Raw genomic sequence first — 142,473 nt, forward strand, 5'->3', positions numbered from 1 at the left:
AACACACAACTTGGAAAACGTTCTTTAAATTCAGAGCTTTTTAATAGTTTGGGTTTTTTTTCTATCTACAGCTTTATTTTAAGTGAGCATCTTATTAATCCCCCGTGAAGCTCAAGGGGACAAACTGATCTCCAGAGCATTCTCATACAGCTCCTTCTGCACTGGGCAGCTATGCATTGAAAGTAAGGTTTCACACACTGCGTAGCAGGCATTTGCACAGCACTTGTGATCTCCTTCTGTCTCCGTCATCTCCACGGAACGTGGTTAAACATTTAAGAGAGGAAGGAGGAGGACTGTGGAAGAAGCAGGGATGGAAAGGCGGGCGCTGGACCTCCCCAGTGTTGAAGACAGACTCCTGAGGTGAGAAGCCTTTCAGATGCCACGTGTGGTTTTGTCGCCTGGAGGGATTTGTTTGGAAGACCTGTGAGGAAGGCCACGTGGGTATCCTCTGTGGGGCCATAAAAAAGGGCAAAACACAGGCTTTGCTGTTGCAGCCAGGAGACCTGTTGTTAAAGTGACCACAAGGTGAAGAACGTCATGAAATGCTGGTGACCTGGACTGATCCTCTTTAACCAGTAATTCATGTTTCTGGTTCCCAAAAGATGATCATTTCAGAGCTTTCAGAATAAGGGTAAACGAAGGGAAACAGATGCTTGCTGGTTGGTTTTGCATCCACTATTTTACTGTCACCTGCCTGTTGCAGAAGGGTCTAACTGCTTTTGCTTGTTTCTTCCTTTACCTGAGAGGAAAAAAAACTTGTGTCATCCAAAATCCTAGCATATAAGTGCCACCAAACCAGAAAGTTAGTAGAAGTATGGCTCAGCACAGAGATATTGTAGCTGCTAGAGAGTGTATGAAATGGGATTTAGTGAAAGGCACAGATAGGAAGTCGGGGGGGCGTAGAGGACCCCTCTTGGCTGGGGTGTTCAGGGACCACTGAAGAAGATGGTCTATCACACAGAATATGACCAGGGAGCAAACTAGTCAATTATTTCCTGTCTATACCTGGAGGCTGTAGTTGCAGGAAGAGAATATTTCTGGTGACCACATAAAACAAGCTATGTAACAGTGATAGCAAGTAACAGTGATAGGAAGAAATCAGAGTCAAAAGGATTTATCAGTGGAAGCAATTCTGTGGCAGTTTCTTTGGTGATAGAAAGGATGGCATCATCCAAAGAAACCAAACATAACTAATAAGCAAAATGATATCTCAGGGAATATGATTCCATTGAACCAACTCTGATTAGTTCTGACACTCAGGAACATCAGGCTGGGCAATTTACAGTGTATAAATGGTGGTAGGAAGCCCATCGCCATTGGTGGCCTTTTTAAATGTGAGTGAATCAGGCCCAGGAGGGAGGAACTCTGCACTGACAGATCTGGTAGAGGGAAGGCAGTTCAAGTATGATTTCAGTGAATGTGAGAGAATTTTGCCAAATCACTTTCAGGCTCTGTGTGGTATTTTCCTCTTAGCCCAATTGCTGTTCCTAACACTAAGACTTGCAGTACACAAACCTGAAGTTACTGCTGTGACCTGTTGTTGCTGAGCTATGGTTTAGGACCATATTGGCTGTGCTACAGAAGTCCATCTCTTCCAGATAATAACAATATTACTCACATTGACTGTAATTTTAAGAATATTTGAGCATGTCCTAATTATCTAAGGAGCTGGTGGATAATAGCACTGTGCTGTGATGACAGAGTATATGCATGTCATTGGGTCTTGTTGAAAAGAAAGCTTGTTACGCTCCTTTCATGCTTTAAAGCACTGCTGCATTATAGGCAGGAGAACAGTGGGTTTGGAGATAAAGCATGAGTATGGGTGGATATTTTGGCTGGTGGTTCATAGGTGTGTGTCAGAAGCTGAGTACTGGGATGAGTCAGCACAGAAGTGTCATCAGATAAAAATAGCTCTAGGACATAGCAGGGTGTGGTAGTTACCAAACGGATCATTGCATGACACTCACATGGAGGGAAGTTCTTCTGACATTCCTACTCTCCCCTTCCCCTCCCTGGTTTCCAGCCATTTCATTTTCCCTCTGACTCCTACCTGCCTGGGTCACTGGGAGCTGATCTGCTTCAGCTCAGGTACAAGCATCTGGGTCATGGCTGCAGCAAAGGGTCAGACAGCCCAGAGCAGTTAGTGGGGTTCCATACCTGAAGTGTGGAGCAAAAATGCCCAGGCTCACAGCTCAGCCCTCAGTCTTCTAGGTGGCCATCTGAACTTGACTGTCCCATGGTGGCCAGAGAGACAGCAACAATGGGCAGGTGTCTGGCTGCAATGTACTGCCTGGTTGAAGCCAGGCAGAGGCTAGAAGCAGTGATAGGGCCCAGCACAAAGCCCCTCGGGGACTAAATTGCTATCAAATTGTTCATTTCTGAAAGAAGCAAACTGATTCCTGAAGACCTTCTCCTGACAGAATGGAAAAGCCATTCAGCACAGAGATTTTACTGGTGGGATGCCTAAACGTGAACATCTAGAGCCAACGTATATGACCTAGGTCTTCCTCGTTGCCTCCCCAGAAGGGAGAAGGTCTCCTTTAGATCCTGTGTAATGTCTGCCAATCCCTTGGAGTTGTCTCAGAAATAGTAGGTCATCCCAGATCAAAGTACATGCCTCTGTTCAAGCAACTGAACCCATCCACGCTGCTTTTTCAGAGATCAACAATACGGTTCTTCATGGGATCCCTGTGTCTTCTTTTCAAAGAGAACATTTAGAAACCACTTTTTCTAGATAACACTTTTTCTAAGTGAAAGCCTAAATCTTGATGAAAATATCGTGATGTAATAAATTCATATAGAGAATTGCACACCCAGGAGAGCAACAACCTTCCCAGAGGTCCTTGGGATTTGTGCTCTCGGAAGGAGAGCCAAGGAGCATCTGGCTAAACCTGATCATTGAAGGCTCCCAACATCCTATTTCACCAGCTCCCACACTGCTTCCTGGAGCTCACTGGAGGAACAGCCTTGCTACCCATGAATCTTGCACTTGGAAGGCTGGATGCTGGGGACATGGTCCTGCACCCCTGTGTACATTCCCTCACCCATAGGAATGCAATGCCTTGCTGCTCACGAGCCATTCTCAAATCATCCTTTACAGCAGACAAGCACTGGGCTGCAGTGACCATGAAACGGTGGAGTTCAAAATCCTTAGGGCACCGAGGAGGGCACACAGCAAGCTCACTACCCTGGACTTCAGGGGAGCAGACTTTGGCCTCTTCAGGGATCTGCTTGGTAGGATGCCATGGGACAAAGCCCTGGAGGGAAGAGCGGCCCAAGAAAGCTGGGTAATATTCAAGGATCACCTCCTTCAAGCTCAGGAGCGATGCATCCCAACAAAGAGGAAGTCAGGCAAAAATGCCAGGAGGCCTGCATGGATGAACAAGGAGCTCCTGGACAAACTCAAACACAAAAAGGAAGCCTACAGAGGGTGGAAGCAAGGACATGTAGCCTGGGAGGAATACAGAGAAATTGTCTGAGCAGCCAGGGATCAGGTTAGGAAAGCTAAAGCCCTGATACAATCAAATCTGGCCAGGGACGTCAAGGGCAACAAGAAAAGATTCTATAGGTACATTGGGGATAAAAGGAAGATGAGGGAAATTGTGGTCCCTCTCCAGAACGAAACGGGAGACCTGGTTACCCGGGATATGGAGAAGGCGGAGGTACCCAATGACTTTTTTGCCTTGGTCTTCACCAGCAAGTGCTTGAGCCGCACTGCCCAAGCCGCAGAAGGCAAAGGCAGGGACTGGGAGAATGAAGAGCCGCCCACTGTGGGAGGACATCAGGTTTGAGACCATCTAAGGCACCTGAAGATGCGCAAGTCCATGGGACCCGATGAGATCCATCCGCGGGTCCTGAAGGAACTGGCGGATGAAGTTGCTAAGCCACTATCCATCGTATTTGAAAAGTCGTGGCAGTCCAGTGAAGGTCCCACTGACTGGAAAAGGGGAAACATAACCCCCGTTTTTAAAAAGGGAAAAAAGGAAGACCCGGGGAACTACAGGCCAGTCAGTCTCACCTCTGTGCCTGGGAAGATCATGGAACAGATCTTCCTGGAAGCTATGCTAAGGCACACGGAGGACAGGGAGGTGAGTTGAGGCAGCCAGCATGGCTTCACCAAGGGCAAGTCCTGCCTGACTAACCTATGGCCTTCTATGATGGAGTGACTACATCAGTGGACACGGGAAGGGCTACAGGTGTTGTCTATCTGGACCTCTGTAAGGCCTTTGGCACAGTCCCCCACAACATCCGCCTCTCTAAACTGGAGAGGTATGGATTTGATGGGTGGACTGGCCGGTGGGTGAGGAATTGGTTAGATGGTCACATCCAGAGGGTAGTGGTCAATGGCTCAACGTCCAGATGGAGACTGGTGATGAGTGGCGTCCCGCAGGGGTCCGTATTGGGGCCGGTACGGTTTAATATCTTCATCAGTGACATTGACAGTGGGATCGAGTGCACCCTCAGCAAGTTTGCAGGTGACACCAAGCTGAGTGGTGCAGTTGACACGCCAGAAGGACGGGATGCCATCCAGAGGGACCTGGACAATTTTGAGAAGTGGGCCCGTGTGAACCTCACAAGGTTCAACAAGGCCAAGTGCAGGGGTCCTGCATGTGGGTCGGGGCAACCCCCGGTATCAATACAGGCTGGGGGATGAAGGGATTGAGAGCAGCCCTGCCAAGAAGGACTTGGGGGTACTGGTGGATGGAAAGCTGGACATGAGCCAGCAATGTGCGCTCACAGCCCAGAAGGCCAATCATATCCTGGGCCGCATCAAAAGAAGCATGGCCAGCAGGTCGAGGGAGGTGATTCTGCCCCTCTACTCCGCTCTGGTGAGACCCCACCCGGAGTACTGCATCCAGCTCTGGAGCCCTCAGCATAAGAAAGACACGGACCTGTTGGAGCAGGTCCAGAAGAGGGCCACGAAAATGGTCAGGGGGATGGAACACCTCTCCTATGAAGAAAGGCTGAGAGAGTTGGGGTTGTTCAGCCTAGAGAAGAGAAGGCTTCGGGGAGACCTTCTTGCAGTCTATCAGTACTTAAAGGGGGCTTATAAAAAAGATGGCGGCAAACTTTTTAGCTCCTGTTGCAACAGGACAAGGAGTAATGGCTTTAAACTAAAGGGGGGTAGATTTAGACTAGATATAAGGAAGAAATTTTTTATGCTGAGGGTGGTGAAACACTGGGACAGGTTGCCCAGAGAGGTGGTGGATGCCCCATCCCTGGAAACATTCAAGGTCAGGTTGGACGGGGCTCTGAGCAACCTGATCTAGTTGAAGATGTCCTTGCCCACGGCAGGGAGGTTGGACTAGATGACCTTTAAAGGTCCCTTCCAACCCAAACTATGCTATGATTCTATGATTATATAAAAATAAGGAAAGGAAGCATTTACCACATTTACTGTGTGCACAGGAGCTGCAATGTCCAAGGCCCTTGCCCCTGCTGCAGCATGAGAAGACCAGGCTTGCTGCTGCTGTATTTGAGGGTGGGCTTGGGAGCTGCTTCCCGGAGGATTGTGCCAGTGGGAAGCAGATGCCATCCTCCCCAGGGGACAGCAGGATGAGGAAGTACAGCCCTGCCGGGGTCTCTCCCCCACCTTTCCATTCCAGCTCTGCTCCTTCCCCTCCCCATTCCACTTCCCAAGTCAGGAACAGTCTGGCTCTTGCACCTCACTGTGGGAAGACAAACCCGACTTAGGCTGCAGAGCTCAGAAGACTTGAATGGCTCTGTGTGTACAGAAATTGAAGAAGTACGTTTACTCAGTTTACGTATAAGTATAGATCGAAACCAGGAGGTTTCGATATCTGTTTCCTGCAGCTGTCCAGCCACTTACACAACCTTAAGGCTAGGATTTACCATTCAGTCAAAATCCTTGTCCTAGATATTGCTTCACAGCACTGTCAAGTTATCCCCAGGCAGATCCTATTCAAGTACAAACCTTGTAGCCCAGTCCCACAAGGGTTCCCCATGATTCATACCTTAATCTGGTATTCACTTTTAAAACTCCTCCAGAGGACTGCTGATCCCCAAAGTTAACTTCAGAAAGCACCTGGCAAGGTAAAGCCATCTCCCCACCAGACAGTGAACAGAACCTGGTAACAGCCGGCATGGCATTAAACAGGAGACAAGCCACTACTGGCAGTAAATACCTGTCTGGGTATCTCAGTGCATTACTGGTTTATACACTGCAACTTATATTTTATATAAGCACGATGCGAAGTGTTAGTCATACTTTATACAAAACAGGAAGGGGAATCACATGTGCAGTTGATACTAGTTCTTTACAGAGTCTGTAACAGGGGCCACTTAATTCTGTGTTAATAATGGTGTGTCAGTCTTCGGCTTTGGCTTAGGAGATGCCATGACAAAGAGTTTCCTTGCCATTCAGTGAGCTTCTCGGTTGTCCTAGTTACAGGATTTTATTAGATTTCTCAGGTCTACAAGAAAATCTGAGCGACTTCATCAAACTTTGAAATTAGCCCTGCTCTAAGCAGGGAGCGTGACTAGATGACCTTCTTCCCCCATAAATTCTTCTGTGATTCTAAAATGGTGACGGTTGTGAAAAGGAGAGGAAAAGGAACAATAGTACATTTCAAGGATAAATTCAAACAAATTGGGACTTACCAAAAGGTCTTGTTGAAGTCTCTTCAGAGAACACATCTCCCTCTAGGGTATCAGGCAGAAACCATTAAACTAAGTTCAGCCTCACACAATGTGTGTGAGGTTGGTTTAATTTAAACCCTCCTAGGGCCGTGACATGAGGGATCTCTCACTCTCAGCAGGGACAGGCCCAGAATATAAAATCCAGGAGTCTTTGTGCTTGCTGGTGACTCAGCTAAGGATGCTATTTCCTCTAGGTGTTACATATAGCTTGTGATTAAGCGGCTTTCCCCTGAGAAAACTTTTCAATGGAATTACTGCTTCTATTTTCATTGAAAAAGTTTCTTTGAAAAGTTTTACGTGTTGAAAAAGTTTTAGGTTTTGAAGAACATTGAATTAACTTTTCACTTGCCAGAAGCCATTTTCTGTGAAAAATGTCAACCTGCTTCCAATGCGAACTGGGCATTTTATTATTTTTATTTAGACTTTTAAATGTATTTTAATGGCACTAATTATATTAATTCTATACTTTATATATTATATAATAATAATTGTGTTTATGTTCATTGCGGTTTATAGAATTATGGTATATGTCATAGCTGGAGCAGAGTGCAGCCTGTGGGATACTGCAGGTGATAATCAGAGGGCATTTATGGAGGGGAAGAGGAGGAGAACCAACTAGTTTTGGGATGGAGCTTAATACATTTCCTAAAGATATAATGTGATGACAATGCATGCAAAGTCAAGGTCCCAGGACTCCCTCCAGATTTAGGCTCCCATGTTTCATCCCTCTCAGCATCACAGGTGAGTCATGTCCCTTACTGCCCAGGTGGGAAGCGCTCAGTTGTTGCAGAGTAGTCTCACAACTAATGCAGACCACAACGCCAAGCGTTTCATTCAGCTCACACTAAGGCAGCAGGACTACGCAGTATTCTGCTGCACAAGGTTTTGCTTTGTATTAAAGTGCACAGCCCGAGCTTTGACCACTACACTCGCTCAAGGTCCCAGGATGGTTTTTCTTTGCCACATTCAATTTGCTAATCCAAACACTGACTGGACATTACTGTGGACAAACGGGCTCTGGGTTGCTTCGGCATCTGTATGTCAGCTGGCTGTAGTCTTCCCTTTCTCCATGGGCTGTTATTCAGTTGCTGGATCATACCCACCAGTTACTGGGCCTTCGGTGAGGGGGAGCTGACTTTCAGCAGCTTGTGCATGATCCTACTTATGAATCAGGCATTGTGCTTGCAAGACTTCTTTAGGAAACTTATTTGTGGGGTTAAATCCTGTAAACAGGAATTTATTGTACAGATATGTTGGGCTTTCCTGCGCGTCCAAAGAACCTAAGGAGAAAGGCCTGAAGCATAAGAAAAAAATGGCTCTCCAAGAAACCATGCCTTCCTAATCTAACTGCAAACAGACTATGGCCCCAGGTTAGTGAAGTCCCTGCATCAAAATGCGAACTCGCCTGCTGTTTCCCAATTACAGGTTTAATCTTTGTTATTCCCCATCTTTTACTGCCATCTACTGGCTATGGCTGAATAGACTCATCGTTGGACCTGGAATAAACCCGTTTCTGTTTTACTCCATTTATTTAGGAGCCACAAGTTTTGATAAAACCATTGTTTCTGCTGGCCTTGGAAGGCTTCTCTTTCTTTCCGTTTTAAACCTCTTTGATTCCCTGTTAGCTTTTCAGCACAGATATATCATATTGAGTTACTGGTGGAAAAAAAAAGAAAGGCTTTTTTGGCTTAAAAGGGAAGAGGAGGTGCAGGCAGCATAGCAGCCTTTCTGCATGTGACGACTCTCCTCGCAGGATTCCTGCGTGAGTTCAGAAATTCCTGGGAAGGAGTAAGGAAAAGGGCTAGCTGTGTAGAGCAGGGGAATGGGATTTGCTTTAATAGGAACTGGCTCGTTTTTTGTTACCTCAGACAATGCTGAATATGTGATGTTTTCAGAGGAAGGTAAATTCCGTCACCACCTCGCATCTTCTTGTAGCAGTGGAGTGGAGTGAAGGGGAATGTCCCTCATGTTCATGGGGATGGCTGGGATCCACCCCCAAAATTTTATAATCACAAACCATCAGAGGCTGGGGCAGGAGGGCTGAATTGCTTCTGTCAGCAGGGTCCCTCGTGCAACACACAGCACTTCATATCGCATGGAACAGCAGCGCACCAACAAGGGACCCGCAGAGAGGGCTTTTGGAATGGATTAACTGAGAAACGCAGCACTTGTGAAATGGCAAGCTCGGGCTGTATTTGGGGAGAAGTCATGGCTAAAGAAAGGATATGGCAATCCAGAAAAGCCAAGTATTGCATTTCAGCATTTTGAAAACAAAGAATTTTGTTTTTTTGTTCTGAGGCAAGGCTTTTGTTTGAAAAACCCCACAATGCTCCCGAAGTTTAATTTAAAACAGGGCTTTATAAAAGGGGCCAAAATGCATCCTGAGAGTCAGTCCCAGAGCATTACAGTTTTGTGGCTTAACCTGCAGCCAGGGATAGCAAAATGGCTCCAAGAAGCACCTCGAAGCTCTCAGGTGAAGGAAAGCAACCATCTCCTTGGACAACAGCATCCTGTGGTGTGCCTCTCTTTATATGTGCTGTCAGGCAACAAGATCATTCAGGTATTGGCTGGTCATCACTTCAGGAAACTGGCTGCAGGTAATGTAACTCTCTAATTAGTGTCTTGTAAATGATCAGATAGGCATTAAGTCAGGCAGAAATCATTCAGAAAAGGTCAATGCTTTGATTTTTGCTGTTGACAAAGGGAAGCAAGATTGGATGGATTTTTATTATGGTTGGCCCTTGATGGATTTCTTCTTCTCTCCTCTAACATGCAACCATCAGGTAAGCCCACCTGAATGCACCAGCATTCCTGGTGTCAGAACAGAACAGGAGAGCAGGCTCCAAATCCAGCCTCTTCCACATTGGTGCAACACAACCTCCCAGAAAAGCAGCCTTGCTATCTTGGGCTGTCAGTCAGCTGGGAGCTGTTGGGAGTCCAATAGCATTTAGCTCATGCTGCAACTTAGGCAGGAGGCATTCCTGGAGCATACGCATTTCACAGGGTACCATAAATGCCTAGTGAAAAGGCACTGTATTAGATCACACCTTAGACACTTCTCTTCTCACTTGGCAGAGCAGGATTCCTCTCTACAATCTATTCTTTGGAGCTCTGGTTTGCTTTAATGCAACTTAGGTTTAAATTAAATGGGATTTTTGCCACTTGCTTTTATGAATAAAGTATTGAACCACTTAGCTATCAGCATGTCTTCTTCTGCCACCTGCCTGCAGATACCTGCTCCGCAGTCCCGGATAATTTTTCTTTATTCCAGTACTTTCTTTCCTAATTATAAACCTTTTGCACTGGCTCAGACAATTCCCCTCTTCGCTTGCCACTTTTAACCTTTAAAAAATCTTTAATGACTTGCCATAAACCCTTGAGTTGACTATGTTCAACGTATCTCCCAACCCATTTTCCCTGTAGGCATGTGCAGTCATATGCTACATTAGTTATTGGGACCAGGCTCAGAGAAAAAGGAGAAAGCTTGTTTCAGAAGAGCAGGCCCCAGACTTAAGCATTGAATCACAGTGTCCAAGACTGCTTTGACATATACTTCCTCCACGGAACTCCCTGAGGATGAGAAAGAAAAAAAGCTGATGGCATACTCGGGAGTGGAGAAGGAATTTATTAACTCTGCGGTCTTCGGTCACCATGAGAGGCAAAAGGAGAATCCAGTGCCGTACGCAGATGTCACAGCATTCTTCATCTTGGTATAGCACTTACATATAATGCACTTTCTACAAAGTGCATGGGTAGAGGATACTCCTGGGTGGAGAAGTGTGTTATTTACTTGTGGTTTAACCTGGCAGGCAGCTAAACACCACGCAGCTGTTCACTCACTCCCGCCTACCCACCCCCACAGTGGGATGGGGGAGAGAATCGGAAAAAAAAAGTAAAATTCGTGGGTTGAGATAAAGACAGTTTAATAGGACAGAAAAGGAAGGGGGGAAAAATATACAAATAATATACAAAATAAGTGATGCACAATGCAATTGCTCACCACCGACCGATGCCCAGCCAGTCCCCGAGCAGCGGTCACCACCCCCCGGCCAACTCCCCCCAGTTTATATACTGAGCATGACGTCCTGTGGTATGGAATATCCCTTTGGCCAGTTTGGGTCAGCTGTCCTGGCTGTGCCCCCTCCCAGCTTCTCACTGGCAGGGCATGGGAAGCTGAAAAGTCCTTGACTAGTGTAAGCACTACACAGCAACAACTAAAACATCGGTGTGTTATCAACATTATTCCAAATCCAAAATTCCAATTCCTAAATCCAAAACACGGCACTATACCAGCTACCAGGAAGAAAATTAACTCTATCCCAGCCGAAACTGGGACATTACTTGATGTCAGAGGTCAGTTTAAATTCCTGTTACACTTTTCCACTCATACCCCCCGATCCTTGCTGCCACTGTATTTTCCATAGTGATATGAAGACTATCATTTTAGAAAAGATTACAAAGGCAGTCGATGCTCATGACTTCAGAAATAACCATGAAATGCAAGGGAAAGACCATTTCCAAGAGATATGCTGGAGGACACAAGAAGATTGTTCTCATGTCCCCTAGGGAGCGCAGCGTGTTCTGCAGCTCTCCGTTACTTTCTCACCTTGACGCTTCTCCCTGCTGTACTGAGCTGAGCTGCTCACGCCGAGCCTCTGCCTGGGGTTTGATCTGCAGCTCCCCACCTTAGCACGATCAAGGCTCCCCATAGATCTCTGGTGGCTACTCTCAGTTCACCCTTGTCTTCCCTGACCGAGCAGGGGGTAATGAGGGGTTCTGCCAATCTGAGTTTTTGTTTTGTAGTGCAGGCAAATGCACGTTCGCCTGTGACCTAAGAAAGGATGTGCTGGGTATAGTTCTCCCTGTGTGTGGTCTCTGTGTTATATGTGCAGTCGAATTTGTGAATGTGTGGTTTGTGGTGTGTGTATGTGGCTGAGGAATGGTTTTCTGAGTTGAAATTTAGGTACTGTGTTCTATACTTGTTTGTCACTATAACACAAATTACAACTTGCAAAGTCCTTTGCCAATGTAGACATCTTGTTCCTTTGCCTTCTCACAGAGCCGACAGCTGGCTGTCATCCAGTCTTTTCAAAATGGTAAATAAACAAAGATCCGGAAGCAAGCCGGTGTGACCGTCACTACAAAATTCAGTGCTCTCGTGAGCTAATTCCTTATCTTGATAACGTCCTTGCAGATATACTTTATACTCCATTAGAATAACACAGCCTATTGTGCATTTGCCTTATGTCACCTTAACCCACAAGACACCGCAAGAAGCCTTGGCTGGATCAGCTATACAAGCGAGCATCCAGAGAACAGGAATGGAGAGGTCTGACCCCACTTCTGCAGGACAACGTGCAGCAGGACACTGAGCCAGGGCAGTGAGTCGGCAGAGGCTCCCCAGACACCGAGCGAGACCAAGAACAGCTCTAGCAAGCACATGCTAAACTGTGTTCTCAGTTTCTTCATTAAAAGTTGTATTTGCATGGTAGAACAGTAATATATTTAAGCCTAGTCAGCTACTCAGTTTTTGACACAGTCGGGATCTTATCAAAACTTTGTAGATGTCAATCCAGCAACAGAAAGTTTTCCTTCACTGACCGCTGGTCAGGTCCTTCATCTCTTAGCAAAGAAATTCTCATTCTTCAGCAGCAGCCACTTTTTCTCAAGTTCATGTCTCAACTCTGGCCTGGAATCAGGTTCTTTATATCTCACAGATAGCCAGATAATAAAAATTATTTTGCTCGTAAGTTTTTCAGCATTTTACAACACACAAATCCTGATGGAAATCATTGACAGTCCTTTTAAGTCCTTCCATCTGGAATGATCCAAAATTGCTTATAAACAATGATTCTCGGGTACTTCAACCAGATTGGAAACACATCCTCTGTGTGGTAGAACACAGCAGTCCTAAGTGAATTCGATCCAACACTTCCCAGGATAGTGCCAAGCTACAGGTTATTTGGGGATGGATTGTTCTTCATTTGCCATGCTGAAGCAGTGTATATACTGTGCTGAAGCAGGTGTACCGACTACCTACATACTCATTTAACATAATCAAATGGATTCTTTGACAATTTTGAAGTATTTTGTTAATTTCATTTTGCCTAAAATTATTAATGAATGTGATCTCAATTCACAGCATTCTCTCATAAATTGTCCACTGGAAAATTTTTTTCCCAGGTTCAACATCATGTTTCTCAGAGTGGGCTGGGAGGTGCTTGCAGGACAACATGAAGATCAAGGAACAATGACTTCCAGAACCTTTGTTACTTTCCTACCACAGTAACTTTTTTATATTTTCCAAGATAACCTTCCACAGCTTTAATGGGAAAGATATTCTTTACTTCCCTCTTACGTCAGTACTCTAAAGTTTCTGGACACAGGTTGGTGGAGCAGCATTTTGCATTTGACTGCTGTACCCTGCAGATATTTAGTCTATAAACCGGTTTGATTCCTTCTAGATTAAAGGATTTACAAGACTATCAATACTTCCCATTAAAGTCAGTGTAAGTTGTTTTTTCTTAATAAAAGCCTTCCAAAAAAAACCCCAAACAACTTGCTGGATTTTGTAAAACTGCCTTCAATCCAATATTAAAAATGTTACTTGAGAAGTAGCTGTTGACAATATAAACTACAATGTAAAAGTAATTGAGATCAATCAATCCTCTACATTTTAGATCCAACCCTACACTTAGGGTTTAATTCCAAGCCAATTTTTCCACTGACTCGGTGGATCAAGTGCTACCTTTTTTAGCTTATGATTTTCTGACTTTTTAAACTTGCTTTTGTAAATAAATGTTATAACTTTAATTTTTCAGTAAGGAAGGTAAGTAGAGAGTTTCAGTGACCTGCCTGTTCTAGGTAGATCATTTATCATCAATTTTGTGACAATGTCAACACAGGCACAGGGTGCAGTGAAGATAAGGTCCCAATTACACCAGGGTGTGTATAAGAGCACATTGAAGGACCATTTATGATTTGAAGAATTTATGGTTTAAATTCAGGGTTAAGGCCCAATAAGTCTCTTACTTGCCCAGCTAGACCTGGGAAGACCAGAGTTTTCCATTTTAAAGGAAATTCTGCAGCTTTAAATGTCCTTCTAAAATCAGGAGCGAAAGGAATATTTATAGATTTCTGTATTTTATAAAATATATCCCCAGAAAAATAGTTTACTGTAAAAACCCCCACATTTCAACATTACTTTTGTATTACATAAAATAATTTCAGTACACGAAATCATTTGGAAATGCTATATTGAAATGTTAGTTTCTGCAATTGCTGAAACAGAACCTTTCCACTTTATTGAAAGGTGTTATCTCAATTTTTTCCAGAAAATACAATTACAGAAATTGACTAGTATCTGCGAAATGCTTCCGCTTTGGTGAACACATTTTCTAATTACAAAACCTGTTAGCTCAATTTGCTCTTTGAACTAGCCTATTGGATCAGTGTGTCCTGTTACAGACAGGTGAATGCAGCCACCTTGCACATCATCCACTCTATAAAATCTTCAGAACTCCTGTTTTCCCCTCAGATTTCTCAGTAAAGCCCGAGGCCCCTAAAGAGCTACTTTGTAAGTAGAAAATGTTATTTGTATCCATAAATCATCAAATACACTGTACCTATCTAATCTAGAACTCTTATGGCATACTCTTGCCAATTCCAAGCACTCAAAATTTGCTGGGGTTGGTTTAAAATCATGAAATTTTTAGAACAATGACGAATTTTAGCTCTTCTGATCTGTCTTTCGGTATTTAAGCCTTAAACAGTACATTTCAAGACCTCGTCCGCAGCCAGCATGGAGTAAGCAGGTTCTGCACAAAGAAATGAAAGCACAGATTTTCAGGTTATCACAGGACTCCAGAGGCTAGGATTGTAAAAGACAGCCCCGCAAATAAAGGTGATACTTGTTATAAAAATCATTAAGTATTTGATCTTTAGGAGCTGCACAACGTCATGCAGGTTCCTGGTGGATTCAGAAGATGGAGCTGGGTGCCTAGGATGCCCACACAGAGCATGGGAGGGATTAGTCACCAAAGGAGAGAAATTCACAGGACACGATGAGCAACGACCTACGCTCACAGGTGGGAAACAGTGAGGTAAGAGGTGGGGTTCAAACCCAACCCCTCCAAGGAGGCCAGGCTGCCGCCCTGGCACCGCAGCGAGACATCTCCTCTCACTCGGGATCTGCAGGAGCAACCTCCCCTGAAGCCAGGGGCATAAATTAGCTCCATAAAATAGCTCCCATGCTCCTATGCCACATGTCCCAGCCTCACACAAGTGTCTCAAGTCCCACCCAACTTGTAAAAACAGTAAGTTCCCTGGAAAAGAAATGCATGTATGTTCAAGGCAGCTACCCAGAATCAGCAGATACTTGAAAACAGTAATATTAATCTCGTTTTGCCTCTGTTCCCCATCCCCGGAATGGAGATGATAATCCCAGCTGTTTGCATATGGTGCTGGATAAAATACATTCATCAATGCTTGTGATCCATGGGTACGTAACACTAAAAGCCCTACAGGATCCCAAAGAAAGAAGGCAATGAATAATTCTGCATCTACTCTAAGGGTTATATAATACACATTAAATAATAGCTTGAGCTGCACATCAAGTGAGGAGGATGAAAGGGACTATTGAAAAACAGCTCCTTTGCTGAAAAAAGGCAGGATCCTGTGGGAAGAGGAATATGTGATCATATAATTAAGAAATGTATAATTATCCCTACACTTAAGGGGGCTGAACTTCAAGTTTAGAGGTAACCTCATTCCTCGTATTTCTTAACTTTTGCTTGCTTAACTTTGCAGCTTTACTGTCTTTTGTCGAATGGGTTTCAGTTCCCTTCCAAAAGTAAAACAGCAATAAACCCCAGGCTGGGGAACAGCGCTTTTGTCCCACAGAGCCACTCGGACTAACCCGAGCGAGAAGCGGGTCTGGCTCTCCAGGGCTTCAGCTTGGATGCCTTCCACTTGGGGAGCCAGAGCAGCAGCAGGCAAAGCACATGGAGTACGAATCAGAGGGATATGAAACACCCATCGCCAGGCCTTTCTGCTCTCTCTCGGCCACTGTTTTATCTTGGCTTCTGTCCCCAGTATTTCATCCCTGGATGTTTCAGTCCCTGGTCTTGCATTCGGCGAAGCCCATGCTCTCCAGCCATCCTCTGCTTCCTGCCTTCGTTACAACTTTGGCAGCAGGAGGCACACAGAAGAGCACCGATGGGATAGTCTTGTCTCTCCAAACACCGGTGACTGGTGCCACAGTGACCCAGAAGAACCGCAATTGCAAGGGTGACCTGCTCGGCCATCCCCGGCTGGACTGTCCCGTGGTGCTTGTGCAGGAATGACAGACAGACACAGGGTTCAAACAGCAGGCAAGGGCTGGAGCATGCTCGGCACACCTCCAGATGGCACCTCCAGATCATTTCTCTACTGAGCATGTGCTAATGGTATTTTTTCAGAAGTTCATTACTTGGTGAAATTTGATTGCTAGTAGTTTTGAGGGGTGCTTTTTGTTCTCCCCCCAAATAGGAACTGTAAAACACATACCTCTATCACAGCTAAATTTTAACGTTCCATTCAAAAGCACAGAGCCACTGTAACTTATAAAGGCAAGTCTTAAAACAAATTCAAATGATGGAAAACAAAGCACATTTTCTCTCATCTCATTGTCAGGACTGAGTATCTTTTGCTGAACTTTTCGAACAAGAACTACAAATTTCAGTCCAAGCTATCACAGTTTGGGCAAGTTATGAGCAACTTAAACAGTGTGTTAGATTGATATTTCCACCGCCTGCAATGTCAGAAGGATGTTGTTGATGTGCTATGGACCTATTCATTAAGAAAGAGAGGTGTGAAAATAATTTTTAGAAACGACTAAGGCACTTGAAAAAAAAATGCATCTTCTGCAAACTGTTCATTCTGGGGGTGATAGCTGGGGTATGGGGGTCCAGGTGGTGTTCTCCTCAACCCTGCTGGTGAGGGAAAAGGGTGTGAGGAGGAGGAGGAGAAGACTATGTGTCAACAACTGGTTGAGGAGCTGATGTCAGCGACAGGGTTTTGGTTTCTATGACCACAGGACCTTGTTTGAGGATCAACATCTGCTTGGGAGAGATGGGATACACCTCACTAAGCAGGACGAAGGCATCCTTGCCAGCAAGATGGCTGACCTGTTAAGAAGGGCTTTAAACTAGGCATGATGTAGGAGGGAGAGTCACCAGTAGCCCTGTGAGGGAGTGATGCACAGGGCTGACGAGCAAAGGGGCTGGGGAGATGTGAACAGAAGGGGACACAAAATCAACAAATCAAGGCTTCATTTGCATGTAAGCAAAGAAGTGCTGACAAGGCAACATTATGGAATAAAAACCCAGACCCTTTTTGGGGAGATGAGCATGCCAGGATGCCTCTCTGAAGTGCCTGTACGCCAATGCACACAGCATGGGGAATAAACATGATGAGCTAGAGATGTGCGTGCAGTTGCAGGGCTACAGTCTCACAGGGATCATGGAGGTGTGTTGGGATGGTTCCCATGACTGGTGTGTTGCAACGGACGGATACAGGCTCTTTAGGAAGGACAGGCCGGGAAGACCAGGAGTTGCCCTTTATGCGAGAGCAGCTGGAGTGCCTGGAGCTCTGCCTGGGGATGGATGATAAGCCCACACAAGAATGCGAGCAACACAAGGATTAAAGAGCAGACCAGTATGGGTGACATTGTAATGGGTGTCTGCTATAGGCTACCCGACCAGGAAGAACAAGCGGATTAGGCCCTGTACAGACAGATAGGAGCAGCCTCACGTTGCCAGGCCCTGTCCTCATGGAGGACTTTAGTCCTGGAGAGCAGCGATGACAACTTCCTGACACAAGTGATAGAGGAGCCAATGAGGACAGATGCTCTGCTGGACTGCATACTCACGGACAAGGAAAGGCTCACTGGGGATGTGAAGGTTGAAGGCAGCCTTTGCTGCAGTGACCATGAGATGGTGGAGATCCTGAGAGGAGGGAGTGGGGCAAAATGCAAGCTCACAACCCTGGAGAGAGACCAGACTTTGGCCTCTTCAAAGATTTGCCCAGAAGAGTCCCGTGACATAAGGCTCTTGAGGGAAGATGGGCCCAAGAAAGCTGGTTGATAATTCAGCAATCACCTCCTCCAAGCTCAAGAGCTGTCCATCCTGACGAGCAGGAAGTCAGGCAAAAATGTGTGGATGAACTAGGGGCTCCTGGCCCACAAAAAGGAAAGCCCACTCAAACTTAAAAAGGAAGCATACACAGTGTGGAAGCAAGGATGCGTAACTTGAGAGAAATACAAAGACACCGTCCAAGCATGCAGGGATGAGGTTAGGAAAACCAAAGCTCGAAAGGAATTGAATCTGGTGAGGGGTGTCAAAGGCAACAAGGAGGGCTTCTACAAGTACATGGGTGACAAAAAGAAGATTAGGTAAAATGTGGGCCCACTGCTGAATGAGATAGGGGACCTGGTGACACGGGACATGGAAAAGGCTGAGGTACTGAATCCACCTTTGCCTTGGTCTTTACTCGCAAGACCTGCCTTCAGAAATCCCGGGTCCCAGAGACCAGGGAAAAGTCTGGAGCAAGAAGATGTATCCATGGTGGAAGAGGATCAGGTCAGGGAATAATTAGGCAAACTGCACATGCATAAGTCCATGGGCCCTGATGGGATGCACCCACGAGTGCTGAGGGAGCTGGCAGATGTCACTGCATGGCAACTCTCAATACTCTTTGGTCAATCATGGCGACTGGGAGAAGTGCCTGAGGACTTGGAGGAAAGCAAATGTCACTCCTATCTTCAATAAGGGCAGGAAGAAGGACCTAGGGAATTACAGGCCCGTCAGCCTCACGTTGATCCGTGGGAAAGTGATGGAGCAACTTATCCCGGAAACCACTTCCAGATACATGAAGGACAAGAAGGTGATTGGGAGTAGCCTGCATGGATTCACCAAGGGGAAATCACGTTTGACCAACCTGATAAACTTCTATAGCTTGGTAGACAAGGGCAAAACAGTGGATATTGTCTACCTGACCTTCAGTAAGGCTTTCAACACTGTTTCCCATAAGATCCTCACAGAGAAGCTGTTGAAGTGTGGGCTGGATGAGCAGACAGTGAGGTGGATTGAAAACTGGCTGAGCGGCTGGACCCAGAGGGTGGTGATCAGTGACACAAAGTCTAGTTGGAGGGCAGTAATTAGTGCTCTACCTCAGAGGTCAATACTGGGTCCAATCCTGCCCAACATCTTCATTAATGATCTGTATGATAGGGCAGTGTACCCTCAGCAAGTTTGCTGATGATACAAAATTAGGAGTGGCTGATACACCAGAGGGTTGTGCTGCCATCCAGAGGGACCTCGATAAGCTGGAGAAATGGGATGACTGGAACCTCATGAAGTTCAGTAAGAAGAAGTGCGAAGTCCTACACCTGGGGAAGAACAACCTCAGACACTAGTATGTGCTGGGGGCCACCCATCTGGAAAGCAGCTTTGCAGAAAAGGACTTGAGGGTCCTGATGGACACCAAGTTGAACATGAGCTAACAGTGTGCCCTTGCTGCAAAGAAGACTAACGGTATCTTGGGCTGCATTAGGAGGAGTGTTGCCAGCAGGTAACTCCTCCACACTGATGAGGCCACACCTGGAGTACTGTGTCCAGTGCTGGGCTCTCCAGTACAAGAGAGACGTGGACATGCTGGAGAGGGTGCAACGAATGGTCACAAAGTTCATGAAGGGACTGGAGCATCTCTCCTAGGAGGAAAGGCTGAGAGAGCTGGGACTGTTGAGAAGAGAAGGCTCAGGGGGATCTTATAAATGTGTATAAATACCTGATGGGAGGGTGCAAAGATGACAGAGCCAGGCTCTTTTCAGTGGTGCCTAGTGACAGGACCAGAGGCAGTGGGCACAAACTGAAACACAGAAAGTTCTCTCTGAACATCAGGAAACACTTTTTTACGGTGAGGCTGACTCACAGTAAAGAGAGGTTGTGGCGTCTCCATGAAAAGCCGTCTGGACATGGTCCTGGGCAACCGGCTCTAGGTGGCCCTGCTTGAGCAGGGGATTTGGACCAGATGACTTCAGAGGTCCCTTCCAACCTCAACCATTCTGTGATTCTGTCCTGTTCTAAACTTTATAAAATAGTTACTTACAACTAGTTGATAGGAAGTATTCAGGAAATGTAGAGATGCAGAAATTAGTCTCCACATGCAACAGTTACATTTTTTTATTACCCAAGCTGGTGGATTAATTTCTTCCAACATAATTTTTGAAAACAGATTGGATACTGAAGCAAAGGAAATGTATTACCAGTTGTCAGCAAGAAAAGGAAAAATGAGACTATAATTCTTACATTTTCTCATTATTAAAATAATTGAAAAAAATAGAGGAAAACATTGAAAATTTTCTACAAAGGAACGGAATGAAGCACAGTACATTTCCACAGCTTGTATACTGTAGTTTTTTGTTGAATAGGCTTTTCAATAAAACTCTAAAATTAACTTCAGGAAGAAAAATTAATTGACTTCATTGAAAATAAATTTGATGTCTCAAGTGCATGTCTGTGTCTGAATTTTGATAACGCATTTGACTTAGCATAATAAGCCTTCCTCTCAAAATTCATTCAAATGAGCATTCTCACAGAAATTTTTGCATACCCTGAAAATGTAAAAGGACACAAAGTGACATACTCTTAAAATAATAAAATTAACATAGAGCGGAGGTCTAAAAACTGTGGGACAAAAATTATTTTTTTGTTTCTTATGTGTACAGTGGGGTGCAATGATGAGAACTGTAATAATAATTTCCATCCAGGATTTAGAAAATGGTATAAGTAATTGAATTGGGAGCAGTGATGCCTGTGTGGGTGGAAATACCTCTGAATCCTCCAAAAGCATTTTGAATTTCAAAACAGCTCACTATTTCGTCATCAGTCTCTTGCGTAGCTAAGCCTTAGCTAGTTTGCAGTTGTGGGAAGGTCCGCATCACAGTGTTGTAGCATCTTTTTCTTTTGGCTCTGACATCCGTCAAACCCAGGTTCAAGGTTCCTGAGGAGTTTCGGTAGGCGAGACCTCGTGCAGTTTAAACCATACCCCAAGGCATGCCTTCCCGGTGAACACTTCGTCCGAGACTGCTTTGGAGCTGATGTTGGCATTGCTACCCGAGGGACGTACCCTTCAAAGACCTTCATTTTTGTTGTGAGAACTATCCAGGAATTGTCGAGAAGTGGAGATCAGGAGGGGGTAGAAAGCAAAAAAGAATCAGGATCTGACGCTCTTTGACTGTTCAGGTATACAGAGAAGCAAAACAAAACTTTAAGATCGAGAAGGCCAGGTGCATGAAGCTTCAGTTCAGGCATCCATCTCGTAGGGAAGGACGGACACAAGGCAGAGGCAATTAAGAAAAATGATGTGGTGAGAGTATGGAATAAGGATGGGGTGCTAGTGCACAAACTGCAAAAGAGAGTAGAAACATCACCCAACCGACACTTAGGGAGGCTGTACAAATTCCCCCCCTCCTGGGGGAAGGACACGGAAAAAAGAAGAGGTGGGAAGGAAGGCGAGGGAGATGCAAGCGCAGTGGCAAGGAAACGAGGCAGCGGCGGGAGTGAAAACTGGATGTCATGGTGCAAACTGGAGGACACCACAGGAGAAAAAGCGCCGACGTGGAAAAGGTGACAAGGAACCAAAAAGGAGTGGCAACGCCAACACATCCACATCCATGCCCACCGACACGGCTGTGCCCCAACACACCCCCCCACCCACCGGCACGCTGATGTCTCCCACAAAACGCACGTGCACCCACACCCCAAAAATGCACGCTCCCCTCCAAAGCACACGCACACGCTCACCCGGCTGCACACCCCTGTGCACGAACCAGCCGCAGTCACCCACGCAGGTGTAGGCGTGCAAAGCAGTGGGTGTGCAGCACGCAGCCACACTCACCCACGCGGGTACCGACTAACAGTTCGGCCTCGCCGGGCTCCCACGCGCCGCTGCGTCCGCTCGTTACGTATGTAACTATACATACGCGCCCGTGCGTAGGGGTACGCCGGTGTGTACCCACAGACACGGATGTGCGTGCACACGCGGGGCGCTCAGCTCCACGCCGCCCCCGCGGGCAGGCGCACGGGCACGCCCCACGCGCGTACACACACTCCTGTATACACACGCGGCCACGTATATACCCGCACAGACGCGCACGCACAAACGGCCGGAGCGCATCCACCCACTCACCCACCCACTCACTCGCCTCCCATGCCATGCCATGCCATGCCATGCCATGCCGGGCCGGGCCGGGCCGGGCCGGGCCGGGCCGGGCCCAGGCAGCCCCACGCAGCCCGACACGGCGGAGCCGCTCCCCACTCCGCGCCGCCCGCTCAGTGTCGGCGCGGCCCCTTTAAATGCTAATGAGGCGGCGCGAGTCCCGGCGCCGGCCCCCGCTGACTGTGTTAAAACTTCGGCGGGGCCATTTTGGGGGCAGTAAGACCCAGCGCGGGCGCGAGGGACACCCGCCGCCGAGCGCCGCGCACCCGGCCCGCCACCCACCGCCCTCCCTCCCGCCAGGCACCATGAGCGAGGCGGCGGAGACCAGCACCGCCAGCCCGGCGACCGCCACCACGACCGCCGCCGCCGCCGCCCCCCCGGCCGGAGCTCCCGCGCCGCCGTCGCCCGCCGCCCCGGACGCCAAGCCCAAGAGCCCCGTCAGCGCCGCCACACCGGGCGCGGCTGTTGGTGAGGCGGCCCCCGGCGCTGCTGCTGCTGCTGCCGCCGCCGCCACCACCACCACAGCCGCCGCGGCCGAGATGGAGAAGAAAGTGCTGGGTGAGTACCGCGCCCCCCTCCCAACTTCCCGGGGCACCTGCGGCGGGAGCGGAGGGGGGGCGGGGGGGGCAGCACATGGCCGCCGCCCGGGGCCCAGCCCGGTTCCCCCCCCCCCGCGGCTGTGAGTCAGGCTGCGCTCGGGGGAGGCGGCCGTCCATCCTCCTCCTCCTCCTCCCCGGGCCGGGGGGTGGGGGGAGCCGAGCGGCGCCTGGCCGGGACGCCAACTCGGGAGTTGGGCGGGAGCACCTGTGCGCAGCGGCGGCGGCGTCCGCTGCCCCGCCCGGCCCCGGAGAAGCGCCCGGAGCCGCGGTCCGCGGCTCCGGGCGCTTCTCCGGGGCCGGGCGGGGATGGCGAGTGAGGCGCAGCCATGTTGATGGGCTTCCCGGCACCTGCCGCCGACCCCGCGCCCTGCAGGGCAATCTCCCCTTGGAAAGGGTTGCTGGTAAACCATGTGTGCCCCCCTTTTAATCTTAAGGTCTTTGCACAACTTTCCTATCTCTAAAGAATACTGCTGTAGGATTAGTGTGTTGGTTTTTTTCAGTTATTAATAAAGAGGCAAGGGAAATGCCAAGTTGCCATCTCTGTGCTCAAGCTCAGTGCATAGCCAGTGTGGGGTTTTTATGGTGATTAAACAGGATCAACCTGTTGAAAAGGACAAGACTTCAGTCTGCAGTGGAAACGGGGATCTGCTGTTTATAACTGAGTAACTCTAAGAGGTTAGTAAGGCAAAGCTGAGGCTGACTAATAGTGCAGAGTCCCGAACTTCACTAAGGAAAGACAGCATCTTCCCTTCTGAAGGGAAGGACTGTGGCAGCAGATAAAGGAGCCAGGTGAAGGATCTCTCTGGAGCTGAGGTAGGAAGGATTCTAGCAAAACAGAAATGGGAGGTGTGGTTTGTGTGACTTTTCCCCTGTTCTGTTGTCTGATTTGTCAGTAATCAGTCAAGGCACATCCATATCTGTTGGTACGTCTGGCTGCTTCTTGCCTTAACATGGCTTGTTTCATTCTTGGTAATGTTTTTATCTTGTTTGCCTATTGCTATTGCTTGGAGAGGGGAAAAAACAAAAAGTGAAGGCACAGGTGCCTTTCCTGGTCTAGCAGGAAAAAGAAAACCACCATGGTGATGGTTTTGCACGCTGGCCTTATTGCTAGGCAAGCTTTTTAGCAGGAGTTGTAAGGAAAATGATCGTTGATAATGCTAATTGAAAATGGACTTATGTTCAAGTCCACCTCAAATGTCCCTGTTAATGGTCTTGTAATTACGTTCACTTAAGTCTCCTCTTACAAAGATCTCATTAGAAGCAAGGTCTGATGCTTGCCCAGGGCATCCAAATGTCTGACTTCGAGGAATAAGGATAAAGATTAGTCAACTTTCTTGTCTCTCTTGGTCACAGGAAGCTTTGGCTTTCCTTGTTAAAACTGATGAAAAGGCTATTTTGGCATGAGTGGGAGTGGCTGATGATTGTTTCCTCTGATAGCATCAGAGTACAAGCTTCTTGTAGAAATATAGGGGCTTTCACTTGCTGGTGGGATAGGCGTCATCACATCAACTGCCTTCTCTGATTCGTCAGTAAAACTGGTTATGGTTTTCTCTGGGCTTGTCCTCCTCCTTGCCTCGTTTCCCTGCTATGATAGCTCAGGCTTAACAATGGCTTCACCATGGCCACGTGGATGTTCAGTGTCATGCTATTGCATCTGATGATCTCCCTGCCCCACCCCCCAGTAATGCTTAGGGGAGACTGTAAGGCTACTGCGGGTAGGGAATGGTATTTCCCCAGTACGCTGTTTTAGGGAATATATCGGAGACTCACCTCTGTTCTCTGGCAGCTTGTGCAAAAGGAGCAGTGTTGCTCTGAAGCTGTGTGTGTGGACTTCCATTTATTGGCAGCCAGCTGGCCATGTAGAGTTGAGGTTTGACTACCTCTCCTTCCACCAGCTTTCTGACACCTCTGAGAGTTTTCATCAGGCTTCCTAGTTTCTCACCCTCTTCCTAATCTGATTGAAATAGGCCAATGGATTCAATAGCTATTTTGTGGGGGAGGGAAAGGATGATGGTGGGGGAATCAGTGGTATTAGCCTTGTTTCTTAAAGCAGGCTAAAACCTGCATGTGCCATTGGCATCTGTTTCTGTGTCCCCATCCCCCCCCTTCCCCTGTTGACTTGTCCTAGGGCAGTGAGCTCTTGTATGTAGCCAGTGCCTTTGTGGTAGCAATAAGTGTCTGTACCTAGTGATGTCCTCATGAAACTAAACCTAAAAGCACAACTATAAATGCTGATGCTGAAGACTGTTATTGTTACTGAATCAGTGCTAGGCAGTGAAACTTAGGGGTTTTATCTCTGTAAACAAGAAGTCTTGGGAATGGATGCTGTACTAGGTAGAGCCGTTTTCTCTAATAACTGTCTCAGTCTTAACATGGTTTTGTTTCTTCTGTGACCATTTTCTGCTAAAACATTGTATTAAAGATGACCAAAACATTCACTTCTAAAAGTGCAATGAGAAATGGCCTGTTATTACTTTCAATAACAGCAACAGTACTACAATGGACTGCTGTCAGCAAACATTCCTACTTTAGCGCTGTATTCAGGGGAGGAGGAAAAAGTTGCTCTTTTTGTCTGTCAGAGGGGTATATAAGAATGGCAAGACTGCGTGAGACCAAAGGTCTGTCTAGCTCTGTCATCTCCTAGTGGATGTTTAGGGAAGAATGCAGGTGTAGAGCAGATGAAGGTAACAATTTGCAGTGTATTCTTGCCTCTAGCAGGCTGGCTTGGACTTCTGAACTGGAGACTGTCTCTAGACTGTTTTCCTTTTAATTGCCGTTTGGGTTCTTTCCCCCCACCCTCCCCACCCCCCAAATGTGTAAGGTTTTTAACAAGCAGTCATCTGTAGGTGACTAGACCCTTTTCAAATAAGTACTATGTTGATTGCTTAGATAGTTGTGGTCATGCTATGTAATAAGTAACATCTAAGTGAGTCTAGAGCCTAAAATTCTCCCTTTCCTACAGGTTTGAAAAGTACAAGTTTGTGGTCTCCACCCAGTTGCTGAGAGGGAAGGAGAGGTTGAACTACCTCCGTTGCCATTGACTTCCTCCCACACGTACCTATATGTTGGAGGAACAGGTTTTGCCAGATCCTATAAGACACGGCAGTATGGCTTCTAAGTAAGATGCTGTTTTGGTGTTGAGACAGGAGCTTGTCTTGATCCTAGAAGCCTGGGAACATAAAGTTGGTCAGTTTGTAACTGGTAAATCACAGAAGATCTCTAGGAAGTAGGAATATTAAAAAAAAAAAAAAAACCAAACCAACATCTTGTGGGGTCTCGTTTGGTTAGAGTGATGTTGACAATGCAAGAGCGAGCTTGTCCAAAATAAGGATGTGCTGCCTCTCCACTTGAAAGTGTTGCGTGGTGCTTGATACTGCTTCTTTGGCCAGTTCTGGTTTCCAGGGAAGAAAGGAAGGAAAACTCTGAGTGAAAGAGAGGACTTCTAAACAGCTTTCTTCAGCTATGTTTCATGTCTAGCTACTAAGCTAAAGAGAACTGATGAATGGCAGTGGGATTTTCAGCTTCACTGCCCGTTTCTGGGATAAGAAATAAAAAAGAGAAGGCATGGATGGCCAGTTCTAGAATGAAGTCTAGCTCTATTTTCAGATGCTGTGTGATAAACTTTTGGCTGAAGAATAGCAAGTGAAAGCACTGCTTCCTGCTACTGTGTTTAGTATAAACTGAAGTGGGAGATGAAGGTACGCTTTGAGTGTTAAGGGAGCAGAATAGGTCTGGTTGTGAATTCATACGCAGGTATAAAAGTATTTTTGTAACATTCTTGTACTTCATTATGTTTTAGAGTAACAACTTTAACTTTTTCTTTCCAGCCACCAAAGTTCTTGGCACAGTCAAGTGGTTCAATGTCAGAAATGGATATGGCTTTATCAACAGGTATGTTTAAATTATGACAGTCATATTTATACTGTACTAAGACTCATGGTACAGATAATATGCTATGCGTTAGTAATTGCAGCAGAGACCTGAGGACCTGACTACAAGTTCATGCAGTTGATAGCCAGATTTGGCCAGGCATTCAACAAACTCGGATGTCATCTCATGGGACTCTTCCCCCCCCGTGTGTGTGTCCCCCTCCCTTCCATTGAAGGTTGTGTATATGGGGAGAAAACAGAAAGGGTCGACTCATTACAGATTTGGTCTGTTACTAGTTTCTCATGTTTACTTGTACTACACCTTTAATGAGCTGTATGTTCTTTCATGACTGCCTGGCTTTTTTTAAAGGTGCAAGTAAGGTTGGAGGATGAGGGGAAATACTTTTGGCTAAAAATTCAAGTGTTAACTGATTGCTCAAAATACATACTCTAAATACACATTGAGATTCTCTGATATCATCTAACTGAACCCAAGCCTGGAATATCTTCACAGAAATTCTCTTTGTATCTTTTTTTTTTTTCCCCCCCTTTCCTCTGAACACAAACAAACCTCTGAATGGCATCGATAATCCAAATAGCTGTAAGTGATACTGATCACACTCCAACCCTAGGTGCACAAGACCCACACTTCCAAGTTACTGGAGAAAACTCTGGCTTTTAAGGCTGAAGTATCTGTGGGGTTAAGGGGCTTAAATGTTTTGTGTGCTTTATGAAAAATGAACCTCCTGGGTGGTGAACACTTGTCTTGCAAAAGACATACCTGGCAAGTTATTTCGTCCTGCAAGTCCTTGAACTGTTACACAGCAGGTAGATCTGGGTAAGTTAGATGCTGTAGAAAGGGGTAGAAGAGCCCTGTTTCACAGATCTGAAGCCAGTTCTGGTGCAGTATTAATCCCAGTCTCTGGAGACTACTATCCAGTGTTATGTAAGCTTAGAAGAAAAGCTTGAATTGGGAAGTACTCTTAAAGTCTTTCATAGCAGTTGATGTGAGAGCCTTCAGCTGGATATAGTGTAATAACTTGTTAGCTTTCTTCCTAAACTGAAGTGTACTATTATGTCAGTCCAGTGCAACAAGTTTTGGATTATGCATTATACTTCACAAACTCTTTGACCCACCTGTTCCCTCTGCAGAGAAGGAATGGAGTGAACAGACAGCAGGGTCTAGGCTCTTTCTGTTGTATGGGAACACAGAATCAAGGTCTCAGTCCTGTCTTCATGTTTTGCATGCGGAAGCCTGAACTAGCTGGCCTAATCCAGACAACCTCATGTTCATGTCTGGGTCCCCCTCCAATGGACTCTCCTAACACCTCTTGTGCATGGTTGCTTTGAGTTTCACTGAAAGGAGAGCTTTTAACAGCTGTGGCCAGTCCTGTTGATAGTCTTGCTTGACCTCTGGGGTAACAGCTCAGGTTGCAGCCCCTGTGGAAGTTTTTTTTGGGGGGTGGAATAGTGAAAGGCAAGCAGTCCAGTCATTAACTCTGCCCTGTGTCAAAATACTGAACATTTGCCAGAAGATTACAGAGAACCTCCCCCTGTCCCCTCACCCTTTTGAAGGCTGGGGAGTCCTTTCTGCTGTCAAGCATATGACCCTGGAAATTCAGAGCAGGGTCTTGGTAGCATAGACTTACACAGAATGTATGGAATCCAGGGGATGTACTACAGGCTGGGGGAAGGAGGGCTTCACTTGTGAAGTCAAGGATTTCTATTTAAGTCTCTTAGTCTAAACTCTTATGACTTCTCACTTTCTTTTCACAGAAATGATACCAAAGAAGACGTGTTTGTTCATCAGGTAAGACAGCAGTAGTTGTACTTAGAGATGTGCACTATGATAGGTTTCTGATGCAACTTCCTGAAATAGCCACCCAACCTTGTCCTGGCTTCTTAGAATACTTACCACAAATACCTTGAATGGACATGTATGTTGAAATTTTCAGGGAGGAATATTAGGGTATGTTTTCCTTCTCTCTGGAGTTATAACTGAAGGAGTAGGTATTATAACCCTTCTTGCTTTCTTTTGTCTGCTCTGATGTGAACACTAAAGCTTTTTTGGGTTTTTTGGTGTGTTTTTGTTTTATTTGGTTGTCCCTTCCCTGGGGAGAGGACTCCTCTGTTTTGTAAATACCTTGCTACTTGTTGTCTGTCCTTACCCCCCCATTTCCTCATGCTCCTTGTGTCTTCTGTTTCTTCCTACCCTCTTCGTTTGCAGGTCTGTTCTGTCTGCCCTCCCTGGTATTGGAGAGAAAGTGATCTGGTCTGGCTCTTGACCAGCCTGGGTTACCATCAGCTGTTGCTGCATGAGGCAGCTGCTCTTAGGAAGAAGAGGAGGAAGGCTGTGTGCCAAGTGTGCCCAAGCAGAGACAGGTTGCCCAGCAGCTTGTCATTGGTTAACTTTCCTTGAACTGTCAGTAGCCTGTTCTAAGTTTATACTGCGACTCTCGGGTCACAGGCAACTAATGGGAAGACAGGGGATGCTGTCTCCATGCTGATATAAACTGAGTAGTTGGCTTAGATCTGGTTTTGCATCATCTGAGACTTTTACTTCACCAGAAAATGAAATACTGCCCCTGGAGCTTGTCCCATATGAAATGTCTGCAGGCCCATGTGATTCTTAAAAGCATGAGCTTTCTCTGTGGCATAAGTAGCAGTATTTCTGTCAAATGTAACCAGGAAACTTGCATTCAGAGTTCGTCACAGAGGACGAGGATATATGCGTGTGTAGTTACGTTAAATATGCTGGTCAACATCGAGAGTTAGTTTAGTTTTTGTGGCTTTGTGACTAAATAGCCTGTGATAACTGTTTCTCTGGGTCAAGGGGTATAGACCCATTATCCCTGAAACGGATGGAGCTGGGAGTGAGCAAGTCTAGTGCCTGTAATGAGTGAAGCTGTCAGGAAGTGCGCGCAGTACACATTCCCGGTTCAGTTAGTGGACTGGGAGCAAGAGCTCTCAATGCATGTACCAATTTCTAATGGTCACCTTCCTTCCTTAATGACTGTGTGCTGTGTGCACACTGATACAGATGCTGTACCTGCAGCCTGATGGGAACGCATCCAGAGGAAGGTGGGAAGAGTTCTAGTAGCAGAAATGTATTCTGGATAGGCAGCACTGTAAAGCTACCTTGAAGACAAATGAGGTCTTCCTGAGACCTGTGAGAAGATATCCTGGAAAATGGTTGTTGTGCTGATGACAGATAACTGGATCAGTTGTTATTCTGCTTGGGAAGGCTGCCTGCAGAGACCCAAACAGTGAAGGCCCACAGCAAGCTAGTACTATCTGTGCTGTTTTGTCTCCTTCGCCTGTGGAGATTATTCACCTAAATGTAAACTGGTGTGTGTGTGTGGAACTTATTTCTCGTCTCCTGTGGGTGAAATCCTCTTGTAGTGAGCACTAAGCAAAACTGGCTTGATGTTTCAGAAATACCACATCACGTGCAAGCTTGCATCTGATTAACCCTGTTGGTGGGCTGTGTATGGCAGAGTAGATGCTTCTAGCTCTGGCCTGGTTGGCTGCAATCAGGTGTTCCTCAGCTCTTCCATCCTGAGCTGTTCTGTACATGAACGTGCTCGCTACCACAGCCTGGGGCTTTCTGGCTGGAGCTCCTGCCTGAGTGTTTGGCTCGGCAGGGCCAGCGGATGGGGCCCGCCCGGCGAGGGAGGCAAATCCACTGCGTAAGCAAACATCCTGCTGTCAGCTCCCTCTCCATGGTTAGTGCTGGTTCTGCCCCTCCTCCCCGCGCCCGTCCCGGGAGGGGCTGGATTACATGCCTAATCCCTTCAGAATAAGGCTGACCTAATTGAATAGATACAGCCTCCTCCCTGCCTCCCCGGCATGCATCCGCAGCAGGGAGGGAACAGGCCGATCTCATGATTGGAATGGGGGGTTAACGCTCCACGTCTGGCTATTGGATGCTATTTATAAACCTAGTACAGATTAAAATGCTTTTCTCTTTAGGGCATGCATGGCTTGCTTTGAATTAACCCTTTGTCTTGCGGGGGACCCAAGCAGTGTTTTGGGGAAGGGCAGTTCTTCACCTGCTTCATCTTGCTTGCATCCTTGTCCAGTTGGTTCATGCGAGGTGCATGAACTGCATGCACAGTGCCTAGGGCACTGTGTCAGTTAGAGGTGGTGTGAGCAATAGGGATTGAACCGCCTTGTGGGGTGGAGTGTGTCTGAGGGGAGGAAGGTCTTGCAATTTAACACCATTAAAAGTGTCAGTAGCCAGAGAAGTCTGACTTGATTAGGCATAGTTTGAATCAGCAAGCAGTGAGGAGGAGTTAATCTCTTCTGGTCTTTCTTTTTCTTGACTTCACTGGATTGTATTAATTGTGCACAGCCTGGTGTATGTGCACTGGTAACTGGTGTAACAAGTTTTGGCTATTGCTGTGATGATGCTGGATGTGCACATGATGTGGTGATAGTATGAGGATATGGAAAGAACTCTTCCAGACAAAATACTGAACTAGCTCTGAAGGCTCTTACACCTGTCTGTTCGTTGGTGTCCCCTTGGGAAAGGAAAGGCTCTGTCTTAATTGTTGAGTGCTGTCTGTGTTAACACAAAACATCTGTGTTTTGAATTAAAGAAGCTGGAGCCTGTGGGATGCTGGTGAATGGTAATGGAGAATAGTGCTCTCTTTTACTCTGTATATACAGAGTAAAAGTCTTCATTAAGCTTAGAGCTTAGGCTTGTTAGGGGCTTATTTCAGCAATGTTTACCTGCAGCTGAAGTAGTAAGTAGTAAAGGTGTATAGTTTCTGCTCTGAATTCTAGGACTTACTCAAAATTGTTCCTGGTTGCCTTTATAAAATGAACCCCAGCCTACTGTGTGGCAGCCTCTATCTCCTGTTGGCAGGTTATTCATTGCAAATCTGAACTTTGAAGTTTCTGTCCCTAAAGCTGGAACAGAGCATGTGGAATCCTATCAAATTTATCTTCTGTTAGCCTTCTTGGAGGATGCTTGAGGAGCTTGATTAATCTTAAGCACACCCTCTGCTGAAAAGAAATCTGGTAGTCCTTTCTTCCTCTGCACTTACAAGGAAGGGGAAGGAGTTTGAAATACAGCTTGTTGACATCTCTGTCATATGCAGAGCACAGGTCTTATGAGTTTGAGTCAGTTGTCTCAGTATAAGTGGTGGTGAAAGAACTAAACCCTTAATCTGCAGTGAAGGTAATGATTTTAGTATTGGTATATAACGTTTATGGAAGAGCTAGCACTTCCAGCTGGTTTTAGAAATGGGGCAGTTACACTAATAGGTCAGCAGAAAGCGAACAAAGCTGTCTCAGCTGACGGTGGGAGTTGCTGCTTTGTAAAGTAATTCCCAAAAGAATTCACTTGAGCAGCTCATTCTTGTCCCGTATCAAAAAACACACTCTTGGGTTGTTTTTGTTTTGGTAGCAATAATATGTACACTGTTGCATTCTTCCGTAAGTGGTTCAGGGATGCTGCAGGGTACAGGGAAAGGTGTGGCTAGATGTAGGGCTAAAAGGACATACTGGCCTATTGCCTAAAACACAAAGGGGACTGTATTCAGCAACAATGAGAATACTTTTCCTAAACTGGTCAAGCTCAACTTTAAACTGATTAGAACTTTTCCTTCAGTGGGAAATATTTTTGAGCTATTGTTGACTGAATGACTACAGTTGCCATGCATGGGCAACAACTCAACTATCTTCATTCTGCTTGTTTTTCTTGAGCTGCAGACAGATATGACAACTGTCTCTTCTGTTTCTGCCCTGCATCCCATTTCTTAAGCCAGATTTGTGCCCTGTGTGCTTCTGTCTACTGGATCTGCACCTGCCTGCTTCCTGCTAACAAAAGATGCCCATATCAGAAAACTTTAAGTGCATTGGTCTTTAATAATCTAAGAACTTCAGTAAAAAGCTGTTTACTAGATTGGCTTGTACAATGTGTGTGTTTTGGTTTTGTTTTTTTTCTCCCCTGGCCTCTTCCAGTTTGTGAACCCTTACCTAATGAACAGCTAGTAGGCTTGTCTTGCTAACTGCCTCTTGTGGAATTCTAGAAATACTCCATGGAGAGAAAGGCATCTGTAGTTGACAGGCTGAAAAATGGCTCCAGGAGGTTTGAGTGTTCCTGTGAGTCTGAGGAGGTTTTCAACAGGTTTTGATCTGAAGCCACGTTGTTAATATTATTTTGGGGTTTCTGTCTGGAAAATATGACTGAGATTGTCTGTTCTGGTACTATTCCTGTGTTCCTTAGGGACTCACCTAATTTTTGGGGGTCTCCCTTACAGTGCTTAGGTAAAATGCTTATTTATGTTACACGAGTTCTAGTAATTGTTCTCTAAATACTATGAGTTGCCATGATACCTTACAGGTAATGCCATCTTCTACAAAATTGCTCCTGGTCTTAAGTTATCTGTAGATGGTCTACAGGTCTCCTAATGGCTGTGAAGGCATGGGTCACACTTGCTGCTGGAGCTGCCTTGGTACAGCTTGCAGGAGATCAAACGCTCAGTGTGAACTCTGTTCATAGAGAAATATTTAACGATCTGGATATTTAGTAGGCTTGACAGAGAGGATCCTGGAGCAACAGCTGCTTCATAAACTCAGAGTATTGAGAAAGGAGTGAACCTTGACTGAGTATTGGAGGGCCAGTGGAATGAGAGACATCTATGTATTTGAAATAGCTTGGTGTGGTGACTGATCTGGTATGTAGAGTTGGGATTGTAGCAGAAGAATACTGTCCTTCCCTCATCCTACAGGGTTGTGAATGTGTAAGATAATGAGTAAGATAAACTAATATATTTTTCTGTATCTTCTTTCTTAAAAGACGGCGATAAAGAAAAACAACCCACGGAAATATCTGCGCAGTGTTGGTGATGGAGAGACTGTAGAATTTGATGTGGTCGAGGGAGAGAAGGTAAGAGATTATGGAGACTTAGGGGTGTGTGGTCCAACAGAGTTAACATCACTCTAGTGGGGAGTAACACAGAGCTTTAGTTGTGTATCTGGTGGTTTTGTCTAATGTGTTAATCGGGATTCCTGGGGTGGGTGGCATTCATACAGCTGTTCTGTGGAAGATCTGTTTTTTAAAGGCTTCATTAAGAAGTGTTTCTAGATATGTATCAAAACTCTACTTTAACTACATCCTAGTGCTTCTAGAATCTGTAATTCTTACTTGATAGAGCATTTGAAGCTTACAGTCTGCCCAATAAGCATTAACTGATGCATATATTTCCCTGAAGAATTTGTCTTGGAGTCTGGTAGCTTAATAACTGTAAGAACTTAGGTTGGGTTGGACTTGGGTTGGAAGTTGGATTGACAGTTGGACTCGATGATCTTAGAGGTCTTTTCCAACCTTAATGATTCTATGATTCTAACTTTCAAGTTCTTTTCAGTTCTATGTTCTCAAACATTTTTGAGTTTCCTGAGCTTTTTTGATTTGGGGTGGTGGTGTTTGTCTTTAATCAGTTACTTCTTCCTTTTTCCTCTGAACTCAGCCTGGCTGATAGGGTCTTAACTCATGATCATAACTCTTGTGGTACGGGGTTGAGAATAACAGACCTGCTTTTGAACTACTTGGAAGGAAGGAATCTCTGTAGCTTGCAAACTGATGCAAACTAATGCAAACTTTTCTTGCACTACACTGACCTACTTTCTTTTGGCCTTTTAGGGTGCAGAAGCAGCTAATGTCACTGGTCCAGATGGAGTCCCTGTAGAAGGCAGCCGCTACGCTGCAGACCGGCGCCGCTATAGACGTGGCTATTTTAGCCGACGCCGTGGGCCTCCTCGAAGTGTAAGTTTAATTTCTTAAGTCGTGGTCATCCTACCTCCTCAGCAGTCTTCCAGTCTTTTCATGAGAGGGGACTACAGGTTCAGCACTGGCATGTAGTAAACTGTCAATGCTTAAGTTGTGAGTGTTCTTCAGTAATATTCTGGGCTCCTCCAGCCCATTGTTGATGTTGATACTGATATTTTCTATTACTGGGTGTCCTGTAGGCCCTTCCTCGGCATGTCTTTCTAGAATTGTGTTAAAAGCATCTCTTTGGGTATTAAGGTATCTGTTTGTTTGAAGAGTAAACACAAAGGAGTGAGATACCTAAGTGGTTCACCATGCCCTTTACCTGAAGCAAGGGGAAGTATTTATATTACCTAAAGTAGTATAACCATAATTTGGAAGGGTTACTTGGAAAACCAGATTTGTTTAGAAGTTCATTTTTGCATGGCATGGTAGTAATTTGACTAACTGGTTGAAACTTCCATGTATCATCCCTTCATAGGCCTCTGCCTACAGCAGTACAGTGTAAAGTTAATGCATTTTTTCTTTAAACTAGCTATGCACCGCTTTTCATAACACCTGCAAGCCTTCCTAAGCAGCTTCCCTGCAAGTTTTTGCAGAGGGAGAAGTAAATATGAGGTAAAAGGCTGTAGTTTTAGCAGTTACTACTCCTATCCACATTGTGCTTGAGCTAAATTGATGCCTGGAACAATCCAACAAACTGGAACGTACTCCAGGCTTGATTATCTTTTTCTTTCATAGTTGAGTCTGATCATCACTTGCAGGAATGTGTTGATCCTTATGAGATCCAATATGAGAGCCCTGGTGGAAATCTCTACCCAAGCAACATAACTCTCTCCTCATCTTGTTCTACAGAGTTGACAGCATGGGAGCAAACTGAGTGTTGTCAAATCCTTCCTTAAAGCCTAGCTGTTTATACTAGCTATCACAAGGTCTTCTATTTAATCCTGCTGGACACCACTGAGCCTTAAATACATAAAGTGTTCTTTCTGAGTCCCTTGGAGACTCCTAGAAGTTGGTGCTGGTAACTGATGAATACTTACTGCTGAGTATGTCTTTGTTTTTGTGGTGATACAGTTTGTAGCCTCAGTTTCCATGTCAAGTGGCAAAGAACTAGGATACTTGGTTTTGCTCAGCTTTTTGATGTTTCCAGTCTTATCTGTTAGCTCATGAACCAGCTATGTTCCAGTATTGATTCTGTTTCCTTTTGCTCTCCTGAGATTAAAATCTCCCTCAGCTGTCTTTATTGGGAGTGAATGCTTTAGTTGGTGGTATTGGTGTTGTCTTGGAGCTGCTTCAGATTTTAAATAAGCAGACATATCAAGGCTTAGACAACCCTGTGTACTGCTGAGCATGGAAAGCAGCTGTTTCTTTCTACCTGAAGAGTGATAGTGTGAGACCCGTCTTGGACATGGGGAACACTCAGTCTCGGAGAACATGTGCCAGCACAAGTACCCTTGGATGTCTAATGCAAACTCAACCAACTAAAAATCTGGTTTGCATGTGACACTATAACACACTTGGATTCTGGTACTTGAAGATGTACACAAGGGGAACAAATAGTGATATAGAATCATTAAGGTTGGAAGAGACCTCTAAGATCACCGAGTCCAACCATCAACCCAACACCACCATGCCCACTAAACCATGTCCCTAAGCGCCTCATCTACACGTCTTTTAAATGCTTCCAGGGATGGTGACTCCACCACTTCCCTGGGCAGCCTGTTCCAATGTTTCACCACTCTTTCAGTAAAGAAATTTTTCCTCATGTCCAATCTAAACCTCCCTTGGAGCAACTTGGGGCCGTTTCCTCTCATCCTATCGCTAGTTACTTGGGAGAAGAGACCAACACCCACCTCACTACAACCTCCTCTCAGGGAGTTGTAGAGAGCGATGAGGTCTCCCCTCAGCCTCCTTTTCTCCAGGCTAAACAACCCCAGTTCCCTCAGCCGCTCCTCGTAAGACTTGTTCTCCAGACCCCTCACCAGCCTCGTTGCCCTTCTCTGGACACGCTCTAACACCTCAACATCCTTCTTGTAGTGAGGGGCCCAAAACTGAACACAGTAGTCGAGGTGCGGCCTCACCAGGGCCGAGCACAGGGGCACGATCACTTCCCTACTCCTGCTGGCCACACTATTTCTGATACAGGCCAGGATGCCATTGGCCTTCTTGGCCGCCTGGGCACACTGCCGGCTCATGCTCAGCCGGCTGTCGACCAGCACCCCCAGGTCCTTTTCTGCCAGGCAGCTTTCCAGCCACTCTTCCCCAAGCCTGTAGCGTTGCATGGGGTTGTTGTGACCCGCGTGCAGGACCTGGCACTTGGCCTTGTTGAATCTCATACAATTGGCCTTGTCCCATCGATCCAGCCTGTCCAGGTCCCTCTGCAGAGCTTTCCTACCCTCGAGCAGATCAACACTCCCACCCAACTTGGTGTCATCTGCAAACTTACTGAGGGTGCACTCAATCCCCTCATCCAGATCATTGATAAAGATACTGAACAAGACCGGCCCCAATACTGAGCCCTGGGGAACACCACTTGTGACTGGTCACCAGCTGGATTTACCTCCATTCATCACCACTCTTTGAGCCCGTCCATCCAGCCTGTTTTTGACCCAGCGAAGAGTCCACCTGTCTAAGCCGTGAGCCGCCAGCTTTTCGAGGAGAATGCTGTGGGAGACGGTGTCAAAGGCCTTACTCTGAAGTCCAGGTAGACCACATCCACAGCCTTTCCCTCATCCACTAGGCGGGTCACCTGGTCATAGAAGGAGATCAGGCTGGTCAAGCAGGACCTGCCTCTCATGAATCCATGCTGGCTAGGCCTGATCCCCTGGTTGTCCTGCTCATGCCTTGTGAGCGCCCTCAAGATGAACCGCTCCATAATCTTCCCCGGCACCGAGGTCAGGCTGACAGGCCTGTAGTTCCCCGGATCCTCCTTCTGGCCCTTCTTGTAGATGGGCGTCACATTGGCAAGCCTCCAGTCATCCGGGACCTCCCCCGTTAACCAGGACTGCTGATAAATGATGGAGAGTGGCTTGGCGAGCACCTCTGCCAGCTCCCTCAGGTGGATCCCATCCGGCCCCATAGACTTGTGAGCGTCCAGGTGGTGTAGCAGGTCGTTGACTGCTTCCTCTTGGATTATGGGGGGTTCATCCTGCTCGCCATCCCTGTCTTCCAGCTCACTGTTTTCCTTTGGCTTGCTTATATCTGAGTCCCCAGACTGTTTTGGTGTGGGTACCAGAGCTTAGCTGTTGTGTGCGTGGTGCCTGATGTCCTATGAAGTCATCTCTCACTTCATAACTGAAAACATACTGCTCTTTCTCTGGGATCATTGACTCTGGAAGTATTACAGCCTTCAAAACTTGCAAATGATAATTGACAAAAGGACGTTAACCCATGTGTTCATTGCTTCCCATTGCTCATAAGGTTGTTTGGTCCTTCTCTTTAGCTTGTTCGCTACCCTCTGAATATTGAACATCAATGGCCTGCCTGAGCATTGACTGCTCCTCTGGATTTGGTATCATCTGTTAAAATTAAGAGTAAATTCTGTTTCATTCAAGGATGATGAAGACCCTATAGTACCGTTCCCTTAGCATGCCACTCTAACAAGGAATGAGGTAAACTACATGATTGCTGTGACCTTTCAAAGATGATACTGGACAGGCAGTGACATTAGCCAGCTCCTGCAGCACTCTCAAATGTATCCTGTGTAGTCTCATAGACTTGTATGTGTAGGACTTAAGTGATACTTCCTTTTCATGTTTGAGCTCAGTCAGGAGTTCTTTGTGCAGCCAAAGTTGATGTTCTGATATGCTTGCTCAATTTTCTGCATGTTGCAGTGAACTCTTCTTGTGTTCTGAGCTAGTTTAAGGTGCAACCAGTTCTGCTGGGCCTTCTTACCCCCTCACCTGTTAGTTGCATGAACAAGTCAAAGCTCCACTTTAAGGAAGCCTTTGCAGGGACTGTCCCTGAAGTTGGTCCTGCTGTAGGTCAGTGAAACCACTCAAACTTGTCCAGATACTCTTGTCATCCCCTGTGTGCTTGCTTTGATAGATCAGTTGAGAGTAGAGTGAATCCTCATCAGAAGCTATCGGTATTTCCTCTTGGAGATTTTTCACTTGCATCAGTTAACACATTCTTCACATTGAAACTGCATGTCTACTGCCTCTAGAAAGATGCTTCTTTCTAATATCCTTTTCCTTTAACAAGGCCTCCTCTTTCCCCTTCTGTTCCCATGTGTGTAAAGGGGGAAGAAAGGTGGCAATGTCTGTGAGCCATAGCAATATGTATACACTATTCTGTGTGGTCCATTAACAGGTGCATTAAAGGTTGTGCCTCTCTACTTGAGGAATTGTTTCTGGCGAACTGTCCTGCAGGATATTTCTGAGACAAGTTTGAGTTGCTGATGGTATGGTACTCTTGGGTTGTGTTTGCTGAATGGATATTTACTCAGCTGCAGGCAACTCTTGCTGCACACCTGAAGGAAAAGGTTTCAGCGTACCCAGGCCTGCTATGCTTAAAGATCTACTAGGCTGCAGAGATGAAAGGTTTTCCCAGGGCTCAGCTGCCCACATCATCAATCCTGTATTTACTGAAAGAAAAAAAGAAAATTGTTTAATTTGTTGAGGTGACTTTGGACACAGTAGCCTTCTAGTTTTCAAGAACTTTTTAATTTATGTCGGTTAGCAACTCCAGTCCAGCCTTGTAGTGCAGCAAGAGTTGATTTCTCCTTCCTCACTGGCATGGCTTTAGGCAAACTAAAGATGCTATCCTTTGTTTGCCATGCTAGCTCGAATGTGTCTGTACTGTGTGTAGTTTACTGGGTCTGTTTTTGAACATGCTATGTGGATTTCTCAAGAGTGAAGAGAACCTTTAGGAATCTGAGGTGTTTGACCAGCTCTAGTGGAACTGCATCTGGATTGCATGGAGAGTTCTGTGGAAAGTAAAAGTAATGGTTCATATCAGAAATTTCTTAATTGTATCCACTACAGAAAAGAGGCTGTGGTCTTCACCAAACTGTCTGTGAAAACAGATGCAGTGTGGAGCTGTAGTCAGAAAGTTATAACAGACCGTGAATTGTAGAATACCCTTGAGAACCAATGATGTCCTCACCTAAATACTGTGTGCATTACTAATAGGAGAAGCCTCTATACCAGTGAGTTGGAAAATAAGTGAAACAGTTCGAGAGTGGTTTTATAGGCTGACACTATCTCTTGTAGAGAAGAGATCTGAAAATAGGAATAGCATTACACAAAAGCTAGAGACTGATCTGAAGAGATGTAAGAACAAATGAAGAAATTAGGGGAAGCAGATGGGTAAAAAGCTCATTGAAGTTACAGTTAATACTTACAAAACTCTTCTTTGGGGGACAGCAATAAAATTTTGTACCTTTTTAGGGTTAGAGAAACCTGTGCGATACCACAGCCTGCCTGCCTATTTTGGTCATCTTCAGAGGAAAATGTAGAGTGCAGCAGGCCAGCTTCATTCATTTGTCCTCTAGGAAGACCTAATGTTTTGTGAGAAGGTATTGCACTGAGTTGGAAGATTCCTGTGGAGGAGATTGAGTGAAGAGGATCGTGTGTGTTCTAGACATGGTGTGGTGCTTTTAAGAGTACAAATGAAGCTTTCCTAATAAATGAATCTAATACACTTACTATCAGTACAGTAAAACAAGACCTCAAAGCTCAGGTTCTGTTTTCTGGTCAAACTGCATCTGTTTCAGTGACTTCTGACAGCATAATTGCTTTATTCTGGAGCTGTACTTCATTTCTGGCCAATAGACCTAGATCAATTGACAGTGATACTAATGTAATGTGTTAATTGAATTTTTGTGATACTATAGAAGAGGCAGGAAATTATCAGGACTTCAGTTGCTTTGCTATTCTGTTTGCAACTGACTGTTTAAACCAAACCCATTTGAAATACTGACAGAGCAGTATTCAGTTCAAGATGAATAGGAAAATGTTTGCACTGTTTTCGGGTAATGCTTCATCAGGTTTAGTCATTCTTTCCGTCACTACAGGAGGTGGAGTCTTTTATCTGAGATTCCAATGCAGCCCACTGTAGGGAGGAGTGGACTTGGGCTGTGCCATTAAAAACATGTAGAAATTCAATACTGCCTTTTAAGAGCTGTGAATGTGATGCTGATTGTCAAGTGCTATAGGAGAGCTTTGGCTGATGAAAAATATTGTTGTGTGCCCCTCCCTAAAATTAGGTTGGCTGATGCTTTGTTAGCTTCTGGCACATTGTCCCTCGGACAAGACCTACTAGGCCTTTGTGGTTCCATATTTGTGGCATTGCAGTGCTAGAACTTAGTGCTGATTCCACGTGTGCTTGCTCAGAAACTCTGGAGAAGAGAAATGGCGATTATGCTGGAACGTATTCAGGATTATTTGGTTTGCATCCTCTCCTCCCTTCACATCTTGCTGCTCTCTTCTGTTTCTGTGCTTTGCTGGTCCTCACATGAGGAAGAGACTGAGAGCAGGAGCAGCATTAGGTCCTTGCTTCACAAAAGGCAAATCCCAAGACCTCTGAATCGCTATTGCCACACACAATACTGGTGGTGCCATTTCTCACCTTACTGAGATGCTTCTGACCACCCATTACAGGTCTATTAAACTGTAAAGTTATGTAGTACAAAGCATTTTGATACAAACAGGACAGACTGGTATTGCAAAATAGATATAAGTAGTATAATGCTGTCGTAAACTCAGAAGTGTAATTTTCCTTTTGGGTTCTGAGTCTCTCAAATACTTCTCAACTGCTATCAGATGCTACCTATTATTACTGTTTACTTAGTCAGTGGGAGTTCCTGTGGATATTTAGTTATCCTGATCAGTTTTATACATGAGAGAACATAACGGATAATGTTACTTATGACTGTGTTTTTTTTTTAATTGAATTCCGACTTCTCTCTACTCACCTCAGCAGCTGACCCTGGCATATTGTTAAGAATAGCTGGTATAGCTATTTCTAGGTACAGCATGTGAAATATTCCAGTTGCCTTTAGGCCATGTCTCTGTGCTTTTTGGAAACTTGGAAAGCTACAAAGAGTGCTTGAAATTACTAATGCATTTGGAGGGTATTTTACTGTGGTGAGAGAAGATTGTCCAGGTTGGTCACTGAGGTTTATTTAATTCCCCAAGATCTCTTGTTACAACCCATAGTGCTCCAGCCTTTCTAAATGTTTATCATCATGTTATCTTAGCTAAAGAAAAGTTCACTGCCCATGCAGTTACCTGAGATTGCCAGTTAAAATAGAGCAAAATATGGTGGTGGTAGTTAAAATAGCTGTGTAGAATTGGAAGGAGACCTGTCAAACTTAGTGTAGACTACTGAAGGCTGTCAGGAAGCAATAGCTTTTGTTTCTGTCCTGGTTTCGGCTGGGATAGAGTTAATTTTCTTCCTAGTAGCTGGTATAGTGCTGTTTTGGATTTAGTATGAGAACTCTATCCCAGCCGAAACCAGGACAGTTTCCTACTAGATCAGATGCAGAAGATGCACTTCTGTTTCTAGATCTCTTGTTAAATTCCTTCTTTTAAGGGGAAGAATAGTACAATGGGAACTGTAAATCATGCAACGCTTTATAAAACAGACATTACTGATGGCTGGCATTTAAAAAACAAAACAAAAAAACACCAAACTAGAGAAGAAAAAAAAAAACCACAAACTGAAATACAGCTTTATCAGTTAACAACCAAAGGGGGAAGATAATCACTGCATTTCTAATAAGTTGAAAATGTTGAGTGTGTAGAAGAGTATTTGACATGATGTAGTACAGTTTCTCTACCTTTAAATTTCTTTTTTTTGTGGGAGTTCTATATGGAATGGGGCTTTGTGTAGAATGAAGCCAGAAGTGGTCTCTGGCAAGCTTCAGTGTGATTTCTTTCAGTTAACTTTCCAAATGCAGAAGTGTCCTGATCGATAGCTGCTTCTCCATAACACATTTACCCCTTAAAGTGCAATGTCATGTCTTGAAATGCACTTTCACATGCATCAGAGAGAACTGTCAGGTTCTCTGCCTTTTTTGGCAGACAAGGGAGGATGCATCATTAAGTAGTTTCTTAGCCTGTTCCTGTGAGGAACAAGAGCAGCATTATTGGCTCTTGTTCTGTCCTACTCTATCTTTGCCCAAATTAAAGCCTTTTAAGTATTTGCTGCTTCTTTTTACCTATATGCTGGTGTTTCTGTACTGATACACTGTTTCTGAACTTGTGTTCAGATTTTTGGGCTTTATAGTTAATATACTGCCTGTGAAATAAGATAACACTTCATCTTTGACTCTGTCTTCTGTTTTCTTTTGGTTGTAGGGTGGTGAGGGAGAAATCAAGGATGGGGTCACAGAAGGACAACTTCATCAACAAGTTCATAGGAATCCTACCTATCGTCCCCGCTATCGCAGGTTTGTACTACTTCCTTTGCTCATCATTAGATTTGGATGTTTCTGTGATCTGTACAGGCTTCATTAAGAGCAGGAAGCTGTATTCCCTGGCATTAATGTGCATGCAAATTCATGCCAGTCAGTCTCACCTCTGTGCCTGGCAAGATCATGGAGCAGATCCTCCTGGAAACTATGCAAAGGCACATGGAAAATGAGGAGGTGATTGGTGACAGCCAACATGGCTTCACTAAGGGCAAATTGTGCCTAACAAATTTGGTGGTCTTCTACGATGGGGTTACAGTATTGGTAGATAAGGGAAGAGCAACAGATGTCATCTACTTGGACTTGTGCAAAACATTTGATACTGTCCCGCATGACATCCTTGTCTCTCAATTGGAGAGATATGGATTTGATGGATGGACCACTCGGTGGATAAGGAGTTGACTAGATGGTCGCAGTCAAAGGGTTGCGGTCAACGACTCGATGTCCAAGTGGAGACCAGTGATGAGTGGTGGAGACCAGTGATGAGTGGTGTTCCTCAGGTGTCAGTATTGGGACCGGCATTGTTTAACAACTTTGGCGACAGGGACAGTGGGATTGAGTGCACCCTCAGTAAGTTTGCTGGTGACACCAAGCTGTATAGTGCGGTTGACATCCTGGAGGGAAGGGATGCCATCCAGAGGGACCTTGACAGGCTTGAGAGGTGGGCCCATGTGAACCTCATGAATTTCAACAAGGCCAAGTGCAAGGTCCTGCACATGGGTTGGGGCAATCCCAAGCACAAATACAGGCTGGGCAGAGAATGGGTTCAGAGCAGTCCTGAGGAGAAGGCCTTGGGGGTGTTGATTGAGAAGCTCAACATGACCTGGCAATGTGCGGTTGCAGCCCAGAAGGCCAACTGTATCCTGGGCTGCATCAAAAGTGTGGCAAGTAGCTCAAGGGGAGGTGATTCTCCCCCTCTACTCTGCTCTCATGAGACCCCACCTGGAGTACTGCGTCCAGCTCTGGGGCCCCCAACATAAGAAGGACATGGACCTGTTGGAGTGGGTGTAGAGGAGGGCCACGAAGATGATCGGAGGGCTGGAGCACCTCTCCTGTGAAGACAGGCTGAGAGAGTTGGGGTTGCTCAGCCTGGAGAAGAGAAGGCTCCAGGAAGACCTTGTAGCAGCCTTCCAGTACCTGAAGGGGGCCTACAAGAAAGCTGGAGAGGGACCCTTTACAAGGGCATGTAGCGATAGGACAAGGGGTAATGGCTTTAAACTGAAAGAGGGTAGATGTAGATCAGATGTAAGGCAGAAATTCTTCACTATGAGGTTGGTGAGGCACTGGAACAGGTTTCCTAGAGAAGTTGTGGATGCCCTCTCCCTGGAAGTGTTCAAGGCCAGGTTGGATGGGGCTTTGAGCAACCTGGTCTAGTGGAAGGTGTCCCTACCCATGCAGGGGGGGTTGGAACTAGATGATCTTTAAGGTCCCTTCCAACCCAAACCATTCTATAATTCTGTGCAAATGGTAGGGATAGTGAGAATCATTTTAATTATTAGGAAAAGGCTGAGCCGCACCCTGTGTAAGGAAACAACTGTAGAATTTGTTTAATGTGCTTATATATTGTTCAGAGCCAGGAATAGGTCAAGAAAGGGCAAAGAATTCTTTGTATGCTGTTACTTTCTCACAATTGCTCAATATTGAAGTGAGTTGCAGGGTATGTGTCTTCCCAGCTGAACTCTTACACTTTCCTGGACAACTAATGAATCTAAATCCCACTTAATTTGGGACAGGTAGGTCTACCATCTGCAGGGGCAGGTGTGCTTCATAATTTTTCTTGTGGACTGCAGACAGTAGTTTGCAGTTCAGCACTGGACTAGTAGCTTGTGCACATCTAGCTCAGTCCTACATGTCACACAGGCTTGGTTTTATGCACTGGTGCTACTTGTAGGTACAGAGGAAAACCTACTGTTCAGTAAAAACTGAAGTTGTGTCCTGTCTCTTACAGGCCGTTAGGTTATACGGTAGCATTATAGTTATCTTGTAGTATTCTGTGCTAGTGGAGGGTATTGCTGTCAGTCAGGATTTAAATTTTAGGTTTCCTCAGAGCTCCTAAAGGAGAAGGTAATAAAATAGGATTTTCAGAGTTACTCTTGCTAGAACTCTTGGAGAAAGGAGATGCTAAAGAGACTGGAGAGCTTCCAGAATAAGGAGATGAAACTCATCAAAATTATTGAAGGGGGAAAAAAATGTGTGAAGACTCTGAGGCTGGGAGAAGAGACAAATGAAAATAGATTATAGAGGTCTTCAGAATGAGTGGCATGGAAAGGATGGATGAAATTGTTTTTGCTTTTTCTTCTGATAAAAGAATACACTATGAGGAGCCTTCAAATGAAGGAAGTGGGTGACATGCTGAAAACCGAAGAGAGGTTCATGGAACCATAGAACAGCCCAGGTTGGAAGGGACCTCAAAAAAAAAAAAATCTGCTGAACCTTTTGTGGGATGAGCCTAGATGAGATTATCTAGTACCCTGTCCAGTTACATCTTGAAAGTAAATGATTGGTCTCACTGTAAATCTTTCCTATATCAAAATGAAACCTCTGCCGGTGCAACTTGTACCTGTTGCCCCTTGTCTTCTCAGTGTGGCTCCTTGTGAAAAGAGAGCCTCTGTCCTCTTTGTAGCTGCCCTTTAAGTACTGGAATACTGTGAGGTTCCCCCCTAAGCCGCCTTTTCTCCAGGGAGAAAAGACCTAACTCCCTCAGTCTTTCCTCATAGGTCAGTTTCTCCAGCCCTTTGATCATAATAGACCGAACACAATCCAAAGAAGGGCCATCTGCCTGCTTTTTTTAATTGTGGGGATCAGAACTGGATACAGTAGTCCAGGTGCAGCCTGATAAGTGCTGAGTAGAGTGGGATGTTCACATCTCTGTTACTAATGCCTCTGTGGATGCAGCCCAGGATCCATTCTGCCTTTGCTGCAGTGGTGCACTGCTGACTCGTGTTTAGGTTGCTGACTTGTTGTTATGCCTACAGCAGATTGTTGGAGCTCTTTGCCATGGGATGTTGGAGATGTTAAAAGCTTGCATGAGCTTGGGGGGGGAGACTGTTAAATAGCTAGAAGAGAACACCATTGTGGTATCTCTAAATAGGCAAACTCTGTCTGGCTTAGGAAATCCCCAGCATGGAAAACAATTGGAGGCTGGGATGCTATTTGGGAAGTAGGTTTCCCTGTCCTTATTTTTCCCTAGGGATCCATAGAACTGGGATAAATGGACACTTGAAGACCCAGTAGGCCATTCTTACGTTCTTAGTAAAGATCCCTTGGAGTTCACATGAACACTGAAGCTTTCCAGTGGGATATACGGAGTAAGTTGCTGAGTCATCTGTGTTAGTCATACCTTAAACTGGCCAGTGTAGGATTGTTTTCATTTTCCAGCCTTAGTTCTGACATGACCACTCCAGCTTCCAGCCTCTACACTGAGGGAACAATTCCATAGCTGAGGAATTTGGTGCAGTTAAAAATATCAGTGTGAAATAGTCAGCCTCTGACTGTCATATCTTTTGGGATGTTGCCTCACTTTTATTTTAATTGAATTCCTGTAACTGGAAAGGCTCATTCAGATTCTTGGCTTCTTGTGACTTGTTTTATTTAACTTGTCACTCATTCTCCAAGATAAAACACTGGATTACTTTCACTGCTGTTCTTCATAAAGCATTGTGACATGGTCCCCCACAACATCCTTCTCTCTAAATTGGAGAGATAAGGATTTGATGGGTGGACTGTCCAGTGGTTGAGGAATTGGTTGGACAGTTGCATCCAGAGGGTAGTGGTCAACGGCTCAATGTCCAGATGGAAATCAGTGACAAGTCATGTTCCACAGGGGCCCATATTGGGACCAGTATTGTTTAATATCTTCATCAATGACATAGACAATGGGATCGAGTGCACCCTCAGCAAGTTTGCAGGTGACACCAAGCTGAGTGGTGTGGTCGACATGCCAGAGGGATGGGATGCCATCCAGAGGGACCTGGACAAGCTCAAAAAGTGGGCCTCACAAGGTTCAACAAGACCAAGTACAAGGTCCTGCACCTGGGTCGGAGCAACCCCCGGTATCAATACAGGCTGGGGGATGAAGGGATTGAGAGCAGCCCTGCCAAGAAGGACTTGGGGGTACTGGTGGATGAAGAGCTGGACATGAGCCAGCAATGTGCGCTCACAGCCCAGAAGGCCAATCGTATCCTGGGCTGCATCAAAAGAAGCGTGGCCAGCAGGTCCAGGGAGGTGATTCTGCCCCTCTACTCTGCTCTGGTGAGACCCCACCGGGAGTACTGTGTCCAGCTCTGGAGCCCTCAGCATAAGAAAGACATGGACCTGTTGGAGCGGGTCCAGAGGAGGACAAAGAAAATGATGAGGGGGATGGAACACCTCTCCTATGAAGAAAGGCTGAGAGAGTTGGGGTTGTTCAGCCTGGAGAGGAGAAGGCTTCAGGGAGACCTTACTGCAGCCTATCAGTACTTAAAGGGGCTTATAAGAAAGATGGGAACAAACTTCTTAGCGGGGGCCTGTTGTGATAGGACAAGGGGGAATGGCTTTAAACTAAAAGAGGGTAGATTTAGACTAGATATGAGGAAGGAATTTTTTACGCTGAGGGTGGTGAAGCACTGGGACAGGTTGCCCAGAGAGGTGGTGGATGCCCCATCCCTGGAAACATTCAAGGTCAGGTTGGACGGGGCTCTGAGCAACCTGATCTAGTTGAAGTCCCTGCTTACTGCAGGGGGGGTTGGACTAGGTGACCTTTAGAGGTCCCTTCCAACCCAAACTATTCTATGATTCTGCTCTCAGGGAGCTGATTTGTATTAGTCTGCCATTTACTCACTTGCTCTTCTTCATCTTGTCCTTGTCTTTCTATCAACTAGCTTAAGAGGTCAAGTTCCAACATTGAATTTAGAGAGATGAACTATGAAATGGATGTAATCCCTGTTTTTTCATATGCGTGTTTTTTCAAAAACAAACAGGAAGAGGTAGATAATAGTGCAAGAGCAACAAGAAGCTGAATTTCACAGGAATAACTAGATAGTCCTTAACTGTAATAACTACCTGTTCCATGCAAAATGGATCTATCCTTCTGGATGCTGGGTCTAACCATAAGCCTTCCACCTCTACTGAGCTTTTCTATCTGTGAATGTTTGTGTTAGTTGGCTCTCTTATCTAGGATTGTGGGAAATGGGGTAATACTGATGCTGCTGCTTGTAGGGATCTAAGCAGAATAAATTTTATTCCTGAAAGTCTTCATTAGCATTGGGCAGTCTGGAATAGCACCACACCAAGTACAATGAGGCACCTGAGCTTTTGCATGTCATGTGGGTGAATCACAAGCTGGATAATTTGCCCATGGCTAATGGAATTTATGCATTTCTGAAGCATTTTTCCCTGAAGAGGTATGATAGCTTACTGTATCCAACATGAGTGCAGAATGTTTCTGAGTTACCAGGTAGGTATTGCTTGCATTTATATGCACTAAATCCAGTGACACTAGTGCTTTTATGTTAGATTCCTTTGGAAAAGCTAAATTGTTTTTTGGGATTGGATAGTTGTGGATTAGCTAAGCCAGCTAATGGGAGCTAGATAGTAGGCAGTGACTTTGTCATCATTCAGCTGTGTTTTGGCAGCTTATAAACATACTTTGTTTATAATGGAAATGGGATGAAATGCTCTTGCATACTTAAGGAGCATGGACTTGATAGCTTATATCATAGAATATCTCGAGTTGGAAGGGACCCATAAGGATCGAGTCCAACTCCCTGCTCCTCACAGGGCTACCTAAAACTAAATCATATTAGTGATTAAGAGCGTTGTCCAGACGGTCCTTGAACTCTGACAGGCTTGGTGCCATAACTGCTTCCCTGGGGAGACTGCTGCAGTGACTGACCACCCTCTCAGTGAAGAACCTTTTCCTAATGTCCAGTCTGAACTTCCCCTGATGCAGCTTCATTCCATTTCCTTGTGTTATATCGCTGGTCATCAGAGAGAGGAGATCAGCACCTCCTTCTCTGCTGCCCCCCTTGAGGAAGTTGTAGACCATAGCATGTATCCACACATTTGAGATGTGACCGTACACTGTAGTTCCAAACCAAAAGCCTCTCTGTCTTCTCTTGACATGGGGAGATCTCTGGGTTTGGTTATTCATTAACACGTTAGGCAAGTTGGACCTCAATAACTCTGAGATGCATGCTACACTTTCTTATATGGTCAAGAGGGGCAACATAAGGCAAAGAGAGAAGATCCAGGAATGGTTTACAGGTGGAATTGCAGTTCCCAGGGATTGCACCATTAATTATGACTAGGGCTGGACTGGTATATAGCTAGTCCAAGGCTAACTTGGCAGACTCAGCCTGTATGGCCACTACTACCTTGTTTTTCCTCCTAGCCAGCAATTCAAATGGGCTAAGTATCCTTTTATTGTAGGACAGACAGCAGAATATGCTGATGTAGCTTCAGCAGTGAAGAGACACCCAGGTTACTTGTCTAACCCAATGAAACAGGTCTTTCCCTTCCAACTATATACCAGCCAAACTCCAAAGGGATGGTTTGCTAGCATTCAATATTGTTACAGATGGTACTTGGTTGGAGAGGCTTTTGCTGGGCTAAAATTACGGTAGTTTAACCTTCTTGGGCTTCTCTCATACTTAACACATTTCTCCCCCTCTTCAGAGGACCCCCACGTCCACGCCCTGCCCCAGTGGCTGGAGAGGCTGAAAACAAAGAGAACCATCATGAGGCCAATGCTATGAGTCAGCAGCCACTTCGCCGTGGGTATAGGCGCCCATACAACTACCGGCGTCGACCTCGTCCACCCAATGCTCCAGCTCAGGATGGGAAAGAGGTAAGCATGCTCCTGGCAAAATGTGGCAGAGACAGTTTTGATGGGGTGAGTGCTCAAGACCTTCTGTCCTGTGGGAGTTTTAAGAAGTGTATTGTTGGTGTGCTGGAGGAATCTGATGGCCAAGTTCAAAGTGCTGATGGTTGAAAGTAGCTGGTTTCATTGCCTGTTCCTTGTGAGTGTCTTTGAGAACGAGCAGCTTATCTTAAATGGAACCAGCAGTGGGATAGGGATTGCTTCTGGATAGTTCTTAATTAGGGTCAGACTGTAACAAATATTTTTGAAGTGGAGAGAAACAGTTGCGTTTTCCAGCTTTCTCAAACCTTCAGTCTGTATGTAGTGTAAGAGATGGATATGAAAGCTCTAGATCTATTTCCTGAACTGCTTGAACCAGACGACTTCAGGGAACTGTTTGCAAACACAGATTTTACCTTAATGAGGAAAGACTGTCTCATTCTGTATCTACTTGAGGTGGTCCCCTGACAGAATCTGCTGTGTAATACTTAAACTTTAGTGTATTTCCTATAGTCAATATTTTCTGAGGATTTGTCTTCCTTGATTATTTTAAAACCTGGGTTATGCTGGCCTTACCACTGAACAGAGGAACGCTCTGGAGGTCAGTCTTTGCCTATAATAAAGGTTTATTGTGTCTCAGACAAAGGTGACTGAAACACCTGCTGAAAATCCTGCTCCAGTGACCGAGCAGAGTGGTGCTGAGTAATGTCCGGCTCCCCAGGCACCTTTACCATCCCTCAGGTAAGGAATATAGATAGTTCTTGTTCTCCAGTTGAAGCGGCATTGTGTATACTTCTAGAACTTGGACTCTGGCCACATCCCCTTATGTATGGCTAGATACTTGTGATAACTTCTGAGAGTGCTGTATAGGCAAACCAAGGAACGGTCTGCTGCTTTCTCTTCTTTCTCTCCTCTGCCTCTGTGTCTATATTTGTCACAAAGTAAATTTTGCTTTATCAATCTGATTTTGCAGGAAGATCTGTGTGGTCTATATAGCAATAGCATCTGCTGATGTTAGTAATGTTTTGCTTTAGGAAGATACTGTACTCTCAGCTTACAGATAGGATAAGCCAGTCATGCTTATCCTGTCTATTATTATAATAATTGTCTCCACCTGACATCCCACCTCTTCAACTTAAAGTGCATTTCTTTTAAAATTTGGCTCTTCCAACAGGTGTCCTAAAATACAACTCAAAAGTAACACCAAAGAAACACTTAAGCAATAAATTGTCAACAGTGATGACGAAAGCAAAGATTTGAAACATCGGAACTTAAAAGAAAAAAAATTACCAGCAGCTGAGATCCAGGGAACGCCTGCAAGATAGATGCATGAAGAGAGGAAAAGAGAGCGAGATTCAAAAAGAGCAACCTCCCCAGTTTCAACAGCAACTGTGGGGAATTTTTTTTAGAATTTCACTGTTTCGCTAGTATTGAATTTTTCAATTTTTCTTTTGGTATCAAACTGAAAAGGGAAAAAACCCAACCAAAGAACTGAAATTGAAATCAAATGCTTTTTTTATTGGATGCTGGTGCTAAACCTCCCAGGTGTGATGAGTTTTTTTTTTCTGTGCCAGTCCTGTTCACTGCAGGACACGGGGAGGAGAAACTTCCGCTTTCCTTGGTAAGATCTATTTGAAACTGTGCAGCATGGGTGACGTTCCTCACAAATAAAAGTGATTTCAACTACCAAAAAAATTTGTTTTAGTGTTTGTTTATTTTTACCTTTAAAATAATTAATTATTTTAATCTTGCTGCTTCAGCATTTATATGTGAAAATGAGAGCTGCCTCTATAATATGTATTGATGTATCTTGTCTAAAACCATGCTGGATCATACATGTGCAAGGACATGGCTAGGTTAGGTAACAGCTCTGCAAAGAAATTATGCAACAGAGCTACAACCTAGACTGTCCTCTCTGCTTTTCTGGCTCAAATGGCGTTAATGGTTGGGTTTTTCTGTTACCATCTTGTGGCAGGAGTTTGGGGGGTTTGGAGTGGGTTACTGGGATATTATTTTCCCCATCTGTTTGCTAGGTTTTTGTGTTCTGTAAACAGTAGAATCCAAGCTTTGAGACTCCTCTGCTCAAAAACACAAAGCGGGCTTAGTAACTGCTACTTTATTACAAGCTTCTGTTCCAAATAATGGCAGTACATTTTACTAGCCTCTCCACTTTTCCTTACTTGAAACCAGTAAAATCTCTGTACCAGTGCTGTCTTGTGTTAATGAGCAGAGTACTTAACTGTCTTACTAATCTGTGTGTTTTTCTAATGTTCCTCCCTAAAACTTGGATGTCTTGCAAGTGTTATCAGTCTTCTTCCAGCTGTTGAGTATGGGTGTGTTTCTTTAGCTATCTTGTTGTGTCCTTCATTCTCTAGTCCGATATTTCTCACATTCCCGTCTTGCAGTTGCTGTTATCTAAACCTTAGATAGTATGTTTGTTTCCTTAGAACACATCTTTCTGTTCTTAGCTGTGCAATCTTTACCCAGTCTTTGCTGAGTAACACTTCATGTAAACCCCCTTGGTCGGGAGCAGCACTGTAACTGTACACATGTAGGACTAAATGAGAGTAGAGAGATTCTTGGCAGGTACTTTCTGTCCTTGTCTCCTCTAGTTTCTCTGTTCCTGCACGCTATTAGTAGTTAAAAATTATACAAGGTTCTCTGGAAACACACTTTCTTATGTTACGCCTCAGGAAATGAGAAGTAGGGGGAGCCTAGGGGATAATTGTGCCCCAAAGCACTTCGCTTCCAGCTTCTGGGAAGGTGAGGAATGGCCCTTGCACCCTGTTGCCTTTGCCTTGTGGGTGTAGGGGAAGGTTTAGTGATGCATGAGTTGCACTGCCCACAGCTGATTGCATTGGGGATTTCCTGCTTGCCTTTGCAATGAATTAGGAACTTTTAATGAGGTGTGAAGTGAAAGCTACAGGCTTTGGTTCAGGAAGGAGAATGCTTCTGACTCCCTCGAGTACACACACTGCTGCATTCACTGCAAGCTCATGTAAGCATAACCTGCTGTTGCAGCACTGGATCACTTACCCAGCAGTTCTGAAAGTACATTGATAGAAGGACTGCTATGAGACTGAGTTTCTGCACCAAATGTGGTAAGCTGTAGACTGGGAAAGATGTCAAGATTGGACACAGTGGTATTCTAATGTCTTTCCTTGGAAGATTAAGAATATGGCTGTTTTGACACAGAACAAAATTTAGTAAGGTGAAGAAAACTTAAGTAATGCACCTCTTAAAAATTCTTAAGCAGGATAATCCTTAGTAGGCTTCAGTTTTGTTCAGAACTAAATCTGTTTCAGGTAGATTGGGGCAAGGTTGGCAGTTTCATAATATAAACAGATGTAAGATGTTAATAAATATTGAAAGATAACTGCTGAATTTTTCATAACAACTTCTTGAACTGCCTTCAGTTGTTCAAAAGCCAAGTGTTTTTTCTTAAAGTGAGATTTGACAGGCCAAATAAAATTTTTCTTAATCTCTACAAAAATGTAGGTCAGATTTGAATGAGTTTAACAAAAGCACCTAACTAGTTATCTTTATTGTATGAAAAGAGAAATTGAGGGGGAGATGAAAGTAGTGTCCTAGCATCTAGTTTTTACTGTTATTTCAGTCCTACCTTTGTGATAAGAAGAGTCTTTGCATAAAACAAACTCATGACTGAGAACGCCCTTAATCCCTGAATTCCTGCTTACAAAAATACAGGCTCAACTCTAGCAAGTCTAAAGCACTTATGAAAATTATGTTTTAGATGTCTCAGGCTGGGCATAAATTGTTCCCTTACTAGGCCACTTGTTAGCTGAACTCTGGCTGAAGAAATATAAAACTGGTGCTCAATACTGAGGGTCACTTCTGTTAGCAACTGTGGTGCTTGTGTACCTGTAAATAATACTATGGGTTATTTGCCTCAAGCAGAACTTTAGATGAGTGCTTAGTTTTAGTTTAGTGTTGTGTTTGTTTGGGGGGTTTTTTAAAGACTTTCAGCTACACGGATTTTTGAATTTGTAGAGTAACTAACATGCTTTTATACCTACTTGGAGCCATTGTTTTTGCATTATGTTCATTCTCTCATTCCAGCGTTCTTCCCTTTCATGGGCACTTATAATGGCTTACACTTGGAGTGGATTACACTTTTATGGTGTAATTGTTTTATGGTGTTTTCATAATACTCTGCTTGCCTGACTGTAACTAGGCTTTTTGCTTGTGAAGGCTGCCGTCTACTGTTACTTAGCCACAAAAAAACCTCCTGTGGCTTGTGATCTTTTCAGGAGGATAAAGAAGGGAAGAAGAAAGTTCTGTATGCCTTTATCTGTGCACTGTTTCATTTAAACAAACAGTCTCGCAATGGCAAGATATTCACAGATTTGGAGAAGCATGTATCCTGTAAACTTCTGCATTGAGCAATATTGTATCTATGTGCAGCCCTTCCCACCCGTTTCCATGGGAGGGCTGTACACAGGTGCAACAAATGCCTTGGAAGTGAAACACTTTCTGCTGTGGTTGGAAAAACTTTGGAAATGAAGTCTGTGCTACATGGAACTTGATTTCACAGCCCTTAGGGCAAGGTGTGTGCATAGTTATTTCATGCCAGGGGCACATGCTTGAGACTCCCCCATAGACTACTACATGAGCTTGCATGTGATCTGGATAGCAAGAGTTGTAACGATGCTAATAGCTCTAGAACAGTGGTTTTCACACTCTTCAATTTGAAGATCCATGGAAGTTTCCAATGAGGATGGAAAACTATGCAAGTCTGACACTCAGTTATTTGTTGTGGCTTTTTAGAAAGTCTATTTGTAGATCCAGAGTTCAAAGCCATGGCCATAGACATTATCCTTTCTGCATTACTGTCCTTTGGCTTTTTGGAGAACCAGCTAGCCTTCAGCATCACTCTTATTCTATAGAAAGTATCTGCTCTGAGGTGTTCAGACATACTTGGGGGGGGAAACAGCTGCACGAGCCAAGCGGCAGTGGGACCCTTGGTCAAGCATCAGGGAGATGAGAAAGTTTTGGAGGCCGTGTCAAACAAGTGGCAGCTTGAACTCTTCATTTTGCACTGTTGACGATAGCAGAGCAATGCAGCTGTGATTTGATTTTGAGTCTTAGAGCTAGACAATGATGCACTGAGCAGAAAATTGATCCTGATGACTTAGTAGCACCAGCCGATGAGACGAATAATTACTTCTAATATCTTAAGGTTTTAAAATGTGATAGGAAAGACTTACAGAATGTTGTCACTGAGTTCAGAGCTTCATCATATTTACTGACTATTGTCAAAATGCATCATTCTTGAATGCTTGGCTATCAATCTGGAGTTTTGACTTGTCAATTGTGACTTTTGTAAGACCACATAGGTCCTTAGAATTAGTCAGGAATTCTAAGGATGATTGGACATAAAGTATATGTCTGTAGTACAGAAAGAGATCTGTTCTCAAAAAATTCAGAGTGTGGGTTAAATGTGTGAAGATCCACACAGTCTTAGCTCAGAGAAGCGGCTTGTATTAGTGTCAGCCTAGAACTCAACTTTAGCAGCACCTCAAGTTAAAGTCAAACTCCTGCTGTTTTAACGTATTAGGTAACATCAGTTAGGTGGTAAGAGTCAAAACCTGCTTTGTACAGTGTACCTGTAATAGTCTTGTTTTGTTTCCTGAGGCTTAGAAGGTCTGTGTCCTGTGGTTACTGTTCATTGTGTTGGTCTAGCCAATTATTTTCACTTACATTACACAATACTTATGTTTTTGTCCGTGACTTGGACAGTGCTGTTAACAGTTTTTAATGGCCTCTAAATCTTGCCCTTCTTCCTTTAAAACATTCTGCATAATGTAGTGCTGGTATGTATAATAAGCTGCATGTAAAACACCAGCAATTTCACAACCTTGGGATGGTATCCCAAACATGGCACGAGAGTTTAAACAGTCACTAAATTAACCTGCTCTAACTAGTATCTCCACATGCCTTTATTTAGTCTGGCTTTCTATAAATGGGAAGATGCCATGTGTCCTCTTTATTCACTATTTGACTTTCTGAGGAGCCACAGAGACTTTTCTAGTTACCAGCGGAACTCAATCCATGTGTAAAATTACATGTCACCTCAAAACCTTGTAATCTTACTGCCTGTGTGCGTATTCCAATGATCCGAACCTAGAGCACCTACGGAAAACCAGGCAAGCAGACAATAGTTTATCAGAAACAGAAACATGAGAAAATATTATATGTTTTTTTTTGTGGGGGGGGGGGGGGAAGGAAATGCATTTTACAGTGGTGCAGAAGCAGGGAGGAGGCAGCGCTATAAAAAAGAAATTGGTGTTAATAGAATATACACAGAAAAGGCACTGCCACTTTCATGCAGATAGTGCCTAGGTGATACAGTCCTTGCCCTGGAGGAAATGACTGACTCGGAAGGAATGATGTTCACCCCCTTTGTTCTCAATAAGCTCTCTTCTGCTAAGAATGCCAGCAAAAAGAACATTATTTTAATACTAGTACATGTAAATAGGGCTGTTACAGATTCAACAATCTCTCCATACACATTTCAGGAAAAATTGCTGCAAGGATCTGGTCTGAAATTTTGAAACAATTTATGCCAACAAGTAAAACAGGTAGCATGGATTCTCTTCTTGAGCCTTTCTGAGATAACCTGAATTGGGGCTATAATAATCAACAGCTGGAAAGCACTAAATGAAATAAATATTCTAAACAGAGCTCTAGGTCATGTTCTGACAAGGATCGAGATGCCGAAGTGGACATGTGAAAGGTTCACAGTCCCTTCTCAGTTGTTTACACTGGGGAGAAGGGCACAGTTTCAACCATCAAAATTTCCTGGGAGGCTGCATATTGGCCTTTTAGTTAAGTCTCATCTGTTTCTTGGTAAGAAGCTGTTAATGGAAACTCTAAAACAATCTTGAGAATCCAGGCAGCTCTGATGAGTGCAGTAACACCTGAGCTGCTAGACAAAAAGAGGCTGCGGGACACCTTGCACACCTCTCTTTTATAGGAAAGAGAGCCCTTTACATTCAGAAGAGGAATGTTCTTTGAGCTACACCTTTGCAGGCTGTTTGGGCCAGACAATGCACGGCTCGGTTTGATGGCTCTTGGATAGTTCGCTCTTAGGCATCCAACTCTCGCCTTCTGGACAGGTTAAGTACATAACTAAGATCAGTAAGTTTTGTTGTGACAAGAATAGTAAAAGCGTTAACAGTGTTAAACACCAGAGCATCTACTATGCTTAATAGGTTTTTAAGGGTCAAGTCCATAACCAATTTGCTAAGCTTCACACACTTCTTGATTAAAGCTGACACTCAACAGTGGAAATAAGATTTGGCCTATCTACTCATGCAAAATGAACCAGGGTGAATACAGATTCCAGTACCTGCCCAGGTATCTGCATAACAAGAAAAAAAAAACCCACCAACACTTCAGCTGATTTGTGATATGCTTATTAAGTGTTACTTAATAGAGGCTAAGGAATGAATAACTAAGGAAACAGAATTCCTTACTGCTGTATTCGGGCATACAGATTGGCAGTGCATTGGTGCCAACTTCTCTTGTTCCTGTAGCTGTTTTGCAGAAGTATGCTTTGCCTTAAATACAGCACAGGAAGCACCTGTGAATAACTGCTGTACAGGCTCAGCTCACAAAAGTGGAGTTCACCGAGTGAACACAAAGCTAAACTGCTACTGACGCTTTTCATTACAGAAATCTTTGGTGATGGGTGATTAAGGGATGTCGACCCAGCAATCGGATTACTGTTACAGTTTTAAGTTATGTGAGCGCTAGATGGGGCTGTTGCTCCACACCCTTTTTACTGAAAATTTATGAGATGCACTCCTGTGGCAGGAAATCAAGGCGTTTCAATCTGGGCTACCTGGTTTCTGCCGCAAGCCTAAAGCATCTAGCTGGGCTGAAATGTGGTAGATGGTGAGATGCATGAAACAAAACTCACAATCCCCACAAGCAGATTCTCGATGTAAAAAATAAAAGAAGAAATCCAACCTAAAGTAAACACAAATCATTTTAGTAGCAAAGGAAAAGTATAATCATCTTGCTGTATGGTTTTTCAAGGCATATGCACTGTTCCTACACTGGTGCATATCCCTAACTCTCCTCCGGTTATCATCACACAGCTGGGAAGAAAATCCTGGCGAGAGGAAGGCAGATCCAGCCTACTCAGCCAGCCACATTCCCCAGGCAGAGTACATGCTGTGCTCCCAGCCGCAACCCTCGGTTCTCTTTCCAACTTCTGTCCCTACCGCTCATCACCATTAGGTGTTCATGGTCACACGCGTGAGAACTTTCAGGAGCAAGAAAAAGGGTGGCAGAGATGACAAATGTTCACAGGTATCCCCAACACCCCTCCTGCAAACTCATTCTGTTCCTTCACAGCGGGGTGACCTGGTACCTCAGTGTGAGCACCTGTCCTTGAGACTAAATTGGTGCCCGATGGTTAATAGCCTATCATTTGTCTGCTTTTTGGTGAGGAGAAAATTAAGGTGCTCTTAATGCCGTCCGTTGATGGTGCTGTAATGCCTTCTGCCTCAGCGGTTATACAGGAAAAAAAAAATCCATTTTCCAAAATTCGGAAAGGAAAAGTTGTAAAATGTTACCAGATACCTCCTCTCCTTACAGCTACACTCCCTGATCATGGCCCTTCGCTCTGGAGAAACACAGTATTCTGACAGACTCACTTATTGTAGCCTTCCAATCACAGGAAATAGGATTCAACTTTACATAAAAGATACAACTTCACTGAATGTCACATTTAATTAATTAAAAGACATATTTTTTTAGAAGTGTTGGTTTTGAGCCATATTCTCGATTCTCAATGGGACTCCTGGATTCAAAAAAATCTTTAACACTGGCCACTCGGTTTAAATGTCTAAATGAAAACTGAGCTTTCTGGAAAATCTATAGTCAATCTCTACTTAGTACTTTATGGCCAAAAGGTCACACAAAATCACAAAATTCAGTACATTCCTACACAAGCTGTTAACGACAGTGCCTCTTCAAAGAATTTAATTTTTAATACAGAATTAAAGAGTGAAGACAATGTAGTCAAAGGTACCAAAGCGACAACATGCCATTAAAAATCCTCCAGAGATTAATTAAAGTTTCCTCATGCTGCTCTGCCATTTTGCCCTACCTTGGCTGGAATGAAGACCTACCCACTGGAAAGTCAAGAGTAGGGTTCCAAGTTTATGTTCTTTACCATTTGTACCTCTAGAAACACTTGGTAGCATTGGGGGGGGAAATGAAATTACATATTTTTCACTTCAGTGGAATAAACATTCTGTCTGAATCAAGATCAACCAATCTCAAGAGAATACAGTCTAAAAATTAGCAAACTTTTGACAGATCATTTAGATGTGATTTAAATCATTAAATGCCTCTTCAAAGGAGATGGAGATGCTCTCACTTGCTACATGGTGCTTACTTTCTAGTTAAAAGAGACTGATTTTAATGAAAGGGAAGATCCTTCTCCTCAAAACTTGCACTGACTTCCATCTCAGATAAAATACTTATTTATGCATTAACCGCAAGCCACAAGGTGGTGCTCTTAATCCACATCTTGACCACAAAAGAAAATAATTTTCTTCCTTTTTTAATATTGCACAGTAGGAACATAGGCAGAAAAGCATGTTTTATAACATGGTTAATTTGGTTTCTGCAGCAATCCCACAGACTAAACCACACACAGTGCAGTCTATAATGGTAAACAATTTTTTCTTAAATGAGACATGCTACCTTCAGAGGGTTTGAGAAGAACAATCTTTCTGGGAAAACCAGTCCAAATAAATGGTTAAAAATCCAAGGAAACAAAATGAAACAACTACAGATGAGCTATCTGAATAATAAAATTCTGTAACTGGACACCTAGTTGGCAATCCTACATCAAACTAACTCAATCTATCTGCAAATCTAGAATTTCACCTGTTTCTCATTTGGAAAAAAAGTAATTCTTCAGTTTTCCTTGAAAGGCATGTGCTGGTGCAATACCACTGCAATGGTCCACTGTGCCCCCCCCACTCCCCCCGCCATTTGTTCAGGTGTCAAAGAATCCCACATATATTGACGATAAAGTGAGTATCATCTTCCAGGAAGAAAGACACAGAAGGCATGTAAATTGTATATGCACACACACTACAAGGATTACTGATGAGCATAATAAAAATAGACACATTGTTACCTTTTACCTTCAACAATATAAATATGTATGTATGTGTGTAATCTCATTAAAATACTTCCATAGATGTATACACATAAGTAGTTCTTAGCAAGATGAAAGCCAATCCATTTTCCACAGTGTCTGTGAAACCTCCATGGCTGGAAAACAAAGAGACTGGAGTGATTTTCCCAGGGCTGTAGTTCTGCCAGTGTGACTGAATTCCATTTATTCCTTTTTTTGCTCTTCACCTTTAGAATCCATTAGCACCTCTTGCCATTTCTTCTCCATCTCTTCTTTGCAACTCAGGAAGGCATCTTCCAACCGCCTCATGGAGTTGGCCAGGTCTGGGTTGGTACGTATGACTACCATGTCATATGCCATCCAGGTTGCCTGCACTACAAACCCAACGGATACAACTAAGCCAGGAATTTTGGCTAAATAAAAGCAATGGCTGATTCAATAAACCAATAAAGGACATGAATTATTATCAGTTCAGATCTTATGTCAGAGAAGGCTTGCTGTAAAATAAAGTGGAAACTGCCCACAGTAATATTCAAGATTAAATAAAAGACTGTTCAGTATTACTTCTTTATAAATGTCTTAAGATACTTCAGAATGGAAGTATACTGATGTAAATTACAAAAGGGAAACAGATACTTTACCTAAAAATTACAACAAAACAGGTAATCAAAAAGAAAGGTTCAACAGACTGTTTTAAAATAAATGAACTAAAGAATCCTCTCTCCAGACCAGTTACAGTCAGGAGGCTTCCGTTAGGTGAGGAAGAGTAAGATCAAGGAGGCTGCAGCATAGAGATGAAAGGTTTTAAGAACAACCTAAATAATGAAATTGATTTTGAAATAACGAGTATCTGTTAATGCAGAGCAAATAGTTTTAGCACTTATTTCATATTTTCCCTTTTGTTTTACCATAAATTGACTAATTTTCTCAATGGCACTCATAAATTGTGTTTAATTACAAATAGTTTAATTAACAGTTTCCATCTATTCTTGTTAGTTGCACACAGTTTCTGATAGAATTGTTGCAGAACATGGAGAGGAATATGCAATCCTCTCCATACATACAGGACTAAGACTAAATTTGTAGAGGAGTCTTTATTCTAGCTGAGGAATTAAACACATCGTGCACTGACCTGAGAGGTACTACGTATCCCACCATTTTTCAGAATCAAATCTCATTTTACATACTATGTTTTAATAACTGTACATTAAATACCTTAGTATTATTTCTGTTTTCAACCAGCACTCTTAACTGAGCATCCATCACCTGTTAATTTTCAATTCTGAGCCATCTGCAACTTCTAGATTACTGGCACGCTTTCTCCCAATTAAGAACATTAGGGCATTTGTTGACGGCGATTGTTTCCACTTACGTTTCTATCACACAGAAGTTTACAGCAATAAATATAAATAATAAATCTTGAATGTCTTCACTCTAGTAGACAAATCCATATCATTCTTAATAAAGACCTGTACCTGTTAGTTTTTCCATTTCCTCCAGAAGTTTTTCTAAGTCCCTGTTCAGGTCCTCCACCATCTTTACCATGTTATCATAGTTTCCTTCCTGAGGTTCTGATTCGGCCATCTACAAGGAAACCAGGAATTTCATACTTTATTTTACTTTTAAGTGAGTTGATTTTCACAGTTGAGAGAAAGTAACATTGCAATAAATTAAAAAAAAAACCCAATGTATATAAATATCCAATTTATACGTTAATTCATTAAGAATCTGACCTTGAAGTTACTGGTCATCATCTGTATGCTGCATACAATTGTCAATCCATTTTGAAATTAATTTAAGTAGAAAGAATTACACTCAAATATGCTGTGTTTGTGCCAAATAAAAATTTTTGTATCAGTAATAACAAAGATCACTCTGTCAGACACTGCATTAGAAAATTTCATCTATTATCCTGTTACAGTTGTCTTCAAGCTTCTCTCCCAAATACTCTTGATGTAGGGCAATTCCTAATTTTCAAAGTTAGTTGTAAAATCCCCATTTGTATCCAGTATTTCACACTTGTGTGCTACAGCTGGGTAACTAAGTTCTGTCACCATATAAACAGCTAAGTGCTTATGATTTACTAACCTCTGCTTAAGTTGTAGGTAGTAAAATTTCAGGAAATAAAAATGCTTGGGGCAAAAATCTAGATTTAGAGGCCCAACTTATGCAATTACAAGTTTCAGAACCTTGATATTAAGCGAAAATGTGACACACAGCCTTGCCTTTAATTTCCTTTTCTGAAAACCACCAATGGATGGGACGAAACTACAAAGGATGATACGGAAGAGCTTCACTGTAGTGACTATGCACATCACGCAGCAGGCATAGTTTTTGTCAGCTTTCTTTTTTTATATATGATTTCTCAAACTCAGTGGGTATCCATTTTCTATTTTTTATTGCTGATAAATGTGGAAGGAATGCAAGTTTATAACGGCTTTACAGCGTTTTAAAGCAATGCCAAGCCTTATCAAGACGCTGGGTGTTCCAGGGTCTCTTCACGCAACCAGTTTCATGAGGTACCTGTGTGCCGGCAAACTCTTTACCCCGGAGACCTTAAAAAGCCCAAACCCCTTGTTGTAGCACGGCGGGCACGCTTTACCTCCCCACCAGGGCTGCACTACGCCCACGGCGCTGGGGGACGGCTGGGCCGAGCCCGAAGGCCCTTCGAGGAGCCGCCCTCAGAGGGCGTAGCCAGCCCTCTCCCCACAGCCCGCTCCCTCCCTCCCGAGGGGAAGGCCCTTCTCCCGTTCCCTCCCCTCCTCACAGCCCGCCCTGCCGCCGAGGCGGGGTGTCTGGCGGCCCCCGCCAGCGCCTCACCCTTCCCCTTTCCCGCCGGCGCCAACCGCTCCGCCCCCCCCCCCCGAGCTCGAGGGGCCCGCGCGCTCCCGCCTCCCGCGGCCGTCGCCAGCGGGGGCGGGCGGGAACGGGACACAAAAAACCGGCTTTCTGTCCTCTCCGTCCTCTCCTGGCCGCTCTGCCCCCGAGCTCGCGAGCTCGATTAGTTCTGTGTTTCACGAAAACAAGCACTTGGGTGAGGAGTTAGGCGGCCGAGGGTCAGGAAGGGGAAAGGCGCGGGTTTGCCCCCCGCGCCGCGGCAGGGAGGCTCTTGGCCGCTCTGGGCCCGGACTGTGGCACGGCTCCGTGTCCCGTCACCCCTCTCCTTCCAGCGCACCCGCAGCCGGTCCTGGGCCGCGGCGCGGCGGGCTCCTCAGCCGGCCTGGCCGCCCCCCCGGCCTCTGGGGCAGGCCGGGCCTCCTGGGCAGCGCCTCGTCCCCTGCCTGCCGCGGTGCCGTTGCTGCCCTTCCCCGGAGGCTGGACAACAGGAGGTAACCCCCTCCCCCTGCTTACGGCCCCTCTGGCTGTCTCCCAGCCCCCCCGGGCTGAACGGCCCCCTTACGTTAGCCTGGTGCGGGGCCTCCCCGGGCCTCCCCTCACGCTCCTTCTCTGCCCGCCCCAAGTCACTCCCGGCTGCCGGCACCAGATGGCCTGTTGTTCGGGAATTGTCCTGAAAGTAACCCAAAAGTTAACGTCTTGAGCCCAAAGTTTGAAAGTTAGGTGGTGCTTCTGCTTCTTTTCTGTGTGGGTTCATCTCCCCACCTGCATGATGGAGAGAGACTTCGGACCAGGGCCTGTAGTGACAGGACAAGGGGCAACAGTTTTAAACTAGAAGAGACTAGGTTTAGATGAGATGTAAGAAAGAAAGTTTTTATGATGTGGGTGGTGAGACACTGGAGCAGGTTGCCCAGAGAAGTCGTGGATGCTCCATCACTGGAAGTGTTCAAGGTCAGGTTGGACGGGTCTTTGAGCAACCTGATCTAGTGAAAAATGTCCCTGACCAGGGCAGGGGGGGTTGGACTAGGTGATCTTTGAAGGTCCCTTCCAACCCAAACTATTCTATGATTCTATGATCTTTGTCTTCATAAAAAAAAAAAAGAGAGGTGTTGCAGGAGTAGGCAAAGGTTAGAAATTTTCTGATGACTGAGCAACAAGACTCAAAGTTTGTCAAGAGTTTGCTGATACTAGGAATTATCTGGTATATAGCAGGGTGAGAATCAAGTACCTTCTCTGAATTGCTCACGCCCCAAATCATGTCCCATTCCAGATCAGTATCCAAACCTTAAACGGTTTGGGCTGTCTCTTGTTCTCCTTTTTCATCTACACAGACACAAACTTAGTCCTATTTTTAAATGGTTTAGTATATTAGTATTCTCATCATGCATGAAACTTACTCATCTCTTGCTATCACCACTCATTTCACTGCCAACTGAGTAGCTGGTTTGAAGATGGCAATCTGTCTTCAAAACAAACAATATGAAGTACTTACTCACCCAAGTTATATGAATGCTGTGGAATTTATCACAGAGCATTGTGTTGCTAAAGTTTTGCAGGGGTTCAAAAGCAGTTGAGCAAAATCCTTCAAGGCATATGAAAGAAAAAGTTATATTTGGCTAAATAAATCCTTGAACCACAGGCCGCTGGAAGCTGGGGAAGGTGTTAAGGGAAGTATTGTTTTATGTTGTTACAGTCTTTTGTTTCCCCAGGCACTCTCACTGCCAGCTGTCTGAGGCATTGTACTAGGCTGATGGACCCTTGGTTTGAGGTGGCACAGTCATTTCTTAGGTAACCCCAGCTCCTAAATTCTGTGCCTTTAAGGTGCCTCCCAGATGCTGCCTCCTGCTGTACATGTGTGTGTATGTGGTTAGGAGGCTGATTTTCGGTCTAGTGGTGTTGCTTTTTAATACTGTTTCATTACTCTATGAAAACCTGGGCAGCAAGTACCGTGTGTTTATGCATGTAATTCCAATAGCCTAGCAGCCACCTTGCTACTGCATAATAATAAATGTGCTAGAATCCATTTCCACTGATGCTGGCAGACAGGAGCATGTTTTGTTTCAACATATCTTGGTTTATTTGTGATTCTTCTCTACTATAATTAGGACACAGCAATGTGTTAGAGGGTGAATTACAGATGTACAAATTGTATTATTAAATGGAATAGTTCTTAAATGCATTTTTATGTAACAGTGTTACAGCTCTTGGTGATACGTACTTTCTAGTTCTTCTAAGGTCTCTGTGGCCATCCTTTCCAGGGGATAGCTGGCTCCTCTGCTTCTTCATGTGTGAAACCCTGCAATTTATTCCATCCTGAGACTGGGTGTTTAGGTCACTATAGGTCTGTTCACCAACTTCTAGGTTTTGCCAAGATGAGCTGTTGGGTTCTCACTGGAAAGTGTGAACGGTGGTGGCAAAGAGCAGGAACTTAAAAAGAAAATTTATATATTTAACAAAAAGAACATAAGAAACTGAAAGAGAATAGGTAAAAGTAACAGAATATGCATACATATTGTGCTCAGAATGTTGGTTGCTCAGGACAAAAGCACTTGAGAACTAGACAGAGTGGAACTGGATGCATGTGATACATGCTGCACCTAACTTACAGTCTAACAGTTCATCTGTCAGCCCTGGAGTTCTGGGAGAGGCTGTGGCCAAGCTACCGAGTTATGCTGTGAATAAGTACTGATTTGGGGAGCCCAAAGAGCTCCTGCTCAGGGAAGTTATTTCTTTGAAGAAGAGGAAGACAACGGAATTTAGCCCAAATGTATGGCATCCAACTTCTGACATTCAACCAAGACATGTAAATCAGGAGCTAGGTTACCCTTTGTATCTGTGACATCATTGTAGGGAGAGAGTATTTTAGTACTTGAAATGCTTTACAGAAGTTCTTATGACCTTGTATTAGCTATACAGAGAACCTGGGGCAACTATGCCCTTAACTTTGTTTTTCAGCTATGTTGAATGAATCCCAGCCTCTGGGCCTGGAAAATCTGCCAAAGAAACCGAAGGGGAAAACTGTACGGTAGCCTACTTACAGCATCTAACCAACCTTCAGGATCTTTCTTGAGCATCTGGTTTGAGAAGGGAGGGCTGACCAGGCCAGTGACTGCATGAAACTGTGCAAATGAAATTTCCGTTTAGATTTAAGAAAAGAGTTGGGAACGATAAGGTCTAATTTGGCAGGAAGGTGGGGGAAAAAGATTATTATTAGATGTGCCTAACCCTGAATAGAGGAAGTGCTAGCAAATTACTGGACCTTCAACTGGCTGAAGAAGATTGACGCATAATCCTTCAGTCATTTCATTTTTGTAGGGAGAAGCTCATTTTTTCTTTATTTCTTTTCATGTAATGCTACCCCCTCCTAGCCTTTGTTCCTTTGGAACTTTTAAATAACAAAAACTGCAGGGATGAACTGAAAATCACACCACAACTACCATTTTCAAGAAAAATCTAAATATTAAATATGCAAATGAATTGTTCTCAAGTCAGAAGACTTGCCATCTTGAGAGGCAAAGCTCATGAGGTAGAACAGGGACTTGGGATAATGATGGGAATTTTTCTTTCACTTCTAGATCATCTATTCTTATTCTTGCCGCGTTCAGGGATGAATGGCTGGCTTGCAGAAACAAAAGAACAGGTACTGAGCCTTTCAACCTCTGTGGGCTTAGACTGACCAAAAGATCAGTCACAGTCTATCAGCTATAAGCCACAGTTTTAAATCTACATTAGGATGTGAAAGTAAGTCAGAGACCTTACCGCCTCTAACTGCAGAAAAAGTGAATTCCACAATGACATTTAAGAAGGGGATCCTTTCATCTGAAGCCTGCTTTTTCTGGTCCAGCAGCAGTTACTTGCAGTATGCTTACCTTCTGGAAGTTGAACTGCAAAATTAGCATCCTTCTTAACAAGTCTCATGGTTTGTGGTTGAATTGCTGCTTAGTCCCAGAAACACATCTTGAGGCCACGGAGCAGCTGCTGTGTGGTTTGGATGGTTGCTAGGTGTGCTGTAGCTGTCCTGGAGATAAAGAGGATGTTTTTGTTAATAAGACTGCCAGTCTGCTGCCTTTCAGCGTGCCTAATCATACTTGCTTAAGGGAAAAACAGAGGAGGACAGAGGCATTTAAACAGGCAGTGTTTTCTTTGTGGATGTGCACACAAGACAAGACTTACAGCAGGAGAAGTTTGTTTTTCACAGGACAAAATGTGACAATAAATGACTGCTGTCACTTAACTAAACAGGGGGAGGGGCTTTTGGATCAGTGAGGAACATTATTCACTCTGAGGCCTGAACCATTCAAATATCTTCTCCAACCAGTCCTACTGGGAGCACAGCAGAAAGATTGACTGGGGAAACTAAAAGCAGCAGAGGTTGCTGCTTTTGCATATGCATACCTTGAATATTAACCCTTTGCCTTTCCCACTCTTTCTTCTACAATTGGGGGCTGTAGAAACTGTGAAAGAAAGAGCAAAAGGAGGAAGATTGCCAATTACCATATTTTAAAACAGGAATCTGAATAGGTTGCCCCAGCTGCCCTTGGGGAAGGTGCCTGTGGAAAGTAACACATTTCAGTAAAGAACTTATTTAAATGAGGAACGGTCCTTTGCATTTTAGCTACTTTTTAATGGGGAATGGGGTATAGGACAGATCCTCTGCTCCTTCATGGAGAAAATACTGCGGAGAGTCAATGCAAGTTCATACCAGAATAAGGGGAAAGCTGAAACCAGAGTCTGAGCCTACACTCTGCAGCTGTAGTGATCTTTGTAAGTCAAGAAAATTTTCAGTCTAGATGTCTCTCCTGGTTTCTCAGGGGATGAAAGTCCACATCACAGAGGTATTTCACTAATACTATTTTGCCCACTTCTGCCAGTCTCTATAGAGAGATCAAGCAATGAAGAAAACCACTCCTGGTTTTCACCATTTTGCACACATGGACAGTAAATGCCAGCTGGAAGAATAATCCCAGAGAGAAGTTTCAGATGTACAACAAAATGATATATGCAGCACCTGTGTTAACAGGAGTGTTAAACAGTGTTTTGCTCAAACAGTTGGCAGAGATCGTATCTTCTATGTCTTCCCAAAGCCACCTGCATCGTGTTGACTGTGAAATGAACTTAGTCTCTCAACAATAGGTCTCATGTTGTTTCCTCTTGTAATACAACTGCCTCTCACTTGTATGAAGTAGGTAAGCAAATAATCTTGTGCAGACTCATATTATAACCAGGAGTCAGGAATCTGAAACTTTTAACACAAGATTTTTCAGTGATAGGAGAGGGCAATCTTTGAGCTAATAGAGTGAGCCTGCAGGCCAGCAGCTGGGACTCGCATACACAGGTTGGGTGGGAAGTCCCCCAGACTAAAATTCTGAGGAACTGAGGTGCAATGAAGATTACACCGCACAGCTGATGAGGACTGAGGGCACCAGCAAAGCACAATGGTGACCCCAAGGGCATCATAGCAGGAAAAGGTCACAGGGCAAGTTCAAGAATACTATCTGGTCTGGTTGGGGAGCTCAGGACGGATTTTGAAGGGGGTTTGTAAGTGAGGATTATTGCCAGGGCTGTGTGGGAGCTCTGGGCTGGACTGGTGGGAGGAAAGGGCAGGGGAGAGCTGACAGCAGGGCTGGAAAATGCTGGCAGAATGCATGGACAGCCTGAGCAGGAGGGATACCAATGAGCAAGGTGGAACATGAAAAAAGCCTGTGTTGCTGCTGTCTGTTGTAGCATGTTTTGGTGTTATTAATCTTTTCTCTCTTTCTTCATTTGCAGATTGTGTTCCTGATAGAAAGCGCTTTCAGTGTCTAAAGTCTGGGGGATTTTGTACAGATTTTCAGTTCCAAGAACCCGTATTTTCTAAACGTGAACCTGTAACCTGAAGCGTATGATTTCTGTTCGTTACATTAGCCTCATCCCTCTTGATCTGTGTTTGCCTGCCTTTCAAATTACACTCCAGGTCCCTGCCTGAGGACTCTTTGCTTTGCCTGTCTCTGTCATCTGTGGGTGAGTAGCTGGTGCGTGGAAGCCAGGCAGACCCGTTTTGCAAGTGTGTGCCTACCTGTCAGCTCAGGTGTTGGACATACACTCACGCGATCTCCCTGGGGAGACAGCTGAGGAGACCTTGAGGAGTAAAGAATTTGAAGCTGGGCAGGTCTCTGGTAGGAAAATCAGTGAGGAGGAACTTAGTCATAAGAATTACAACCACACAAGGTAACCATCAGCGTTATCAGGAGTGGCCTCAGACAAACTGGGAACCGGCAGCAGGCGAGCTTCAGGAAAAGACTACCGCAGGGCAAGAGAAGTGGTGTAATTCAGGTAAGTGAGAGAAAACACTCTGGATGATTAGCTAATGAATGTTTAATTTTTTTAAAAGACTTTTATTAACATAAATGTGACCTTAAGTAGGATGTAGCTGTACCGTATACGTCTGTGTATGTATGTATATACATCCGTGCATGTACTTGCTGCTTGTACTGAAGTTACTTACAGTAATAAATTTCTGTGACCATAATGGTATTGGAGTTTGAGGAAAAAAAAAAGAAATATGTCCTCTACATGCAGGTTGATTTAAATGAAATAACTTCAGGCTCATTTTAAACAGGAAGAAAATAGCAAAGGAAATAAGTTTCGTATAAAATTAGTCTCAGTTCACTGAAACAAAGCAGGAAGCTAATTCTGATCCAATGTGGTGCAGATACCTAGATTTTTCTGTGCCTTTACCTGTTTGCATGTATCTCTGTGTGTGTGCATGAGCTACTGATTAAATTATAAAAAAAAACTATGTTAAATGCACCAAGAAACATCCAAAAGTTGGGAAATTGTAAAGCTAAAGTTGTGTACACAGTTTCAGCTCAGTTTCCTTGTGGCTGTGCATTTATGAAAGCAGACTCACGTTCCATTTCTTAAGCCATTATGCAGCAATGTAATATCATGCACTATTCTTATCACACAGTGTTTTTTACAAGAGCTACATGTTATGCATGGTCCTTTGAAAAACTCCTTCATTCTTCTTACGTCCTATCACAGTGTTTGCTGTCCGAGTTTTTCAGAATATCTGTATCAAGTTTGTGCTAGGGTTTGATACAGGCTTAGTACTGGCAGCTACCACCAAAATCAGGGTTCAGTCAGTAAGAAGGAGACAGAATGGCCAGCATTTTCAAAAGTAGTGTGTGATTTTGACTACACAAAAGGGAGTCATAGGTAAGAATGTGCTGTTGAGAGTTTGGCATTCTAGGCTTTTCATATTCCAAACAGCCTGCTCACTGAGGCCTTCAGGTCAATGTATTCCTCACTTTTTTTAAATTATTTTAACTTTTATTTTGCAGATTATCTGTAAGGAATAACTTTTCGTGGCCTTAATTCAGGGGGAGTGTGATCAAGATGTATGTTAATTTTTCACAAACTATAGTAGGCCGTGTCTGCATTAGAAAAAAATATTTTTGTCTTAATCAGCATTCAGTTTCTGTACTCAGACTTCCTCATGCTGCACAAATAAATTAATTTTTGTGAGATGGTCTAGGTTTAAGCAAAACTTAGCACTATGAGAACTTGCATGTCTCCATTGATGTGGTGCCAGTTTGGACTAACCTTGTCAGCGTAAAAGCACAGCAGTACAGAGTCCTCCTGACTCATATTTCTCAATGCAGTAGCAACTGCTGACTTCGCCTATTTTTTCTGCTCCCTTGAAAAGGAGCCAAGTTTGCCCTAAGTAATTCACTTGCTCAGATAGCAGCATGGACCTCATTATTTGCTGTTTTCTCCATGGTTTAGCTCTTCAGAAGTGGTCAGCCTAATTTTCTTTCACTCCTTTAATATGCTTCAGTAGCAGCTAGCCTAGGTTTGATGTTCAGGTACTCCTTCTAATTGTGGACCAATAGAAAATCTTGAGTCACTGTACGTGATTTTTTGAAACGCTTTGTTTTCTTACAGGGTGTTACGGTTACCAGCTGTTGCAAAAGTGAGTTAGAGTACCAAATCTTTATAGCTGAGACATTATTACGGCCAGTACAGCAAGCCGCAGGATATTATCAGTAATCCTTGTTCAGGACAGAAGTGCGGTGGCTCTGGTGTGTTAAAACCTGGGTTGACCAGTCAATTTCCCATTCTACACAGTTGGAGATGCTGCTTGGTAGCCCATGGGTGCCTTATGGTGAGAGCTGAGATGACTCAATGGGCCAGGGAAACCTTGCAAAGATGTGTCGTGGTTTAACCTCAGTTGGCAACTAAGCACCACGCAGCCACTCGCTCACTCCCCCCCCACCCGGTGGGATGGGGGAGAGAATTGGAAGAGCACAAGTGAGAAAACTCGTGGGTTGAGATAAAAACAGTTTAATAATTGAAATAAAATGATAATAATAATAATATGATAATAATAATAATACACAAAGCAAGTGATGCACAGTACAATTGCTCACCATCTGCCGACCGATGCCCAGCCAGTCCCCGAGCAGCGGCCTCCCCCCGGCCAGCTTTCCCCAGTTTATGTACTGAGCATGACGTCACATGGTATGGAATGTTTCTTTGGCCGGTTTGGCTGTGCCCCCTCCCAGCTTCTTGTGCACCTCCAGCCTTCTCAGTCGGTAGAGCATGGGAAACTGAAAAGTCCTTGGCTAGTGTAAGCATTACCTAGCAACAACTAAAACATCAGTGTGTTATCAACTTTGTTCCCATCCTAAATCCAAAACACAGCATTGTACCAGCTACTAGGAAGGAAATTAACTCTATCCCTGCTGAAACCAGGACAATATGTCATGATCTGCCAGGGTGTTGGAAATAGTCACTGCGGTCTTCTGAAGGCAGAAGAGACAGGATATGTAGTCTAACAAATACATAGCTTATTGCAGAAATATGTTCTTATGGCATCAAGTTGTTAGGCTTGAAACCTGTGGGACTTGTTTTTTATTTGTTTTGGACACTGCTTTTAGTAAAACGGCGGACATTATAGGGGAAGAAATCTCTGTTTTGCTGTTTGCTTTTCCATGGTGCTTTTCTTCGCCCTCTTCTCTCACATTCAATGTCCACAACTGCTTGGCTGTCCTGAGCCCGCACATCATGGTTTCACTGCCATTTTGGTTCCCGCAATTCACTGATTGCTCCCCTCCCTTTCAGCTGCACGGTCAGGGCAGTGCGCTTGTGCATAATGGTTGCCTAAGCCTTGGCTGGTGGCTGTGTTCAAAGGTCATATAAAAGAGGAGGAAAATAATAAAAGCGGTACAGAAATGGTGACTGGAAAAGCTTGAGAGTATGGTTCTGCCACTGTAAGAAATTAAATAGAAGGCGTCACGGTTAAAGGATTTCTTTTGTCTTTTTATCAGTCAGGCAGTATGCTGGACTGAAGTGAGTTACTCAGCTGTTCTTTATGTGCCTGTAGTCATATTACAGTTGGTCCTCACAGTTAGTACATGAAAAACACCTGTAAGAATATTTTTATAATAAAGTGGTGTGCAGTTAATGCAGGCCAGGAAGTCTGGAGAAATAACTACATTAATTTCCGTATCAGTTCATAGCACAGTTTAAAAAGTCTAATGAAGATCCAAATTAATCTTAGCCTTTATTTTTATCATATTTAATTAATTTAGTCAGCTGTTTCTTTAGACAGAATAGCTAATCAGTACTCAAGGATTTACACATTTACACTGATGATGGGAACTGATGTTAGTTCCCAAGTCAGACATATTCACTGGCAAAACAGTGAATTTACCGTGAATATGTACAACATCTTATTTTCCTGAACATGGCAGGAGCAAGCAGCAGGCACTTTCTGTGCGTGCAGTTCTCAAGCCGTCTGTTCCCATATATTCCATGGGCACGTAAGACTTTATATTGCTCTTTCTTTTCCGTCTTCACCACAACGTCTGAGATTAAACCATGACAGTCTGTCACTCAGGCTTCTTGACTCTTATGTCCTCACACTTTAAATAGCATAAATTGAGCCTGATGAGAAATTTAAGTCCATAAAATGCAAGAGAGGATTGATTATTTTAGGGCAGATCACCTTCCCGATCCAGTTTACCACATTGCCGTGTGAATGCTTGTGCTAGCGCTAAGGGGATAGTACACATGTGGGAATGAATGACAGGGGACTGGAAAAATCATAGTAGAGCTTATGCTGGCACACAGTGCCTGTGGATATGTGCTGACACAGGGAATGGTTTCACAATACAGCTTTAGACAGATTAGCCATTCACCACCCTGCGTAGCGGGAGATCCATTTTCCCTGCTCCTGCTTCTGGATGTGTGCTCCTGCCACTTCCTTGAGGCTACGCTGGCACTTGTTGAGTTGCGTGTTGACTTGCACTTGTTGACTCACTAAAATGTCAGGAAATTACCATGGCAAAAGAAAAGTTAATTTTTCCTGCTGGCTTAGTGGTTTGAATCAGTTTACCATGTGATCAATTGCACAGCTGGGAGTGAAACAAGGAGTGGAAGAGAGCAGAGAGAAAAGAGATACTCCCTTCTTTTGGCATTGGTGAGCACTTAATTCAGCTCAGCTGCATTCACAAAACCATATTCACATTCAGTATTGGGGCTTCCTGAACTAGTTTAAGCAGCCCCCATATCTGCCATCTTTTACCTACTTACTCCTGTCCCTGTCTTGCCCTCTGTGCTTTGTCGAAATTGCTAGGGCAGCAGATCAGCTTGGCAAACAAACATGGCTGAAAACAAAACACCACCTTTTTCCCCAGTGTTCATCCTGTTGGCAAGCATGCACAGAGGAGCAGTAAGTGTCCGTGTAGGGCAGATGCGGGGGCTAATTAACCTGGCACTGTTGCCAGGCTCTGAAACTGCTGCGCCTTGCGCAGTTCGCCTAGTAGTCTACTAGTAGCAGTTTGCAAATGCGGTTGACTGTAGGTTAGCTTCTGCTAAGGTTTTGCTATGTATCTCTCATTGTCTAAGGGCAGATGCCTCTGCAGTTTCTAGATACCACGGTCTTCGTTGTATATTTAGCTTGGACATGGGGCTTTGGATTCAGGTGTTAGTCAAAGAAAGGCTTGACTACCATCGTTGTTGCAGTCTGCTTGGAACTGTGTAGTATCTGAACATAGTTAATAATATATTGTGCATTGCCTTCTAGGCCACTGTATCTGCGTTGATTCATATTTATTCCCCTCTGCCACAGCAAAAGCTCCCACATCTGTCCAAATCTGTTTAGTGGAAACCCTGTTCCCTCCTTCTGAGCTCTGGTCAGGGGAACAAGTACCTTTTCAAAACTCATTTACAGAGGCCTTCACAGCGCCTTGTTGCTCCCATTCAGTCCCATGTGTTGAGATGCTTTGTTCTAAAAAAGCTCATTTGCTTTCTGGTCACTGTTATCAAAGGAAATTGTCTTTCAGGAAGGCTTTGGAGTCTGCAACTGATAAGGAACATACCACCCTTACCTTGTGCCTTGGCGTTCTGAAGGAGGAGTGGCCTAATACTGTGGTCAGTACCTATCGTGTTTGATTTGTGTATTGCACTGCCAACTAGTTTTCTTAAATAAGGTGTTAAATCACATTGATGTGCTGCACAATAGAGGACCTGATGAAAAAAGATGCATGTCCAAGAGAAAAAGGAAAGTTCCATGTTTTGTGTAAACAACGAAAATAATGAGTTTCAACTGAAGGAAGAGGAAATCAGAATAATCTGAAAGATTAGATAGGCCCAGGCGAGGAGAGCAGACTGTTGAAGCAAGTATGTTTTTGAAAGTAAACAATGAAGAGAAATTAATTCCAGTGAGTGGATTTCAGTGTATGTAAAACAGTAATAAAAAAAACAGTGGAATAACTAAGCTGACATTTACTTGCAAATGCACAAATTGTCCAATGCTAAATTGTCCAATTACTAAATTGAAGTAATACAGGATATGTTCTCCTGTGTTCATGATCTAGACAGCACTGGTCTTGGTACAACATAACACACAGATAAGGAGAATCAGAATTCCAGTGAGGTACAGGTTTTGAACTTCTTAAGGTATTTTTGTCCCCCTTATCCTGGCTTGATACTGGAAAACTGTCTTCATATAATAAGTATTTGAGCACTGCCAAATACATGGCTTTCTGCTGTGTGGTGAGTATGCACCTGTACATTGAAAATGTTAGTTCCGCATAATCTCTGAGTGTCCCCTGCTGGTACACTGCAAAAAATATTGGTTAAATGTATAACGTGAGATCTGTGGATTTCTGAGTTACTAGTCTTGTGAGGATGGAAATGTAGGAACTGCAATAATGTTAATGTTAGACCAGTAAGCTGCAGAAAGAGCTAAGTATGAGAATTCATTTGGTCTCTGCCTGGAAAGTAGCACTGAAAGGCATTTCAGAATTACGTTATTAAGTGCAACTTCTTTTCCTACTTCCTGAGTTTTGCAAGAGGATAGATGCATAGAGTGTAAATGGACTTGTCTGATCAAACTTTTCCAGTGGTAACACCTGTGCAGCTCCATAAGGAACAGCAACAAATGTGAGTGCCAGGGCAAATAAAGCACCAATGGCTGCCGATGTTTTTATTTCTGGATCCCATAGTTCTGCCCTCAGTATGGTTAGAAAACTTGGGTGCCACCCACTGGCATCACTGATGGGAGGTGCACAAGGGAGTAGGTAGGAATGTTTTTTACCGACAGGGGACCAGTGTAGACATGGTTGCTGCATCAAAGCTTTTTTCCATGGACCTTTGTGACTGTATGAGCGTCTTTCTGTGTAAGTAAAAGTTGGTATGCCTGTGCTTATGTGTGCCTGTGCATGCACATCATTTAAATGTAAGTGTGCATTTCTAGTGAGCATCTGTACAAAGCAAAGTCATTAGCTAGTGTTAAGATGGAGCTTGGACTGTTTATGACTCAGATTATACAACATGATAGCTGGCTAATGGTCCTAAAGCTCATTTCTCTGTGATGCTGTCATGTCTGTTCATACGTGTCTTTCGTATCTGTGTGTATCTGAAAGTGAAAGAAGCTAGAACTGTTCCTCTTATGGTGATACCTGTTTATTTGTGTGTAAGTGTGTGTATGTGTTACAGCCAAGGTAGACTGACTCAGTGTGCTTGCTTTCAGAGTGTACCTGAAAAGCTTGGTGTTACTACTGTATTATTGCTCCTGTGATTGGATTCATGTTGTAGCCACACCCTGAAAACAGGTGAATTTGCTAGCATATTAAGAATCAAAGGAAATAAAAAATGAAATGGACTTTTTGTGATATCTTAAAAGTGCAGATATATTCCATTTTCCTCCTTCTGCTGCCTCTGTTGTACAACTGATAAAGCATAATTTCACCCCTTAATTTTAAGTATGAGAACAAACTCTGTTTAATGTTTCATCCATGAGCAACTTCCCTAAAACTGTATTAGTATCAATAAGAATGCCATATATTATTATTAACAATTGCCATTGTGGTTAATTGCCTTGAACCCATAGCTGAAAATAAAGAAAATACTTACAGAATAGAAGTCCCAATGCCTGTAAAACATTCTAGATGATACTGTTTGTGAAGCTGTTAAGTCTTAAATTTTTGGCAATGTTTATAAGAAACAGTGGCTAATTGTATGTGCCTTGCCTTTCTGTCAGTCATCACTATTCACCACATTGATTTTCACAATTTAGAAATAGTAGTCCAGGTCCTCTGCTGATGTAAATCAATGGAGCACCACAGAGCCTATTCCTATCTTACGACTTCAGTCCTCAGTAATCTGTAATGCAGAACAGCTGAAATTCTACATCAGGGATGTGTTTTGGGAGGCCTGCAGCTGATCTGCAGTTCTGGTGCAACTCAAAGACAGTGGCATACACTGATGAATGTAGCCCTGTCTGAGCAGGGTTGTACACATGACAGATGCACTTACACAATCAGAAGGTTTTGTAGGTGTATGATTAGCACATGCTAAGGGATTAGGCTAGGGATAGCTGAAATTACAGCTGTAAAGGTGCATGCTTGCACAGGCTCTGGATTTTCAACTACAAATGCAGAAGAGTTCCAGATGATGTGATTCAGATTACTTAGAGACCTGGCAGTGTTAAGGAGTCGATACCAGAGAGCCCTAATGACAAGACTTTTTTTTCCCTCGTCTTTGTGTAACAATAACACGAGTTGTGGCAGGGGCTGTAGTCAAGGATGACAGATATTTTGTATGCATGCTGCTGATCTGTTCATTTGTTATAGACCAAAAGATAAAAGGCTGAGCCATTCTGGCATTTAAGAAGTGTATTAACTAGAAGTGTATTAGCTATTCTTTAAATATAATTAAGTTAATGACTATGATTTTTTGTGCATATGCCTACCCAATTACTTGTGAAGCACTGTAGAACAAACAGTCTTAACTTCTCTCTGGTCATGCAGTCAACCATTCATAGGATTTGATAGTGGATATCCTGTATTTTCTAAGCCTTGAAGGCCCAGTGCTGCTTCTTCACACAACCACTGATCATAAGGGGTAGAAAGCTCCATATTCAGCTCGCTTGTTGCTTCGTAAATCATCCTTCCTCCTGATAAATTTCATTAATATTCTTTGTGTCTGTACAGAAGACAGAGGTCAGAGACCCACTTGCTTGTAACTGAACATGGCAGGGGATGTAAAAAGATTAACACGCATGCTACTGGAATGCAATAGCAATGACAAGCTATGTGGTAAGATTCACAGATTCCTTTAAGTAATAAGCTTTCACATGCTGAGCAGGAAGGCCAGCTTTTTGCTAAAAAGTGGGCCAAGCCCTTTCCCCTCCTCCACCTGCATCCCAGCCCACACAGCAGGATTTGACTGAGCTCTCCCTGCATTGTGTCTCAGGGTAGAAACTTTTAAGGGGATGCATCCTTTGTGGTGGGATTCATCTCACATAGTTCTAGCCATTTTAGAGTATTTCTACTTTGAATGAGGCATAATATAGTCATTAAAGATTCCCTGAGGCTTCCCTAAGGAGCAGTCTTGTGAAATTTTGATTTCATGACTTTCTGTCATCTTTGGGAACTGAAACGTGGTCTTGCCCTACGCAAAAATAGCACCACCTCCAAATCTGGCAACCTAAGAGAGTTAGTTACCTGCAACATCCTTGTCAATTGCAATGTCTTCTGGTCAAATCCAAAAAAGGTGACCACACCCTGTTTTCTTTAAAATGCTCCCTATAATTTTAATGGAAGGAGCTGAACCTGTAATTGCACGTGCATTTGTGATGGCACAGTAATATCCAGCCCTTCCCATCTCCTTCCTGTCCCTCTGCCAGGGCTTGCTCTGTTTCACTGGTGGATGATACTTACGCGTGGCTACAATTCCTAGCCTCTGTGTTAAGGCATCTAAATAAGTGACCTTCAGTGCGGGAGTCCCAGTGGTTTCATGCAGTTTAGGTACTCAGCACCTTTGAAAAATAGGGTGGCAGCACTAACAGTGTTCAGTTGCTATTCCAAAGAGCAGAGGATAGATACACATGTTTCTGGGGTTGAAAGTTACTGAAATAAGTTATTACTACTTCATTATACAGAACCAATGTGCATCAGGCAGTGCTGCTTATTCCTTGGCTTCCCATTTTCTTTTTCTGCTGATAGTTGTGCGTGAATATCAGACTGAAGTGATTGTTGTCCCAGTTCTCCTTGTGGGTTTTTTTGTCATTGTGCTAACTGTGATCCTTTGGCTCCACTGTCGAGGCTTGCGAGCGAAGCAGGAGCAATCATCATCATCTGGACACCAAGGTAAAAAAAATGCGTTTCAACCAGAGGAAAGAGTGTTGGTTTCAGTGGCCAGAAGTCAATCCCATTTCCCCATTGCTTGAGCTGTTAGGCGATAGCATTTATGAAGAGCCTGAGTGGTATTCAGCAATCCAGTGAACATTAGAAAAACTGGGAACCCTGATTTACCCCACTTGCAGTAGTAATAGTGGAATCTGTAGTACAGATGGATCTGAGAAAACCTAAAGCAACATACCGTGTAGGCTGATTAACGTACTGTGGTGACATCACTTGAGAGCTGCAAAGTGTGTTTACGTAACAGCCTTCTAGATGCTACTGCAAGGAGAGTTTCACTGGGGTAATTATGAATGACAGTCGTTTTGATGTAGATCACACCTAGTTAATCCACTTTCTATACTGTCATTTAAGAAATTTAATTTCAAGCTGCTGTCTCCTATGGGGACAAGAGGAAATAGAACAGGGACTGGTGAAGGGGTAGGGAAAGGTTTGTTGGTACTGCAAACATGTTACTGTGTGGAAATGAAAATCCAGTTCTGAACTATTTTGGGATTGTAGAGGAAAAAGCTTCTTCAGCCTATATAAAGGGAAATAATTAAGAACAAAGATAGGGCCTTTGTGGGAACACCCTGTGCATGTCACTTTCATAACAACTGGTAGCTGGCGATAAAAGAAAATAGTTGTTGCTTCAGCACATGGGAAGCAAGTACAAATGCATCTTATCTAGAAAGTTTACATAGTTAAATATAGTAGAGATCTCCAGACTCATTCTGCCTTTTCATCAAATAGAGTGGGAGATAAATTCCTTTACCTTTTCAAGAGGCAGCATAAGTAAGATACAATAACAGTTCCTTACTTTGTCCTGATTTCCAAAACAGTATGGAGCAAAAATCACAGAGGATAGAAGGATGGGCATTGCCGCCTACTACAAGAGTTCATCTGTCTGCTTTTATGCATCATGTGTATTTGTTTTTGTCAGTGAATGACAAGAATCAGCAGGAATCTAGCTCCACAGACAACCACTATATCCAGCTGAGTGAGACATCTGTGGAAAGCCTGCTAAATTCTGCATCCTTGACTCTGAAAGAACTGGAGATACCGCGAGAGAAACTCTCACCAGGCACCTTGCAGCTGATAAAACATGGCCGCTATGGGAACATCTACAGAGCACAACTGGAAACTGGGAACCCTGGGGAGACTAAGTCTGTAGTGTTGAAAGCCTTACAAGGTAAGGCACATGGCCAGGATCCACTTTGGTACAGATATCCAGGATCAAAGACGTGATGCTGGGCAGAACTTTGCAGTCGTTACTGGGCAAGAACAAGATGTGTTCAGTATCGTGTTAGCTAGTCAGAGTGGTGTTTTGGTAGGAGTGTCTTGGTAGGACTAAAGAAGATTGCTGTTCATGTTGATTTTAAAAGCTACTCACCCTGTCCTTTGCTGCCTCCATTTCATTTTTTTGTATGGGGTTTTTTGTGTTTTTTTTTTTTCGTTCTTTCAGACCTGGCTAGTCCCCAGGTAGTAAAGGATTTCCTGGGAAGGATTAAATTCCATCAAAATCTTGGTCATCATGAGAACCTGGTTGAACTGGTTGGATGCTGTGTAGACCAGCTCCCACTTTATGTGATCATGGAAGATGTGTCTCTTGGTGACCTGTTGACATTTCTATGGACATGTCGGAAGGTGAGTCAAAAGAAGTGATGATAGAATATCTTCTTAAATTCCTTAGGTACATATCTATCCATAAGTCATAGATTATTCTTTTACTCTCTCCATGCATCCATCTATATCAGTCTAAACTATTTCTGTCCCCCAAAGAAGTTCTACACAAGTCTAAGCTGGAATAGAATTAGTGGATATCTTGATTGATATGATGTAGTTTGGAGAAGTTGACATACTTTTGTAAAGCGAAGTCCAACTTTGCAGACCATTGGAGTGAGAGTTGATACAGCTACCTGAATTTCTAAAAAGTTTTAAATAACGTCCCACTCTAAATGCTTTTAAGAAAACAGAGCAGTTACGACACCAGGGAGAGGGTCATTGAATGACAGCTGACTGATTAAAAGACAGGAAACGGAGCATAAAAGTGAAAGGTTGGTACTTGCACGGAGGGAGATCACCCATGAAGTTCTGGTGGTATATATGCTAGGACCTGGTGCTGTTCGTTGCATGTATCAATAACCTAGAAAATGGGATGACAGTGAAGTGATGAAGGTTGCCAATGATACCAGCCACTAAAGGCAAGGACTGACCTGAGGAACTGCAGAAGGATCTTCCAAGACTGAGAGACTAGCTGATAAAAAGAACAGATGAAATTCAGTATAGTTAAAAATGAAATGATGCCCATGTAGAAAAGCAATCCTAGTTTCACATATGTAATGATGGCCTCATATCTGCCCATTGCTGATGAGGACTGAAATCATGGGACTGATTGTATGAAAATATACAGTCTGATGAAAATGTTAATTCAAGCCAAAAAAGAAACCAAGTATTAAGTGTTATTAAGAAAGGCATAGAAACAAAACTCTGCCATGTCACTAGATAAATCCATCATTCTCCTACATCTGGAACAGTAAATACAGAGAGATTGCTCGCTGTCTTGTTCAGCAGAAGGACAAGGTGGTAACAAGTAAAGCTACTAAATGCCATGTTCAAAACAAACAAATGGCGGTGGTTCTTCATGAAGTGGGGAGTTGACTAATGGAATTCCTTGCCACTGACTGCTGTGGATTTTGAAACTTTATGTGGGTTCAAGACAAGAGCGAATACATTCATGGAACATAACCTTTCAAAGGTTACTGAACATGTTGAAACCATAACTGTCTCAGGAAGTCCTTAAGTTGAAACTAGTTGGGGGGCTGGAAAATTACACAGGAAAAGCATTGTGTGCTTACCTTATTCTCTTTCTCTCATCTGGGTATCCACCTGGGGTCACTGCTACAGGCAGGGTAGTAAGGGAGATGGACTGCTAGTCTCATACCAGATAACCATTCATATGTTATAAATGTGCTTTTCTACTCATCATTCTAATTTATAATAGATCTTTCATTCATCTGTATGGATTGTCATTCTCCACTGTCATTCTGCCCATTTCTGTCTAACCTATTCATCCCTTCTCCACCCTTCAATTTACCTACCAGTTGTCTCTAGTGTACTTACCTTACGCAGCACACCATCCATCCATCCACATCACCCATCCATGTACCCTTATATTTCAGTCAATTTATGACCAATTGTGAACTTCGCTGGCAGAGCGTAAGATTAGATAGTATTCATTTTATTAGATTAGAAGGAAACGTTCCCTAGTGCCCTACAGCTACGGCGTTTGTTTGATCCAAGGTCTGCTCTTTTTTTTCTAGGATGTAATGACAATGGATGGTATCCCCTATGACCTCACTGAGAGGCAAGTATATGAAGTTGGACAGCAAGTTGCAGCAGCTCTGGTAAGTCTGCTCACATTCGCTGCATTTTTCCTTTCTTGCTTGATTGCAACACAAGTCTGCACAGTGGCCTAAGTCTTCTTGGCCTAAGCACTGAGGATGTGCTTTGTTAAAACTGAGCCAAATATGCTTGCATTATTTTGATGAGCGTACACCTCTGTTCCACAGCATGGAAGACAGGCATAAACTAAGTGAAAATTTATTTCAGTTAAAATTCCTTTTAAAATTATTGTGGTCTCTTTCTTTTCCAACTTTCCAGGCTTATCTTGAACAGAAGAAGTTGTTCCATGGTGACATCGCTGCCAGGAATGTCCTCCTTCATCACAACTTCACTGCTAAGCTCTGTGGTTTGGGTCTGGCCTATGAAACTCACACATACGGTGCCAACTCAGTCACACAGATTGTGCCAGTCAAGTGGCAGGCTCCAGAGAAGCTCCTGAAGAAACCCCCCACCATCAAGGCAGACATGTATGATTTGATTTTTGGACTAGAAGTTCATCTGTCTGTCAGGCCTGTCTCTTTCACTCCTTTATGTATCATGTCATGTCCTGAAGTTCACAGTAAGGCATAGCTGTTCTCAGCATAATGCTCCACTTTATAGCTCATACCTTCTCTTCTCATTTCTGCAGGTCACGCCTAGTTGTTTGTATGTATTTAAGCTAGCTAGCTAGAATGGAAACTTAACATTGCTTTGTTTTCTTTTCTTGCAGATGGTCTTTTGGAATTCTACTGTATGAAATGATTACATTAGGTAAGAAGATTTAATGATAATAAAAAAATATGTAGGGAAGCAGCGAATTAACAAGACCCAAAATCTCAAATTTCAGAATGTAAAATCAGACCGTTGAAATAAGCATCCTGTTTCCAACTTGCAAAGTCTTGACAATTCTTTTTAGACTTTCTGTCAGTGTGAATTGTGGTAGGAAAAAAATGGATTTTGGTAGGGAAGGAAGGCATTCTTATAAAGAAGCTGCTATCTGCAGCCATTACCTTAATTCCTTTTGCCCTTCCAGGTGCTCCACCATATCCTGAGGTGCTATCTGCAGCCATTACCTTAATTCCTTTTGCCCTTCCAGGTGCTCCACCATATCCTGAGGTGCCACCTTCTGACATCTTATCACACCTGCAGAGACGGAACATTATGAAGCAGCCCTCAAGCTGCCGGCAAGCCATGTAAGCCACTTGCTTTATGGACAATTGAACTTGAGATCTGCAGAGCTAAATGGAAATGAGACATACAAAACTAGATCTTAAAGATCTCTAAGTCTGGGCTATACAAAACAGTTACCTGTTAGCTGAGAAGACTTGTTCTCACGTCTGCCACATCTCCTTACTGGATTCTGCTGCATGAAACTTTGATTGCCAAAACCTCTCTTTCCTGCTTTTGAAAATTGCTCGTTTCTGTTTCCATGTCTGCCCTTGCATTTTGTTGCTCCACTGCTTCCCTGCAAGGTGCAGGACTATTCCAGAGTAATCTTTCTCCTCAGAGTTGTGGGATTCTCCCTGAAATGAACAAAGCATCCACAGGGAAGATCTAAGGCATTATATTTCCTCTTGTGAAGACATAATTTCTTATAATATTCAGAGGCTTTTTCTTCAATAAGGAGTCTCAGTTGCTGTTTCAAAAGGGAATACCAAACAATCTTTTTCCCTTTTCCCATACTCACAGTTGACATCCTTGCAAACAACTGCATGCCTTTGTCCCTATACTTTATTATGTGGTTGCAAATTTCAGAGGGTCATTGAAAGAACTTTATATGAAGCAGAAACAGAGGAGGTCTCTAGACATTTTAAATATGAGATGACTTGACTGTAGTAAAACTTTATGTTGGTGCTTTTCATTCCCAGTGCCTCCTTACTTCTCCATCTTACAGGTACGGCATCATGAAATCCTGCTGGCAGTGGAATGCAACTAACCGGCCTTCTCCAGCAGACCTGATCTGGTCCCTACAAACAGCTATAAAGACCAGCAATGACCATGCGGTACTGCAGGTGCCTGAGCTAGTGGTGCCTGAACTCTATGCTAGTGTTGCTGGTGTTGATGTGCACAGTCTAGTGAGTGAATACACTATCCTCTGAAGGACCCTTTCACATGTTGGTAAAGGAGAATTCTCTGAGTTTGCCCTTTCTAGACACTTTGCAAGCTCAGAATGAGGTGTGTATGTTGGGAGGGATCCCTTTGTTTTTCAAACACGTTATATATATCAGATCTCTCCTCCACGCCTGAAACAACAAACTATTATTATTGTTGTTGTTGTTATTATTATTATTATTATTATTAAATCAACTTGTTGATATCACTCTGCCAGTGGTGATTTGGGAGCAAAGTGGGTTTAGGAAGCTGTAGAAAATGTAATGAGAAACTTGAGTTAAAGGAGTGTATTGGGTTTGCATGGCAAGGTTTTGGTAGCGGGAGGGCTACAGGAGTGACTTCTGTGAGAAGATGCTAGAAGCTTCCCCCATGTCCAAGAGAGCCAGTTCCAGCCAGTTCCAAGATGGACCCGCCACTGGCCAAAGCTGAGCCCATCAGCAACGTTGGTAGCACCTCTGTGATAACATCTTTAAGAAAGGGTGAAAAATACTGTGCAACAGCAGCTGGGAGAGAGGAGTGAGAATATGTGAGAGAAACAACTCTGCAGACACCAAGGTCAGTGGAGAAGGAGGGGGAGAAGGTGCTCCAGGCGCCAGAGCAGAGATTCCCCAGCAGCCTGTGGTGAAGACCATGGTGAGGCAGGCTGTCCCCCTGCAGCCCATGGAGGTTAACGGTGGAGCAGATATCCACCTGCAGCCCGTGGAGGACCCCACGCTGGAGCAAGTGGATGCCCAAAGGAGGCTGTGACCCTGTGGGAAGCCCGTGCTGGAGCAGGCTCCTGACAGGACCTGCGGCCCCGTGGACAGAGGAGCCCAGGCTGGAGCAGGTTTGCTGGCAGGACTTGTGACCCCATGGGGGACCCACGCTGGAGCAGCCTGTTCCTGAAGGACGGCACCCTGTGGAAAGGACCCATGCTGGAGCAGTTCATGAAGAACTGCAGCCTGTGGGAAGGACCCACACTGGAGAAGTTCGTGGAGGACTGTCTCCTGTGGGAGGGACTCCACGCTGGAGCAGGGGAAGAGTGTGAGGCAGTGACAACGTGATGAACTGACCGCAACCCCTAATTATTTTGGCACTTTGAGCAGTAAAGGTTCTTGTAAAAAAAAAAGTATAAATGCACATTAAAGGAATATTTTTACTGTTCTGTGTCAAGAGTGGATGCAATGTTCATTCAGTATCCCTCCAATTAGCATGACCCTTGTACGTGTTTGAAGTCAAAGGGCATACCGACCCACAAAAGGCTAATTGCAGTCAGTTGTATTCATTAAGTTTCAGTCTTTCATGTAGTTGAATCCCTGATGATTTCAGAACAAGTTGCAGGCCTGCAGCATCCTAGAAGGCCAAAATTAGGTGTGCTAGCCATGTAGGATGCAAGGCTAAAAATCAGTGTCGCGAAAAAAGCTAAACGATGGCTCTTCTAAAGGGGAATATTTACCCTGAAGGAAGTCTTTAATCGTCACTGTAGATACTAAACGTATATAGCTGTAAAAAGGAGCTTAGATTCTGGTTTCCATCAAAATTTATTGGTCTTCCAAAGACAATGTTAAGAAGTTTTCTCTTTTAAATGCAAAATAACAGGAATGGAATGGGTTTTTTTCCTATATCACTTAGGCTTTGCAAGAAACTATGTTTCCATCCAGAAATAAAAGTAATGTTAGTTCATACAGCACATATATCCCCACTGTATACCGGAACATTGCAAACTCCATTAAAGAGCGCTCAGTTAGCTTTCTGACCTTTCTTACGGTGTTGGCTAATCGCCACCTTAATGTCCGTAACCACCGTTGGTGTAAATCTAGCCTGAGGGATTGAAACATCTTCTTTTCAAAATGCTAAAGCAGGTATGTGTAATAACATCCTCTTCTCTCTCCCTCATTTGAAAACAGGTTCAAAGCTACCTGGTAAATTTAAGTCAAATTTACAGTTACCAGTCAGCTGATGTTATTTTTCTGGTGAATAAACTGTTCATTAAAAAAAACATTTGCTTGTTTCAAACCTCCCACCCTAGAATGGGATGTTCTCAAAGGTCTTGCCAGTGAAAGGTGGGTGTGTTTTAGATACGTAATACAATCTCAGAACTGCGAACAGCACCCAGAGTGCTGCGGCAGAGCTGATGAATAATGCACAGTGGTTCATAGGGAGCTTTGTTAAACGGAGAGATAAATGTGACAAATGCTTCTCTGTTCTGAAAGCTCCCTATCTTGTTACATCACAGAAAGCAATGTTCTGGTTTACACGAATCCTCGTATTTTGTTTCTGTTATCAAAGCTCTGATCAAGGGAATCCGTGGGAATTCAGGATGCTGAGCACCTCACAGCCTCTAACAGAAGATCTGCTTTAGTTTCCCCTGAGAGCAAATCCGTGCCAAGACCCCGCTTATGAATTTGTCCACAGAAAGACATTTTCCTGCTATATGATACAGTCTAAATTTAATTTCCTTTGAATAAAGTGGCTTGATGCTCAATGTGAGCATTCTTACTCTGGTTTGACTGCCTTTTCCCCAGGTTAGCTTATATAGGTTTGGAAGTGACTGAATCTAAATCAGATTAAGTTTTATAGTGGCATAAAAGGAATTATACATGTGGAGTTATCCTAGTTTAATTACACTTCATGTAGAAATGTTTTCCACATGGCAGTCCCTCGTTCATGCACGGGTCTAAATTTTTAGGATCAGTGTAGGCTCATGCACGAATTCCTCTGTAGTGACACCACTGAGGGCTTAGTGAGAATTTTTCATAGTTGTTTTGTGGCGAAGCGTGGATTTTCAATGAAAGACTTTGTTTTACTTGTTTAATTGGAATATCTTGTTCGCATGAAAAATGTTGACTTTTTATTATTATGTTGAAATTTTCTCCAAGATGGCAGGGCCGTAATTCAGTCAGTCCCCGCTGGCTTAGTGTGAAGCAGAGGAGCCACAACGCCTGCAGAACTGGCAGAATGGACTTTGCACCCAGACTTTCCCTCTCCAATTTGCAGTACTTCTATCTGACAATTCGCCATCACTGAAAGCATGAGTTTACTGTTTCTTTGAAACAAGCTTTTTACTTTCCACATGGTGATGCCCTAGGCTTGGGGTGTAAGTCTGGAAGCTTTTTTAGAACATGAGAGAAGAATTCCTCCATCTGGAACGAATGCAGAGAACCAACACAGCTGTTGCATTGCTTTCTCCTGTATGTTTGAAGCCAAGGCTCAAGCCCTTACCACGGTAATATAAATTAAAAATTGTGTAAAATCATTTTTGAAAAAACAAAAAGTGGGTAAACACATTCTATTTGGTGTTTTAGCAGGACAGTAAGAAGTAGCTGAACTCTGTATTACATGAATTAGAATTTATCTGCATTTGCCATCCAATATACCACTGCTTTATCCTGCAGACCATCTCCCACCTCTTGGCACCTCCTCTGCAGAGGTACCGCGTGTGTACACTGTACAGTGGGAGGCAGCGCAGACCCTCTGACTTAGTACTGAAACTTGGAGCAGTGATACCGTGACACACTATGACTGTGTCAACTGACTTGCTAAATTCTGAATGGTCTCCATTGCTGCCAATCAGTATTTAATCTCATGCTATTTTAACCCTCGCTTTTTTTAGAAGTGCCTGAGCAGATTAGGTCTGCTGAGAGGTAGCGAGCGTTAGGGTCAGCGACGGCTGCCTCGCCTCACTCTACTGCTCATTTGAGCGCGAGGTTGCCAGCCTCGCTTCTGACAGGACAAGGAAGGAGCAGTTTAGCACCACAGCATGTAAATTGAATGCATCTGAGTCTTTATTTGAGTAGCATTGAATGCACCTGCTTATATAGGATTGGAGACTGGAAAAGGGTGGATTGTTTCACTGTCCTTCTCAAATGTAGATGTAGCATGTCTTTCATTACAGATGAAGGTTTATCTCTGCTACCTGCCTTCTGCAGCCATTTGATCATCTTTTCCGTGAGAGACTGAATTAGCACCAGCAACTCTCCTAAGGATGGGGACGTTCTGTCCAGTGCAGGCAGAGAGGAAAAAAAGGTTATGGTCCAAAAAGTGGCAACAGACAGGATGCACGGATACTAGATATTCATGGTGTGGCTTGGCTTCACCGTGCTTGGAATTTCCTGAAACCACAGAGGAGCCACTAGCTTTTCAAGAGTCTTTTTGAACTCTCTAGGCCTCCATAAATCTTTTTCCTGCTACAGTGGGCACATAGCAAAGGATTCCCATTTAAACACACAGAAGAGAGATACCGCAGTATCTGCAGTATCAGAAATACTTGCTCTTCTGTGGTCACAGAATTGCTTTTTGGTGAGGGCTGTGGTTTAGTCATAAGGATGTGAGAGTGCATTTGTTTATGCTGCCTCCTACAGCTTGCGGTTTTATTTAGAGCAGGTACTGCACCATCAAGAAATAGCAATAATTCACAAACTCTCCAAGACACACAAAAGTGCTAATTTTTTCACATTAGTTAGTCTCTCATTTATAGAATGCTTTAATGGGTCTTTCTACCTATGACAAAAGGGGGAGATGGCCTGGGGTTTTCCTCTTGCCCTGTTTTTAAACAGCCCCCGCTGTCGTCCACTTCTGCAAGAGGCATTTTACTTCTGTAGCTTTGTGTTTTTACATTAGAGGTGTTGCTCTTCCGTTCCCATGTCGGCATAGCTTCACACAAAGCATATTATAGCTGTAGCTCAGAAGTTACAAGCTCATTCACCTTGCAAGCTTATTTCCAATTTTTCACCGGCACTCGAGATCTGGTTTACTTTCCCCTGCTGCCATCACCCTGCATATTTTGCTCTTTGTCTTTGCTGGAGCAGCCCTTGCTGTCAGAGCTGCTCTGCGGTGGCATCATAATAACAAGGACCAGTCACGTTTCGCTGCAGCAGTGGCTCTCGCTAAGGTGGGGGAAGTTTCTCAGATGCCAGACCAAATGGATCTCAGAAAAACCCTTGTTTACAGGGTTATGGGTGCCTTTACTTCACACAGGTTCATGAAGGATGCCAGCATGGTTTCTGATGTAAGAAACAGGCAGCAATGTGACGACACAGCCCTGTCCCACAGGCTGCAGTGTTTGCCCTCGTTTCCCTATAGTTGCTGCAGTCGGTTGTATGGCAGGACTGACTGGTCTTACCACATCTGCCCTCTGGTAGTCTACCTTAAAATTAAGAATTAATGCTGTGATGCAAGAGGAGGACTTGACTGTACATCTGATTTTGTTTAGATGCAACCATGAATCTGAATACAATTAAAACAGCTCCATATGTAGCTGATTCATACATTTCAGGTAACAGTAGTAGCTGTACTGTCTTCTAATAGGCTTTGAGCTTTCAGATGAAGCCTGCCACATTTGAACTGCTGTAACAATTGAGATATTCCTGTTTCTCTTTCTGGGTTATCCCACATGCATACTGATTCGGTGGAGCCTTTTCTAACCAACCCTTTGGGCCATTGGTAGGTTTCTACTCGGTGTGTAAAACTGGTAATTCACATGCAAAACTTTAAGCCGCTAGTTTGGTGGTATTCATGAAAATGTTTGAGTCTTTTGTGGCTTAGAGCTTGCTATCCAGTAATTTCTTTCCAAATGTTAATGAATGCTGTCTTGGTTTTCTTATTGTAAATTGTTTTGGATTATAATAATTTTATCTCAAATTCCATCTCCTGTGGAAATTATTTCTGTGCAGGATGCTGTATTTCCCTTTGTGGGTTTGGTTGGTCCCCCCCGCAATTTTGCCCTTGGAAGCTTATTTTCATTCCTCTTTTTCTTACAGTTCTCCCCTGCAGAACTTGTTCCCAAGAATTTCATGTAAGTATGTAGCAAGCTAGCCTGAGCTGCCATCACTGACTTTTAGCAACAGTGGCTTGAGTACTATATCAAAACCATTCTTGATTTAATATCACACACAAAAATACAGTAACTCTTATTTTGCATGGCATGAACAATCCTGTGGAGTGTAATGGAGTTATTCAATACCCAGCAATATAGCAAATCATGAAGTGTGAGTGGGGAGGCTTAGCCTTCACTGGCAAGTGAGTGGCTGGGTAAGTGTTATTTAAGCTGAAAACTCTTCTCCCCTGCTGCTGTTTTACATAGCGGTGCTGGATGCTTTCTTGAGGTGTCCTGTGTTAGAGATTTCTTTTTGTGTATTGAAAATGCCTCTATCATGGTATTTACAGCTGCTATCTTGTCAGACACGGAAGCGTGCGCGGGGAGTGTCCCAGCCTGTGCACAGATACACAGCCTCTCAACTCTCCAGGTTCCCGGCAGCTGGCCAGCTTCCTGAAGGCTGCCTCTAAGCATGTCCTGCTTTAGCACCTGGTACGCTGCATTCACAGAAATCGCTCCTTTCCAAATATCTCTGTTCAACCTTGAGTGTGAATTTCCATCTCGAACTGTAAATTTAAAAAACAGAAAAAGTAAATAGGAAACTTGTCTTTTTATCATATATGGATTAACTTGGTCAATAGAAAAATCTCTTACAACCAAACCAATTCATTTCACCCTCCCCTTCTTCACCCTCTGCTTCACTTACAGTAACTACTTCTGACTTTGGGAAACTTATAGCAGACCCATGGTGTGAGAAAGCAGTGTTTAACAGTGCTAGGCTCGAGCCGCAACACTACCAGCAAGGCATGTTATGAAATATTTATAATCCTGTTTAGACTAGAATTTAAATTGGTGCACAAGAGTCAAGGAATGATTTCTGTCCAGACTCTAAATTTGAAGTTTTTCATAGAAGTAAAGATGTCAGCATCCAGGGTTTAAGAGCAAAAGAACTGTTAAAGAGGAAGTGAAGAGCACAGGTAGGATTAAAGAAATTGAGGAGATGTTTGTGGCAGAGGAAGAAGTTACTGTGTCTTCTTGCTGCCATAGGATGACCCTTGCCTACATCCAGTATCTTCCAAAGGTGCTGGATCTGCTTATCGGGAAGCTTGTTGTTCACATGTGGCTGGTATTAAGATGATAGCAGAAGACCAAGCCCTGTCATGAGACTCATGCTGCACCTTTCTTCCTGCTTTCTGCCAGTCACTGCAGACTTATTCTTTCCCTATTTCTTCATTAGTAACACAATGCATGTTTGCTCTGTGAGATACATTCCCTCCTGGAATGACATCTAGACACCTTCAGTGTAGCGCCCAGGGGGAATTTGGTATTTCAGAATAGGACCTGGAAGAGCCTGTCAGTGTAGCAGAGTAACGTCGAGATAGTCAAGCTAAGATTGTGTTGAATTTGTTAAAAAATCAGTGATTTTCAGCACGGTTGCCTGGTTTGAGATTGTAGAGCCGTACCTGCATTGGAATTGTTCTTCATGCTAATCTTAAACCAGGACGTTATATGGAAAATGCTCTCTCTCGGTTCTTAGTTGTTAATAGCTGGCTTCTTCATCTGTTTGTGCTAGCGCGTGTTAGGATATTTTGTCTTCAGGGCAACATTTGCTATGAGTAGAGTAACTCCTCCAGGAGTATTCAGAGTAGGAAGAGGTGCTAGTTTGATTTGTATTAATTAAACCAACTTTTGTTTGCAAGAGCTGCTGAATGCAAACATGATAATTACCTCTTCAGTGAGAGCAGCTGTATGTTTCTTCTGACTCAGGGCACATCCAGAGTTAGTGGCTACAGTACAGCCATGCGATTACTCAGTGAGCTGCTTTACCTGGCAAAGGTAAGGACAAAAGTGTTTGAAAGAGCTCTCTTCTGTGGAAGTCTGTGAACTAAGTCAGAAGAAATTAAATTAGAAAAATAATCCCCTAGCTAATAGTTTATTTTTTGCCAGGCACCACACTGTAATTCCAATGTAGGTTATCTTGGTGCCTTTAACAGAGACTGCTTTTCACTCCAGAGGAAAAGCTGCCAAGTTACCTCACGTTGGCCGAAGCACTTGCCTGCACTGGGATCCTGCCCTGCAACTGGGGTTCCTGGTGATGGTGCCAGGGAGGATTGCTGGAGGACAGGCACACTGGAAGCAGGTCTGGATTGTGGTTATGGATGATGTAACCAGCACCAAATTTGTCTTTTCTGCCATGGCTGGCATCACTTTGGCAGAAGCTGGGACCTGAAATGAAGCACCGTTTGTGAAAAGAAGGGGGTCGTGATGCCTGGTGATTGCTTCCTGTCCAGGCTTGTCATTCAGGCTGGCACAGCGTGAGCGTGCATGCTGAAGTACTCCGGAAGGTCTGTTTGTGGCCTGTAGGCATCCGTTGTTTTGTTTTTGTTTGAAGTGGGATTGCTTGGTGCTTGTCTTGTCCCTGACAGCAGCAAGACGCGTGGCTGATAGTCCTGCCATTATACCCTACCTGTAACGTAATTGTGGTGCATGTCCCCAGGTATGCTTACCAGGGCTGTAGTCTTCTTGCAGCACCAGTTGCCCATCTCTGACCTTCAATTATATCTTCTTTTACCTTTTCCAGAGAACGGGTCTAGGAAAATGTAAGGGATGAAATAGTGAGAGGGTTGCTTTGCTTCACTTAAGACTTGGAGTTTTGTGGCATGCTATCAAAGGTATGTTTTGCGACCAGGCAAGAATATATGATGTTCTCATTTGTGTCTTTCTGTGGACAGATGTACTTAAAATCTTAATGCTCATGTTAATAGTAGGCAGAGGATGCCTGTGGTTACTGCAGTTCATCACCAAAACCAAAATGAAAGAAAGGAAAATCCTAAAATGAGAAACAGAAAATCATGGGAAGACAGACACGGAACTTCACATCAAGGTCAATATTTACACGGCTTCTGCTAGCAGCTGTATTGTGAGCACATTTTGAAAATTCATGATTACCAGCTGTTTTTCCATCCCATACATGTGCATACAGCCTTGAAAACTCTTGCAAATTACTTGCAGATCATGATGATTTATGCAACGTGCAATATGCAGATGTTAAAAACTTGAGTATAGTTATACAGAAGCTTCTCTGCAAGATTTTGGAATTGGTAACAATATCTCAAAATAAGCTGAGGCTTGAAGGCAGAAGGCATCATAACTCTGAGAACAATCATGGTCAGGACAATGTTTATTCACTGTGTTACACTCCAGCATTTATTTAAGTTGCTGAGTGCCAAGGGAGGTTCCTGCGTGATGCTAGCTTAATGCCCCTGTTGTTTTCTGCCCAGCCTGAAGCACACGCTGCATGCAAGACAGGAAATGCAAACCAAGCACTCACCATTTTTTTTTCACTTTCTTATATATATAAAAACATTAGTATGTTTTTTATACAGTGATGGCAGCCACATCTGGGTTCTGGTCTTTAATCCAAAACAGGTGTTTCAGAAACAATAAAGAAAACCTAGGTGTTGGATGTCCTAGCACAGGAGCCAGGCTACCAGAGTACAACTCTGGAAATTATAGAATCATAGAATCATTGAGGTTGGAAAAGACCTCTAAGATCATCGAGTCCAACCGTCAACCCAACACCACCATGCCCACTAAACCATGTCCCTAAGCGCCTCATCTACACGTCTTTTAAAAACCTCCAGGGATGGGGACTCCACCACTTCCCTGGGCAGCCTGTTCCAATGTTTCACCACTCTTTCAGTAAAGAAATTTTTCCTTACATCCAATCTAAACCTCCCCTGCCGCAACTTGAGGCCATTTCCTCTCGTCCTATTGCTAGTTACTTGGGAGAAGAGACCAACACCCACCTCGCTACAACCTCCTTTCAGGTAGTTGTAGAGAGCGATGAGGTCTCCCCTCAGCCTCCTTTTCTCCAGGCTGAACAACCCCAGTTCCCTCAGCCGCTCCTCATAAGACTTGTTCTCCAGACCCCTCACCAGCCTCGTTGCCCTTCTCTGGACACGCTCCAGCACCTCAACGTCCTTCTTGTAGTGAGGGGCCCAAAACTGAACACAGTATTCGAGGTGCGGCCTCACCAGTGCCGAGTACAGGGGCACGATCACTTCCCTGCTCCTACTGGCCACACTATTTCTGATACAGGCCAGGATGCCATTGGCCTTCTTGGCCGCCTGGGCACACTGCCGGCTCAATTGGTCTCTCTCCCCCTCCCACTGTCCCAGCTCAGTTCTGAACCTGAGAAAATTTGGGTTTCAAGTTCTAGTATAACAGAGACAATACTGCAAAAATTTCTTAGGAAAGTTTCACAACCAGCTTCAAGGCTTAGGGCTGGCCACATCAAATTACACTGCAATTCTCAGACTTCTCTCACAAATGCAAGTTTCTTCCTTGATGTGAACAGCCAAAAAGGCAACCTGTTTGTAAGAGGAAAAATACTAAACAGAAGAAGATGTCTGCTGAAATACCAACAGAGAAAATGCCTGCCAGCCTGGGAATGAGGCCTGGGAACCAGAAGCATCCTTGAGAAGCACAGCTGGCATCTTTGAAGTGCAGCTGGGTACCTAGGAACCAGAGGCAGCCTGAGATACGATCGACAAGCACAAAAAGAAGGGAGTGTAACAGCAACTTATCGTCTGGAAAGGTGAAAAATAGTCTGGCAAAAGGGGAAGAACAGCCTGAGAAAGCAAGAATCGGTAACTGCCATTGGCTGTTCTAGCTGCAAGAACAGGAAAACAGTCTGGAAAAATAAAAACTGGTCTGAGAGAACAGAAAACATCATCACCTATTGGCTGCCCCAAGTGAAAAACAGAAATTAGCTGCCTCTATTGGCTGCTCCAGGTGGTGGTGTCCTATGCCCATTTACGTCTCTGTGATATAAAAATGACTTACATTTGGCACAAAATGGAGCCTCTGTCTCTGCGAACTTCCCATGCTGCACGTACTTTTCCTTTTCCTAAGCAGGTTGAACTCCCTGCACGAACTTTTCTACGAGATCTCCTAGACAAGTTATTGGGCCATTGCCGGGGATGCCTGCTTGACTCCCAGCTCTGTGACGTGGATCATCTTTGAAGTGAGCCTCTGTTATTTTATTGGTCCCACTTCTGGGTCCCCTTCTGGGGTTGGTTTGATTTGGTCCCACTTGTGGGATGGGTTTGGCCTCCCACTTTTGGGATTGGTTTGATGTGCTTGGTACCGGTAATATTATTAACATACCTTTATATGCATATAAGTAATCTAGCATAAGTATAATTGCTGTTATATTATTAGTAAGTTTGCTTTATTAGTGACGTTTCTAGTAACCTGAAATACTATGTATATAGTTAGAATCATAGAATCATAGAATCATAGAAACATAGAATCATTTAGGTTGGAGAAGACCCTTAAGTTCCTTGAGTCCAACCGTTAACCTAGCACTGCCAAGTCCACCGCTAAACCATGTCCCTAAGCACCACATCTACACGTCTTTTAAATACCTCAGGGATGGTGACCCAACCACTTCCCTGGGCAGCCTGTTCCAGTGCTTGACAACCCTTTCGGTGAAGAAATTTTCCCTAATATCCAATCTAAACCTCCCCTGGCGCAACTTGAGGCCATTTCCTCTCATCCTATCGCTTGTTACTTGGGAGAAGGGACCGACACCCACCTCGCTACAACCTCCTTTCAGGTAGTTGTAGAGAGCGATGAGGTCTCCCCTCAGCCTCCTCTTCTCCAGGCTAAACCGCCCCAGTTCCCTCAGCCGCTCCTCAGAAGACCTGTGCTCCAGACCCTTCACCAGCTTCGTTGCTCATCTTTGGACATGCTCCAGCACCTCAAAGTCTTTCTTGTAGTGAGGGGCCCAAAACTGAACACAGTATTCGAGGTGCGGCCTCACCAGTGCCGAGTACAGGGGCACAATCACTTCCCTACTCCTGCTGGCCACACTATTTCTGATACAGGCCAGGATGCCATTGGCCTTCTTGGCCGCCTGGGCACACTGCCGGCTCATGTTCAGCCGGCTGTCAACCAGCACCCCCAGGTCCTTTTCCGCCAGGCAGCTTTCCAGCCACTCTTCCCCAAGCCTGTAGCGCTGCATGGGGTTGTTGTGGCCGAAGTGCAGGACCCGGCACTTGGCCTTGTTGAACCTCATACAGTTGGCCTCGGCCCATCGATCCAGCCTGTCCAGGTCCCCCTGCAGAGCCTTCCTACCCTCGAGCAGATCAACACTCCCGCCCAACTTGGTGTCGTCTGCAAACTTACTGAGGGTGCACTCCATCCCCTCATCCAGATCATTGATAAAGATATTGAACAAGACCGGCCCCAATACTGAGCCCTGGGGAACACCAGGGCCAGTGTGATTGTGACCGGCCACCAGAATGGACCTCCATTCATCACCACTCTTTGGGCCCGGCCATCCAGCCTGTTTTTTACCCAGTGAAGAGTATGCCCATCCAAGCCATGAGCAGCCAGTTTCTCCAGGAGAATGTTGCGGGAAACAGTGTCAAAGGCTTTACTAAAGTCTAGGTAGACAACATCCACAGCCTTTCCCTCATCCACTAAGCAGGTCACCTTGTCATAGAAGATCAGGTTAGTCAAGCAGGACCTGCGTTTCATAAACCCATGCTGACTGGGCCTGATCACCTGGTTGTCCTGTGTGCGCTGCATGATGGCACTCAAGATGATCTGCTCCATAACGTTCACTGGCACCGAGGTCAGACTGACAGGCCTGTAGTTCCCCGGATCCTCCTTCCGGCCCTTCTTGTGGATGGACGTCACATTTGCTAACCTCCAGTCAACTGGGATCTCCCTGGTTAGCCAGGACTGCTGATAAATGATGGAAAGTGGCTTGGTGAGCACTTCGGCCAGCTCCCTCAGTACCCTTGGGTGGATCTCATCTGGCCCCATAGACTTGTGTGTGTCTAAGTGGTGTAGGGGGCTTAATTCTGCTCCCTGTCCCTGTATTCCAGCCCAGGGGGATAGGTAACCTGAGAACAACTGGTCTTACTATTAAAGACTGAGGCAAACAAGGCATTAAGTGCCTCAGCCTTTTCCTCATCCTTTGTCACTATGTTTCCCCCCACATCCAATAAAGGATGGAGATTTTCCTTAGCCCTCCTTTTGTTGCTAGTGTATTTTTAGAAACATTTTTTATTGTCTTTTACAGCAGTAGTCAGACCAAGTTCTAGTTGGGCTTTGGCCTTTCTAATTTTCTCCCTGCATAACCTCACGACATCTTTGTAGTCCTCCTGAGTTGCCTGCCCCTTCTTCCAAAGATTATAAACTCTCTTTTTTTCCTGTGTTCCACCCAAAGCTCTCTGTTCAGCCAGGTCGGTCTTCTTGCCCACCTGCTTGTCTTTTGGCACATGGGGACAGCCTGCTCCTGCACCTTTAAGATTTCCTTCTTGAAGAATGTCCAGCCTTCCTGGACTCCTTTGCCCTGAAGGACTGCCTCCCAAAGGACTCTGTCAACCAGTCTCCTACACAGGCCAAAGTCTGCCCTCTGGAAGTCCAAGGTAGCAGTTCTGCTGACCCCCCTCCTTGCTTCTCCAAGAATCAAAAACTCTATCATTTTGTGATCGCTATGCCCAAGACAGCCTCCAACCATCACATCACCCACAACTCCTTCTCTGTTCACAAACAACAGGTCCAGTGGGGCGCCTTCCCTAGTTGGCTCCCTCACCAGCTGTGTCAGGAAGTTATCTTCTACACACTCCAGGGACCTCCTAGACTGTTTCCTCTCTGCTGTATTGTATTTCCAGCAGACATCTGGTAAGTTGAAGTCCCCCATGAGAACAAGGGCTAGTGATTGTGAGACTTCTCCCAGCTGCCTCTTCATCCTGGTTGGGTGGTCTATAACGGACTCCCACCATGATATCTGCCTTGTTGGCCTTTCCCCTTGATTCTTACCCATAAACACTCAACCCTTTCATCACCATCATCAAGCTCTAGACAGTCAAAACACTCCCTAACATACAGGGCTACCCCACTGCCTCTCCTTCCTTGCCTGTCCCTTCTGAAGAGTTTATAGCCATCCATTGCAGCACTCCAGTTGTGCGAGTCATCCCACCATGTTTCCGTGATGGCAACTATATCATCGTTTTCCTGCTGCACAATGGCTTCCAGCTCCTCCTGTTTGTTGCCCATGCTGCGTGCATTGGCGTAGATGCACTTCAGTTGGGCTATTGATCCCGCCACCTTTTTGATTCCTGCGTGACCATTCTCAGGCACTTCCGTGGTTTTTCTAACACATCCATAACCCTTGCGTCTTTGCTGTCACATGGATTTCTGTTCCCTACCTCCAGTGAGACGGCAGACCAAAGAACTTCGCTAGCACACTGTCCCTCAAACACTGGTGTGCTGCCCCCAGGCTTATCTCTAGCGAGCCTGGCTTTATCCCTTTCTCCCTTCAAATCTAGTTTAAAGCTCTTTCAGTGAGCCCTGCTAACTCCTGTGCAAAGATCCTTTTCCCCCTTTGAGACAGGTGTACCCTGTCTGTTGCCAACAGGCCTGGTGTCATGTAAACCGACCCATGATCAAAAACCCCAAAATTCTGCTGGTGACACCAGGCTTGGAGCCAGGTATTGATCTGCTGGCTCTTCCTGTTTCTTCCCTCATCATTCCCTGCAACTGGAAGGGTAGAGGAGAACAATACTTACATTCCTGATCCCTTAACCGGTCGGCCCAAGGCCCTGAAGTCTCTTTTGATCGCCCTTGGACTTCTTACTGCAACTTCATTGCTGCCTACATGAAAAAGCAATAATGGATAGTAATCCGAGGGCCATACCAGGGTAGGAAGCTTTCTTGTCACATCCTTAACCTGGGCCCCAGGGAAGCAGCAGTTGTTGCTGCTATTCTTGATTGCTGCTATTCTTAATTGCTTCTATGCTATTGATCGTTAATAATAATTTGTAATAGCTTGTTATAAAAATTCGCTTTATTAATCATAGGTATACTTGCTAGTGGTGATTTGTGGTAGTCTGTAATAAAGTAGAGAAATTTAGAGGATAAAGCCTCCGTGTCTTTGTGTATTACAGAATCCTGTGAACTCAACGTTTGCAATCTCTACACACCCACAGGCTGGGTAACCCTTTAGGTTGTGACATTCCTGGACCCTGATTTTGCTTTGGCCCACCTGAGTAAATTCTTTTTGCATGAAAATACATTATTACTGTCAGAAAAAACGGGTTATACTTTTTAAGCAAGAAAACAGGGAAAAAAAGATGGGGCAGTCCCATTTTTTTTAATGAGAGAAATGTTGTCTTATGACCTTTATTTTAACAAGTAAGGAGAAGAAAAATTAGCTTAATGCTGCCAAAACAATCATACTTTACTTGGTACAGGGAATACAAGCAACTTATACATTGACATACATAGTTCAAAGTTATTATGCTCCTTAACTATCTTTGAGAGCACGGTTTTCAACAAAAGAAGGGGGGGGAGTGTTTGCAGGGGGCGTGTGGGTGGAGAGGTTACACCACAGGGAAAAGCCTTAGCTGGCTGATCTTTTAATATATTTAATCTTTTACTATATCCACACAATACCATCCAACACGAGAAGAGACCTGCGTTGCTGCTTTCTGGATGCCGGCATGGTACTGCTGACTCCAAGATCCAAATTCAGTGGTTGCAATATAAGTAATGGAGGGAAGGAAGGAGGAATTGCCTGTCCTGACGTCTTCATTTCTTTTGGTTTACCTCTTCATGTATGAGTTTCAGAAAAAAACAACACAGTATTTCACACTCATAAAAGTCTCTGTTCCTGTCTAGAGCAGTGTAGATGAAAACTTCGCTACCAGACAGACCTGTCTTCATTTATTTTTAATTTATTATTTATTACAATCCTCACAATGCTATTTCTCACTGTCTCTCCTTCTGTCCCTTGCCCCGACATGCACTCGTGCACATGTGCACAGCCTCAGGAGTAACGCAGATGCAGTCCTGAGTGGGGAGGGGACACCACAACAAGAAACCAACCAGCCAATGCCATATGTCTTTAAAAGAAATGAACCACATAACGTGGTTACAGATGACATCCTATTTAAAATCATGTTGAAAGTTTAAGTGTGACACCTTAAAAAGTGTAGGTGCTAAGCAGGCAAGTAAAGGAAGTGACAAGAGGTAAAAAGAGAGCCTTAGAAAGTAGAAGTCATTGTGAAATAGCAGCAGGACCAGGGGAAAAAAATAAAAGGAAAAACACCTCTGGCAGAATGCATATAGAAAATAAATAACGCCACCTTTCCAAACTGAGCTCTTAAGAGTAGGAAGCTGCGACGTGACTGTGCACAGGGCAAGGCAGGCAGTGCCTGTGGTGCAACCCCAGCTCCAGCTGCCCCGATGGGAGGCTGGTGCCTGCCGCTGCACTTGCTCCCTAAGCATGTGCCCCTTCACTGCCCTGAATGCACAGTATGTAACTGTGCTGGGTGTCTGTGGCAGGGTGTGGGCAGTGGGGGGCTGCAGGGGTCTGCTTGACCCATGCACTCACACACTCATCTCACAGGCACCCCTCACTCACAGGGCCCCCCTCAAATACCAGCACAGACCCTCTGCCCACCTGATAACCCTGCCCGGGCCCAGGGCCTCCTACTCGCCAGCTTGGAGCTTGCTAGGGAATTGCACACGCACAGCTCACGCACCCCAGGCTGGGCGGAAGACACAAGCACTCTCCCCCCAGCACCCGGCACACGGGCTGTGACCCGTGGTCCCGCTCCAGCCGCCGGCGCTGAGCCCCTCACTCGCCCGGGTCCCCCCAGCAGCTACAGCCAGGACATACACACCGGTCCCGACCCAGGGGCTGGGCTGAGCCCCGCACCCGCCCCAGGGCCTGGCACCACCGCCCAGGGTCCTGCACCCCCCTCTGACACCAGAGCCGGCACCACGTCCACTCGCAGGGTGCCCCCAGTCGCTGGCACCTTGTCCTTTACAGCACTGGCACACACGGGGCAGGGAGTGAGATTACAGGGAGGGACAGCGAAGGAAGGGTTTAATGAGGACCCAGGACAGACTGCGGTGATCAGGTGCTGGGCTGGGTCAGACGAGTGCTGACACGGGATCAGCAACTGCTCACACACGACCCACACCTTTTTATAACCCCTCCTCCCTGTTCACCCCCCTTCCCCTAAACTTTTCATCAACAAGTTTTGCAGAGTTCCACAGGCCCCCCTCGAATATCCCAAATCTTCCTGTTTCTCTTGTTGCCCCCTTCTTATTAGTTACAAAGCCCAGGCTGGCACTCTCCAAAGCTGTGCCTGGAGTTTCTTGATGGCCCATCAATTAGTGGCTGAAAACTTCTGGTCTTTGTCGTTGCCTCTGATATTTCTTGTGCACCAGGTTTGTGTGTCTGTGGATTTCTGTTTAATCATTTCCTCCTTATTATCCCCTTTTGCACTGAAAGGGCTCTTGATTGGATAACCTTAATGAAGCAGAGGCTTTCACCTTCCACATACCCATACAACAGGTTTAAACTGGAATACTTGATACTTTCTGTCCCAAGGTTTCCAAATGCCTTAAGTGGAACAGCAAAAAAATCCCTTGTGGGACAGGACTTTTCTCTCTTTAGTGATGGGAAATGGAGAGCCCAGAATGAGACTGACTAACTGAAAGTCTCACAGTAAGCTCCGGGCATAGCAAGCCCCACTGCCAGACCTCCCATGTCCCAGGATGGGCCTTCCCCGACATGAGGTCATGAAGTCCAGCTGCAGCGAGTCTCCTACCTCCAAAGCTGTGAGGTGATCTTCCCCCTGCCAAAGTGGGGATCCCTCTCTAACATCCCCCTGCTTGTGTGCTCTGCCCGTGTCTCCCACAGGGTCCTGTCCAACAGCCCTGTGCAGAAGTGCGCCATTCTGCTGGAAGGTGCCGCCCATGCTTCCAGCTGCGAAGTCCCTGCCCCATGGATCTGCGAGAAGTCTCTTCAGTGACCTCCATGGACCTTGTGTTAGGAAGTGGACCTTGTGTTAGTAAGTGTCCTTTGGAGAGCTGTGCTAAGGCTTGATCCCTGTGAAGGTAACTCAGGAAGCTTCTCTGAGAGAGTACCTGGCTGTGCTCCTTGCTGCTGTGACACCTGCCGTAGTGCTGTAGGTTAATTTCTCTCTCTTGTGAACATTGGTGACACACACCAAGGCTGAAAGCTAGCCTGAAGTTTGAAGTTGGCCTGCTTTTGCAAGTGGTTGGATCAGATGATATCCAGAGGTCCCTTCTAACCTAAATTCTCCCATGGTTTATGTTTGTACCTGGAGAAAACTGGAGCATGGATCCCAGTGTTACATTGCTGTGTAACTAGCTGTGAAGGAGTAAACCTGCTACCCTGCCGAGATGAAAATAAACATGGGTTGCTTCTAACAATGTCTTCAGGAGTGGTGACTGTTCCTGTTTTCCTCCCCAGCATCATTGTTTAGTGCACTGGGTGATTGCTAAATGGGCAGACAGGAAGCTGGTGACAGGGACAGAGTCAGGAGGGCAGGGGGTGAAATATTTTCTTTGCAATAACACTGCAGAAGAGGATCTCCTGTTGCATAGGACAAGATACAGCCACGGCTATTAAACAGGCTCCTAGCTCAGCTCTGCCTGAGGGATTACAGACTGACAAACTTACTTTTGTCAGTAGCCAAATAAGTGCATTCCCTCATCTTCTAGCCCCTTTGTCCTAAAGCCCACCTGTGAAGGTGCCCTCAGCCATGGTTCAAGTGCACTGGCACCACGCCTTGACTGAGTGGTCTGTTTGCCCCATGCTCTGAGTTTCCTCCAGAGCAGCTCTTCTCCTAAAGAAGTCCCTCCATACCCCTCACCCAGCACTTCTTCCCATGGGATGCAGCGGACAGATATACTTCCAATTTTTGTGACAAGTAGGCTACAGTCACCCAAAGTCCTATGCTGTGCAACAACACCTTGACTACATGACAGGACGACTGTGACGACTTTTTAGTGACACTCTGGTGGTAGTTCATGATGATATTTCTTAAAATACTGATGATTATGTTGTTAGGTTCATGCCCCTAAGCAGTCACAAAATAAGATATTAGAATTATCTGAGAAGTGTGTTTGTTACAGAGACAGCTGTTCTTTACTGATAAAATTGAAGTTCTAGCATATCACCGAGGATGCTTGAGATGACAAAACCATTGCTGTTGCCATGTTTACCTGAAGAACATTTACATAAATCTCATCTTTAACACCCCTTTGATGTTCAAAAACTGTAAGGTTCATTTAAATTTATGCAAGAGTAGCAAATTATTCTTTTCCTGTATTCTTCACAAGTATTTTAAAGAATGTTAAATTCTCATCGTACTTTAGCTTGTATTGATACTGATTTTCTCTCTTATTCCTATTTATGCAAAAACCACTCCAGTCCCGATTAGCTGGCTCACCATAGGCAGTCCACTCCTAACATCTCTATACCCCACAAACCCTACTGCCTTTTTCCCAGGTGGCATGTCCAGATACTGTCCATATCAAAGGCAATCCCCTTTTCTGTGCATCTTTACCATCAGAGCTTTAATTTACTGCTCTCTGCCCTGCATACTTTTCTTTCTCATTTTTGAATGCCATGCTTGTACACCAGCTTGCAAGGTTATAGATTGCCAGTTGCCCATGCCAGTCTGCTGTTCTTGAAGTCTTCTGCTGATCTGCTCTGGAAACAAACTTGTTGCTCTCCTTTCCCTGATTGTGGGATTGTGCTGTGTTGGCAAATAGAGAGGAAGATACTGAGGGGCCCTATGGAGGATTAACTGTTGAAATTGAGGTTGTATTGATGCTGCTGATTTTGTTGTCCTGTTGCAACATGAACTGTCAGTACTGCTGGTGGTAGTGCTGGAGCTTCTAGACTGGAATGCTGTCATATAATCACCAAAGAAAGGAATGAAAACCAAAAAAATTCTCACATGCTCAAGTCCGTTCCCTTGGGTTCAGTGCAGTGCTGTAGCTATTGTGCTCTATGCATTTCCCAGTGCTGTGGTTTAACCCAGCAGGCAGCTAAACACCACACAGCCATTTGCTCACTCCCCCCCTATCCGCCCCCACAGTGGGATGGGGGAGAGAATCGGGAAAAAAAAGTAAAATTTGTGGGTTGGGATAAAGACAGTTTAATAGGACAGAAAAGGAAGGGAAAATAATAACAACAACAACAACAACAACAACGATAAAAGAATATATGGCAGGGGGGTTGGACTAGATGACCTTTAAAGGTCCCTTCCAACCCAAACTATTCTATGATTCTATACAAAATAAGTGATGCACAATTCAATTGCTCACCACCCGCTGACCGATGCCCAGCCAGTCCCCGAGCAGTGATCGCTGCCCCCTGGCCAACTCCCCCCAGTTTATATACTGAGCATGACATCACACAGTATGGAATATCCCTTTGGCCAGTTTGGGTCAGCTGTCCTGGCTGTGCCCCCTCCCAGCTTCTTGTGCACCTCCAGCCTTCTCAGTCGGTAGAGCATGGGAAGCTGGAAAGTCCTTGACTGGTGTAAGCACTGCTTAGCAACAACTAAAACATCGGTGTGTTATCAACATTGTTCTCACCCTAAATCCAAAACACAGCACTGTACCAGCTACTAGGAAGGAAATTAACTCTGTCCCAGCCAAAACCAGGACAATGTGGTCATGGTCTTAAATTCCCTATCTCTGGCCCTTGAGGTATTTCAGATACTGGATTCAGGATTTATGTAGACCTATATAGCCCATATGCCCATTAGCAGTGGGAACTGTTGCTGTGCAGCACTTCTGTGGTGGTTTGACCAGGTGTCCTCTGAAACGTGCTATGAGGAGACTTTAAGGATGCTATTCTAAGGCCACATCTATTCTAGAAGAATTGAATGTGCCAAGATGTGTTCTCTGTCGTCGAAACTGGCTGGGGCTCCATAACCATATGCTAATAAATATACTGTTCCTCAAAACAGGGCTTTGCCTAAATTGCAAGCTGGATGGTTTGAGACCAGGTGTGAGGGAGCAGCAAGGGCCAGCTGCTCTGTAGTGAGTGGATGGCTTGCTGGGAGCTGAGAGCAGTAACATGGCTGGCAGAGGCGATGGTCCATATCCCTGCCACCTCTCCTCTCTTGTCGGTAATTGTAGGACAAGTTTCTGATTTATTGGAGGGAAGCTCCAGTTTTTCCCACCAGGCCTAGTGGATACTCTGGCTTAGGTGATACCTTGTCAGCTGCAGAAATAGGCCTTCTTTTGCTTCCTATTCAGAAAGCCAAATTAGTGTAGGGAATAGAGACACCAGCACTGTGGCACACAACATAGATGTAAGAATATAAATCCAGTTTGTCCCAGAACTGTTTGATTGACTAACATGGATGTGGCCTAAGAAATCCTGTCTCATTTTTCACACAGTGTTACCATCTGTTTGGACTGCTGTTCTGAGTTTCACAGACAAGGTTGCCAGCTCCCTTCAGCAGTCAAGCATTTGTAGTCAATGTGCAAAGCTAACATGTGCACAGGTTTAACCTGGCACTCTATCCTAATCCACACAGGTTTATTCTGAGATTATACCTTCGACGTGGTGAGCAGTCTGGATCTCGGTAGATCTAGTATTAGTAGTGGTGATTTCCACTGAAAGCATCATCAAGCAAATGAATCTTCCTCTTTGCTTGCACAGATCATCTTTCATCAAGGCATTTTTCCTGGAGGTTGATATACATGACAAAATCACATATGGTGCGGAAAGATTTATTCCAATACTGCATCCTCTTCCTGGAGGTATACAGAATATGGCTGTGGCTAAATCCTCTGTGGCTGAAAGTATTCCTCTTGCTGTTTTCATTATTCAGATAGACCATTGTTGGAGGGAACTTCCCTGACAGATTTCAAATTCGAGAATTCAATGAAAAGACTTTATAGAAGAACAGTGTTGGTTTCTTTGTTTATTACTCAGTACAAATGGCAGTGATGGGGCACTTACAGTTTTGATATTGTGTCAGCCCATCCAATGTATCCGATTTATACTTCTAAAAGTGGATGTTGTGATAGCATTTCCTTTTGGAGAAATCACCGGTCATTTTTACTGTTCAGGACAGCACCTGGAGGTTCAGCATCACACAAGGAGTGGAGATGGTGAATACATGCACGGAAGAGCAAAGCATGGAGATTCTCAAATTTGGCAGAAAATTATTTACCTACAATTGGCTTTATCTTGCCATAGCTCTGAAACAAGTTTATAGCTGTGAAGTAGAAGAAATGGTAACTGATGTGGTACACTTATGTGAGGAAGGACAGGGCATTGATTCTAGTAATTATTCTGTCTCTTCAGCTTACTTTTGAGATATATACGTGTATGTTAATAATTTCTATGAAAGGAATAAATAACACATTAATATTAAATGGGAAAACCAGATATTGCTAAAGACCAGGAAAAGATGCAAAGAATCCTACAGAACATGAATTTGCAAAAATAATTAATTGAGATGGGAATCATAACAGTGTGTTGTTATGCCTTTCAGTGAAAATAATTTAAAAACCTAAAGGCACTGAATGTGTACCAAAACATCTGGAAATCAACATTGTACCATTAAACAGAGCTGTAAATAAAACAAGTGCTAACAGAGACTTATTCAAGCAAAATTAGCCTCTCAAAGCAATATACTATGTCTAGAACATCATATTTGGGTTGGTATTTCCTAATATAGGTTCCAAATTACATTTTACACTAGTTAGAAAAATTGAATATCCTTGATTAGTCAATAGGAAGAAAGCAGTAACTTAAATACAATTCAACAAAATTTGCAAATTTCTGCTGTTTTCACATTTTTCTACCACTCATTACCTGATCCTCCTACCACTTAAGCTGATGTGAAATTTCAGGTCACATATTAAGAGCCAATGACTGGAAAATGACCGGAAACCAAAAACTTCTTTCTGCAGATTCCTCAGTGCATCAAGAAAAGAAGTGATATACCTGAACCTCAGCAAATCACAAGAGATGTCCTCCTAAGAAAATCTGTTTTAGTCTACACAATCACAGAAACATTTAGGTTGAGTGGGACCCTTGAGATCATCCAGTCCCACCATCCCCTGCTGAAGCAGGGTCAGCTACAGCAGGTTTCCTGGGACTGTGTCCTGTCTGGTTTTGAATATCCCCACAGACGGGGACTCCACAACCCCTCTGGGCAACCTGTTCCAGTGGTTGACCACCCTCCCAGTATTTTTTTTTCTTCTGTTCAGGTTGTAATTCAAGTTTTTAAATTTGTGCCCATTGCTTCTTGTCCTGTCAGTGGTCACTAATGGGAAGAGTCTGGCTCCCTCTTCTTCAATCCCTCCCGTCAGGTATTTATGTACATTGATGAAATGCCCCCTGAGCCTTCTCTTCTCCAGGCTGAACAGTCCCAGCTTTCTCAGCCTTTCCTCATATGAGAGATGCTCCAGTCCCTTCATCATCTTTGTGGCCCTTAGCTGGACTCGCTCCAGTAAGTCCATATCCTTGTTGTACAGGGGAGCCCAGAACTGGACACAGTATTCGATACATGGCCTGACCAGTGCTGAGCAGGGGGGGAAGGATCACCTCCCTCGACCTGCTGGCGATACACTTCTTAATGCAGCTAAGTACTCAGTATTGACCCCTGGGGTACACCATTAATCACTGGCCTCCGACTGGGCTTTGTGCCACTGATCACCACTCTCTGGGCCTGTGTGTTCAGCCAGTTTTCAATCCACCTCACTGTCCACTTTTCTAACCACATACTTCATCAGCTTTTCTATGCAGATTTCATGGGAGACAGCGTCAAAGGTCTTAGTAAAGTCAAGACAAATAAAATCCCCAGCTCTCCCTTCATCCATCAAACCAGTCACCTCACTATAGAAGGCTATTAGGTTGGTTAAGCATGATTTCCTCTTCATAAATCCATGCTGACTACTCCTGATCCTCTTCTTGTCCTTCCATGTGTCTGGAAATTGCTCCATCAGCTTCCCAGGGGCTGATGTGAGGCTGACTGGCCTGTAGTTGCCTGCATTCTTCTTGCCCTTCTTGAAGACAGCAGTGACATTTGCTTTCTTCCAGTCCTCAGGAACATATCCCGGTTGCCATTACCTTTCAAAAATAACCGAGAGTGCCCTTGCAATGACATCAGTAGAAATGGTTATAATATGAGCACTTTAACCCAATATGGAGTCCAGGGAGGCTGGATATGTTTTGAACAAACTGAAAGAAGGTACCGGCCCCAGTACTAATCTATGGGAGTGAGAAACCCAGTGATCTAACAGAGGTTCATGAGGTGTCTCCCATAACAAGAGATTTCGACCAATTATTTCAAGGCTGAAAAAATTATGTTATTTATATGTAAAGACTAATTAGCATTTGCTATAGTGTAAATGCTTAGTGCAGAAATAATGTGTAGAGTATACATTAAATTCAGGTTCAGTAAATACTTATCACCAGGGAGATCCTGGGTATTGAATAGCACAGAATGAAACCTAGTGTGACAAGACAAACCAAACATGAGCTTGCAGTAGGATTTTTGACAACGCATACCCAAGTACCCTCTTATAAGGTGGAGAAATATGCCTCTTTTTCAAGCTCTTCAGACACAAACTTGTCAAACAGTCTATGCCAATTAAAGATAAGACAGCTTTAAAGCTTGCTAGGACGGAGCTCTATCTTCTGAACACTGATGACTGGATGAATTGACAGTCGCTGTAGAATAAGTCAATTTTCTATTATACTCTTTCATCTATGTTCATATTATAGAACATATCATGAAAAAAACCTCACCCCAAACCAACAATTTCCTTAGAATCATCTACTGGATTAGCAAAAATAGATGTTTTGATCAAATAATTTTTAATGACTAATAAACAACCACCAGTTATTCATTATGCTGTACTTCGTTTATATTAGGAACAAACCCAGGATTAGAAATCAGAGCAGGCTCTCAACAATTTTTCTGTGAAGCTTTTAAAGAAAGCTTCATACCTTTGAAAGTATTTATGAATGATATCAAAGCATTTACTGCTTTGCCTGCAGGAATTTGTGTAATCAGCCTTCTCCTGCTATGGCCACTGGCTGCGTAGTGGAATGGTGACTGCCAGTTTGGGGAAGCTTATTCCATACGCACAAAAAAAGTGTAGCTCCAGCATGGCAGCAGGCCAAGGAAAATCCTGCGAAAATGTACAGGATATAACTCGTACGCATGAGTCTTTTCTCTACTAATTTGAAAGTCTGAAGGGTGCCCTCTGCTACTCAAAATTAATACAACAGCATCAGATGTCCCCATGTAAAGAGAACACAATCCCTATATTTACATTACAGTGGTAATGAAATAACAGCTTTGTTAACTGTACTCAGAAATTAATGAGTTAAAAAAGACAGTTTTGTAAAACTGCCGTTTTGCTTTAGGTTACTCATTCTGCTGCAATGCCGATCTGAAAGATGGCTTTTCACTCCAGCGAGGCCGAGGCAGACAGACGCCCCCCAGCAGCCCAAACTGTGGGAGGGTTCCCTCAGCCTGACAGATCCCGCGAGAGGCTTGCGGGAAAACAGGCGGGCTTGTTTTGCGCCTCCCGGGTAAGCCCCTCAAAGGCTGTGCGGAGGAAGGGTGGGCGCTGGAAGGCTGTCTTCTCCCCGGACGCCCTGGGGGCGGTGATGCTCTCTCAGCTCGCCGCTAGTTAACCCCGCCGGAAGGAAAGGCTCTCCCCGACCCGAGGGGGACGGGACGCTTCCCGGCCGAAAGCCCGTGCTGGGCTGCCTCCCGCTGGAGCTGAGCCACCATTGCAGCTGAGGTGCCGCCTCGCAGCCAAAACCCCGGGTTTCCTCTCCTAAACTCTGTTCTGCTTTATTTTAACACTGCTTCATCTTCCAATAATCTTAATTCAGGGTTAACGTAGGACTGCATCATTTATTCTAAGATATTTTTCCGCAGTCAGCTGCCACCCCCAGTCTAGTAAGAAAGCAAATAATTTTCCAAGAAATTCTGGCAAAATCCATTTAGGTATATATTCAACTGATTTTCTGCAGGATTCAGACATTTCTAGGCACTTTCAAAGATCATAAGGCCCTTACAATGGTACGGTGTGGCACTGGTACTGTTACCATATAAATTATTTCATAAATATAATTCATATTTATTTTTCCACACCTCCAGGCTGTGAGATAAGACTTTTATAAAATTGACTTTATAAGGATGTGTTTTTTATAAGGGAGTTTTTCCACTGATTTCAGTGAGGCCGTATTTCCCCCAGAATCTCTTTCCTGAAAAATTTACTGTCTAGGAGGCCTTGACAGGCTGCAGGTAATGGCGCTGGTAAAAGCAGCAGTAGACCTGGTTTCAGGTTTTAAAGTATGGTGCTCTGTGTGGTTCTGCCAGGGAGCTGGGTCCAGGTCAGTGTTTAGTAGACGCGTAAGGAGAATGAGTCCTTCTCTCTGTTCAGAGTTCTTCCTCTGCTACAAAATGAGAATATTGCAGGCCTGATACCTTTATAGGACTTACTGGTTTGCTTGAGATGAGATTTTTCTGAAAAGTTCTAAGGCCGATTTTATATATTGAGGGTGGTTTTTAGTTGAGAATTATTAGTTAAAGCAGAGGATCTGGTCTCTGGCCTGGACTCACTATTCATGGTCCTTCCCTGGGATCTAGTCACCAAAAATGAGTCCTGAGATGCAGTTTGTTTCCCCAGAGGACTTCAGAAAGCTGCTAACATTTCCTTTTCCCTGTAAAGAAGTCAGTGTCTCCAAGAATTAGAAAAGTTTCAGGCATGGCAACACATTCTTGTTCAGAGTACAGTCTGTGAGGTGTGAGCAGAGAGAAATAGTGAAATCTCTGCAGGGCGTGCCACAGGGGAAATGGGAGGATCATCATATCATAGATGATGATATGTGGGGCAGTCGCCAAGTAACTATCCCACCATCCAAAGCAGCAACCCGAGGAGGTGAGAATGGCATGCAACACCACAGACCCTGGTGTTCACTGACTTTACGTGGAAGGTGAGGACACACAGGCTGTTGGAAGGTGCAACATATCTTGTAGGGCTGGGAGCTTAGGCATTGCTAGAGGGTTAAGTGAGCACATGAGAAGAACCATAACTAGATTTATGTATGTCAAAGGGGTATTTGTTTGAAAAAGAAATTCTTGTTTCAGGATGCCTGGAGCTCTCCTTAGACAGGTTTTGTATTACCTTCGAGTGACAGAGTCTAGAAATCTCTCCAATGTCTTTCTCTGTCCCAGACTTACATACACTGATGCTGTAGGATGTGCGGTTTCCGCTGGTGGTATGCTGAAGGACCACAGATTACAAGAGAGGAAGGTAAGACATATAGCCAGATGGCAGAGATGGGAGGACAAGAAAGTCTTCTCAGTCACCCCATCCCTGCTGCAGCATGCTCAGTCAAGGGGACCCCACTGAGGAGAGGGGAGGTGGCACTTTCCCTGCAGCTGGCTGGACATACTCAGCTTCCAGAAGGTGGGATGGGGCAGGCAGGGGTCACACAGCAAGGGGGAGCCCTGAAATCAGAGCAGAGCAAGGTTATCTGCTCTGGGTGCAGACCTCTAGCACAGCCTCATGCCTTCTGGGGGCTGAGGGTGCTTATTGCTTATTTAATGCAGGGAATCACTGAAAAAACTGCAGAACTGCACCAGGGAAGGACCAGCCTGACAGGGTAGAGCACTCAGAGGAGATTTTAGCCCCCCCAGCAAGTGAAATCTGAGTTTCTCTTGTTTTCAAGGTTATCTTATCCTTGTTTGTTATTTTGTGCTTTTACAAAGCTTGCTTTGGGCATGTTCTCTTCCAGAAGGAAGGAGGAGTGTTCTATCTCAAGGCTTGGGCAGACAAAGGCTTTTATAACAGCACTTTGAGTAGTTAGGACAGTGTTACTGATATGGCCCTTGTCCTTATCTCTGTCCCTTGTGTCCCCGCTGTAGTCCTGAGCTCCCAGTACGGCGGCCATGAGTTCTTCCTTGTGCTAAGCCTTACCCTCTTTGTCCACTAGCCCCCATTTCCAGGGCTGTGAAGCAATACTGGGATGTATTCATGTCTGACAGTGCAAACTACAGCAGCAACTACAGCTCATGGGCTTTCTCTTAGGAGAATATTAAGTGTATCTGCCTTTTTGTCCGTTGTATACAGACTTCCGTGATGGAGCAGAGCCTGGTATGGCTCACCCATCTGCTCCTTCCATGCGGAATCCCTATAAACTCCAAGACAACTAAGGGTACCCAGAGAAGCAAACGAGGGACCATTTCTTTATGTGCCTTTTATAGTAAGATTAGAAAAGTTAACAATAAAAGATGTCTTCCAGTTTCAGATTTCAAATAAAATAGGATGACATAGGACACCAGGCTGCTTTTGGAACAGAAAACTGTTATTTCTTTGGCTATATATAAGGACTAGCTCATATTTGTGAACAAAGGGCTTTCTAAGGCAAACCCCTCATCAACAAGGTAGAGAAAATAATGCTACTAAGAATAATACCGAGGGATATGACATACTGGAGAAAAAATCCCACAGTAGTTGTAGCCCCTCTGCTTTGCAAAATACTCATCTTGATTGCCTTGGAAGGATTTAAACATTTTCAGCAGTCATCACAGAAATCTTCCAGGATTTTTTTGTGCCTTAGAGCAAAGAATGAACAGCAGTTTCAGGCCTACACGGCACCCTGCAAGTCACTCTCTAATCAGAGAACTCTTCCATGACTGTGCTTATTGTATGGATGCAGAAGGAGTTTATTTTAAAAGTGTAATCAGTTCAGAAGCAATTAATAAACACTTCACAAATGTTACTCCTTTATGTTCATTAGTTTTCTTTAATAGCTCTTCACTTTGAGTTACAAAAACTAACACAGCGTGTGAGAAAAACAGCAAAGGTGCTTCAAATACCTTTTGATAAATACTGTTTTCTGTATTACTTCCTAGCAGAATGTAAAGCAAACCAGGCAGGATTCTTGGCATGTAAATTCTTCTCATCTGGGTGGTGTTCAGCCTCTGAGGAGCAGTCTCCTGTTTAATATGTACAATAGCACCTCATGAATATACGAGTCTTTCCTCAGCACGTGAAATTTGTGCCCTGTTCTCCCTGTAGAGTCTGAGGAATGAAAGGAATGGGTTTGGGTTACTTCTGCAAATTGTATCACTTGTGACTTTTCCATAATCAACTATTAGATCCATAAACTATACTGACAGCACTGGAGGGGTGGAAAATTATTTGGGCTCTGGAATGAAAACCGGTGTTTACACATTCTAAGACAAAAATAAATATTTTAGCACAGCCTTCTCTTAAAGGCACTGTGCATTGCTGAGCTGCTCCACTGGTTGTCAGAGGGATGGAAACAGGGAAAATGCATGGCTGTGCTGAGAAACAGTATATGATCTTCAGTCCCCAGTGCTTCAGGGAGCATAGAGATCAAAATGCATTTTAAGAAGGTAGTGGTGTGGGAAAGATGGTGCTATATTGAGAGAAGGTGCTCCTAACCCAGGGGAGGGTGGGCCACAAAAGAGGATTTACGTAAGTTTAGTTCATCTCTTCTAAAGCAGTTACATGGGTGCTATTACAAGAATCGTGCTGCCACAGACATCTAGGAGATGGGAAATTGGTCTATCACCTACTTGCTTGTTATTTGTAATTTTGCAAGACTGACATCTAAACCCTGATATTTTTCAACAATTCCCATTCAAGCATTATGCTATCTGACAATCTCTCCTAATGACTGACTTGGTGGAAACCTTGTTAGCATTCTGTTCTACGCTGCCTGCAGTGTGTTAAATGCCTAAAAGGGGCTGAATTCTTCTTACGGTACTTGAAGCAGTCCTGCTGTGTACATAGTGTCAGGAAAAAAAAAACCCTGGGGGAAAAAAAAGTTTAGATAATCCAGTTCTTTTTTAAGAATTTGTATCTGTAGTCTATTTTGTTTAATAATGTTAATCACAAAGGCAGAAGAGGATTTTTCACTGTGATCTGACTTCTTTGGACCACCTGTGATAGTTAATGCTGTGCAGACATGTCCACTGAAGGGGTAGTTGCTTGGAACTGTAGGGGAGGATGCTCTCAGGAGCTGTTAACAGCCGTCTGTTAATAATCTGAACAATTTTCAGTGGTTTTCAATGGACGAGGTTTTGAGGGCTGTGAACACCCTGACATGGTGACATATGTCAGACCCAACCAAGTGTCTCATATCTGCTGCTTTGCTGGCCAATAAGACCTGTCATGAAATATCAGTTCAATCAGAACGTGTTTTTTCCATCTAGTTCCCAGCTTCCTTTCTAAATATTGCATCATCTGGGTCCACTGAGAGCACAAAAGCAAAGAAGGAGCAACCTTGCTTTATATTCTTTCAAGCCGGCTGTCCCCAGGTAGGATCTACCCAGTCTAAAATCCAGTATTAATCACCTCTCAACAGAATTTTCCAGCCTGACATATATGATGATGACTGAAACGGGAAGTGAAGGAGGGTAGCACCATCCATAGGCTGAAGCATTCATAATAGAGACCTGCAGACAACCACCACAAAGCTTTCTTGGGTTCATTTCGACTCCCACCAAGAAAGAAAGGAATCTTTTCACTGAACTTTGAAGAGGAACACATTTTCTGCTTGGAAACAGAGAACTTCAGTTTTGCCAGCATTTTGGGTATTGGAAGGGTGAAATACCCATTTATTCCAGTACTTGTGGTTCTGGTTTGGGGTGGAACTTTCAACTTGATTTTCAGCTGAGAACTTCTAAGAGTAGGTGTTATTTTATCCAGCTATTTTGGAAAGAAGAAGAAAATATCATGGGCGTAAAATAACCCTGGCTTATCAACCTCCTACAGGAGCAGATGTGAATGAGCACCATTCTGCCAGACCTGGCAGTTCTTAGCACTTTGAACCTTTAAAATATGCTTGGCAACAGTAATTAACTAACAGTAAGTAATTTATTTGAAATAAACTTCCAATTAAACATAATATTTCTGCAGACTTGTATTTTGCTATTTTTAATTAATTTCTTTCTGTTTTTCTTCATCTGGTTCAGCAGAAGGCTAAAATAATTCCCTTTTAATTTTTTTTATTACTCTTTGACTGGAGTCTTGTCAGTTGTCTTCAAATAATGTACACAGGTGAGTCAGACCTGCTAATTAATTCTGTTGTTCTGGTTTTGTTTGCAAATTATAATGAAATGAGATCATTATGAAATCTATTAATATCTCCTTGTACAAAACCTAAATTGAATAATATTTATTAATAATGCACAGGTTTGGCAGAAGAGATTCCCAAGTATTTTGATGCAAATCTATTTGATTATGTTAAAAAAGGGTTACAGTCTCCAGAAAAAAAAAGAGAGTTGCTTAGAACAGTCTTTAACATAAAGGAAACCTGATTTTTATCAAATTACTTGTTCTTATGCCGGAGAAGGAGAGAGATTTTAAGCTGGTGCTTACAGACAAGGCAAGATGTTACTGTCAGTTGCCGCTGTGCAACTCTACCAATCTCAGTGCCATGAGTGTAGCCTAGAGAAGAATCTTGTCTCTGCTTTTGGATGCAGAGTCTGCTCTCATAGAAACCGAACTGAAGCTCTTCAGTAGTGCCAGTGAAAGCAGGATCAAGCATCTAATACTTTTCTTCCAGTGTAAATCCTTTATGTCTCCTTTGATGCTCTTTCCTATCCTTTAGAGACTCATTGCTACTTCTTGCTCCAGAGGAGTTTATTAGTTACTGTCATTGTTACCTAGCTGGAAGGATAAAGCTATTCTCCTTTACACTGTAATCCCAGGAGAGTCAAGTTTTGGTTACAGCCTCTAAAATTCATAGCAGTGATTCCTACTTAATGTTGGGGTCTTTGGTCCTGCGCTAACATTACTGAATCTGTCCCATTGGATGACTTTATAATCTCTGTTCTACACTCTGGAGATTCACAACTCCTACACCCCATCAGGCAGACAAATAAATATCTTACATAAACAGTGGATATTCGAGTTCTTTGACTGAAACATGAGTTTTTAATAGAAAATGCTTATGATAACAATTGTCTGAAAGTGGAAAACCGAACAGCTGGGAGGTTTCTGCCTCACTTACATTGGGTGAGACTAGTTCACCCTGTCTCTTTTTCTGTACTTTTTAAGAGGCAGTACAAAACTCCCCAGAAAATACACTATCTCCAAATTGTAGCCAGCATATATAATTTTTCTCTGTTACTTCATTATGTTGTTTAGCCTTCCATTTTTCTGCTTTTAGAAGTCCCACGCTACACATGGCTTACATCTTTCATATTTCCAATCAAAAATCATGCTATTTGGAGACAGAAAATAATTTTCAAACTAAGCTTATGAATAATAGTGAATTATTTTCAGTATTTCTGAAAGTGGATGAGTCTATGAAAGTGTTGACCCAGGTCTAGCAGACAGAATCCCCCCACCTCCTGCTTCAGAGACCTGATGTTATTCTGCTTTTTCTACCCTGTAGCTAGCTGATCTATGATTGTTTTCTGCAGCTCAAAGAACAGCTGCCTTTCCATAAGTAGGATGACTATTTTAGTATCAATCTCTGTAGATTGCTTTGAGATCCTTTGGAAATGGAGGCTAGGCTTGTCATGTGGTGAAACTCGCCCAAAACTATCACTGAGACAAAACAAGACCTGAACTGCTTTGCCAGCTTGAACACTTCAGATGATTCTGGTATGTACTGGGAAAAACAAGGAAAGCACAAATAGCTGTTACGAGGAAAGCTTGCCCAAAGCTCTGAACTACATCTGCCCTTTCCAAATGATTCAGGTATGCAACAGAAAGAAACAAGAAGCACAGAGGAACTCCTAAAAACTTTACATCCTTGTAACATATTAGTGACCCCAGAAAAGACCATTAACAAAGGCTTAACATACAGAGAAAGCTAAAGCAGCCTGGGCTGACCTGAAAATGAGGTAATTGGTGACTTACTGGCCATCTCAGTTAGGCAGCAATAAATAGTGAAAACAATTGTTTCTGAGGCAAGGAACCACATCCCCAGATGTACAGCATCATACAGAAGGCTAAGCTTGTGCTGGAGCTGCTACGTGTACAAGCTGGGCCACCACACAGGTCTTGGACGCTTTTACCAGCTGGAGTAAGCATACTTGTCATGGCCAAAGCAGTCTTGACTTGGGGAATTTAACTTAATTTAATTTATTGCCAACTAGCGCAAACTTTCGAATACTGATTCGGATACCGAGAAAAAAAGAAAAAGTAAACAATTAAACAAACATTTAGGGAAACACCTTTCCTCGTCTTTCCCCCATCTCAACTTCAGTCAAACACCACTCTCACCCCTTCCTGGTCCCAACTTCCCTTGTTTTTGCCATGCATTATATTCAGTCTCTCCCAATCCCTTCAGGGATGTGATGGGCAGTGCAGGAGGCTGAGGTTGGAACGTAATGGTTTCTCTCTGGCAGTCCATGCGTTTTACTTATTTTCCTCTGCTCCGGCATGGGTCACCCACAGGCTGCAGTCCCTTTGGGGGTGTCCCTGCTCTGGTATGGGTTCTGCACAAGCCACAGTCCCTCAGGCGTGTCCCTGCTCTGGCATGGAGCGTCTCCTTCCAAGGGTGCATCTCCAGCCGTGTCCCCAGCAATGTCTTCCCCAGCACCATGTGGGTGCTGCTCTTTCTTAAATCTGTTTGAGCAGGGCTGCCACATGCTCTGCCATGGATCTTCTGACTGGCTCTGACAGGCTGAGGTTTCTGGAGCACCATGGGCTGTTCACATTCATTTCAGAGTTAGCTGGAAGTAGCTGTCACTGGCATGGGGCAGCTCACCGACTCCTCCTACAAATGGCAGCCCTGCAGCCCCCTGTTACGGAAACCCTGCCAGTTATGCTCAGTACAGTGTTGTGGCCCTGAGTCCATAGTGCCACTCACAGTCATACTGGAGTTTTCGGCTGGGCTGTGTGTGTTCTGCAGAGAGAATGTGTGTATGTGTGTGTGTGTTTCATAGCTAGAAATTGCCAGCCACCTGCTAATACCATCTCCCTTGGTAAATAAATCTTAGCTCTTAAGTCACTGAGCCACTTTTCTTGCGGCTACCTCACCCCAAATTGCCCAGCACAGTTTACTTTCCTTTTAAAATTGTTTCTTTATTGTCCTGTTCAAGAATATGCTGCTAGACCAGGTGGCATGTTCAGATCCTCTTTGGGAGGCAGGCTCTGACCAGGAATTCTTTGCAGGGAGGTACCTTCAAAGAGATTTTTGTAGTCTGGACAACCCAACACCAACTGCGTAAAGAGGAGAAAATGTCCATGCTGTGGGAGCAACCAACCTGCAAAGCCTGAGTCAAGAGAAGTGTCAGCGCGCTACAGCAAATTGCAGCTCATGCTACCTGGGATGTACTACTTGGATGTGTTTTCTGCTTTCTGGAAAAATATGAGAATATTACAGTAAAAGAATATGTTAAAATATGAATCTGCCTTAGCAGCTTTGTGATTTTTCCAGAGCTCAGAAGTTGGTCCAAATATGTGCTTGATTCTGCCTTCTGGAACAGTCAAAGTTTTAATAAAAGGTATTTTGCCCTGTGGTTGAATTGGGGAAATGCTGTTTTCTTACAGGACATCCTCGAGGTAAAATAAGCTGAAACCTTTTATAAGAAGCAAAAATATCTCAGTCACTGCAATGATATTAACTTAATATTGCTTCTCCATTTTATTAGGTAGCCGTAGGACCTTCAGTCTCTACCACTGGATAAGTGCTTTCTCATCTTCTGGGGCCAAGACAGTGTATGACATATTTCTCTAACAGTGAAACACTCTAACACTAATCTCCATGACATCCACAGCAAATGTATAGCTTTTAAAATGCTCATTTCTTTCTTTTTTTTTTTTTTTTTTTTTTTTGCTTTGCAGCCAGGAAGTGCTATCCCAAAAGGATAACATTTCCAAAAGTCTCTTATGTCTGATTTTTATTTAGACAACCACAGCTGCATATACCTATATAGTTTCAAAACCATCAAGATTTCTTTCTGCTTTGTCATGTGACTATGTCTTTAAAAATACTACAAAACAAAATATCACTGCAAGTCTGTAGCTACAGTGTTGTGTTTATTACAGCATTTTCAAGAGTCAGTGGGACTTCAGCCCTGAAGATCTAGAGCTAAATGCCTAAATTCTTTTCAAAATGACATTTAGGCTTCTAAATAGTTTGAATCCTTTTGCAAATTTTATGAAACATCTTCATAGTAGAATAGAAGAGGAGATACTAAATACTTGTAAGTTGCCAGAAAATCCAACAAAATGCAAATGGCAAGAAGAAAATGCACATTTTTCTCCAGGCTTGCACTGTGATTTGTTTTTTGTTCCAGAGAAAGAAGGCACTGATAAATGTATCAATGAGCTTTGAAGAGAGCTGTTGCTCAGACAATTCAGCAGTGTTTTCTTGGCAGTATGTCAAGAGTAGGAGCTACCTTCTTGTTGCCGGTTCTGGGAAAGAAATCAGAGCTTTTCCAGTCCACAAATGGCAGAACATCTAAATGTTACGATGCTGTGTTCCCAAAGATAATGAGGGGTTTCTTTCATTAATGAAAGATAATACAAATATACAGAATCCACATTTCAAATTTTAGTGTTTAATGAGTATAATCCTGTTATTAGAGGTGCTAGAGATCAGGGGGACAAGGCTTTTTTTCTAACTCTGCTTCTGATTTGTTGTGTGGCTTTGAGGCAAGCCAGCCCACATCTTTGCACCTCAATTTCCCCAGCAGCAGGCTGGAGACAGTAAGAGCTACCCCACTGGGCCGCTGTGAGGCTGAATAGATGAGTATTTTTGAAAGGACTGAGACTGTCATATAGGACTTGTTATATAAGTGTGAAGTAATAAAATGCAAACTAATGAAATATGATCAGACCTGTCACTGCTCATTTTCTGTTGTATTCCCCTTGGAACAAATGAACTGTGAGTGAGACCTGAAATATTCCAATGTTACATCTGAACAAGCACAGTAAAATGGAAAAATACTTATTTCAGATTCTAATCTGTATTGGCATCTTCTCCATCTTTTTTATGTACATTCTTACATAGTGCATTGCAGCTTGACTCCTGCCTTTCTTGGCTCTCATTCTAGAAGGCTTGTTTTGCCCATTGTCTTCTAGTTGTTCTCTCCTAAATATTTAACTCTATTGCCCTTCATATCTGGATGGTGTTACCACTCCTTTAACTATATGCTTATTTTGCTCTTGAGCTCAGAATAGCTCTTAAGAAAAGGGACCATCCCCGTGCTAACTGTTCACTCCGCAAATTTGCTGTGTGATGTCAGGCAAGGGCATTTAATCCATCCCATACCCCTGTCCTCCCACTGTCGAAGAGGTTAATTGATAACACTGAGGTAGCACAATGGTCACAGGGAGCTCAGATGGCTACTGTAATGACTATGCACAAAAGGACTAGATAGAGAGATATGTAGGTAAATAACCACGGCCTCACCAGATACTCAGCTCTGCGAATGAGCCCGACATGCAGCTGCAGTTCTACTGGTAGTGACAGCAGTCTGAATGCACAGGTACCTGTTGGAGCCACCACACACCTGATCTAGGAGGAGCTTTTTCTGCAATACCTTTGGCATTAGTTTAAGCTGTCTGTATCTTTTCACTCCTGCCTTGGAGCCACTGTGTTATTCCAGTGCTAGGCTTCCCACGCAATTCTGCCAGGTTCACTCATATCCTGCAGCCCTTTCACTAGTCTGTTCTTGCTCTCCTCCCGCACCTTGCTCTGCCAGTCTACTACCTTCGTCTGCACTCCACAAACTGCTGATACTCCAGTTTTACCTCCCTCCTATTCTCCCAATCCAATCCAGTCCTAGTCAGAAGGGTCCTGCTTTTCCAGCTTCTAATTTTCACCTTCAACTGCAAAGGATAGAAGAAAGAGGGACTGCTGTTTCTTCACCCCTGAAATATGGCTGTAGGTAGTGGACTCCTTTCCTCCAAGGTTTCCTATAACCTGATGCTTTCTTGGCATCCTTTGCACTCCATAGATAAGAGGCAGTTTAGTGGGTGTAGACTGTGGTACCTTTTCTGAGCACTCCAGGTTCCTTTTTCACTCCTAGTTTTACCCTTGCAAACTTTTCTGTAATCACCTGAAGCCCATGACTGTGTATTATTACCCTGTGCATTTTTTCCATCCTGTGTTTCCCTGTTGATTTCCACTTCTCAGTGGCCATTTTTGCCACGTGGTTGTTGGCTCCAGTTGCACTGAATACATGTTAGCACACAATGTGTGTTTGTCCATCACCCTAAGGGCTGGGTGAAAACCAGTGTGCACAGGCATATATTTTGCTGTATTTCTTTCTTCATTGCCTGGATACACTAGATTTGATGGAGTGGCTGTACTTCAGGCCTGTAAAGTGTCATATTTGGTGTGTGCGTGCGTCTTCCTTTTTCTTTCCTTTCCGCAGTGGTTTTCATACGTGCTACCTATGTGGGGAGTTGAACTGTATTCTAAGTGTGTTTAATGTGGTGTGAGGTGTGGCGGAAAAGGTGCATGTGTGTGTACAAGTGTGTCTGGGGTGAGCATGGTGTGGTATTTCCAGCATAAGGTGCAGGACGTAGAATCAGATCAGTTTTTCCTTCAGCTAATAATCCAGTACATTCAACCTTACTGCAGTTCTAGCAATGCCCTCACTTGAAAATGAGGATCTTTATGTTCTCCTGCTGCTTCCACCTACCACTATTTATAGCATTTATTAACAATTTTGAATTCCCAAAGAACAATACAATATCCAGATTACATTGGCCAGAGTGCAAAATCAGGGAGAATCAGACCCTTACTTTACAGAAAGGTGCTGCAAGATCCAGCTTTTTCAGGAAAATATTAACTAATTCCTGAAACACATGTATACCCAGGCATGAGCTGTGCTTTGGGATGCATGCAAGCTTCCAGGAACACAAATACCATGGGACTTGCAACATCCTCCTAAAGATTGGCAGCACAAGCTGGGGCTGCTGCTGTTCATGGTCAGCTGTACTCTGCCTGGGTCAGTCCTGCAAGTGCCCTGCCAGCAATGAGCTCTCTAGTCACACTCTGTGGCTCATCCTGGGGGAGCATTTATCTGAGATTGAGTGACAGGAATGAGCTAGAGTTTCTCCCTCCAGTAGTCTTATTTCTGTTTTAATCAGTGTTTCTTTCATCTCAGACATGACTGTTCTATAGAAGTGAAAACATCAGTCTTTAGCATAATTTGGGACCTGTTATGTTAGCCTCAGAATTCTTTCACGGTGATGTTGTGAGGCCCTAATGCCCCAGGCCACCTTTTTCCTTAGGTACTCTCTGCTCCAGGAGAATGTTTTCTTCCAAAGCAAGCATCAGGATGACAGGAGAGAGGATCCCAGGTGCAGTGATAGTGACCAAGGCAGAGTATTAATTACTTAACCTCTCTTAACCAGCTGATCCCCGAGTTTTCCCACAGGCCTTGCTCCAGTCCCATTTCCATAACCCACAGAATAAAGGTGACAGTCTTTGAGCACAGGCTAACATTTCACATATGGACCAGGCAAATCACATTCAGCAAATGTGCCCGCCTGCTGTTTCTCTCAATGATGGCACTGATATGCACATGCAAAGCAGCATGGCGGGTACAAACACCACTGATGCACCATTTTCCTAGGAAAGGGGTGAGAGGGGGACTGGGAGAGGCCTGCTTGGGTATGGATACAACTCCATAGCCATTTTCTACTTGAGCCAGCAGACAATACCACAACCTAGACAGCAAAACATGCACTATGTTTGAAGCTGAAATTCAAATTATTTCGGTTGATAGTGTAAGCTTTTAGCTGATCTCTGCCTATCTGGCTGGAGTCACAGCACCCTTCTGCCATACAGGGGGAGCTTGTTTTAGTCACGACGGTGGATATGAGCACAGAAACCGCTGCTATGGGCAGGCTCCGAGTTTACAGGCTGCAGGATGAATTACTGCCTCTCCCTCAGCACTAGCAACAAAAGCTCACACTGTGGCTGCATCCTGTATGCAGCGGGGAAGAGAAGATCCATTAGGCCTAGCAAGTTTTATTCCTGTAAGTTTCAGTGTCATTAACTCTTGACTTCAGCGCTCCAAGCAACTCTCTTGCTCAGTGTTCAGCAGGGCGAGAGCTGATGGTGGCTCCTCCGCAGCATCGGCACAGCCTGTTTCTGCCGCTCCGGCCAGCGGCACCCGCACAAACCTGCAGGTGACGAGGAGGAGTGAGGAGGCGGAAGAAGCGGCACGTCTCTTGCCACTTATCCACATGACATCATGCATCCCTTTCCTCCTCATGTGTCACCGGTGCCTGACACGGAGTTATGGCGCTGAGCAAATGGCACCCGCTGGTCTCACCAGCTCCCAGCAGGGCTCCTTCCCTCTCAGCACACAACTATCTGCAAGGAAAAGCAGCCTAGATCTGCCGCCACTGCAGGCTTACTTTTCAACGAGTCCTAGATTTCTCTCTGCTTTTACTATCTTTAGAGGCACCTAGGGGCCTCCCTGGGGCCTCCCCCACACCCTCTGCCCACGGCTGGGAGTCCCACCTCAGCCTGAGCTGTCACGAGACAGCGAGGGCTAGCGGCTCCCTGAGGGGCATGGCTGGCAGGGCACCACGCGACCCATCCTACAGCACCTGATGTGGGGAGCAGGGCAGGCCTGGGGACAGTGGCCAGGCCCAGCCACAAGCCCCGACCATAAGGCTCATCATGGTGATGAGGTGGGTCAAGATGGGAATCCCATCTGCAGGTTAGGGTCAGGATCAGGCCCAGTGATGGCAGGGCTGTGGGGACAGGGATGGGCTGAGGCTGGGCCCTGTGGGCCTGGCTCGGCGTGGCTCATGGCCAGGCAGGCCATGGCTGTAGGAGCTGGAGACCAACCCTGCTGCGGCATCGCTGGGGCAGGGGCTGATGGCCCTGGGGGGCTGCGATGGGGTCCTGGGCCATGGGCAGGGTGGGGGTGGCCCTGGGGGGCTGGGCAGGGACAGTCAGGGCTGGTGGTGCCCTCGGGGCCCCGTCAGCTGGCTAGGACTGTTCAGGGCCTTAAAATGGCAGAGAATGCCTCAGTGCATCCATTACGCTCCTTAAGACCTTCTCATGTCATCCAGGTCTAATTAAAGTTCACATTGGTGGCACGGCAAGGCACAGCCGTGTGTGTGACAATATAACCAAAAAAAGGAGAGATGTGACTTGTCCTGGTAGACAGGACAGAGGAAATCTGAGGTTCTGGGAAAAAGTAGCAGCAAGAAGTTCTGACAAAGCTGCGCCTTTATTTACACGCACACATGTGGGGAGAAATGCTACAGTCACCCATTTTGGACCAAGCCTGTGATTTTCAAATGCGTCTTTATTGATTGGTTGATTTAGCTCAAGTAGTATGAACTTTATTTTACAAGAACCTGCAGCTAACCAACACAAAAAAGAATTACCATCATTACCTCGTACAATACCGGACTAGCGCAAAAACAGAAGTAAATGTCACAATCCAGTTAAAAGAACCATAAAATAACTAAATTAAACTGTAAACCCTACATGTAACAAACGGCTGAGATTAGTCCCACACATATCACTTATAAACCCAGCAGCGGGAGGGGAGGGGAGGTCTGAACACAAAACCAAGCACCCCAGATGCCAACTCTTTCTCCCCTGAGTGTGCCTAAGCACAGGCTCATTAGAGACAACACACAACCACGTTCTTGGCAGTACGTGTGTGAGCAAGTGGGACAGTGGCAGAGAGATGCATACCAACTGCCTGCATCTTGTCTTTCACCCTAGAAAGTCTCCTGGGTCTGTTCTCTGCTTCAGAACATTCAGAGCTTCCTAAAACAAGAGACTGATGTGGATTTGCACCTAAAGGATTGAAAAGAATCTGGTAATTGGAGGAGAGTGGGCCGAAAAGAGACGACTGAGCACTGTGGGTAGAAACTGAAGTTATCTAAGTTGGCAGTAGGTACAACTCATCCAAATGCATTTATTCCAGATGAGCACATGATGGAACAGCAAACTGAAGTTCAGGATGAAAAACTGGGGAATACTAACCCACTCATTTCATCCTTTGTTTCCCCATTTTCTGTCTGCCCGTTAGGACTCCTCTGTCTACATCCTTTGCGCTCCCTCCTTTCTCTTCCATTCTTCTGCTACTTCCCATACCACACAGGCAGTGACCCTCCTGCCCCACTACGCTGCCTTCCCTGACCTTTACACAGTTCTGCCAGTGACTCCCACTTCACACTCCCAGCCTGCTCTTCTGCCTCATGTACCTCTGTGGAACAACTGTCAGAGAAGGCTGAAACCTGATTTCCTGTCTCCCACAATCAGAGGAGCACTCATCTTGATTTCTCATTCCTGAGGAATGCAGAGAACTGGGATCTAACTTCATGTAAATAGAGCAAACACCCTCAACTTGTTTTAGAATCTGCCTGTCTTCTTCATCCTTCTTGTCTTTTCCTCCCTCTTGGTCCCTCCCTTAAATGTAGGAATGTTTACAGTAATTCAGGTCCAGTTCTCTGATTTTTAGATAAAATCCCAGAATTTTCCTGAAAGCTCACTCCCCAAACCCTATCCCTTCATCAGAGTTATGGCAGTTATGGGACAATCTGCTGTTTGTGCCACAGGGAAGAAACTGCTTTGGCATGACAGCATAAGGCTTGCACAGGACAGCATCTACCTGGCACCTTTCTAAGAACAACACTGGCTTAAAATAAAATAATTTAAAAAAAATAATCTATAGAGAATCTATTCCCCTTCCCCTTCAAGTCTAAAAGGACCTCTCTTGTGGTGAAGAGTGGCACTGTTGTCCAATCACAAAAAGCCAGCAAAACACACGTGGGAGCGACTGATTTCTTCCGCTTGTGCATGTGGTGCAAGAGCTGTACAGCGATGAGACATGGAAGGGAAGGCTAAACCCACAGGACTTCTGCCATCCTCAGTTCTGCAGAAGATTGGTACAAAAACAACACTGATAGGTAATTTTCTGTGTTCACCAGTAACAAGACCATTAGTAGCTAGTTGCCTTAATGCACAGCAAGGGAGACTAAAGTTAGGTAGCAAGAAAAGCTCTCTCACTTGTAGGCTAGCTAGGAACTGAACAGACAATCTCAGCAGCCTCCAGGATCTGCCTCAGTGAAGTTCACTGTGAACAAGTTAGATAAGCAGCTATGGTGGACATGTTTGGTATACTCAGGCCTGTCTCAGAGCTGGAGTGGGCTAGACATTCTCTTGAGGTCCTTTCTAGCCCTATGCTTATGAGTTTATCAGTTGGCTTCACTGAAAAGAACAAAAGGGTCGTCTCAAATTTTTCTGCCCAGCATTTGCAATTAAAGCAACAAAGGAAAAAAATAAAATCCTTCCTTCTTTTCCCCAATCTTCACGTCTCACAGCTGAAGAGTTCCCAGCCCTCAGAGTTAGCCCTTCTAATACTGATGGAAGTGACGGGAAACACAATACTCTTGAAATGCTTCACAGGTAGCAGCTGGAGTGAGGACTGTCAGCACAGGACAGCCTTGTGTGGGCAGAGTGAAGTATTTCACAGCTCACTGAATGCTCACAGGAGTGCAGCCCATGCCATGGGCAAGGTGTGACAAGGTCAGTGTACAATACATGGCATGCCTTCTTCATCCAATGAAAGGGTTACACAAAAATGGCCATCATGCCCGGTCACTCTCCTGGAACTCCACCACACTGGCTTGTCTAGCAGCCTCCAGTACTGGCTAACTACTTCCAGCTGTAGCAAGAGAAGAACTATGAACAGTGGAGTCTCCACATCCCTCAGCACAGAATCCCTCTTTAGCCTTTCAGTTCACCCTTTCATACACTATCCCCCTACTCTCCCTCCCCTCAACTTAAAAAATAATGGTTATAATTAATGCATGGAAGGTGATGGCATTGTGCATGTGGTTCACTTCCAGTTCTCTTCCCCTCTTCTCAGGCATTCTCCTTCCTCTTCTCCAACATCCCCCCCCCAAATCCATTCCATCAGTCCATCTCGCCTGCATGCCTGGGGGGCTGGTGCTCACTTGCCATAGACGCTCTCATCGCTGTAGGCCACATAGAGAAAATAGTCCTCCTCGTGGTTATCCTGCAAGGGGAGAAAGGGAGAAAGCAACAAACCAGAGCACTGTAACTCATTACATGTGAAAAAGCCCAACCAAGAGACCATTGTAACAATAAGAGGGCATAACCTCTCTTTCACTGTTTCTCCCCCTTTACATCGAAGGCTTCACTTCCTTATACCAAAGAGAGCGTATGGCAACTTCCTCTCTCTGGCCACAGCTCTACTTCTAAATTCAGGCATGTCACATTTCTGGACACAGTGAATTTACCTGAAGAGCCACAGCCAGAGTGTGCTGCAAACACGCAACAGAAACAGCTCTGACTGTTGCAGGCTGTGCAGCAGAATCCCAGCGCTGGTATGGCCTTAAGATCAAGAGGAGAGACTTAGAAGGCTTTCACAAGTCAAAAATCACCTCTTGATATTTCAGTATTTGGTAAATGTGGTTATACTTGTCATTTTTCAGAACACTTTGACAAGTAGCTGTATTTCTAGTCCTGTTTTACATATGGGCAGTAAAGCTGAGATGTTAAGTGATTCCACTGACACAAAAAGTCTGCAGAGCGCCAGGATCAGAGTCCTGATCTCAGCTTTGGACAGTTAGACATACCTTCCTCCTACATGTCCAGATTTGGAAAACTCCCTGCGTGTGTTAATCTTATATTATCTTCATCAGTCTACATACACATTGTCCAGTTATTGTCAAGAAGTGATAGGTCAAATAAGGCTCATAGCACCATACTGGAACTCTCCTATTAAAACACACTAACACAGCAGAAGGAGAAATCAAGGAGAAATCAATCCAGGCTGCAAACCAGCCATGATATAATGGCTGTATAACTGAGGAACATTCCTCTGATAGGCACAGAATATGCCTTTAAGGTCGATCAAATAACACTGCTCAGTAGAAATGCTGGGCAGCAATGTCCACAGTGTCCTACAAGATCCTCACATATACAGTACAAGCTATGAAAAAGTAATTCTGAACAAAGAATAAGTGTTCGTTGACAATGTATTTATAGACGGTTGCCCAGTGATACTGTGTTCTTTTACTGGCTAAAAGGAAACCTCTTTTGTATAAACAGGAAAGCTAGTGCGTATATTCCACCCTCTGCCCCAGACACAGTATTTCCTCTGAAAAATATGTAATTTATTTCCATACTTTGTGAAAGTAGTAGACCAACATATCACTGCTGGGGCAGCTATTCACCACCTGATACGACAACCCTTTCAACTAGCAAACAAACAATTAAAATGATGAGGCTCCTCGGGCTCCTCATCCCGGGCAGGATGGAACTTCCCTCAACAGATGATGGGATACAGCCCAGGCCAAGGGGGTCTGTGTTCAGGCATCTGTGACCAAGCTGCACCCACTGCCAGTTGAGTAGTGCTCAGTTGTCCTTCAGTGAGGATATGCATTCTTCTGGACACTCCAACAAAAGGAGAAAGAGATGGGCCAGGCTTACCTCATACAGCTGGCCCATAGTAGCACTGGTGGGAGGGATGGTATTATTGACAAAGAAGAACAGGGCATCTTCTGGCCTCAGGTGGATCCGCTTTCGGATTAAGAAGTAGAATTGGCCAACTGAAGAGGAACAGAGGAGAATGCCTTAGATGCAGAAAGAACGTTTTGGTTTGGTTTTTTTTTCTTTTTTACCCTAACCATGGGTGTTTTCTTTTGGTGGTGGACGTCACATGCTGTATGTAAAAAGTAGGGAAAAATGAACAATGCAGGAAAGAAAGCAGTAACTTCGTGATTGTAACCACATTAGCAACCAATCCACTCAGAGCTGGCAGTTTCTCAGGTACATGCCTCAGGCCATGTACCCTCTAAATCCACGCTCCACCTACTATGGTATGAAATGCTCTACTGTGGGGATTGGTGGGAAGACCTCTAACTAGCTTAACCTTTAAATCCTATAGATCAAAGCCACCTTAGAGAATTGAGCCTTGGTTTAAATAGTTATAACATTCCTGGGAACAAATTCTTGAAAACAAATTCCTTACTATTTGCTTGAGCTACGTTGCACAAGAAGGAATTCCACAATCTATTATATACTGCGAGAAAAAGAAATGCTGTTCCTTTAACTCATTCACCTTCCCAAATGAAAACAAATGTAATCACACACAAAATGGCCATGACCATTCGGAAAAGGAACTTTGTAGCCATGACTCCAACCACAGGGGTGGAAAATGATGGGACTATTTCAAGAACTTGTCTCTTCCTGCAGCAAGGATACAGCCTCTGGCAACTCTGCAGCTAGGTCATCATTGACTGATGATGATGCTACTGCCTATGATACACAATTCAGTCATTTTCATCATGGCTAGAAGTCAGCTGTGACACATGCATGTTAGCTAAGTCAGGGGGATACCTCAGAAGATCTCAGAAAATTCTGCATGTTGTAATCCAGGCCGTAAGGTACATAAATATAACACGGACAGCCAGGTAAACTGGGATAATGATAAGATGTTGAGCCTGCCTGGATATTTTCTTGGTGCTGATCATAGAGTAAAAAGCACTTCTGAGACGTTCTCACCAAAAATCAGGAAGAAAGGAGGTAGACTTTGTTACCTGTGAGGTCAGAAGGCACAAGATACTTCCTTTTGTCTAGGTCAGGTACTCTGGCTTTTGGTGCTTTTTCCACAATTACCTGGAGAGAGAGAGTAAGAGAAAGCAAGAAACAAGCCATGAGTATCATAAAATGAAATGGACCAAAAAGCATCAGTGGAAAGGATATTACCCTTTGAGAGAGGTGGTGCTACCAGGCCTTTAGAAATTTATTTAATCTATTACAAATACACGCATTAAAGAACAGATAGGTGAGAAGAAGACTTAAAATCACTGGCAATAGCTGTGCTGGGAGCCCAAGACTGCAGCAGTAAGCACAGTGAGTAAAAAATGGAGACTGGAACAGACATAAAAATAAACCATAATAGCCGAGAAAAAAAAAATCAGGTCACCTTGATGGGCCCAATGCAGTTTAATTTTGTATGGAGGAGCTGCCAGAAGGCTAATATATGAACACAAGAAGTATCACAAGTAAGTTGAACTGTTTCCAGGTTACAGTTCCAAACTGCCTAGCACAAAATCAGCCCTACTCCCAGTAGTCCCACATCCTAATTTCTACATTCACCAATACCAAGTGCTCTAGAATGAAGCAAAGTATTAAAGAGAAACTACAGCTCACTGGGGAATAGTTTTCTTTTTTTAATCCCCAGTTCTTCAGCAGTTATCTTCTACTCTGAAATTCACACCCTTTAAGGGTATTTTCCCTAATTCATATAGTTATGGACATTTCCTTATTCATATCAATATCTAATAATTAAAAAACAGGCTACCATCTGGGCAACTGGACCCACAGAGACTTTTGACACAAAATACTAATCCTCTTCATATTCTAATGTCATTATGACATAGAAAAATATGAAGCTCAGCAGCTTTAAGGTCTAACAGACAAAGAGATCTTCTGCTACAGGAAAATTTTTGTTACCAGAGCTAGGCAAAATGTTCACCTCAGAAGCAGGAAGTATTTCAAAGTTACCTCATCTCCTTCCATGAAAAGCCTTGGAAACCCTTCCAGAGGTTGGAGGTTTGTTTCCATGAAACTACTGGGTTTGTGCAGAAAAAAAATTGAAGGCAGTTTTGGGGTTTTTTTTTGTGATACGTATTTTTGAACTGGTAAGAGATATATTACATGATTCAATCTGCTGTTCTGCAGAAGCCATTTTGACGATCTAAACAAGAAGCTGGATTTTCTGAACCTCCTCAACTTTTTAATTCCGTTAGACCCTATAATTATAAATACTCCACGTGAGACACTGTGGAACTAATTTCTAAGGGCTCCATGCTTCCTTAGCTCTGTGGCAACCCAAATCAGCAACTGTATCTGTTGTGTAACTGAAAAGGCTGAACTGCTGTGAACTAAGCCTTCTTTGGAAACAAAATGGTGTTGTCACATCAGTCAGACACTATGCCAGAGGAAAAAAAGTTACCATGATGAGCTTGTTGTATTTAGTCTGGACAAAGTGCCATGCTAATTCAACTCGACTCCTTCTAGACGCAAGTCAGTATCTGCAAAGCATGTCACACCGCAGAAATGCTAGCTTGGACATCTCTTCGCTGTGCTCCATTTGGATGCTGCCAACACAGCCAAACCCCCTGAAAATTCTAAGTTTGTTTTTAAAATAGAAACGTGGCTGTCTCTGCTACTGCAAGAACTTCAAGCACCTCAATTAGTGCAAGGCATTCAAGCTCTTTCAGGCAGTTAGTGGTAGGAAATGCATTTCCATACAAGATGCAGTTGGCAAGTGCTGTGAAGGAAGGACAGTTCCACAATCCCACTGAACAGGTGCAGGCTGAACAGCAACAGCACTTTGCACTTTTTTTAACCGCACACCCAACAAGGCAATATCTAACACAATAAATTGCAGTGGAGAGAAACCTTTAGTTCTTGCCTCCAATTTCAAAAACTACTGACAAGCAGAACTGCTAGCTAGCAGCACTGATGTGGCCACCCTGACTCAAAAGGGTGGCTTGTAGCTTGGTCATTAGATAATACAGGAAAAAAATGAGGAAGAGGTGAGAGTGTTGGGGCTTCTAAGGCCTAGGAAAAATTTAAATCAGATCATCACTGAGCTTAAGAGAGATCTCCCTCTTGCAAAGAGGCAGGAAAGGAATGGAGGTGCTCTGCTATCTGACTATCAACTGTAGTCAGTTTGCCTGATAACACAGGTATCTCTTCTGAAGCACTAAACCCTTCAGAGACACAAACAAACCAATCCAAAGGGCAGATACAGATTATCTGTATGTCTGTTGTTGCTGGGTGGTGACTGTGGTAACGTGGGAGCATGCCAACAGTATAATCTCAGCAAAATGCTAAGATGTATCAGGGCACTGCAGTGTAGGCAGCCAAATGGACGTCATCTTCAAGGATCCTGCTGTCGGGAAGGGCAGAGACACAAGGGATGTAAAGAACAGTTGTCTGCTGCATTCATTTGCTCCGTATGCAGCTCTGACAACAGGCTACCCCCAAAAATTCACATCTGGGCCTCACCATGCGTCGTTTTAATCTATCCTTAACTACAGCACACCTTGTTAGTCTGGTCCTGGCTTTCTCCATGAAGATCTGCTGATGACCCCCTATCTTGACCTCTTTTACCTCTTGCCAGACCGGGTCTGGTCCTGGGCTCCCCACACGGCTCTTCCAGACACATCTATCATGACCTGCTGTACAATCTGCCAAGTTAATCCTCAGTTTACAGCTTGTCTCGCTCCTGACCTACAGAGCCCTCTGCGGTCCTCATCATAAACCACAGAACCACACACACTTCACCATTGACTCGCTGCGTGCTCAACCTGCTGTGCTATGCCAGGGGTCCCAAAAACAGCTAGGACAAATGCACCCAAACACTGACTTCCAAAAACTTTTGCAAGTCCAGTTGAGGGCCACCCCCAAGATAAAAAATGGTGTTAGCCTGCAGGGAAAACGTGGTGTAACTGTTCTGCCGTGCCCTTAGATTTACAAGAGAGTCTAAGTTATTTTGCATGCAGTACCCCTGGGCAGTAAATCTAGGACAGACCTCTCCAGTGGGGATGGAAAGAAAGAACATTTGCAGAAAGTTTATTAAAAAGGAACCCCCCAAAAAAAATCACAATTAATTTGTTTTGTCATTTCTTTTTTCCAATTATTATTAGTAATTATAAAGCTAGAAGTTTTCCACAGGCACTCCAAAAGGACCTAAGGATGAGGAAGCAAAGTTTAGCTAGGAGATGACCTTGTTTTCCGAGTGACGTTTTTTCCACAGGATGATTAAACAGGAGGGCAGAAAGACTGAGAAGTATCATTTTTCTCTCATACAAAGGAAAAGAACAGAGCAGGACTACCTCGAAAAGACAGGCCAAAAGAAAGTAAAATAAAAATAAAGGGAAAGTATCAGATGACACGGATACAGACCTTGTTTTCTATGAAGAGTACCCGGCTAACTCACTCATTGTTCTCCTCCATTTTTACAGAGCTAATGGTAAGCTCCTTCCCCACCCCCCAACCCCACGCACGCAGGCTGCCAGAAAAAGATTAGCAGCATTCCCGCTGTCGAGTTACTGCGGATCCCAGAAAAAAGGGTGTATTACACCCCGGCGCCCCCACACCCACCCACGAACACAGACCTTCCCACGTAACAAATAGCCATAGCTTTGCGCTAAAGAGAAAAACAGCCCGGAATGAGAATCAGAACATCGAAATAAAGAAGCAGACGACATAGCCGACAAGGAAAACAAAGGCGGCAGAGCGAGGAGCTCTGCCAGGCAAGCCGGGCCAGCAGCAATCGCCGCCGCTGCCCTCACACCCCACACTCACAGGGACTCTGTCGGGATATTTCTTCCTGATTTTCTCCCCTTCTTTTTTCCTGTACTCGAACGGGTGGTCTTCCTTGTACTGGAACTTCATGCTGCCGGGCTGTCACCTTCCCTCCCGAGGGCTGCTGCGGCTCCCTCCCCTACGGCCGGGTACTTAGCGAGCCCCCGGACGCCCCCGCAAGCGCAGCGCAGCGGAGCGCAACCCCGAGCCCTGCCGCGGGAGCGCACCAGCCGCTGACGGAAAATTGGGCGCTGTGACGTCACGGGGAGGCACCCCCCCCCCCCTCCCCCCTCCTTCACGGTGCCGCCGGGGCGGGGGCTCTCGCTGGCTGCGGGCGGGGCTCGGGTCCACGCCGCCCGTGGGGGAGGGAAGGCGCAGATCCTTCGCGTATCGGGGGGGAGGGCGAGAAGGGATGTGCCGCCTTCCAGCCCACGCGTGACGGCGGGAGGCGCGGCGTGGCGCGGCGGAGCGGAGCGGGGGGGGGGACGACAAGCGAGGCCTCCCCCCGCCGCGCAGGGTCGCGTGTTTTTGTTTGTACATTGATTTATTGCGCGGCAATAAATAAATAATAAAATAAACAATAATAAACTAAAAAAATAAATAATTGATCTTTTTTAAAAGGCAGCAGAATAAACACACGGTTGGGCAACGCCGCAAGCCCCGCAGCGTGACTCAGGGGTTATAAACACAGCATGAGCAGGCACATAACCCACCCGGGACTGCGGGGATGGCCGCCTTGCTCCTCCCTCTCTCCCGACCGGCGCGGCGGCGTGGGGCGGCGCTCCGCGCGTGGGAGCGGGGCTCGGCGGGGGTCCAGGGCGTGGTGTACCCTGTGTGAGGCTCGAATGCCTCTGCTTGTCTAAAACGGGGGTAATGAGTCGGACCTGTTCTTAAAGCGGCTGTGAGATGGAAGACCAAAAAAAAATACTACTTTTCGTGACCGTCCCTGTCGCTGTTGGATCTGGATTATTCCCCTGTTTATAACATCTCAGTTAAACAACAAGGGGCAGAGAGTGTGTCACGTAATGTGCCAGACCAGATGCACATTACAAACAGCAGACTGTTAAAGGGAACTGTCTGCAAACAAGCCAAAATAGCCGGTCAATTTTAGCCCAGTTACTCAGCTGATACATACTTGGAATATCTTTGGTTTTTTCTAGGAGTAGTTGGGCTCACAATTATTTACTGACCAGCAAAAGAGAAGGTATTAATGAATGGATCAGCATGCTCAAGTCAGCACAAAAATTAATTGCTGCTACCCTGGGGACAATGAATGGGAGTGTATCAAACAGTTCTTTCTTTGCATGCCTCGTCCAGAGAAGCAGAACTTCCCCAAGGATGATCTTTTATTTGTGTAGTTGTTTTAGTTGTGCTAGTAGAGGCTGAGTGGGACAGCAGACTGCCTCGGGTGCATAAGGTGACTCTCCAAGGCCACACCAGCGGCAGAGGTGAGAGGACCCAGGTTTCCTATATCTGATTCAACTCTGTGCAGTGTGTTGACTCAGAATGAACAAGGGTAGGAAAAGACATCGCTGCTGTTTTGCTGGCACTCTGCTTCTACAGTGTGGCCAAAATGGAAAACATCCAGACTATAGCAAAAAGCCAGCTTGAATCCTGAAGAAATTGAAGAGCAAGCTGGATGCTCCTTAACGATAAAACCAGGATCAGGGGAACATAAAGCCCTGGTCTTTTTGTAGAAGTACTCTCATAAATCCTTTAGGCTGCCCCAGGAAACTGATAGTACTGGTGGCTTTATCCCTATATACTGATAGGCACACTTAAGTTGCCTGCAGGGTGGGACTCATGCTGGCACTAGGGGTGGGAAGGTCCTATTACCAATCCCCACAGCAGATCCAGGGTGTTACCTTGTGCCCTCTGCCTCGCAGAGAGCTGTTTCATATACTGGCCACCATCCACCTTTGCACTCAATAACACACTGCTTCTTGAACTCACAGGCCTTCTGGTAATGCTCCCTCTCCAAGCCCTGGTGCACTGTGATCTCTCATCTTGAACTTAAGCAGGAGAGATATGGAGGAAATACACTTACTTAGTCACAGATATGCTCAGATGATGGCAGCTCCCAGATGATCTTGCCTGGCACAGGAGTGTAAATGAGCATGGGATAGAAATCTCACCTACACTTACAATGTAGGCGTGTACAGCTGAGCCTGTCACTTCAAACTGCCTTTGTGGTCAATGGCAATAAATAGGCGTGGTGGGGTGGGATTTTTCTCACCTGAATCATGACATCTACTTTTGGATGGCCGAAGTGTGCCCCCAAGAACTCTGGCAGGTGCTTTAGTATCTGAGCTTTTGCTACTCAGTATGGTGCAGTGTGACCTCCCGCACAGCCCAATGGTCAACTCCAACAGGTGCATGCCCAAATCTCTTAAGGATAGAGCAGCCCACAGTGGGAATGGCATAGACCGGTGTGTCCCAACCTTCACTAGTTCATGTGCATAAGGTTCGTACAGAAAGCTTCATCAACTTGTTTCTGCCTGTCCTAGGACACGTGAACATTGCCCCATGGTTGCAGGTAGTGTCAGAGGATCTCAGAAGGGTGAGTCAGAAGGAAGGCATTATTTTTGTGCAGTGCCATAGTGACTAGCCTAGGCTGAAGGAATCCCAGGGTTTAGACCCGGGGAAAATTCTGGTTTCATGACATTATGCCTTTCTATAATACCTGTGTTTGGCATCCTTGCTTCCTAACTGCCTGCAGCATAGCAGTTGGTAAAGTGTATTGAAGGTCTGTAGTGATGTAGATGCCTCTTCCCCAAGGACAAAAGAGAGGAAATTTTCTAGCCTGTTTCACCCAGGCCACCAACCCATTCTGGCAATTTTAACAGACTCATCTCAAACTTCTGTTGTCCTGTAAATTGCTGTTTCCACCTCCAGGACTACACACAAGGCAGCTGAGCTAGCATCTAGTTTGAATTTCTGTTGACAAATCAGAGAGGAGTTTCAGGGTTCTGCCCTGGTCTGATGCAAAGACATGGCCTGTGAGAGCATTGCTAGGTGACTTCTCCTCCTCCAACAAATCCCACGTGAGGATCACAGATCTCCTTACTGAACTCTTCCTGCCCTGATGATGCAGCCCTGGATGTGCAGCCACAAGCCTCACTCCTCCCACTTCCCCGTTTCCTCCCCATCAGGCACTGAATTCCCAGCCCTCTCCTCCAGCTCAATAATAACAGTAGCGTCACTGGCACAACAGCAGGCAGGAAGATGATACATGCAGAAGCAGTGACAAACAGCTAATCAATCTGGCTTACGGTTCTTATTAAAATGTCAACCCATGGGCATGTGACAAACCCCACATTCTGGGTCTGTGTGCTAGAGGGAGGAACTGGAAACGGGGTTGGCTAGTTTTCCTACCCTGGACTGCCAGCACAAAGTGGTCCACCGAGTTGCAAAACAACATACTCTCGGTGTATTGCTGTGTCTGCAGCTCATGTAGGCAGAGGTTCACTTTAAAAGGGATTCCCCAAGCGTTGCCAATGCTGTAGTCATAGAAGCAGGAGATAAAAACATTTACACAGAATCTGGGGGCAGGGTTTGCAGCCCATGCTGTACCACACAGTGCTCCAGGGGCACTGCTAGGAGCTCTGCAGTGCACTACTGTGAAGTGAAGCTAGCTTAGGTATATCTACACAACTGGCTAAAATTCTGTGAAATAAGGCTAAAAATATCCATTATTTGCCCTGTGTTTCTTGGAGATGTCATCTAGGTGGATGTCACTCGGGAACTCCCTGGAGCTACTGTTCAGCTACCTATAACTCTGGATTCCCTTGGGTATTTCTTTCATTAGTACCTGCCCTTGGGTACTCATTCCATCTGTATCTCCATAGGCTGACTTTTTTTCTTTTTTTTTAATCTTTCGTGTGGTTTCAGCATATCAAAGCCTGTCTTGCAAGAAAACTTCTACTTTGTAGTCAGAATGGTGATTAAACCACAGAGGGCGTACCTGAAGTCACTTGTGATTCTGCTCTGTTTGATGTCCATCCATGGCATGTGGATAGTTCTTCAGTCCTTGCCTGGTGTCTCTCCTGCACCACTCGTGACTGGTCACCAGTTTCACTTGACACTGGATCTATAGCAGCCTCAGAACCAGTACAGGCACATTGGCCCTGGGTGAGGGCACAGGGTTAGTCACTCTGAGCAAAAAATGGCTAATTGTGTATGTGTTTTCCTTTCCTCCAGGAAATGTCTCTGTATTGTCTATGCTGAACTGCCGTCTCACTGCTCTATTTTCTACAGCTTCTTATTTTTTACAAAAAAGCTGCTCATTCCTCCCAAACTGATTGCATGGCCCAGCCTCAGCTCAAGTTGCTTAAATGCATACAAATGATGTTATGAGGAGATTAAGGAAAACACCTTGTTGCGCTGTGAAAAGCAGCAGTAAAGGACAAAACCCCATATCTGAATAACACAAGTCTGAGATCCCTTTGTTCCAGCCGATGGTTTGGAGTGGCCTGTTGGGGATGGGTATCGTTGTTCCTTACAGTCCTGTGAAAACAAAAGAGAACACAACAGTGGGGCCAGTGGGGTGTTTCTGAAGACCAGTCTTTCTCAAGTACCACATGTTCTAGGGGAACCTAAGGGTGGCATGGACAACTCCTTTGCAGCACCTGGTGTCAGTGTACTGTTGTTCCCCTCATGTGGTTCCAGCCCAGATTACTCCATGTGCAGGCTAAAGGTAGCGGGTGGAGACTGGTTGCTCTTTCTCTTTCGATATCACTTGTCCTATGCTTGCTCGTGTCCCACCCTTTTCCCAGTGTTTGGTCAAGGGTTGAGTGACCAAGCAAGCCAAAGCCGAGCCAAGGGTCAGTGACTTGGGTATGATAGAGTTATCTTCAGTACTTTGTGCATCACTTTCCCCATCTACAAATGGAAAACTAAGGCTTGTCTGACGTGTAGGCAGCTTGACAACATGGTTCAAGTCTGTAAAGTGCATGGGGATCTTTGGATGCAGATACTTAATTATTCATAACAAAAGAGAATTGCTTTTGATGGTATTCATTCCCTTGTTGTGCAGGATATTGGAGTGCTCTGCAGAAAATGGGTACTCCAGTGTGGCCAACTTGACACCAGTGGCTGTACACAACAGCTGAATAAACGCTAAAATTATTTAATAATCAACAGAAACCTTTTATTTATTTTCCAATGTATGTTATTCTGTATTTGTGAGCAGTTCATGTCCCTATTGCTCTTAAGTGTGGGGAAAAGAGTTGCTACTTGAATATTTGTTTAAATGTTGCATGAAAGTATTAGTTCTTTATGTTTAATAATATTTAATATTTGTACTTAATTTTCAATCTGAAAGCATAAAAGATTTCAAAGTGCTTATTGGCTGATATAATACAAGACACAAAGTATATTCACAGTCCAGACTCAACAGTGAGATGGAACCACCACTAATGGAGTAAAAAAAACAGCTGAATAACAGCAAATTGCAGTACCAAGTAGCAGTTTATCTCTGTAAATAAGTAAATTTGCTATATTTTTATGGAGAGTGGTCCTCCTTTTTCCGAAAGTACATGTGATCTTTCTTGACTCTGTCCTCAGTTTTGGATTGTTTGTGAGGAGAGAACATCTTCGAATTGTAACAGGTCTGAGGGCAAGAGTGAAGTGTTTCCAGTCACTGACACCTGGTCTTTGCTTTCATGCACAGCCTGGTATGGTTAGATAGAGTGTCTGTAGATCTGCTGCTGTTTTTTGTTTGTTTGTTTTAATCTGGTGGTTCTTCACATCTTATGGGCTGAATGGCTGATCCCTTGCAAGAGTTATAAATATTTTCTCTGAAATTGCTCATCTGAAGTCAGTTTAGCAGGAAACAATCCGTGAGCAAGTGAAGTTATATCTATCATTATTGTCACTTGAAATATTTTGGATGTCTTGCCAGTAAAAGAAAAACTTGAGCGTACCTGCTCTACTACCTAACAACTGAGAGTGAGACAAGCAAAGAAGGATGTGAGCAGACGGGAAGGGACAGGAGAGTTAGACAATACTGGCTCTGGTCAAGGGAAATAGGCTGAAATCAGCAGGTAATACTCTGGGTACGAGTGACCTATTAACTTTTCCCCTTGAAACTGAGAAAGGACATAGCGGAGGTGATTTGATGCAGAGGAGGGGAAAACTAAGAATTTTAAAACTTCCCTTTTTATTGCACATCTTAGATAAAAATTACGGTATAATTATTATTGCAAATTATTAAAAATTGCACGTGCCCGTTTTGCTAGGCAGGATTGCTGCCCTGTGGAGCAGGGCTGCCATCTCGTGTTAAATGCCCGCACAGCTTGGGGCTCGTAGGCCGAAGGAAGGGGTGGAGGCAGCAGAGGAATGGTATGTTCCCCCTGGAAACGACTGTGAAGGCTTCCAGGAAGTTTCTGGGCTTGATAGTGCTTGACGCATGTTCAGCAGATCCAAATGTCTCTGCTTGCTTCAGGCTTTTACTGTGGAGTAAACAAGAGCCTTCCAGGAAATGTTCTGCAGCTTGGTGGAGAAGTCAGGCTTGAACTGGACTTCAGAGAGCGGCTGATGAAATAGGTCACTCTAGTAGATATTATTTCAAGCATGTTGTATAGCAGAAGAGACATAGCCTTATATGTCACTTATTTATTTATTCCATTCCAGTTTCTCACTCACTGGTGGTACAATTAGGTAATGACTAGGCAATTCAGGAAGAAGTTTGTGACCTAGGAAGTCAAAACCCTCATTAAATTCCCTTGGATACAAAACTCCCGTGACTGAGCAAGGTCTGGGACATCATCAAAGCTGTTTTGGTCGTTCAGTTCTGCTTTATGCTATCCCTGAAGCTATCTTATCAACCTTCTCTAAAATTCTCCATGGCTGTAATCTCAACAGCAGTTAGGTTCCTAAACATATTTGTGGACCTGGTCCTTGTTCTCCTTATCTGCAAAATAACCATATTCTTCTGTATTGCACAGAAGCGTTGTGAAGATCAGCATATTAGGGACTGTGAAAATTTGGGTACTGCAGTAGGAAGGGCCATGCAGGCACTTCAGAACGATGTGATATCTGTGACCTACGAATTCATATCAACATTAACATATACATGTAATTCATTCATGGCTGCTTATCTTTTGATATTTGATGTCCTTCTGCTTTAATGTTTACAGGTGCTGAACCTGGGGTGGAGACAACACTGATGTAATTAAACAGTCACCTTCTCATGAGTACCTAGTCTACGAAAACATTTTACAGATGGTCCATACCTATGTTCATCCAAACAGTTTGATTAATATCTCTGGATGATTCAACATATTTGTATTGATCAGGAAAGACTCACAAATTATTGCCATCTGAGAAATGGCTTAAATGTTTTAAATGGTCTTATTTAGTTTGATCTGCTTTTGACAGCAACATTAAGAATAATTAATAAATGATACAACGTGAATGTAACTAAAATATGATTGAGCTTTATTTCAAGGGTAGTGTTCCTGCTCCTCCCCGTTTTCCTCTGTTTTCACACACTTTTTTTTTTTAATTCAAATATAAGAGCTTGTGACTACTATTTCAGAATTGCTATGTATCATATTCAGAACCAGACGGTATTCATTGTATTCATTCTATATATCCTGCAGGGCATTTAGGGGACTATACTGCACATACTACCAATGTATGCTGTCTTTTGTTTACATGCAGATTGTGTTCCTACACAGCTCCTTTTTTTTTTTCTTTTTTTTTTTTCCCAAATTTACTATAAATGGTTGGCACTTTCCAGAAGTTTGGTGTTATTATTCGGTATTAAGACCTTCTCACATGTCTTTGTTTTTCCTGTTGTGAAAACCTCTCTGCCATACCCAGGAAACTTAGGCTGGAAGCAAGCAGAATGAGACAGCATCTGCAATCTCCCTGCAGGTCACTAGCCTGCAAAGTGGCTCAGCACCCTGATCCTGCTGCCTGCTTATTCGTGCAAACTGTGATACTAGTGATGTGTGTATGTGATAAATGGACATAGAGAATACCAATGACCAATTATCTCAAGGAGGTGTCAAAAGCAGCCATCAAAATATGCTGGATCTGAAAATAATTTGAATTTTAGTGTCTTTTTTTGCCTTTCTCATTAGACTAAGGAATTTAATCTGATATTCCTAACCCTGCTCAGAAGAATTAGTTTCTGCATTCAGTAAAAACAGGCACTAGTGTCCTGGGAGGGCTGGCTGGGCATCCTTGCCCTCGGCAGATGCCTGCAGTTTTTCCTCCGGCACTGGATCCAGGTCTGGCACTTTCTGCCCCGCCTTGGCAACTGTGAATCTGCTCATGTGCAGAGCTTCTTCGTAGACTGGAGGAGTGTCTGATGCTGAGAGGGGTGGTGTTCCCTGCGCAGCGTTATGGGAGTGTGCCACCGCTAATATCCTCCTGGCAGCAGGCCCAAACACGGAATGGAGAGCTGAAAGGGAGGAGACAAAAGCCGTCTGCCTCATCCTGAAAGCACCATGTGATTCACGGAGGACAAGTATATCTGCAGCACGCAGGCTTTTCTCTCCCCACAGCCTGAATGTTTTCCTTTTCCTGCCCCTTCATCCTTCCCTTAAAGGTGTGGGGGGGTGAAAACCCATCAGCAACATCCCACAATTACTCCTTCCTCAAATGCCACTGAGGCCCATAGACGCCCTAATTCCACCCAAACATGTCTCACAGCTGACTCACCATCTGGCTGCATTTGCTACATGAAGCCTGGTGAGCACCTTAATTTGTACTATGTACAGATGCCGCCTTCGCCGCCTCCTGCCACGAACTTCCCTCTGCCAGCCTTGGGGTGCTGCAATCTGGGCTTTTTACAGTGCAGCCCCTCACTTCGGGGTGTGCTGAGGTCCCCAGCCTCCATTGAAGCCAACTCACAGGTAATGGTGCTCTGGAGGGTGCTGTCATGATCAAAAGCAATGACGGTGACCTCGTAGGGCTGAGGACCCGATTCCTCCCCTGTCTGATGACAATGAAAACAGCATCTCATACAGATGGAAACCAGGCCACACAGGAGCAGCAGCCCACCGATCACCACCACCAGCCTGGAAAGGGAGAGGACACAGAATTAGGACAGAAGGACTTTGTTTGCAGGGGACATTTTAAGGTCTCTCCCTGCTTGAAGTAGGGCTAACCTCATAGCTAGACACGGTCATTTGAAGCCTTGTCCAGCAGAGTTTGGACAGTCTCCAGGGATGGAGATCCCACGTTCCCTCCGGGCACCCATTCCAGTTCTGCACCACCCTTGGGGGAAACATTTTTTCCTTCTATCTAATCAGAATTTCCCTGGATGTAGCTTGGCCAGTCACCTCAGGTCCTCCTCCTGGGCACCTCTGAGAAGGCTCTGGCTCTATCTTCTCTCTAGATCCACCTTAGGTAGTGGAAAACTGCAATTAGGCTGCCCCCTTAGCCTCCTCCAGGCTGAACAAACCTGGTCCTTTCAACCCCTCCTCATACATCATGTCCTCGGGACTCCTGACCATTTTATTTGCTCTCCAGTGGACTTGCTCCAGTTTGTCAACACGTATTTTGTACTGGGGGACCAAAACTGGACTAGGTATTCCAGATGTGTCTTCATAAGTGACAAGTGGAGGAGAAAAATCGTACCTCAATCTACTGGCTACACTTGTATTAATGCAGCCTTGTAGATGTCCAATGACTACCATCCTTTTTAATCTCATCCCGGTGAGAATTGCTAAGGAATCAGACTGAAATGACTTAAAAAATGGGCCTTTTAAAAGGCATATTGTGCCATGAACGCTTTATTAATATTGTGCCTCCAACTAAATTAATACATGGAATAAAAAAGGAGGCCTGTGATGGCAAGTCTACATTTGTCCAAGATGATGCGATAGCTAAGGGGTTGCCTTGCTACTGTAGAGCATTAGGGGG

The 142,473-nt window shown here is 44.4% G+C and overlaps 5 protein-coding genes across 13 annotated transcripts in view; 2 read left to right on the top strand and 3 right to left on the bottom strand.

Annotated features, from left to right (window-relative positions):
* The first annotated feature begins 22,208 nt into the window (after nucleotides 1-22,208).
* Nucleotides 22,209-51,115, top strand: YBX3 (Y-box binding protein 3). The gene is made up of 9 exons (XM_076345515.1): nucleotides 22,209-22,476; nucleotides 26,345-26,408; nucleotides 28,163-28,196; nucleotides 33,195-33,284; nucleotides 34,038-34,160; nucleotides 42,470-42,561; nucleotides 49,237-49,408; nucleotides 50,061-50,161; nucleotides 50,595-51,115. The coding sequence occupies exons 1-8, from the start codon at nucleotides 22,224-22,226 to the stop codon at nucleotides 50,124-50,126; spliced, it is 894 nt and encodes a 297-aa protein (XP_076201630.1). The 5' UTR covers nucleotides 22,209-22,223; the 3' UTR covers nucleotides 50,127-50,161; nucleotides 50,595-51,115.
* Nucleotides 51,116-59,540: 8,425 nt separating this feature from the next.
* SYCE3 (synaptonemal complex central element protein 3) lies at nucleotides 59,541-63,045 on the bottom strand. 2 transcript variants are annotated; one of them, XM_076345614.1, is made up of 3 exons: nucleotides 63,007-63,045; nucleotides 61,082-61,190; nucleotides 59,541-59,980 (listed from the first exon to the last, which is right to left on the bottom strand). In XM_076345614.1, the coding sequence occupies exons 2-3, from the start codon at nucleotides 61,188-61,190 to the stop codon at nucleotides 59,811-59,813; spliced, it is 279 nt and encodes a 92-aa protein (XP_076201729.1). In that variant the 5' UTR covers nucleotides 63,007-63,045; the 3' UTR covers nucleotides 59,541-59,810. The 2 variants fall into 2 exon arrangements, with proteins under 2 accessions (XP_076201729.1, XP_076201722.1); XM_076345607.1 differs by lacking the exon at nucleotides 63,007-63,045 and adding an exon at nucleotides 62,130-62,258.
* Nucleotides 62,670-84,760, top strand: STYK1 (serine/threonine/tyrosine kinase 1). 8 transcript variants are annotated; one of them, XM_076345548.1, is made up of 14 exons: nucleotides 62,670-62,935; nucleotides 64,151-64,229; nucleotides 68,211-68,753; nucleotides 73,772-73,859; nucleotides 75,463-75,544; nucleotides 76,925-77,029; nucleotides 77,939-78,082; nucleotides 79,056-79,304; nucleotides 79,578-79,759; nucleotides 81,436-81,519; nucleotides 81,776-81,984; nucleotides 82,227-82,267; nucleotides 82,593-82,689; nucleotides 83,391-84,760. In XM_076345548.1, the coding sequence occupies exons 6-14, from the start codon at nucleotides 76,963-76,965 to the stop codon at nucleotides 83,593-83,595; spliced, it is 1,278 nt and encodes a 425-aa protein (XP_076201663.1). In that variant the 5' UTR covers nucleotides 62,670-62,935; nucleotides 64,151-64,229; nucleotides 68,211-68,753; nucleotides 73,772-73,859; nucleotides 75,463-75,544; nucleotides 76,925-76,962; the 3' UTR covers nucleotides 83,596-84,760. The 8 variants fall into 8 exon arrangements, with proteins under 8 accessions (XP_076201663.1, XP_076201672.1, XP_076201699.1 ...); XM_076345557.1 differs by lacking the exon at nucleotides 64,151-64,229; XM_076345584.1 differs by lacking the exon at nucleotides 62,670-62,935 and having other exon boundaries at nucleotides 64,008-64,229; nucleotides 78,038-78,082.
* A 38,754-nt stretch (nucleotides 84,761-123,514) lies between these two features.
* Nucleotides 123,515-132,841, bottom strand: GABARAPL1 (GABA type A receptor associated protein like 1). The gene is made up of 4 exons (XM_076345628.1): nucleotides 132,595-132,841; nucleotides 128,811-128,889; nucleotides 127,702-127,820; nucleotides 123,515-126,262 (listed from the first exon to the last, which is right to left on the bottom strand). The coding sequence occupies exons 1-4, from the start codon at nucleotides 132,682-132,684 to the stop codon at nucleotides 126,197-126,199; spliced, it is 354 nt and encodes a 117-aa protein (XP_076201743.1). The 5' UTR covers nucleotides 132,685-132,841; the 3' UTR covers nucleotides 123,515-126,196.
* Nucleotides 132,842-139,928: 7,087 nt separating this feature from the next.
* TMEM52B (transmembrane protein 52B) overlaps nucleotides 139,929-142,473 on the bottom strand; it is a 4,549-nt gene continuing 2,004 nt past the window's right edge. The window contains exons 4-5 of the mRNA XM_076345640.1: nucleotides 141,460-141,626; nucleotides 139,929-141,007 (exon numbers count right to left, since the gene is read on the bottom strand). Of these exons, the coding sequence (XP_076201755.1) occupies nucleotides 140,757-141,007; nucleotides 141,460-141,626 (418 nt within the window). The 3' untranslated portion in view covers nucleotides 139,929-140,756. The remainder of the gene's footprint in view (nucleotides 141,008-141,459; nucleotides 141,627-142,473) is intronic.

This window comes from Aptenodytes patagonicus, chromosome 1 (assembly GCF_965638725.1).
Source record: "Aptenodytes patagonicus chromosome 1, bAptPat1.pri.cur, whole genome shotgun sequence".
Lineage (NCBI taxonomy): Eukaryota > Metazoa > Chordata > Aves > Sphenisciformes > Spheniscidae > Aptenodytes > Aptenodytes patagonicus.

What these genes read in the sequence shown, in the direction of transcription:
- YBX3 (XM_076345515.1), top strand. Translation starts at nt 22,224, where the DNA reads ATGAGCGAGGCGGCGGAGACCAGCACCGCCAGCCCGGCGACCGCCACC. An exon ending in GATGGAGAAGAAAGTGCTGG is followed by an intron (nt 22,477 to 26,344) that starts GTGAGTACCGCG and finishes TTTTCTTTCCAG; the next exon opens with CCACCAAAGTTCTTGGCACA. An exon ending in ATGTGGTCGAGGGAGAGAAG is followed by an intron (nt 33,285 to 34,037) that starts GTAAGAGATTAT and finishes TTGGCCTTTTAG; the next exon opens with GGTGCAGAAGCAGCTAATGT.
- SYCE3 (XM_076345614.1), bottom strand. Translation starts at nt 61,190, where the DNA reads ATGGCCGAATCAGAACCTCAGGAAGGAAACTATGATAACATGGTAAAG. An exon ending in GGAAATGGAAAAACTAACAG is followed by an intron (nt 59,981 to 61,081) that starts GTACAGGTCTTT and finishes TTGGGTTTGTAG; the next exon opens with TGCAGGCAACCTGGATGGCA.
- STYK1 (XM_076345548.1), top strand. Translation starts at nt 76,963, where the DNA reads ATGGCAGGGGATGTAAAAAGATTAACACGCATGCTACTGGAATGCAAT. An exon ending in AGTGTTGAAAGCCTTACAAG is followed by an intron (nt 79,305 to 79,577) that starts GTAAGGCACATG and finishes TCGTTCTTTCAG; the next exon opens with ACCTGGCTAGTCCCCAGGTA. An exon ending in TCAAGCTGCCGGCAAGCCAT is followed by an intron (nt 82,690 to 83,390) that starts GTAAGCCACTTG and finishes TCCATCTTACAG; the next exon opens with GTACGGCATCATGAAATCCT.
- GABARAPL1 (XM_076345628.1), bottom strand. Translation starts at nt 132,684, where the DNA reads ATGAAGTTCCAGTACAAGGAAGACCACCCGTTCGAGTACAGGAAAAAA. An exon ending in AATATCCCGACAGAGTCCCT is followed by an intron (nt 128,890 to 132,594) that starts GTGAGTGTGGGG and finishes CTCTCTCTCCAG; the next exon opens with GTAATTGTGGAAAAAGCACC. An exon ending in CTATGGGCCAGCTGTATGAG is followed by an intron (nt 126,263 to 127,701) that starts GTAAGCCTGGCC and finishes CTCCCCTTGCAG; the next exon opens with GATAACCACGAGGAGGACTA.